We start from the raw sequence: 144,179 nt of genomic DNA, 5'->3' as shown, positions 1-144,179 counted from the left end.
TAAGGAGACTGATGGCGGCGCCACACAGTGGCGTTATGTCTCTATAAAAGTGGTGGTCTTTTATTAGGTTATTTATTAATGGTATTATTTTAATATCATATCAATATTGTACCCCGCACAGGGGGGAGGTACGGGTAGGTAGTGACGAAAAATAACGATACGGGACTCTTACGAGGTCTCGCAATCGGAATGAGTACACTTTAAATATTTTAACGAGGTAAAATTTAAGGGCATTGAGGGTCTGGTGCCAGTGGTGGTTGATTAGATCCACACACTATACTTTTTATAATTATGTGGCGTTATGTCTCTATAAAAGTGGTGGTCTTTTATTATGTTATTTATTAATGGTATTTTTTTAATATCATATCAATATTGTACCCCGCACGGGGGGAGGTAGGGGGGTAGGTAGTGACGAAAAATAACGATACGGGACTCTTACGAGGTCTCGTAATCGGAATGAGTTTCTGCGACTACCATTGTTTGTCGCGGGTAACGGGGAATCAGGGTTCGATTCCGGTGAGGGAGCCTGAGAAACTGCTACCACATCCAAGGAAGGCAGCAGGCGGAGGTACGGGTAGGTAGTGACGAAAAATAACGATACGGGACTCTTACGAGGTCTCGTCATCGAATAATCAATACACGAACTGCCCACACACTTGTAAATATAGACGCGCAAGATCGTTACACGAACCGCTTACCATTATAGTAAACTACTATGCAAACACACATAACATATACGCAATAAGGGAACTTTAAATTGGAGATTTTACCCTACCACACCCGTCTGTCTCATTCTGAAAACTATTCAAAATAATTGCTATTTTTCATTCTCATTCAAATCTAAATAATAGTAAATAATATATAATTTTTGACTGAACTGAACCCAAGTGCCCGGCCTGTGGCCGGGCACCCCTCGTATTCATGTTCTAACCTAACCTAACCTAAATCTAGTTTTGACACCTTTAGACTTTAGATTCAAGATTTAATGTGAATATATGCTTTAATAAAAACTCATTACTATTTTAATACTAGTTATGCTGCTGTTGATGCACTGATGAAAGCCATATTATAGCTAGATCAGTGTTTAGTTAGTCGTAGTTGCCGGTGGGCTGAGGTCTAAAGGAATCCAAACTAGTTTTAAAAGGTTTGGATAGGTTAGGTTAGGGTAGAACATGAATAAGACGGGTGCCCGGCCGCAGGCCGGTCACTTAGGTTCAGTTCCGTTTAAAAAAAAAAAAAACAAAAAACAAAACGTACCAATACAAAGTACTCTTATTCATATTAGAAGATATTGTACAATAACAATTAATTTAATTTTTTTTTTTTTTTTTTTGTTACACATTAGGCCCGTCGCGCCGCGCCACTACTATATGGGGCGAAGGTGCGAAGTCGACGGCGACGACAAAGTACCGAGTCTAAGGAGACTGATGGCGGCGCCACACAGTGGCGTTATGTCTCTATAAAAGTGGTGGTCTTTTATTATGTTATTTATTAATGGTATTATTTTAATATCATATCAATATTGTACCCCGCACAGGGGGGAGGTACGGGTAGGTAGTGACGAAAAATAACGATACGGGACTCTTACGAGGTCTCGCAATCGGAATGAGTACACTTTAAATATTTTAACGAGGTAAAATTTAAGGGCATTGAGGGTCTGGTGCCAGTGGTGGTTGATTAGATCCACACACTATACTTTTTATAATTATGTGGCGTTATGTCTCTATAAAAGTGGTGGTCTTTTATTATGTTATTTATTAATGGTATTTTTTTAATATCATATCAATATTGTACCCCGCACGGGGGGAGGTAGGGGGGTAGGTAGTGACGAAAAATAACGATACGGGACTCTTACGAGGTCTCGTAATCGGAATGAGTTTCTGCGACTACCATTGTTTGTCGCGGGTAACGGGGAATCAGGGTTCGATTCCGGTGAGGGAGCCTGAGAAACTGCTACCACATCCAAGGAAGGCAGCAGGCGGAGGTACGGGTAGGTAGTGACGAAAAATAACGATACGGGACTCTTACGAGGTCTCGTCATCGAATAATCAATACACGAACTGCCCACACACTTGTAAATATAGACGCGCAAGATCGTTACACGAACCGCTTACCATTATAGTAAACTACTATGCAAACACACATAACATATACGCAATAAGGGAACTTTAAATTGGAGATTTTACCCTACCACACCCGTCTGTCTCATTCTGAAAACTATTCAAAATAATTGCTATTTTTCATTCTCATTCAAATATAAATAATAGTAAATAATATATAATTTTTGACTGAACTGAACCCAAGTGCCCGGCCTGTGGCCGGGCACCCCTCGTATTCATGTTCTAACCTAACCTAACCTAATTCTAGTTTTGACACCTTTAGACTTTAGATTCAAGATTTAATGTGAATATATGCTTTAATAAAAACTCATTACTATTTTAATACTAGTTATGCTGCTGTTGATGCACTGATGAAAGCCATATAGCTAGATCAGTGTTTAGTTAGTCGTAGTTGCCGGTGGGCTGAGGTCTAAAGGAATCCAAACTAGTTTTAAAAGGTTTGGATAGGTTAGGTTAGGTTAGAACATGAATAAGACGGGTGCCCGGCCGCAGGCCGGTAACTTAGGTTTAGTTCCGTTTAAAAAAAAAAAAAACAAAAAACAAAACGTACCAATACAAAGTACTCTTATTCATATTAGAAGATATTGTACAATAACAATTAATTTAATTTTTTTTTTTTTTTTTTTTCACTTACACATTAGGCCCGTCGCGCCGCGCCACTACTATATGGGGCGAAGGTGCGAAGTCGACGGCGACGACAAAGTACCGAGTCTAAGGAGACTGATGGCGGCGCCACACAGTGGCGTTATGTCTCTATAAAAGTGGTGGTCTTTTATTATGTTATTTATTAATGGTATTATTTTAATATCATATCAATATTGTACCCCGCACAGGGGGGAGGTACGGGTAGGTAGTGACGAAAAATAACGATACGGGACTCTTACGAGGTCTCGCAATCGGAATGAGTACACTTTAAATATTTTAACGAGGTAAAATTTAAGGGCATTGAGGGTCTGGTGCCAGTGGTGGTTGATTAGATCCACACACTATACTTTTTATAATTATGTGGCGTTATGTCTCTATAAAAGTGGTGGTCTTTTATTATGTTATTTATTAATGGTATTTTTTTAATATCATATCAATATTGTACCCCGCACGGGGGGAGGTAGGGGGGTAGGTAGTGACGAAAAATAACGATACGGGACTCTTACGAGGTCTCGTAATCGGAATGAGTTTCTGCGACTACCATTGTTTGTCGCGGGTAACGGGGAATCAGGGTTCGATTCCGGTGTGGGAGCCTGAGAAACTGCTACCACATCCAAGGAAGGCGGCAGGCGGAGGTACGGGTAGGTAGTGACGAAAAATAACGATACGGTACTCTTACGAGGTCTCGTCATCGAATAATCAATACACGAACTGCCCACACACTTGTAAATATAGACGCGCAAGATCGTTACACGAACCGCTTACCATTATAGTAAACTACTATGCAAACACACATAACATATACGCAATAAGGGAACTTTAAATTGGAGATTTTACCCTACCACACCCGTCTGTCTCATTCTGAAAACTATTCAAAATAATTGCTATTTTTCATTCTCATTCAAATATAAATAATAGTAAATAATATATAATTTTTGACTGAACTGAACCCAAGTGCCCGGCCTGTGGCCGGGCACCCCTCGTATTCATGTTCTAACCTAACCTAACCTAAATCTAGTTTTGACACCTTTAGACTTTAGATTCAAGATTTAATGTGAATATATGCTTTAATAAAAACTCATTACTATTTTAATACTAGTTATGCTGCTGTTGATGCACTGATGAAAGCCATATAGCTAGATCAGTGTTTAGTTAGTCGTAGTTGCCGGTGGGCTGAGGTCTAAAGGAATCCAAACTAGTTTTAAAAGGTTTGGATAGGTTAGGTTAGGTTAGAACATGAATAAGACGGGTGCCCGGCCGCAGGCCGGTCACTTAGGTTCAGTTCCGTTTAAAAAAAAAAAAAACAAAAAACAAAACGTACCAATACAAAGTACTCTTATTCATATTAGAAGATATTGTACAATAACAATTAATTTAATTTTTTTTTTTTTTTTTTTTCACTTACACATTAGGCCCGTCGCGCCGCGCCACTACTATATGGGGCGAAGGTGCGAAGTCGACGGCGACGACAAAGTACCGAGTCTAAGGAGACTGATGGCGGCGCCACACAGTGGCGTTATGTCTCTATAAAAGTGGTGGTCTTTTATTATGTTATTTATTAATGGTATTATTTTAATATCATATCAATATTGTACCCCGCACGGGGGGAGGTAGGGGGGTAGGTAGTGACGAAAAATAACGATACGGGACTCTTACGAGGTCTCGTAATCGGAATGAGTTTCTGCGACTACCATTGTTTGTCGCGGGTAACGGGGAATCAGGGTTCGATTCCGGTGAGGGAGCCTGAGAAACTGCTACCACATCCAAGGAAGGCAGCAGGCGGAGGTACGGGTAGGTAGTGACGAAAAATAACGATACGGGACTCTTACGAGGTCTCGTCATCGAATAATCAATACACGAACTGCCCACACACTTGTAAATATAGACGCGCAAGATCGTTACACGAACCGCTTACCATTATAGTAAACTACTATGCAAACACACATAACATATACGCAATAAGGGAACTTTAAATTGGAGATTTTACCCTACCACACCCGTCTGTCTCATTCTGAAAACTATTCAAAATAATTGCTATTTTTCATTCTCATTCAAATATAAATAATAGTAAATAATATATAATTTTTGACTGAACTGAACCCAAGTGCCCCTCGTATTCATGTTCTAACCTAACCTAACCTAAATCTAGTTTTGACACCTTTAGACTTTAGATTCAAGATTTAATGTGAATATATGCTTTAATAAAAACTCATTACTATTTTAATACTAGTTATGCTGCTGTTGATGCACTGATGAAAGCCATATAGCTAGATCAGTGTTTAGTTAGTCGTAGTTGCCGGTGGGCTGAGGTCTAAAGGAATCCAAACTAGTTTTAAAAGGTTTGGATAGGTTAGGTTAGGTTAGAACATGAATAAGACGGGTGCCCGGCCGCAGGCCGGTCACTTAGGTTCAGTTCCGTTTAAAAAAAAAAAAACAAAAAACAAAACGTACCAATACAAAGTACTCTTATTCATATTAGAAGATATTGTACAATAACAATTAATTTAATTTTTTTTTTTTTTTTTTTCACTTACACATTAGGCCCGTCGCGCCGCGCCACTACTATATGGGGCGAAGGTGCGAAGTCGACGGCGACGACAAAGTACCGAGTCTAAGGAGACTGATGGCGGCGCCACACAGTGGCGTTATGTCTCTATAAAAGTGGTGGTCTTTTATTATGTTATTTATTAATGGTATTATTTTAATATCATATCAATATTGTACCCCGCACAGGGGGGAGGTACGGGTAGGTAGTGACGAAAAATAACGATACGGGACTCTTACGAGGTCTCGCAATCGGAATGAGTACACTTTAAATATTTTAACGAGGTAAAATTTAAGGGCATTGAGGGTCTGGTGCCAGTGGTGGTTGATTAGATCCACACACTATACTTTTTATAATTATGTGGCGTTATGTCTCTATAAAAGTGGTGGTCTTTTATTATGTTATTTATTAATGGTATTTTTTTAATATCATATCAATATTGTACCCCGCACGGGGGGAGGTAGGGGGGTAGGTAGTGACGAAAAATAACGATACGGGACTCTTACGAGGTCTCGTAATCGGAATGAGTTTCTGCGACTACCATTGTTTGTCGCGGGTAACGGGGAATCAGGGTTCGATTCCGGTGAGGGAGCCTGAGAAACTGCTACCACATCCAAGGAAGGCAGCAGGCGGAGGTACGGGTAGGTAGTGACGAAAAATAACGATACGGGACTCTTACGAGGTCTCGTCATCGAATAATCAATACACGAACTGCCCACACACTTGTAAATATAGACGCGCAAGATCGTTACACGAACCGCTTACCATTATAGTAAACTACTATGCAAACACACATAACATATACGCAATAAGGGAACTTTAAATTGGAGATTTTACCCGTCTGTCTCATTCTGAAAACTATTCAAAATAATTGCTATTTTTCATTCTCATTCAAATATAAATAATAGTAAATAATATATAATTTTTGACTGAACTGAACCCAAGTGCCCGGCCTGTGGCCGGGCACCCCTCGTATTCATGTTCTAACCTAACCTAACCTAAATCTAGTTTTGACACCTTTAGACTTTAGATTCAAGATTTAATGTGAATATATGCTTTAATAAAAACTCATTACTATTTTAATACTAGTTATGCTGCTGTTGATGCACTGATGAAAGCCATATAGCTAGATCAGTGTTTAGTTAGTCGTAGTTGCCGGTGGGCTGAGGTCTAAAGGAATCCAAACTAGTTTTAAAAGGTTTGGATAGGTTAGGTTAGGTTAGAACATGAATAAGACGGGTGCCCGGCCGCAGGCCGGTCACTTAGGTTCAGTTCCGTTTAAAAAAAAAAAAAACAAAAAACAAAACGTACCAATACAAAGTACTCTTATTCATATTAGAAGATATTGTACAATAACAATTAATTTAATTTTTTTTTTTTTTTTTTTTCACTTACACATTAGGCCCGTCGCGCCGCGCCACTACTATATGGGGCGAAGGTGCGAAGTCGACGGCGACGACAAAGTACCGAGTCTAAGGAGACTGATGGCGGCGCCACACAGTGGCGTTATGTCTCTATAAAAGTGGTGGTCTTTTATTATGTTATTTATTAATGGTATTTTTTTAATATCATATCAATATTGTACCCCGCACGGGGGGAGGTAGGGGGGTAGGTAGTGACGAAAAATAACGATACGGGACTCTTACGAGGTCTCGCAATCGGAATGAGTACACTTTAAATATTTTAACGAGGTAAAATTTAAGGGCATTGAGGGTCTGGTGCCAGTGGTGGTTGATTAGATCCACACACTATACTTTTTATAATTATGTGGCGTTATGTCTCTATAAAAGTGGTGGTCTTTTATTATGTTATTTATTAATGGTATTTTTTTAATATCATATCAATATTGTACCCCGCACGGGGGGAGGTAGGGGGGTAGGTAGTGACGAAAAATAACGATACGGGACTCTTACGAGGTCTCGTAATCGGAATGAGTTTCTGCGACTACCATTGTTTGTCGCGGGTAACGGGGAATCAGGGTTCGATTCCGGTGTGGGAGCCTGAGAAACTGCTACCACATCCAAGGAAGGCGGCAGGCGGAGGTACGGGTAGGTAGTGACGAAAAATAACGATACGGTACTCTTACGAGGTCTCGTCATCGAATAATCAATACACGAACTGCCCACACACTTGTAAATATAGACGCGCAAGATCGTTACACGAACCGCTTACCATTATAGTAAACTACTATGCAAACACACATAACATATACGCAATAAGGGAACTTTAAATTGGAGATTTTACCCTACCACACCCGTCTGTCTCATTCTGAAAACTATTCAAAATAATTGCTATTTTTCATTCTCATTCAAATATAAATAATAGTAAATAATATATAATTTTTGACTGAACTGAACCCAAGTGCCCGGCCTGTGGCCGGGCACCCCTCGTATTCATGTTCTAACCTAACCTAACCTAAATCTAGTTTTGACACCTTTAGACTTTAGATTCAAGATTTAATGTGAATATATGCTTTAATAAAAACTCATTACTATTTTAATACTAGTTATGCTGCTGTTGATGCACTGATGAAAGCCATATAGCTAGATCAGTGTTTAGTTAGTCGTAGTTGCCGGTGGGCTGAGGTCTAAAGGAATCCAAACTAGTTTTAAAAGGTTTGGATAGGTTAGGTTAGGTTAGAACATGAATAAGACGGGTGCCCGGCCGCAGGCCGGTCACTTAGGTTCAGTTCCGTTTAAAAAAAAAAAAAACAAAAAACAAAACGTACCAATACAAAGTACTCTTATTCATATTAGAAGATATTGTACAATAACAATTAATTTAATTTTTTTTTTTTTTTTTTTCACTTACACATTAGGCCCGTCGCGCCGCGCCACTACTATATGGGGCGAAGGTGCGAAGTCGACGGCGACGACAAAGTACCGAGTCTAAGGAGACTGATGGCGGCGCCACACAGTGGCGTTATGTCTCTATAAAAGTGGTGGTCTTTTATTATGTTATTTATTAATGGTATTTTTTTAATATCATATCAATATTGTACCCCGCACGGGGGGAGGTAGGGGGGTAGGTAGTGACGAAAAATAACGATACGGGACTCTTACGAGGTCTCGCAATCGGAATGAGTACACTTTAAATATTTTAACGAGGTAAAATTTAAGGGCATTGAGGGTCTGGTGCCAGTGGTGGTTGATTAGATCCACACACTATACTTTTTATAATTATGTGGCGTTATGTCTCTATAAAAGTGGTGGTCTTTTATTATGTTATTTATTAATGGTATTTTTTTAATATCATATCAATATTGTACCCCGCACGGGGGGAGGTAGGGGGGTAGGTAGTGACGAAAAATAACGATACGGGACTCTTACGAGGTCTCGTAATCGGAATGAGTTTCTGCGACTACCATTGTTTGTCGCGGGTAACGGGGAATCAGGGTTCGATTCCGGTGAGGGAGCCTGAGAAACTGCTACCACATCCAAGGAAGGCAGCAGGCGGAGGTACGGGTAGGTAGTGACGAAAAATAACGATACGGGACTCTTACGAGGTCTCGTCATCGAATAATCAATACACGAACTGCCCACACACTTGTAAATATAGACGCGCAAGATCGTTACACGAACCGCTTACCATTATAGTAAACTACTATGCAAACACACATAACATATACGCAATAAGGGAACTTTAAATTGGAGATTTTACCCGTCTGTCTCATTCTGAAAACTATTCAAAATAATTGCTATTTTTAATTCTCATTCAAATATAAATAATAGTAAATAATATAAAATTTTTGACTGAACTGAACCCAAGTGCCCGGCCTGTGGCCGGGCACCCCTCGTATTCATGTTCTAACCTAACCTAACCTAAATCTAGTTTTGACACCTTTAGACTTTAGATTCAAGATTTAATGTGAATATATGCTTTAATAAAAACTCATTACTATTTTAATACTAGTTATGCTGCTGTTGATGCACTGATGAAAGCCATATAGCTAGATCAGTGTTTAGTTAGTCGTAGTTGCCGGTGGGCTGAGGTCTAAAGGAATCCAAACTAGTTTTGAAAGGTTTGGATAGGTTAGGTTAGGTTAGAACATGAATAAGACGGGTGCCCGGCCGCAGGCCGGTCACTTAGGTTCAGTTCCGTTTAAAAAAAAAAAAAACAAAAAACAAAACGTACCAATACAAAGTACTCTTATTCATATTAGAAGATATTGTACAATAACAATTAATTTAATTTTTTTTTTTTTTTTTTTCACTTACACATTAGGCCCGTCGCGCCGCGCCACTACTATATGGGGCGAAGGTGCGAAGTCGACGGCGACGACAAAGTACCGAGTCTAAGGAGACTGATGGCGGCGCCACACAGTGGCGTTATGTCTCTATAAAAGTGGTGGTCTTTTATTATGTTATTTATTAATGGTATTATTTTAATATCATATCAATATTGTACCCCGCACAGGGGGGAGGTACGGGTAGGTAGTGACGAAAAATAACGATACGGGACTCTTACGAGGTCTCGCAATCGGAATGAGTACACTTTAAATATTTTAACGAGGTAAAATTTAAGGGCATTGAGGGTCTGGTGCCAGTGGTGGTTGATTAGATCCACACACTATACTTTTTATAATTATGTGGCGTTATGTCTCTATAAAAGTGGTGGTCTTTTATTATGTTATTTATTAATGGTATTTTTTTAATATCATATCAATATTGTACCCCGCACGGGGGGAGGTAGGGGGGTAGGTAGTGACGAAAAATAACGATACGGGACTCTTACGAGGTCTCGTAATCGGAATGAGTTTCTGCGACTACCATTGTTTGTCGCGGGTAACGGGGAATCAGGGTTCGATTCCGGTGAGGGAGCCTGAGAAACTGCTACCACATCCAAGGAAGGCAGCAGGCGGAGGTACGGGTAGGTAGTGACGAAAAATAACGATACGGGACTCTTACGAGGTCTCGTCATCGAATAATCAATACACGAACTGCCCACACACTTGTAAATATAGACGCGCAAGATCGTTACACGAACCGCTTACCATTATAGTAAACTACTATGCAAACACACATAACATATACGCAATAAGGGAACTTTAAATTGGAGATTTTACCCTACCACACCCGTCTGTCTCATTCTGAAAACTATTCAAAATAATTGCTATTTTTCATTCTCATTCAAATATAAATAATAGTAAATAATATATAATTTTTGACTGAACTGAACCCAAGTGCCCGGCCTGTGGCCGGGCACCCCTCGTATTCATGTTCTAACCTAACCTAACCTAAATCTAGTTTTGACACCTTTAGACTTTAGATTCAAGATTTAATGTGAATATATGCTTTAATAAAAACTCATTACTATTTTAATACTAGTTATGATGCTGTTGATGCACTGATGAAAGCCATATAGCTAGATCAGTACAAACAATACAAAGTACTCTTATTCATATTAGAAGATATTGTACAATAACAATTAATTTAATTTTTTTTTTTTTTTTTTACTTACACATTAGGCCCGTCGCGCCGCGCCACTACTATATGGGGCGAAGGTGCGAAGTCGACGGCGACGACAAAGTACCGAGTCTAAGGAGACTGATGGCGGCGCCACACAGTGGCGTTATGTCTCTATAAAAGTGGTGGTCTTTTATTATGTTATTTATTAATGGTATTATTTTAATATCATATCAATATTGTACCCCGCACAGGGGGGAGGTACGGGTAGGTAGTGACGAAAAATAACGATACGGGACTCTTACGAGGTCTCGCAATCGGAATGAGTACACTTTAAATATTTTAACGAGGTAAAATTTAAGGGCATTGAGGGTCTGGTGCCAGTGGTGGTTGATTAGATCCACACACTATACTTTTTATAATTATGTGGCGTTATGTCTCTATAAAAGTGGTGGTCTTTTATTATGTTATTTATTAATGGTATTTTTTTAATATCATATCAATATTGTACCCCGCACGGGGGGAGGTAGGGGGGTAGGTAGTGACGAAAAATAACGATACGGGACTCTTACGAGGTCTCGTAATCGGAATGAGTTTCTGCGACTACCATTGTTTGTCGCGGGTAACGGGGAATCAGGGTTCGATTCCGGTGAGGGAGCCTGAGAAACTGCTACCACATCCAAGGAAGGCATCAGGCGGAGGTACGGGTAGGTAGTGACGAAAAATAACGATACGGGACTCTTACGAGGTCTCGTCATCGAATAATCAATACACGAACTGCCCACACACTTGTAAATATAGACGCGCAAGATCGTTACACGAACCGCTTACCATTATAGTAAACTACTATGCAAACACACATAACATATACGCAATAAGGGAACTTTAAATTGGAGATTTTACCCTACCACACCCGTCTGTCTCATTCTGAAAACTATTCAAAATAATTGCTATTTTTCATTCTCATTCAAATATAAATAATAGTAAATAATATATAATTTTTGACTGAACTGAACCCAAGTGCCCGGCCTGTGGCCGGGCACCCCTCGTATTCATGTTCTAACCTAACCTAACCTAAATCTAGTTTTGACACCTTTAGACTTTAGATTCAAGATTTAATGTGAATATATGCTTTAATAAAAACTCATTACTATTTTAATACTAGTTATGCTGCTGTTGATGCACTGATGAAAGCCATATAGCTAGATCAGTGTTTAGTTAGTCGTAGTTGCCGGTGGGCTGAGGTCTAAAGGAATCCAAACTAGTTTTAAAAGGTTTGGATAGGTTAGGTTAGGTTAGAACATGAATAAGACGGGTGCCCGGCCGCAGGCCGGTCACTTAGGTTCAGTTCCGTTTAAAAAAAAAAAAAACAAAAAACAAAACGTACCAATACAAAGTACTCTTATTCATATTAGAAGATATTGTACAATAACAATTAATTTAATTTTTTTTTTTTTTTTTTTCACTTACACATTAGGCCCGTCGCGCCGCGCCACTACTATATGGGGCGAAGGTGCGAAGTCGACGGCGACGACAAAGTACCGAGTCTAAGGAGACTGATGGCGGCGCCACACAGTGGCGTTATGTCTCTATAAAAGTGGTGGTCTTTTATTATGTTATTTATTAATGGTATTATTTTAATATCATATCAATATTGTACCCCGCACAGGGGGGAGGTACGGGTAGGTAGTGACGAAAAATAACGATACGGGACTCTTACGAGGTCTCGCAATCGGAATGAGTACACTTTAAATATTTTAACGAGGTAAAATTTAAGGGCATTGAGGGTCTGGTGCCAGTGGTGGTTGATTAGATCCACACACTATACTTTTTATAATTATGTGGCGTTATGTCTCTATAAAAGTGGTGGTCTTTTATTATGTTATTTATTAATGGTATTTTTTTAATATCATATCAATATTGTACCCCGCACGGGGGGAGGTAGGGGGGTAGGTAGTGACGAAAAATAACGATACGGGACTCTTACGAGGTCTCGTAATCGGAATGAGTTTCTGCGACTACCATTGTTTGTCGCGGGTAACGGGGAATCAGGGTTCGATTCCGGTGAGGGAGCCTGAGAAACTGCTACCACATCCAAGGAAGGCAGCAGGCGGAGGTACGGGTAGGTAGTGACGAAAAATAACGATACGGGACTCTTACGAGGTCTCGTCATCGAATAATCAATACACGAACTGCCCACACACTTGTAAATATAGACGCGCAAGATCGTTACACGAACCGCTTACCATTATAGTAAACTACTATGCAAACACACATAACATATACGCAATAAGGGAACTTTAAATTGGAGATTTTACCCGTCTGTCTCATTCTGAAAACTATTCAAAATAATTGCTATTTTTCATTCTCATTCAAATATAAATAATAGTAAATAATATATAATTTTTGACTGAACTGAACCCAAGTGCCCGGCCTGTGGCCGGGCACCCCTCGTATTCATGTTCTAACCTAACCTAACCTAAATCTAGTTTTGACACCTTTAGACTTTAGATTCAAGATTTAATGTGAATATATGCTTTAATAAAAACTCATTACTATTTTAATACTAGTTATGCTGCTGTTGATGCACTGATGAAAGCCATATAGCTAGATCAGTGTTTAGTTAGTCGTAGTTGCCGGTGGGCTGAGGTCTAAAGGAATCCAAACTAGTTTTAAAAGGTTTGGATAGGTTAGGTTAGGTTAGAACATGAATAAGACGGGTGCCCGGCCGCAGGCCGGTCACTTAGGTTCAGTTCCGTTTAAAAAAAAAAAAAACAAAAAACAAAACATACCAATACAAAGTACTCTTATTCATATTAGAAGATATTGTACAATAACAATTAATTTAATTTTTTTTTTTTTTTTTTTCACTTACACATTAGGCCCGTCGCGCCGCGCCACTACTATATGGGGCGAAGGTGCGAAGTCGACGGCGACGACAAAGTACCGAGTCTAAGGAGACTGATGGCGGCGCCACACAGTGGCGTTATGTCTCTATAAAAGTGGTGGTCTTTTATTATGTTATTTATTAATGGTATTATTTTAATATCATATCAATATTGTACCCCGCACAGGGGGGAGGTACGGGTAGGTAGTGACGAAAAATAACGATACGGGACTCTTACGAGGTCTCGCAATCGGAATGAGTACACTTTAAATATTTTAACGAGGTAAAATTTAAGGGCATTGAGGGTCTGGTGCCAGTGGTGGTTGATTAGATCCACACACTATACTTTTTATAATTATGTGGCGTTATGTCTCTATAAAAGTGGTGGTCTTTTATTATGTTATTTATTAATGGTATTTTTTTAATATCATATCAATATTGTACCCCGCACGGGGGGAGGTAGGGGGGTAGGTAGTGACGAAAAATAACGATACGGGACTCTTACGAGGTCTCGTAATCGGAATGAGTTTCTGCGACTACCATTGTTTGTCGCGGGTAACGGGGAATCAGGGTTCGATTCCGGTGAGGGAGCCTGAGAAACTGCTACCACATCCAAGGAAGGCAGCAGGCGGAGGTACGGGTAGGTAGTGACGAAAAATAACGATACGGGACTCTTACGAGGTCTCGTCATCGAATAATCAATACACGAACTGCCCACACACTTGTAAATATAGACGCGCAAGATCGTTACACGAACCGCTTACCATTATAGTAAACTACTATGCAAACACACATAACATATACGCAATAAGGGAACTTTAAATTGGAGATTTTACCCTACCACACCCGTCTGTCTCATTCTGAAAACTATTCAAAATAATTGCTATTTTTCATTCTCATTCAAATATAAATAATAGTAAATAATATATAATTTTTGACTGAACTGAACCCAAGTGCCCGGCCTGTGGCCGGGCACCCCTCGTATTCATGTTCTAACCTAACCTAACCTAAATCTAGTTTTGACACCTTTAGACTTTAGATTCAAGATTTAATGTGAATATATGCTTTAATAAAAACTCATTACTATTTTAATACTAGTTATGCTGCTGTTGATGCACTGATGAAAGCCATATTATAGCTAGATCAGTGTTGAGTTAGTCGTAGTTGCCGGTGGGCTGAGGTCTAAAGGAATCCAAACTAGTTTTAAAAGGTTTGGATAGGTTAGGTTAGGTTAGAACATGAATAAGACGGGTGCCCGGCAGCAGGCCGGTCACTTAGGTTCAGTTCCGTTTAAAAAAAAAAAAAACAAAAAACAAAACGTACCAATACAAAGTACTCTTATTCATATTAGAAGATATTGTACAATAACAATTAATTTAATTTTTTTTTTTTTTTTTTTCACTTATACATTAGGCCCGTCGCGCCGCGCCACTACTATATGGGGCGAAGGTGCGAAGTCGACGGCGACGACAAAGTACCGAGTCTAAGGAGACTGATGGCGGCGCCACACAGTGGCGTTATGTCTCTATAAAAGTGGTGGTCTTTTATTATGTTATTTATTAATGTTATTATTTTAATATCATATCAATATTGTACCCCGCACAGGGGGGAGGTACGGGTAGGTAGTGACGAAAATTAACGATACGGGACTCTTACGAGGTCTCGCAATCGGAATGAGTACACTTTAAATATTTTAACGAGGTAAAATTTAAGGGCATTGAGGGTCTGGTGCCAGTGGTGGTTGATTAGATCCACACACTATACTTTTTATAATTATGTGGCGTTATGTCTCTATAAAAGTGGTGGTCTTTTATTATGTTATTTATTAATGGTATTTTTTTAATATCATATCAATATTGTACCCCGCACGGGGGGAGGTAGGGGGGTAGGTAGTGACGAAAAATAACGATACGGGACTCTTACGAGGTCTCGTAATCGGAATGAGTTTCTGCGACTACCATTGTTTGTCGCGGGTAACGGGGAATCAGGGTTCGATTCCGGTGAGGGAGCCTGAGAAACTGCTACCACATCCAAGGAAGGCAGCAGGCGGAGGTACGGGTAGGTAGTGACGAAAAATAACGATACGGGACTCTTACGAGGTCTCGTCATCGAATAATCAATACACGAACTGCCCACACACTTGTAAATATAGACGCGCAAGATCGTTACACGAACCGCTTACCATTATAGTAAACTACTATGCAAACACACATAACATATACGCAATAAGGGAACTTTAAATTGGAGATTTTACCCTACCACACCCGTCTGTCTCATTCTGAAAACTATTCAAAATAATTGCTATTTTTCATTCTCATTCAAATATAAATAATAGTAAATAATATATAATTTTTGACTGAACTGAACCCAAGTGCCCGGCCTGTGGCCGGGCACCCCTCGTATTCATGTTCTAACCTAACCTAACCTAAATCTAGTTTTGACACCTTTAGACTTTAGATTCAAGATTTAATGTGAATATATGCTTTAATAAAAACTCATTACTATTTTAATACTAGTTATGCTGCTGTTGATGCACTGATGAAAGCCATATTATAGCTAGATCAGTGTTGAGTTAGTCGTAGTTGCCGGTGGGCTGAGGTCTAAAGGAATCCAAACTAGTTTTAAAAGGTTTGGATAGGTTAGGTTAGGTTAGAACATGAATAAGACGGGTGCCCGGCAGCAGGCCGGTCACTTAGGTTCAGTTCCGTTTAAAAAAAAAAAAAACAAAAAACAAAACGTACCAATACAAAGTACTCTTATTCATATTAGAAGATATTGTACAATAACAATTAATTTAATTTTTTTTTTTTTTTTTTTCACTTATACATTAGGCCCGTCGCGCCGCGCCACTACTATATGGGGCGAAGGTGCGAAGTCGACGGCGACGACAAAGTACCGAGTCTAAGGAGACTGATGGCGGCGCCACACAGTGGCGTTATGTCTCTATAAAAGTGGTGGTCTTTTATTATGTTATTTATTAATGTTATTATTTTAATATCATATCAATATTGTACCCCGCACAGGGGGGAGGTACGGGTAGGTAGTGACGAAAAATAACGATACGGGACTCTTACGAGGTCTCGCAATCGGAATGAGTACACTTTAAATATTTTAACGAGGTAAAATTTAAGGGCATTGAGGGTCTGGTGCCAGTGGTGGTTGATTAGATCCACACACTATACTTTTTATAATTATGTGGCGTTATGTCTCTATAAAAGTGGTGGTCTTTTATTATGTTATTTATTAATGGTATTTTTTTAATATCATATCAATATTGTACCCCGCACGGGGGGAGGTAGGGGGGTAGGTAGTGACGAAAAATAACGATACGGGACTCTTACGAGGTCTCGTAATCGGAATGAGTTTCTGCGACTACCATTGTTTGTCGCGGGTAACGGGGAATCAGGGTTCGATTCCGGTGAGGGAGCCTGAGAAACTGCTACCACATCCAAGGAAGGCAGCAGGCGGAGGTACGGGTAGGTAGTGACGAAAAATAACGATACGGGACTCTTACGAGGTCTCGTCATCGAATAATCAATACACGAACTGCCCACACACTTGTAAATATAGACGCGCAAGATCGTTACACGAACCGCTTACCATTATAGTAAACTACTATGCAAACACACATAACATATACGCAATAAGGGAACTTTAAATTGGAGATTTTACCCTACCACACCCGTCTGTCTCATTCTGAAAACTATTCAAAATAATTGCTATTTTTCATTCTCATTCAAATATAAATAATAGTAAATAATATATAATTTTTGACTGAACTGAACCCAAGTGCCCGGCCTGTGGCCGGGCACCCCTCGTATTCATGTTCTAACCTAACCTAACCTAAATCTAGTTTTGACACCTTTAGACTTTAGATTCAAGATTTAATGTGAATATATGCTTTAATAAAAACTCATTACTATTTTAATACTAGTTATGCTGCTGTTGATGCACTGATGAAAGCCATATTATAGCTAGATCAGTGTTGAGTTAGTCGTAGTTGCCGGTGGGCTGAGGTCTAAAGGAATCCAAACTAGTTTTAAAAGGTTTGGATAGGTTAGGTTAGGTTAGAACATGAATAAGACGGGTGCCCGGCAGCAGGCCGGTCACTTAGGTTCAGTTCCGTTTAAAAAAAAAAAAAACAAAAAACAAAACGTACCAATACAAAGTACTCTTATTCATATTAAAAAATATTGTACAATAACAATTAATTTAATTTTTTTTTTTTTTTTTTTCACTTACACATTAGGCCCGTCGCGCCGCGCCACTACTATATGGGGCGAAGGTGCGAAGTCGACGGCGACGACAAAGTACCGAGTCTAAGGAGACTGATGGCGGCGCCACACAGTGGCGTTATGTCTCTATAAAAGTGGTGGTCTTTTATTATGTTATTTATTAATGGTATTATTTTAATATCATATCAATATTGTACCCCGCACAGGGGGGAGGTACGGGTAGGTAGTGACGAAAAATAACGATACGGGACTCTTACGAGGTCTCGCAATCGGAATGAGTACACTTTAAATATTTTAACGAGGTAAAATTTAAGGGCATTGAGGGTCTGGTGCCAGTGGTGGTTGATTAGATCCACACACTATACTTTTTATAATTATGTGGCGTTATGTCTCTATAAAAGTGGTGGTCTTTTATTATGTTATTTATTAATGGTATTTTTTTAATATCATATCAATATTGTACCCCGCACGGGGGGAGGTAGGGGGGTAGGTAGTGACGAAAAATAACGATACGGGACTCTTACGAGGTCTCGTAATCGGAATGAGTTTCTGCGACTACCATTGTTTGTCGCGGGTAACGGGGAATCAGGGTTCGATTCCGGTGAGGGAGCCTGAGAAACTGCTACCACATCCAAGGAAGGCAGCAGGCGGAGGTACGGGTAGGTAGTGACGAAAAATAACGATACGGGACTCTTACGAGGTCTCGTCATCGAATAATCAATACACGAACTGCCCACACACTTGTAAATATAGACGCGCAAGATCGTTACACGAACCGCTTACCATTATAGTAAACTACTATGCAAACACACATAACATATACGCAATAAGGGAACTTTAAATTGGAGATTTTACCCTACCACACCCGTCTGTCTCATTCTGAAAACTATTCAAAATAATTGCTATTTTTCATTCTCATTCAAATATAAATAATAGTAAATAATATATAATTTTTGACTGAACTGAACCCAAGTGCCCGGCCTGTGGCCGGGCACCCCTCGTATTCATGTTCTAACCTAACCTAACCTAAATCTAGTTTTGACACCTTTAGACTTTAGATTCAAGATTTAATGTGAATATATGCTTTAATAAAAACTCATTACTATTTTAATACTAGTTATGCTGCTGTTGATGCACTGATGAAAGCCATATTATAGCTAGATCAGTGTTGAGTTAGTCGTAGTTGCCGGTGGGCTGAGGTCTAAAGGATTCCAAACTAGTTTTAAAAGGTTTGGATAGGTTAGGTTAGGTTAGAACATGAATAAGACGGGTGCCCGGCAGCAGGCCGGTCACTTAGGTTCAGTTCCGTTTAAAAAAAAAAAAAACAAAAAACAAAACGTACCAATACAAAGTACTCTTATTCATATTAGAAGATATTGTACAATAACAATTAATTTAATTTTTTTTTTTTTTTTTTTCACTTATACATTAGGCCCGTCGCGCCGCGCCACTACTATATGGGGCGAAGGTGCGAAGTCGACGGCGACGACAAAGTACCGAGTCTAAGGAGACTGATGGCGGCGCCACACAGTGGCGTTATGTCTCTATAAAAGTGGTGGTCTTTTATTATGTTATTTATTAATGTTATTATTTTAATATCATATCAATATTGTACCCCGCACAGGGGGGAGGTACGGGTAGGTAGTGACGAAAATTAACGATACGGGACTCTTACGAGGTCTCGCAATCGGAATGAGTACACTTTAAATATTTTAACGAGGTAAAATTTAAGGGCATTGAGGGTCTGGTGCCAGTGGTGGTTGATTAGATCCACACACTATACTTTTTATAATTATGTGGCGTTATGTCTCTATAAAAGTGGTGGTCTTTTATTATGTTATTTATTAATGGTATTTTTTTAATATCATATCAATATTGTACCCCGCACGGGGGGAGGTAGGGGGGTAGGTAGTGACGAAAAATAACGATACGGGACTCTTACGAGGTCTCGTAATCGGAATGAGTTTCTGCGACTACCATTGTTTGTCGCGGGTAACGGGGAATCAGGGTTCGATTCCGGTGAGGGAGCCTGAGAAACTGCTACCACATCCAAGGAAGGCAGCAGGCGGAGGTACGGGTAGGTAGTGACGAAAAATAACGATACGGGACTCTTACGAGGTCTCGTCATCGAATAATCAATACACGAACTGCCCACACACTTGTAAATATAGACGCGCAAGATCGTTACACGAACCGCTTACCATTATAGTAAACTACTATGCAAACACACATAACATATACGCAATAAGGGAACTTTAAATTGGAGATTTTACCCTACCACACCCGTCTGTCTCATTCTGAAAACTATTCAAAATAATTGCTATTTTTCATTCTCATTCAAATATAAATAATAGTAAATAATATATAATTTTTGACTGAACTGAACCCAAGTGCCCGGCCTGTGGCCGGGCACCCCTCGTATTCATGTTCTAACCTAACCTAACCTAAATCTAGTTTTGACACCTTTAGACTTTAGATTCAAGATTTAATGTGAATATATGCTTTAATAAAAACTCATTACTATTTTAATACTAGTTATGCTGCTGTTGATGCACTGATGAAAGCCATACAGCTAGATCAGTGTTTAGTTAGTCGTAGTTGCCGGTGGGCTGAGGTCTAAAGGAATCCAAACTAGTTTTAAAAGGTTTGGATAGGTTAGGTTAGGTTAGAACATGAATAAGACGGGTGCCCGGCCGCAGGCCGGTCACTTAGGTTCAGTTCCGTTTAAAAAAAAAAAAACAAAAAACAAAACGTACCAATACAAAGTACTCTTATTCATATTAGAAGATATTGTACAATAACAATTAATTTAATTTTTTTTTTTTTTTTTTTCACTTACACATTAGGCCCGTCGCGCCGCGCCACTACTATATGGGGCGAAGGTGCGAAGTCGACGGCGACGACAAAGTACCGAGTCTAAGGAGACTGATGGCGGCGCCACACAGTGGCGTTATGTCTCTATAAAAGTGGTGGTCTTTTATTATGTTATTTATTAATGGTATTATTTTAATATCATATCAATATTGTACCCCGCACAGGGGGGAGGTACGGGTAGGTAGTGACGAAAATTAACGATACGGGACTCTTACGAGGTCTCGCAATCGGAATGAGTACACTTTAAATATTTTAACGAGGTAAAATTTAAGGGCATTGAGGGTCTGGTGCCAGTGGTGGTTGATTAGATCCACACACTATACTTTTTATAATTATGTGGCGTTATGTCTCTATAAAAGTGGTGGTCTTTTATTATGTTATTTATTAATGGTATTTTTTTAATATCATATCAATATTGTACCCCGCACGGGGGGAGGTAGGGGGGTAGGTAGTGACGAAAAATAACGATACGGGACTCTTACGAGGTCTCGTAATCGGAATGAGTTTCTGCGACTACCATTGTTTGTCGCGGGTAACGGGGAATCAGGGTTCGATTCCGGTGAGGGAGCCTGAGAAACTGCTACCACATCCAAGGAAGGCAGCAGGCGGAGGTACGGGTAGGTAGTGACGAAAAATAACGATACGGGACTCTTACGAGGTCTCGTCATCGAATAATCAATACACGAACTGCCCACACACTTGTAAATATAGACGCGCAAGATCGTTACACGAACCGCTTACCATTATAGTAAACTACTATGCAAACACACATAACATATACGCAATAAGGGAACTTTAAATTGGAGATTTTACCCGTCTGTCTCATTCTGAAACTATTCAAAATAATTGCTATTTTTCATTCTCATTCAAATATAAATAATAGTAAATAATATAAAATTTTTGACTGAACTGAACCCAAGTGCCCGGCCTGTGGCCGGGCACCCCTCGTATTCATGTTCTAACCTAACCTAACCTAAATCTAGTTTTGACACCTTTAGACTTTAGATTCAAGATTTAATGTGAATATATGCTTTAATAAAAACTCATTACTATTTTAATACTAGTTATGCTGCTGTTGATGCACTGATGAAAGCCATATAGCTAGATCAGTGTTTAGTTAGTCGTAGTTGCCGGTGGGCTGAGGTCTAAAGGAATCCAAACTAGTTTTAAAAGGTTTGGATAGGTTAGGTTAGGTTAGAACATGAATAAGACGGGTGCCCGGCCGCAGGCCGGTCACTTAGGTTCAGTTCCGTTTAAAAAAAAAAAAACAAAAAACAAAACGTACCAATACAAAGTACTCTTATTCATATTAGAAGATATTGTACAATAACAATTAATTTAATTTTTTTTTTTTTTTTTTTCACTTACACATTAGGCCCGTCGCGCCGCGCCACTACTATATGGGGCGAAGGTGCGAAGTCGACGGCGACGACAAAGTACCGAGTCTAAGGAGACTGATGGCGGCGCCACACAGTGGCGTTATGTCTCTATAAAAGTGGTGGTCTTTTATTATGTTATTTATTAATGGTATTATTTTAATATCATATCAATATTGTACCCCGCACAGGGGGGAGGTACGGGTAGGTAGTGACGAAAAATAACGATACGGGACTCTTACGAGGTCTCGCAATCGGAATGAGTACACTTTAAATATTTTAACGAGGTAAAATTTAAGGGCATTGAGGGTCTGGTGCCAGTGGTGGTTGATTAGATCCACACACTATACTTTTTATAATTATGTGGCGTTATGTCTCTATAAAAGTGGTGGTCTTTTATTATGTTATTTATTAATGGTATTTTTTTAATATCATATCAATATTGTACCCCGCACGGGGGGAGGTAGGGGGGTAGGTAGTGACGAAAAATAACGATACGGGACTCTTACGAGGTCTCGTAATCGGAATGAGTTTCTGCGACTACCATTGTTTGTCGCGGGTAACGGGGAATCAGGGTTCGATTCCGGTGAGGGAGCCTGAGAAACTGCTACCACATCCAAGGAAGGCAGCAGGCGGAGGTACGGGTAGGTAGTGACGAAAAATAACGATACGGGACTCTTACGAGGTCTCGTCATCGAATAATCAATACACGAACTGCCCACACACTTGTAAATATAGACGCGCAAGATCGTTACACGAACCGCTTACCATTATAGTAAACTACTATGCAAACACACATAACATATACGCAATAAGGGAACTTTAAATTGGAGATTTTACCCTACCACACCCGTCTGTCTCATTCTGAAAACTATTCAAAATAATTGCTATTTTTCATTCTCATTCAAATATAAATAATAGTAAATAATATATAATTTTGGACTGAACTGAACCCAAGTGCCCGGCCTGTGGCCGGGCACCCCTCGTATTCATGTTCTAACCTAACCTAACCTAATTCTAGTTTTGACACCTTTAGACTTTAGATTCAAGATTTAATGTGAATATATGCTTTAATAAAAACTCATTACTATTTTAATACTAGTTATGCTGCTGTTGATGCACTGATGAAAGCCATATAGCTAGATCAGTGTTTAGTTAGTCGTAGTTGCCGGTGGGCTGAGGTCTAAAGGAATCCAAACTAGTTTTAAAAGGTTTGGATAGGTTAGGTTAGGTTAGAACATGAATAAGACGGGTGCCCGGCCGCAGGCCGGTCACTTAGGTTCAGTTCCGTTTAAAAAAAAAAAAAACAAAAAACAAAACGTACCAATACAAAGTACTCTTATTCATATTAGAAGATATTGTACAATAACAATTAATTTAATTTTTTTTTTTTTTTTTTTCACTTACACATTAGGCCCGTCGCGCCGCGCCACTACTATATGGGGCGAAGGTGCGAAGTCGACGGCGACGACAAAGTACCGAGTCTAAGGAGACTGATGGCGGCGCCACACAGTGGCGTTATGTCTCTATAAAAGTGGTGGTCTTTTATTATGTTATTTATTAATGGTATTATTTTAATATCATATCAATATTGTACCCCGCACAGGGGGGAGGTACGGGTAGGTAGTGACGAAAAATAACGATACGGGACTCTTACGAGGTCTCGCAATCGGAATGAGTACACTTTAAATATTTTAACGAGGTAAAATTTAAGGGCATTGAGGGTCTGGTGCCAGTGGTGGTTGATTAGATCCACACACTATACTTTTTATAATTATGTGGCGTTATGTCTCTATAAAAGTGGTGGTCTTTTATTATGTTATTTATTAATGGTATTTTTTTAATATCATATCAATATTGTACCCCGCACGGGGGGAGGTAGGGGGGTAGGTAGTGACGAAAAATAACGATACGGGACTCTTACGAGGTCTCGTAATCGGAATGAGTTTCTGCGACTACCATTGTTTGTCGCGGGTAACGGGGAATCAGGGTTCGATTCCGGTGAGGGAGCCTGAGAAACTGCTACCACATCCAAGGAAGGCAGCAGGCGGAGGTACGGGTAGGTAGTGGCGAAAAATAACGATACGGGACTCTTACGAGGTCTCGTCATCGAATAATCAATACACGAACTGCCCACACACTTGTAAATATAGACGCGCAAGGTCGTTACACGAACCGCTTACCATTATAGTAAACTACTATGCAAACACACATAACATATACGCAATAAGGGAACTTTAAATTGGAGATTTTACCCTACCACACCCGTCTGTCTCATTCTGAAAACTATTCAAAATAATTGCTATTTTTCATTCTCATTCAAATATAAATAATAGTAAATAATATATAATTTTTGACTGAACTGAACCCAAGTGCCCGGCCTGTGGCCGGGCACCCCTCGTATTCATGTTCTAACCTAACCTAACCTAAATCTAGTTTTGACACCTTTAGACTTTAGATTCAAGATTTAATGTGAATATATGCTTTAATAAAAACTCATTACTATTTTAATACTAGTTATGCTGCTGTTGATGCACTGATGAAAGCCATATAGCTAGATCAGTGTTTAGTTAGTCGTAGTTGCCGGTGGGCTGAGGTCTAAAGGAATCCAAACTAGTTTTAAAAGGTTTGGATAGGTTAGGTTAGGTTAGAACATGAATAAGACGGGTGCCCGGCCGCAGGCCGGTCACTTAGGTTCAGTTCCGTTTAAAAAAAAAAAAAACAAAAAACAAAACGTACCAATACAAAGTACTCTTATTCATATTAGAAGATATTGTACAATAACAATTAATTTAATTTTTTTTTTTTTTTTTTCACTTACACATTAGGCCCGTCGCGCCGCGCCACTACTATATGGGGCGAAGGTGCGAAGTCGACGGCGACGACAAAGTACCGAGTCTAAGGAGACTGATGGCGGCGCCACACAGTGGCGTTATGTCTCTATAAAAGTGGTGGTCTTTTATTATGTTATTTATTAATGGTATTATTTTAATATCATATCAATATTGTACCCCGCACAGGGGGGAGGTACGGGTAGGTAGTGACGAAAAATAACGATACGGGACTCTTACGAGGTCTCGCAATCGGAATGAGTACACTTTAAATATTTTAACGAGGTAAAATTTAAGGGCATTGAGGGTCTGGTGCCAGTGGTGGTTGATTAGATCCACACACTATACTTTTTATAATTATGTGGCGTTATGTCTCTATAAAAGTGGTGGTCTTTTATTATGTTATTTATTAATGGTATTTTTTTAATATCATATCAATATTGTACCCCGCACGGGGGGAGGTAGGGGGGTAGGTAGTGACGAAAAATAACGATACGGGACTCTTACGAGGTCTCGTAATCGGAATGAGTTTCTGCGACTACCATTGTTTGTCGCGGGTAACGGGGAATCAGGGTTCGATTCCGGTGAGGGAGCCTGAGAAACTGCTACCACATCCAAGGAAGGCAGCAGGCGGAGGTACGGGTAGGTAGTGACGAAAAATAACGATACGGGACTCTTACGAGGTCTCGTCATCGAATAATCAATACACGAACTGCCCACACACTTGTAAATATAGACGCGCAAGATCGTTACACGAACCGCTTACCATTATAGTAAACTACTATGCAAACACACATAACATATACGCAATAAGGGAACTTTAAATTGGAGATTTTACCCTACCACACCCGTCTGTCTCATTCTGAAAACTATTCAAAATAATTGCTATTTTTCATTCTCATTCAAATATAAATAATAGTAAATAATATATAATTTTTGACTGAACTGAACCCAAGTGCCCGGCCTGTGGCCGGGCACCCCTCGTATTCATGTTCTAACCTAACCTAACCTAATTCTAGTTTTGACACCTTTAGACTTTAGATTCAAGATTTAATGTGAATATATGCTTTAATAAAAACTCATTACTATTTTAATACTAGTTATGCTGCTGTTGATGCACTGATGAAAGCCATATAGCTAGATCAGTGTTTAGTTAGTCGTAGTTGCCGGTGGGCTGAGGTCTAAAGGAATCCAAACTAGTTTTAAAAGGTTTGGATAGGTTAGGTTAGGTTAGAACATGAATAAGACGGGTGCCCGGCCGCAGGCCGGTCACTTAGGTTCAGTTCCGTTTAAAAAAAAAAAAAACAAAAAACAAAACGTACCAATACAAAGTACTCTTATTCATATTAGAAGATATTGTAAAATAACAATTAATTTAATTTTTTTTTTTTTTTTTTCACTTACACATTAGGCCCGTCGCGCCGCGCCACTACTATATGGGGCGAAGGTGCGAAGTCGACGGCGACGACAAAGTACCGAGTCTAAGGAGACTGATGGCGGCGCCACACAGTGGCGTTATGTCTCTATAAAAGTGGTGGTCTTTTATTATGTTATTTATTAATGGTATTATTTTAATATCATATCAATATTGTACCCCGCACAGGGGGGAGGTACGGGTAGGTAGTGACGAAAAATAACGATACGGGACTCTTACGAGGTCTCGCAATCGGAATGAGTACACTTTAAATATTTTAACGAGGTAAAATTTAAGGGCATTGAGGGTCTGGTGCCAGTGGTGGTTGATTAGATCCACACACTATACTTTTTATAATTATGTGGCGTTATGTCTCTATAAAAGTGGTGGTCTTTTATTATGTTATTTATTAATGGTATTTTTTTAATATCATATCAATATTGTACCCCGCACGGGGGGAGGTAGGGGGGTAGGTAGTGACGAAAAATAACGATACGGGACTCTTACGAGGTCTCGTAATCGGAATGAGTTTCTGCGACTACCATTGTTTGTCGCGGGTAACGGGGAATCAGGGTTCGATTCCGGTGAGGGAGCCTGAGAAACTGCTACCACATCCAAGGAAGGCAGCAGGCGGAGGTACGGGTAGGTAGTGACGAAAAATAACGATACGGGACTCTTACGAGGTCTCGTCATCGAATAATCAATACACGAACTGCCCACACACTTGTAAATATAGACGCGCAAGATCGTTACACGAACCGCTTACCATTATAGTAAACTACTATGCAAACACACATAACATATACGCAATAAGGGAACTTTAAATTGGAGATTTTACCCGTCTGTCTCATTCTGAAAACTATTCAAAATAATTGCTATTTTTCATTCTCATTCAAATATAAATAATAGTAAATAATATATAATTTTTGACTGAACTGAACCCAAGTGCCCGGCCTGTGGCCGGGCACCCCTCGTATTCATGTTCTAACCTAACCTAACCTAATTCTAGTTTTGACACCTTTAGACTTTAGATTCAAGATTTAATGTGAATATATGCTTTAATAAAAACTCATTACTATTTTAATACTAGTTATGCTGCTGTTGATGCACTGATGAAAGCCAGATAGCTAGATCAGTGTTTAGTTAGTCGTAGTTGCCGGTGGGCTGAGGTCTAAAGGAATCCAAACTAGTTTTAAAAGGTTTGGATAGGTTAGGTTAGGTTAGAACATGAATAAGACGGGTGCCCGGCCGCAGGCCGGTCACTTAGGTTCAGTTCCGTTTAAAAAAAAAAAAAACAAAAAACAAAACGTACCAATACAAAGTACTCTTATTCATATTAGAAGATATTGTACAATAACAATTAATTTAATTTTTTTTTTTTTTTTTTTCACTTACACATTAGGCCCGTCGCGCCGCGCCACTACTATATGGGGCGAAGGTGCGAAGTCGACGGCGACGACAAAGTACCGAGTCTAAGGAGACTGATGGCGGCGCCACACAGTGGCGTTATGTCTCTATAAAAGTGGTGGTCTTTTATTATGTTATTTATTAATGGTATTATTTTAATATCATATCAATATTGTACCCCGCACAGGGGGGAGGTACGGGTAGGTAGTGACGAAAAATAACGATACGGGACTCTTACGAGGTCTCGCAATCGGAATGAGTACACTTTAAATATTTTAACGAGGTAAAATTTAAGGGCATTGAGGGTCTGGTGCCAGTGGTGGTTGATTAGATCCACACACTATACTTTTTATAATTATGTGGCGTTATGTCTCTATAAAAGTGGTGGTCTTTTATTATGTTATTTATTAATGGTATTTTTTTAATATCATATCAATATTGTACCCCGCACGGGGGGAGGTAGGGGGGTAGGTAGTGACGAAAAATAACGATACGGGACTCTTACGAGGTCTCGTAATCGGAATGAGTTTCTGCGACTACCATTGTTTGTCGCGGGTAACGGGGAATCAGGGTTCGATTCCGGTGAGGGAGCCTGAGAAACTGCTACCACATCCAAGGAAGGCAGCAGGCGGAGGTACGGGTAGGTAGTGACGAAAAATAACGATACGGGACTCTTACGAGGTCTCGTCATCGAATAATCAATACACGAACTGCCCACACACTTGTAAATATAGACGCGCAAGATCGTTACACGAACCGCTTACCATTATAGTAAACTACTATGCAAACACACATAACATATACGCAATAAGGGAACTTTAAATTGGAGATTTTACCCGTCTGTCTCATTCTGAAAACTATTCAAAATAATTGCTATTTTTCATTCTCATTCAAATATAAATAATAGTAAATAATATATAATTTTTGACTGAACTGAACCCAAGTGCCCGGCCTGTGGCCGGGCACCCCTCGTATTCATGTTCTAACCTAACCTAACCTAATTCTAGTTTTGACACCTTTAGACTTTAGATTCAAGATTTAATGTGAATATATGCTTTAATAAAAACTCATTACTATTTTAATACTAGTTATGCTGCTGTTGATGCACTGATGAAAGCCATATAGCTAGATCAGTGTTTAGTTAGTCGTAGTTGCCGGTGGGCTGAGGTCTAAAGGAATCCAAACTAGTTTTAAAAGGTTTGGATAGGTTAGGTTAGGTTAGAACATGAATAAGACGGGTGCGCGGCCGCAGGCCGGTCACTTAGGTTCAGTTCCGTTTAAAAAAAAAAAACAAAAAACAAAACGTACCAATACAAAGTACTCTTATTCATATTAGAAGATATTGTACAATAACAATTAATTTAATTTTTTTTTTTTTTTTTTTCACTTACACATTAGGCCCGTCGCGCCGCGCCACTACTATATGGGGCGAAGGTGCGAAGTCGACGGCGACGACAAAGTACCGAGTCTAAGGAGACTGATGGCGGCGCCACACAGTGGCGTTATGTCTCTATAAAAGTGGTGGTCTTTTATTATGTTATTTATTAATGGTATTATTTTAATATCATATCAATATTGTACCCCGCACAGGGGGGAGGTACGGGTAGGTAGTGACGAAAAATAACGATACGGGACTCTTACGAGGTCTCGCAATCGGAATGAGTACACTTTAAATATTTTAACGAGGTAAAATTTAAGGGCATTGAGGGTCTGGTGCCAGTGGTGGTTGATTAGATCCACACACTATACTTTTTATAATTATGTGGCGTTATGTCTCTATAAAAGTGGTGGTCTTTTATTATGTTATTTATTAATGGTATTTTTTTAATATCATATCAATATTGTACCCCGCACGGGGGGAGGTAGGGGGGTAGGTAGTGACGAAAAATAACGATACGGGACTCTTACGAGGTCTCGTAATCGGAATGAGTTTCTGCGACTACCATTGTTTGTCGCGGGTAACGGGGAATCAGGGTTCGATTCCGGTGAGGGAGCCTGAGAAACTGCTACCACATCCAAGGAAGGCAGCAGGCGGAGGTACGGGTAGGTAGTGACGAAAAATAACGATACGGGACTCTTACGAGGTCTCGTCATCGAATAATCAATACACGAACTGCCCACACACTTGTAAATATAGACGCGCAAGATCGTTACACGAACCGCTTACCATTATAGTAAACTACTATGCAAACACACATAACATATACGCAATAAGGGAACTTTAAATTGGAGATTTTACCCTACCACACCCGTCTGTCTCATTCTGAAAACTATTCAAAATAATTGCTATTTTTCATTCTCATTCAAATATAAATAATAGTAAATAATATATAATTTTTGACTGAACTGAACCCAAGTGCCCGGCCTGTGGCCGGGCACCCCTCGTATTCATGTTCTAACCTAACCTAACCTAAATCTAGTTTTGACACCTTTAGACTTTAGATTCAAGATTTAATGTGAATATATGCTTTAATAAAAACTCATTACTATTTTAATACTAGTTATGCTGCTGTTGATGCACTGATGAAAGCCATATTATAGCTAGATCAGTGTTTAGTTAGTCGTAGTTGCCGGTGGGCTGAGGTCTAAAGGAATCCAAACTAGTTTTAAAAGGTTTGGATAGGTTAGGTTAGGTTAGAACATGAATAAGACGGGTGCCCGGCCGCAGGCCGGTCACTTAGGTTCAGTTCCGTTTAAAAAAAAAAAAAACAAAAAACAAAACGTACCAATACAAAGTACTCTTATTCATATTAGAAGATATTGTACAATAACAATTAATTTAATTTTTTTTTTTTTTTTTTTCACTTACACATTAGGCCCGTCGCGCCGCGCCACTACTATATGGGGCGAAGGTGCGAAGTCGACGGCGACGACAAAGTACCGAGTCTAAGGAGACTGATGGCGGCGCCACACGGTGGCGTTATGTCTCTATAAAAGTGGTGGTCTTTTATTATGTTATTTATTAATGGTATTATTTTAATATCATATCAATATTGTACCCCGCACAGGGGGGAGGTACGGGTAGGTAGTGACGAAAAATAACGATACGGGACTCTTACGAGGTCTCGCAATCGGAATGAGTACACTTTAAATATTTTAACGAGGTAAAATTTAAGGGCATTGAGGGTCTGGTGCCAGTGGTGGTTGATTAGATCCACACACTATACTTTTTATAATTATGTGGCGTTATGTCTCTATAAAAGTGGTGGTCTTTTATTATGTTATTTATTAATGGTATTTTTTTAATATCATATCAATATTGTACCCCGCACGGGGGGAGGTAGGGGGGTAGGTAGTGACGAAAAATAACGATACGGGACTCTTACGAGGTCTCGTAATCGGAATGAGTTTCTGCGACTACCATTGTTTGTCGCGGGTAACGGGGAATCAGGGTTCGATTCCGGTGAGGGAGCCTGAGAAACTGCTACCACATCCAAGGAAGGCAGCAGGCGGAGGTACGGGTAGGTAGTGACGAAAAATAACGATACGGGACTCTTACGAGGTCTCGTCATCGAATAATCAATACACGAACTGCCCACACACTTGTAAATATAGACGCGCAAGATCGTTACACGAACCGCTTACCATTATAGTAAACTACTATGCAAACACACATAACATATACGCAATAAGGGAACTTTAAATTGGAGATTTTACCCGTCTGTCTCATTCTGAAAACTATTCAAAATAATTGCTATTTTTCATTCTCATTCAAATATAAATAATAGTAAATAATATATAATTTTTGACTGAACTGAACCCAAGTGCCCGGCCTGTGGCCGGGCACCCCTCGTATTCATGTTCTAACCTAACCTAACCTAAATCTAGTTTTGACACCTTTAGACTTTAGATTCAAGATTTAATGTGAATATATGCTTTAATAAAAACTCATTACTATTTTAATACTAGTTATGCTGCTGTTGATGCACTGATGAAAGCCATATAGCTAGATCAGTGTTTAGTTAGTCGTAGTTGCCGGTGGGCTGAGGTCTAAAGGAATCCAAACTAGTTTTGAAAGGTTTGGATAGGTTAGGTTAGGTTAGAACATGAATAAGACGGGTGCCCGGCCGCAGGCCGGTCACTTAGGTTCAGTTCCGTTTAAAAAAAAAAAAAACAAAAAACAAAACGTACCAATACAAAGTACTCTTATTCATATTAGAAGATATTGTACAATAACAATTAATTTAATTTTTTTTTTTTTTTTTTTCACTTACACATTAGGCCCGTCGCGCCGCGCCACTACTATATGGGGCGAAGGTGCGAAGTCGACGGCGACGACAAAGTACCGAGTCTAAGGAGACTGATGGCGGCGCCACACAGTGGCGTTATGTCTCTATAAAAGTGGTGGTCTTTTATTATGTTATTTATTAATGGTATTATTTTAATATCATATCAATATTGTACCCCGCACAGGGGGGAGGTACGGGTAGGTAGTGACGAAAAATAACGATACGGGACTCTTACGAGGTCTCGCAATCGGAATGAGTACACTTTAAATATTTTAACGAGGTAAAATTTAAGGGCATTGAGGGTCTGGTGCCAGTGGTGGTTGATTAGATCCACACACTATACTTTTTATAATTATGTGGCGTTATGTCTCTATAAAAGTGGTGGTCTTTTATTATGTTATTTATTAATGGTATTTTTTTAATATCATATCAATATTGTACCCCGCACGGGGGGAGGTAGGGGGGTAGGTAGTGACGAAAAATAACGATACGGGACTCTTACGAGGTCTCGTAATCGGAATGAGTTTCTGCGACTACCATTGTTTGTCGCGGGTAACGGGGAATCAGGGTTCGATTCCGGTGAGGGAGCCTGAGAAACTGCTACCACATCCAAGGAAGGCAGCAGGCGGAGGTACGGGTAGGTAGTGACGAAAAATAACGATACGGGACTCTTACGAGGTCTCGTCATCGAATAATCAATACACGAACTGCCCACACACTTGTAAATATAGACGCGCAAGATCGTTACACGAACCGCTTACCATTATAGTAAACTACTATGCAAACACACATAACATATACGCAATAAGGGAACTTTAAATTGGAGATTTTACCCGTCTGTCTCATTCTGAAAACTATTCAAAATAATTGCTATTTTTCATTCTCATTCAAATATAAATAATAGTAAATAATATATAATTTTTGACTGAACTGAACCCAAGTGCCCGGCCTGTGGCCGGGCACCCCTCGTATTCATGTTCTAACCTAACCTAACCTAAATCTAGTTTTGACACCTTTAGACTTTAGATTCAAGATTTAATGTGAATATATGCTTTAATAAAAACTCATTACTATTTTAATACTAGTTATGCTGCTGTTGATGCACTGATGAAAGCCATATAGCTAGATCAGTGTTTAGTTAGTCGTAGTTGCCGGTGGGCTGAGGTCTAAAGGAATCCAAACTAGTTTTAAAAGGTTTGGATAGGTTAGGTTAGGTTAGAACATGAATAAGACGGGTGCCCGGCCGCAGGCCGGTCACTTAGGTTCAGTTCCGTTTAAAAAAAAAAAAAACAAAAAACAAAACGTACCAATACAAAGTACTCTTATTCATATTAGAAGATATTGTACAATAACAATTAATTTAATTTTTTTTTTTTTTTTTTTTCACTTACACATTAGGCCCGTCGCGCCGCGCCACTACTATATGGGGCGAAGGTGCGAAGTCGACGGCGACGACAAAGTACCGAGTCTAAGGAGACTGATGGCGGCGCCACACAGTGGCGTTATGTCTCTATAAAAGTGGTGGTCTTTTATTATGTTATTTATTAATGGTATTATTTTAATATCATATCAATATTGTACCCCGCACAGGGGGGAGGTACGGGTAGGTAGTGACGAAAAATAACGATACGGGACTCTTACGAGGTCTCGCAATCGGAATGAGTACACTTTAAATATTTTAACGAGGTAAAATTTAAGGGCATTGAGGGTCTGGTGCCAGTGGTGGTTGATTAGATCCACACACTATACTTTTTATAATTATGTGGCGTTATGTCTCTATAAAAGTGGTGGTCTTTTATTATGTTATTTATTAATGGTATTTTTTTAATATCATATCAATATTGTACCCCGCACGGGGGGAGGTAGGGGGGTAGGTAGTGACGAAAAATAACGATACGGGACTCTTACGAGGTCTCGTAATCGGAATGAGTTTCTGCGACTACCATTGTTTGTCGCGGGTAACGGGGAATCAGGGTTCGATTCCGGTGAGGGAGCCTGAGAAACTGCTACCACATCCAAGGAAGGCAGCAGGCGGAGGTACGGGTAGGTAGTGACGAAAAATAACGATACGGGACTCTTACGAGGTCTCGTCATCGAATAATCAATACACGAACTGCCCACACACTTGTAAATATAGACGCGCAAGATCGTTACACGAACCGCTTACCATTATAGTAAACTACTATGCAAACACACATAACATATACGCAATAAGGGAACTTTAAATTGGAGATTTTACCCGTCTGTCTCATTCTGAAAACTATTCAAAATAATTGCTATTTTTCATTCTCATTCAAATATAAATAATAGTAAATAATATATAATTTTTGACTGAACTGAACCCAAGTGCCCGGCCTGTGGCCGGGCACCCCTCGTATTCATGTTCTAACCTAACCTAACCTAAATCTAGTTTTGACACCTTTAGACTTTAGATTCAAGATTTAATGTGAATATATGCTTTAATAAAAACTCATTACTATTTTAATACTAGTTATGCTGCTGTTGATGCACTGATGAAAGCCATATAGCTAGATCAGTGTTTAGTTAGTCGTAGTTGCCGGTGGGCTGAGGTCTAAAGGAATCCAAACTAGTTTTAAAAGGTTTGGATAGGTTAGGTTAGGTTAGAACATGAATAAGACGGGTGCCCGGCCGCAGGCCGGTCACTTAGGTTCAGTTCCGTTTAAAAAAAAAAAAAACAAAAAACAAAACGTACCAATACAAAGTACTCTTATTCATATTAGAAGATATTGTACAATAACAATTAATTTAATTTTTTTTTTTTTTTTTTTCACTTACACATTAGGCCCGTCGCGCCGCGCCACTACTATATGGGGCGAAGGTGCGAAGTCGACGGCGACGACAAAGTACCGAGTCTAAGGAGACTGATGGCGGCGCCACACGGTGGCGTTATGTCTCTATAAAAGTGGTGGTCTTTTATTATGTTATTTATTAATGGTATTATTTTAATATCATATCAATATTGTACCCCGCACAGGGGGGAGGTACGGGTAGGTAGTGACGAAAAATAACGATACGGGACTCTTACGAGGTCTCGCAATCGGAATGAGTACACTTTAAATATTTTAACGAGGTAAAATTTAAGGGCATTGAGGGTCTGGTGCCAGTGGTGGTTGATTAGATCCACACACTATACTTTTTATAATTATGTGGCGTTATGTCTCTATAAAAGTGGTGGTCTTTTATTATGTTATTTATTAATGGTATTTTTTTAATATCATATCAATATTGTACCCCGCACGGGGGGAGGTTGGGGGGTAGGTAGTGACGAAAAATAACGATACGGGACTCTTACGAGGTCTCGTAATCGGAATGAGTTTCTGCGACTACCATTGTTTGTCGCGGGTAACGGGGAATCAGGGTTCGATTCCGGTGAGGGAGCCTGAGAAACTGCTACCACATCCAAGGAAGGCAGCAGGCGGAGGTACGGGTAGGTAGTGACGAAAAATAACGATACGGGACTCTTACGAGGTCTCGTCATCGAATAATCAATACACGAACTGCCCACACACTTGTAAATATAGACGCGCAAGATCGTTACACGAACCGCTTACCATTATAGTAAACTACTATGCAAACACACATAACATATACGCAATAAGGGAACTTTAAATTGGAGATTTTACCCGTCTGTCTCATTCTGAAAACTATTCAAAATAATTGCTATTTTTCATTCTCATTCAAATATAAATAATAGTAAATAATATATAATTTTTGACTGAACTGAACCCAAGTGCCCGGCCTGTGGCCGGGCACCCCTCGTATTCATGTTCTAACCTAACCTAACCTAAATCTAGTTTTGACACCTTTAGACTTTAGATTCAAGATTTAATGTGAATATATGCTTTAATAAAAACTCATTACTATTTTAATACTAGTTATGCTGCTGTTGATGCACTGATGAAAGCCATATAGCTAGATCAGTGTTTAGTTAGTCGTAGTTGCCGGTGGGCTGAGGTCTAAAGGAATCCAAACTAGTTTTAAAAGGTTTGGATAGGTTAGGTTAGGTTAGAACATGAATAAGACGGGTGCCCGGCGGCAGGCCGGTCACTTAGGTTCAGTTCCGTTTAAAAAAAAAAAAAACAAAAAACAAAACGTACCAATACAAAGTACTCTTATTCATATTAGAAGATATTGTACAATAACAATTAATTTAATTTTTTTTTTTTTTTTTTTTCACTTACACATTAGGCCCGTCGCGCCGCGCCACTACTATATGGGGCGAAGGTGCGAAGTCGACGGCGACGACAAAGTACCGAGTCTAAGGAGACTGATGGCGGCGCCACACAGTGGCGTTATGTCTCTATAAAAGTGGTGGTCTTTTATTATGTTATTTATTAATGGTATTATTTTAATATCATATCAATATTGTACCCCGCACAGGGGGGAGGTACGGGTAGGTAGTGACGAAAAATAACGATACGGGACTCTTACGAGGTCTCGCAATCGGAATGAGTACACTTTAAATATTTTAACGAGGTAAAATTTAAGGGCATTGAGGGTCTGGTGCCAGTGGTGGTTGATTAGATCCACACACTATACTTTTTATAATTATGTGGCGTTATGTCTCTATAAAAGTGGTGGTCTTTTATTATGTTATTTATTAATGGTATTTTTTTAATATCATATCAATATTGTACCCCGCACGGGGGGAGGTAGGGGGGTAGGTAGTGACGAAAAATAACGATACGGGACTCTTACGAGGTCTCGTAATCGGAATGAGTTTCTGCGACTACCATTGTTTGTCGCGGGTAACGGGGAATCAGGGTTCGATTCCGGTGAGGGAGCCTGAGAAACTGCTACCACATCCAAGGAAGGCAGCAGGCGGAGGTACGGGTAGGTAGTGACGAAAAATAACGATACGGGACTCTTACGAGGTCTCGTCATCGAATAATCAATACACGAACTGCCCACACACTTGTAAATATAGACGCGCAAGATCGTTACACGAACCGCTTACCATTATAGTAAACTACTATGCAAACACACATAACATATACGCAATAAGGGAACTTTAAATTGGAGATTTTACCCGTCTGTCTCATTCTGAAAACTATTCAAAATAATTGCTATTTTTCATTCTCATTCAAATATAAATAATAGTAAATAATATATAATTTTTGACTGAACTGAACCCAAGTGCCCGGCCTGTGGCCGGGCACCCCTCGTATTCATGTTCTAACCTAACCTAACCTAAATCTAGTTTTGACACCTTTAGACTTTAGATTCAAGATTTAATGTGAATATATGCTTTAATAAAAACTCATTACTATTTTAATACTAGTTATGCTGCTGTTGATGCACTGATGAAAGCCATATAGCTAGATCAGTGTTTAGTTAGTCGTAGTTGCCGGTGGGCTGAGGTCTAAAGGAATCCAAACTAGTTTTAAAAGGTTTGGATAGGTTAGGTTAGGTTAGAACATGAATAAGACGGGTGCCCGGCCGCAGGCCGGGCACTTAGGTTCAGTTCCGTTTAAAAAAAAAAAAAACAAAAAACAAAACGTACCAATACAAAGTACTCTTATTCATATTAGAAGATATTGTACAATAACAATTAATTTAATTTTTTTTTTTTTTTTTTTTTCACTTACACATTAGGCCCGTCGCGCCGCGCCACTACTATATGGGGCGAAGGTGCGAAGTCGACGGCGACGACAAAGTACCGAGTCTAAGGAGACTGATGGCGGCGCCACACAGTGGCGTTATGTCTCTATAAAAGTGGTGGTCTTTTATTATGTTATTTATTAATGGTATTATTTTAATATCATATCAATATTGTACCCCGCACAGGGGGGAGGTACGGGTAGGTAGTGACGAAAAATAACGATACGGGACTCTTACGAGGTCTCGCAATCGGAATGAGTACACTTTAAATATTTTAACGAGGTAAAATTTAAGGGCATTGAGGGTCTGGTGCCAGTGGTGGTTGATTAGATCCACACACTATACTTTTTATAATTATGTGGCGTTATGTCTCTATAAAAGTGGTGGTCTTTTATTATGTTATTTATTAATGGTATTTTTTTAATATCATATCAATATTGTACCCCGCACGGGGGGAGGTAGGGGGGTAGGTAGTGACGAAAAATAACGATACGGGACTCTTACGAGGTCTCGTAATCGGAATGAGTTTCTGCGACTACCATTGTTTGTCGCGGGTAACGGGGAATCAGGGTTCGATTCGGGGAGGGAGCCTGAGAAACTGCTACCACATCCAAGGAAGGCAGCAGGCGGAGGTACGGGTAGGTAGTGACGAAAAATAACGATACGGGACTCTTACGAGGTCTCGTCATCGAATAATCAATACACGAACTGCCCACACACTTGTAAATATAGACGCGCAAGATCGTTACACGAACCGCTTACCATTATAGTAAACTACTATGCAAACACACATAACATATACGCAATAAGGGAACTTTAAATTGGAGATTTTACCCGTCTGTCTCATTCTGAAAACTATTCAAAATAATTGCTATTTTTCATTCTCATTCAAATATAAATAATAGTAAATAATATATAATTTTTGACTGAACTGAACCCAAGTGCCCGGCCTGTGGCCGGGCACCCCTCGTATTCATGTTCTAACCTAACCTAACCTAAATCTAGTTTTGACACCTTTAGACTTTAGATTCAAGATTTAATGTGAATATATGCTTTAATAAAAACTCATTACTATTTTAATACTAGTTATGCTGCTGTTGATGCACTGATGAAAGCCATATAGCTAGATCAGTGTTTAGTTAGTCGTAGTTGCCGGTGGGCTGAGGTCTAAAGGAATCCAAACTAGTTTTAAAAGGTTTGGATAGGTTAGGTTAGGTTAGAACATGAATAAGACGGGTGCCCGGCCGCAGGCCGGTCACTTAGGTTCAGTTCCGTTTAAAAAAAAAAAAAAACAAAAAACAAAACGTACCAATACAAAGTACTCTTATTCATATTAGAAGATATTGTACAATAACAATTAATTTAATTTTTTTTTTTTTTTTCACTTACACATTAGGCCCGTCGCGCCGCGCCACTACTATATGGGGCGAAGGTGCGAAGTCGACGGCGACGACAAAGTACCGAGTCTAAGGAGACTGATGGCGGCGCCACACAGTGGCGTTATGTCTCTATAAAAGTGGTGGTCTTTTATTATGTTATTTATTAATGGTATTATTTTAATATCATATCAATATTGTACCCCGCACAGGGGGGAGGTACGGGTAGGTAGTGACGAAAAATAACGATACGGGACTCTTACGAGGTCTCGCAATCGGAATGAGTACACTTTAAATATTTTAACGAGGTAAAATTTAAGGGCATTGAGGGTCTGGTGCCAGTGGTGGTTGATTAGATCCACACACTATACTTTTTATAATTATGTGGCGTTATGTCTCTATAAAAGTGGTGGTCTTTTATTATGTTATTTATTAATGGTATTTTTTTAATATCATATCAATATTGTACCCCGCACGGGGGGAGGTAGGGGGGTAGGTAGTGACGAAAAATAACGATACGGGACTCTTACGAGGTCTCGTAATCGGAATGAGTTTCTGCGACTACCATTGTTTGTCGCGGGTAACGGGGAATCAGGGTTCGATTCCGGTGAGGGAGCCTGAGAAACTGCTACCACATCCAAGGAAGGCAGCAGGCGGAGGTACGGGTAGGTAGTGACGAAAAATAACGATACGGGACTCTTACGAGGTCTCGTCATCGAATAATCAATACACGAACTGCCCACACACTTGTAAATATAGACGCGCAAGATCGTTACACGAACCGCTTACCATTATAGTAAACTACTATGCAAACACACATAACATATACGCAATAAGGGAACTTTAAATTGGAGATTTTACCCTACCACACCCGTCTGTCTCATTCTGAAAACTATTCAAAATAATTGCTATTTTTCATTCTCATTCAAATATAAATAATAGTAAATAATATATAATTTTTGACTGAACTGAACCCAAGTGCCCGGCCTGTGGCCGGGCACCCCTCGTATTCATGTTCTAACCTAACCTAACCTAATCTAGTTTTGACACCTTTAGACTTTAGATTCAAGATTTAATGTGAATATATGCTTTAATAAAAACTCATTACTATTTTAATACTAGTTATGCTGCTGTTGATGCACTGATGAAAGCCATATTATAGCTAGATCAGTGTTTAGTTAGTCGTAGTTGCCGGTGGGCTGAGGTCTAAAGGAATCCAAACTAGTTTTAAAAGGTTTGGATAGGTTAGGTTAGGTTAGAACATGAATAAGACGGGTGCCCGGCCGCAGGCCGGTCACTTAGGTTCAGTTGCGTTTAAAAAAAAAAAAAACAAAAAACAAAACGTACCAATACAAAGTACTCTTATTCATATTAGAAGATATTGTACAATAACAATTAATTTAATTTTTTTTTTTTTTTTCACTTACACATTAGGCCCGTCGCGCCGCGCCACTACTATATGGGGCGAAGGTGCGAAGTCGACGGCGACGACAAAGTACCGAGTCTAAGGAGACTGATGGCGGCGCCACACAGTGGCGTTATGTCTCTATAAAAGTGGTGGTCTTTTATATTATGTTATTTATTAATGGTATTATTTTAATATCATATCAATATTGTACCCCGCACAGGGGGGAGGTACGGGTAGGTAGTGACGAAAAATAACGATACGGGACTCTTACGAGGTCTCACAATCGGAATGAGTACACTTTAAATATTTTAACGAGGTAAAATTTAAGGGCATTGAGGGTCTGGTGCCAGTGGTGGTTGATTAGATCCACACACTATACTTTTTATAATTATGTGGCGTTATGTCTCTATAAAAGTGGTGGTCTTTTATTATGTTATTTATTAATGGTATTTTTTTAATATCATATCAATATTGTACCCCGCACGGGGGGAGGTAGGGGGGTAGGTAGTGACGAAAAATAACGATACGGGACTCTTACGAGGTCTCGTAATCGGAATGAGTTTCTGCGACTACCATTGTTTGTCGCGGGTAACGGGGAATCAGGGTTCGATTCCGGTGAGGGAGCCTGAGAAACTGCTACCACATCCAAGGAAGGCAGCAGGCGGAGGTACGGGTAGGTAGTGACGAAAAATAACGATACGGGACTCTTACGAGGTCTCGTCATCGAATAATCAATACACGAACTGCCCACACACTTGTAAATATAGACGCGCAAGATCGTTACACGAACCGCTTACCATTATAGTAAACTACTATGCAAACACACATAACATATACGCAATAAGGGAACTTTAAATTGGAGATTTTACCCGTCTGTCTCATTCTGAAAACTATTCAAAATAATTGCTATTTTTCATTCTCATTCAAATATAAATAATAGTAAATAATATATAATTTTTGACTGAACTGAACCCAAGTGCCCGGCCTGTGGCCGGGCACCCCTCGTATTCATGTTCTAACCTAACCTAACCTAAATCTAGTTTTGACACCTTTAGACTTTAGATTCAAGATTTAATGTGAATATATGCTTTAATAAAAACTCATTACTATTTTAATACTAGTTATGCTGCTGTTGATGCACTGATGAAAGCCATATAGCTAGATCAGTGTTTAGTTAGTCGTAGTTGCCGGTGGGCTGAGGTCTAAAGGAATCCAAACTAGTTTTGAAAGGTTTGGATAGGTTAGGTTAGGTTAGAACATGAATAAGACGGGTGCCCGGCCGCAGGCCGGTCACTTAGGTTCAGTTCCGTTTAAAAAAAAAAAAAAACAAAAAACAAAACGTACCAATACAAAGTACTCTTATTCATATTAGAAGATATTGTACAATAACAATTAATTTAATTTTTTTTTTTTTTTTTTTCACTTACACATTAGGCCCGTCGCGCCGCGCCACTACTATATGGGGCGAAGGTGCGAAGTCGACGGCGACGACAAAGTACCGAGTCTAAGGAGACTGATGGCGGCGCCACACGGTGGCGTTATGTCTCTATAAAAGTGGTGGTCTTTTATTATGTTATTTATTAATGGTATTATTTTAATATCATATCAATATTGTACCCCGCACAGGGGGGAGGTACGGGTAGGTAGTGACGAAAAATAACGATACGGGACTCTTACGAGGTCTCGCAATCGGAATGAGTACACTTTAAATATTTTAACGAGGTAAAATTTAAGGGCATTGAGGGTCTGGTGCCAGTGGTGGTTGATTAGATCCACACACTATACTTTTTATAATTATGTGGCGTTATGTCTCTATAAAAGTGGTGGTCTTTTATTATGTTATTTATTAATGGTATTTTTTTAATATCATATCAATATTGTACCCCGCACGGGGGGAGGTAGGGGGGTAGGTAGTGACGAAAAATAACGATACGGGACTCTTACGAGGTCTCGTAATCGGAATGAGTTTCTGCGACTACCATTGTTTGTCGCGGGTAACGGGGAATCAGGGTTCGATTCCGGTGAGGGAGCCTGAGAAACTGCTACCACATCCAAGGAAGGCAGCAGGCGGAGGTACGGGTAGGTAGTGACGAAAAATAACGATACGGGACTCTTACGAGGTCTCGTCATCGAATAATCAATACACGAACTGCCCACACACTTGTAAATATAGACGCGCAAGATCGTTACACGAACCGCTTACCATTATAGTAAACTACTATGCAAACACACATAACATATACGCAATAAGGGAACTTTAAATTGGAGATTTTACCCGTCTGTCTCATTCTGAAAACTATTCAAAATAATTGCTATTTTTCATTCTCATTCAAATATAAATAATAGTAAATAATATATAATTTTTGACTGAACTGAACCCAAGTGCCCGGCCTGTGGCCGGGCACCCCTCGTATTCATGTTCTAACCTAACCTAACCTAAATCTAGTTTTGACACCTTTAGACTTTAGATTCAAGATTTAATGTGAATATATGCTTTAATAAAAACTCATTACTATTTTAATACTAGTTATGCTGCTGTTGATGCACTGATGAAAGCCATATAGCTAGATCAGTGTTTAGTTAGTCGTAGTTGCCGGTGGGCTGAGGTCTAAAGGAATCCAAACTAGTTTTAAAAGGTTTGGATAGGTTAGGTTAGGTTAGAACATGAATAAGACGGGTGCCCGGCCGCAGGCCGGTCACTTAGGTTCAGTTCCGTTTAAAAAAAAAAAAAACAAAAAACAAAACGTACCAATACAAAGTACTCTTATTCATATTAGAAGATATTGTACAATAACAATTAATTTAATTTTTTTTTTTTTTTTTTTTCACTTACACATTAGGCCCGTCGCGCCGCGCCACTACTATATGGGGCGAAGGTGCGAAGTCGACGGCGACGACAAAGTACCGAGTCTAAGGAGACTGATGGCGGCGCCACACAGTGGCGTTATGTCTCTATAAAAGTGGTGGTCTTTTATTATGTTATTTATTAATGGTATTATTTTAATATCATATCAATATTGTACCCCGCACAGGGGGGAGGTACGGGTAGGTAGTGACGAAAAATAACGATACGGGACTCTTACGAGGTCTCGCAATCGGAATGAGTACACTTTAAATATTTTAACGAGGTAAAATTTAAGGGCATTGAGGGTCTGGTGCCAGTGGTGGTTGATTAGATCCACACACTATACTTTTTATAATTATGTGGCGTTATGTCTCTATAAAAGTGGTGGTCTTTTATTATGTTATTTATTAATGGTATTTTTTTAATATCATATCAATATTGTACCCCGCACGGGGGGAGGTAGGGGGGTAGGTAGTGACGAAAAATAACGATACGGGACTCTTACGAGGTCTCGTAATCGGAATGAGTTTCTGCGACTACCATTGTTTGTCGCGGGTAACGGGGAATCAGGGTTCGATTCCGGTGAGGGAGCCTGAGAAACTGCTACCACATCCAAGGAAGGCAGCAGGCGGAGGTACGGGTAGGTAGTGACGAAAAATAACGATACGGGACTCTTACGAGGTCTCGTCATCGAATAATCAATACACGAACTGCCCACACACTTGTAAATATAGACGCGCAAGATCGTTACACGAACCGCTTACCATTATAGTAAACTACTATGCAAACACACATAACATATACGCAATAAGGGAACTTTAAATTGGAGATTTTACCCGTCTGTCTCATTCTGAAAACTATTCAAAATAATTGCTATTTTTCATTCTCATTCAAATATAAATAATAGTAAATAATATATAATTTTTGACTGAACTGAACCCAAGTGCCCGGCCTGTGGCCGGGCACCCCTCGTATTCATGTTCTAACCTAACCTAACCTAAATCTAGTTTTGACACCTTTAGACTTTAGATTCAAGATTTAATGTGAATATATGCTTTAATAAAAACTCATTACTATTTTAATACTAGTTATGCTGCTGTTGATGCACTGATGAAAGCCATATAGCTAGATCAGTGTTTAGTTAGTCGTAGTTGCCGGTGGGCTGAGGTCTAAAGGAATCCAAACTAGTTTTAAAAGGTTTGGATAGGTTAGGTTAGGTTAGAACATGAATAAGACGGGTGCCCGGCCGCAGGCCGGTCACTTAGGTTCAGTTCCGTTTAAAAAAAAAAAAAACAAAAAACAAAACGTACCAATACAAAGTACTCTTATTCATATTAGAAGATATTGTACAATAACAATTAATTTAATTTTTTTTTTTTTTTTTTTGTTACACATTAGGCCCGTCGCGCCGCGCCACTACTATATGGGGCGAAGGTGCGAAGTCGACGGCGACGACAAAGTACCGAGTCTAAGGAGACTGATGGCGGCGCCACACAGTGGCGTTATGTCTCTATAAAAGTGGTGGTCTTTTATTATGTTATTTATTAATGGTATTATTTTAATATCATATCAATATTGTACCCCGCACAGGGGGGAGGTACGGGTAGGTAGTGACGAAAAATAACGATACGGGACTCTTACGAGGCCTCGCAATCGGAATGAGTACACTTTAAATATTTTAACGAGGTAAAATTTAAGGGCATTGAGGGTCTGGTGCCAGTGGTGGTTGATTAGATCCACACACTATACTTTTTATAATTATGTGGCGTTATGTCTCTATAAAAGTGGTGGTCTTTTATTATGTTATTTATTAATGGTATTTTTTTAATATCATATCAATATTGTACCCCGCACGGGGGGAGGTAGGGGGGTAGGTAGTGACGAAAAATAACGATACGGGACTCTTACGAGGTCTCGTAATCGGAATGAGTTTCTGCGACTACCATTGTTTGTCGCGGGTAACGGGGAATCAGGGTTCGATTCCAGTGAGGGAGCCTGAGAAACTGCTACCACATCCAAGGAAGGCAGCAGGCGGAGGTACGGGTAGGTAGTGACGAAAAATAACGAAACGGGACTCTTACGAGGTCTCGTCATCGAATAATCAATACACGAACTGCCCACACACTTGTAAATATAGACGCGCAAGATCGTTACACGAACCGCTTACCATTATAGTAAACTACTATGCAAACACACATAACATATAAAGTCAAAGTCAAAGTCAAAAATATCTTTATTCAAGTAGGCCCACAGGTGGCACTTTTGATGCGTACATAAGAATTACACGGTAGTGAGATGATGGCGATAACCACATTCGTAAACTTAAAACTAAAGCTACGAGGGTTCCAAACGCGTCCCGGTCTAAGAAGAAGCCCACAACAAACTTAGCCGGGTGTTTTTTTTTTTTTTTTGTTATCGCCATCTCACAAAGTAATTTTAAATTATTAGAAGAGCAACCTGGTTAGAGCAATAATTTACACCCAAGCTTTTTTATCGTTTACGTAGTCCTTTATACTATAATAGGACTTTTCTATAAGCTTACGTTTAATACAAACTTTGAACTTTTTAAGAGACATCTCCAAGATGTCAATTGGTAGTTTATTGTAGAATTGTATGCAATTTCCTTTAAACGAATTATGAATTTTATGTAACCTAGTATATTGCACTGTAAGTTTATTCTTACTTCTAATGTTTAAATTATTGCCGTCACATTTTTTCTTAAATTTAGAAATGTTTTTATGGACGTACATTAAATTTTCAAATATGTACTGACTATACACTGTCATTATTTTAAAATCTTTAAATTTATCTCTCAATGACTCTCTCGGACCCATTTTGTAGATAGAACGAACAGCCCTCTTCTGCAGCACGAAAATAGTGCTAATATCAGCAGCATTACCCCAAAGTAAAATTCCATATGACATAATGCTGTGAAAGTAACTAAAATATACCAGTCTAGCAGTTTCTACGTCGGTCATATGGCGTATCTTCTTTACCGCATAGGCAGCAGAACTAAGCCTGTTCGATAAATTATTTACATGAGGGCCCCATTGAAGTTTAGAATCTAACGTTATTCCTAGAAAAACTGTCGTATCCTCCAGTTTCAGTTCCTCATTATTAAGTAGTACAGTGGTTTTCACGTGTTTAACATTAGGTAAAGTGAATTTTATACACTTGGTTTTTTTTCCGTTAAGAACCAAATTATTAGCTTCAAACCACTGTACCACTTTAGCGAGAGAGTTGTTTACGTCGTCAAAAGCTAGTTCACGTCGATTTATTTTAAAAGTCAGTGATGTATCATCGGCAAACAGAACTATCCCGTGTTTATCCTTGGCAAGGTAAGGAAGGTCATTAATGTAAATAAGGAACAGAAATGGTCCTAATATAGACCCCTGTGGGACACCTATTTTCATAACTGATCCATTAGACCGTTTTCCATTCACGTCGACTTTCTGAATTCTATCGCGTAGATAGTTACTCATTAAGTCTAGAGCTACACCCTGAATTCCATAGTGGTGTAGTTTCCTAACTAACGTTTCGTGTTGAACACAATCAAACGCCTTAGATAAGTCACAGAACACACCAAGTGCATCACGTGACTCCTCCCAGGCTTCAAATATGTTTTGTATTAGCTCAACACCTGCGTCGATTGTTGAGCGACCCCGTGTGAAACCAAATTGCTTAATATGAAGTAAATTATACTTATGAAAATGGTAAAGTAATTGATTTAAAATGAGTTTTTCAAAGATTTTACTGAAAGTGGGTAGTACGGATACTGGTCTAAAGTTAGTGGGGTCAGAAGTACTACCCGATTTAAACAATGGAACTATTTTACTAAGTTTCATTAAGTCAGGAAACACACCACAATCTATACAATTATTAAATATTAAGGCTAAATCGGGTGCAACAATATCAATTAATGATTTGACAACGTTTACGGAAATGCCCCACAGATCATTTGTTTTTTTATTAATTAATAATTTAAAGGCTTTAATAACGTCAGAGCCACTAACATGCGTGAATTTAAAAGAATGGTTACACTCAGGCACATTTTCCTTTAATAGAGAGAGAGCCATATCTGGTGAAGAGTTTAATGATTCTGTTGTGGAGACGGGAATGTTGGTAAAGAAGGTTTCAAAAGCAGTAGCCACCTCGAAATCTGTTGTTAAGGCTTTATTATCTACATTAAGTTTAAAATTAATATTTCGTGGTGTTACTCTTCCCGTCTCCTCATTAATTATGTTCCAAGTAGTTTTGATTGCATTGCTGCTATTTTTAATTTTATTTTTGATGTATCGCGTCTTTTCTAAGTGGCAAGCGCGTTTAAAATTCTTGGAAAACAATTTAACATAATCCCCAAACTTATCACCAGTGTTAAATTGACGTTCAGCATACAATTCGTACAGCTTTTGCCTATTTTTATGAAGTTCAACTGTCGCCCACTCACTAAAATTTAATGTATCAGTAATCACAACCGACTTACTAGTAAATATAGAATGAAATAGTCTATTAAAGGTATTGAAAAAGGAGCTGTACATTGCATTTGGAGTCGCCCCTGAGGGTAGGAATGGGAGGTCATTTACTAGGCTATATCTCATTTTCTCTATGCGGTTGGATGTTATAGGAACAAATGTTATTTTACGTTTAGAAACATTTTTCTTCACATTTTCAAATTGAATAATTTGACCACAATGATCAGAGTCTAATTTACTAATAATATTTTTGCTTATAGGAATTATATTTGTAAAGATGTTATCCAAACAGGTGGCGCTAGTAGCAGTTATTCTTGTGGGCTCCATGAACATATTTGATAGATTGTAAGTTTTAAATAAATTCAATAACTTGATACTTAAAGAGTTATTTTCTAAAATGTTTACATTAAAATCTCCGCATATTATTAACTTTTTATTACACTTTGATATTTTAAATAACACTTCATCCATTACCTTTTCAAAAAGTTCAAAGTTTGACAAGGGTGGCCTATAAACAGTAACAATTATAAATTGCTCTAGTTCAACCGAGGCTAGCTCTATTGTCCGTTCAACAGAAAGGCTAACAATATCGTTTCTGTTTTTAAATTTTAAATTTTTATTTAATAAAATTAAAGAGCCTCCATGAATCGCTGTAACCCTGGTGAACGAACTACCAACCTGGTGGTTACCAAAATTAAACAAATATTCATGGGTTTTCAACCAGTGCTCAGTTATACATAAAATGCTAATGTTAAAATCATTTAAAAATAATTCAATCTCTAAGTCTTTTCCTCTAATACATTGAATATTTTGGTGAACCAAGTTGATATAATTAGAATTAGATTTTTTATTATATTTTTGGTTTAATAGTACATTGTGCGACCCCTTACTATAATTTTTTTCATATATGCCTGAGGGAGACTCAGTTGTCTGCTTTTCTAAGCAAGAGAAAGCCTCTGTTGTCTCCTTAACTAGTTTAAACTAAAATGACTTGGAATAATTTCCAAGGTTTTCATGTCAAAACTATTACACTGCTCAATAAAAGCAGCTGGTTTAGCCAAGTTCTTGGCTGTTATGGTAAAAAAATACGATAGCGAAACAGCTATCTGTTGTTTAAAATAGTGTGATAGGTAATATCTATCTCGGTACAAATTATAAGTAGGATTAGCACATTTGCTAAAGTCTATAACATGAAATTTCTTATTATATGTACATAAATTGTACAAAGTCATATTTAAATTATACCTAATAGTATTTTCTTGGTGTGGCAAGTTATGAAAATAAGGAAATGTGTATAATACAATACTATTTACATTTAATGTATTTAAAGAATCAATAAGTTTAATCAGCTCAGGTTTGTTAACATTCCCTCTATTTCCCATTATGATAATTAAATTAGTTTTACAGTCAAACATATTCCTATTTCTACAAATTGCAGCTACAATAGCTTTTAAATTTGAGTTGGGTAAACAGTAGTTCAAAACTGTGTGTCCATTCAACTGAGAGTTAAGATATAAGCCCATGTTACATCCAATTTCATCGCTTCATATACGCAATAAGGGAACTTTAAATTGGAGATTTTACCCGTCTGTCTCATTCTGAAAACTATTCAAAATAATTGCTATTTTTCATTCTCATTCAAATATAAATAATAGTAAATAATATATAATTTTTGACTGAACTGAACCCAAGTGCCCGGCCTGTGGCCGGGCACCCCTCGTATTCATGTTCTAACCTAACCTAACCTAAATCTAGTTTTGACACCTTTAGACTTTAGATTCAAGATTTAATGTAAATATATGCTTTAATAAAAACTCATTACTATTTTAATACTAGTTATGCTGCTGTTGATGCACTGATGAAAGCCATATAGCTAGATCAGTGTTTAGTTAGTCGTAGTTGCCGGTGGGCTGAGGTCTAAAGGAATCCAAACTAGTTTTAAAAGGTTTGGATAGGTTAGGTTAGGTTAGAACATGAATAAGACGGGTGCCCGGCCGCAGGCCGGTCACTTAGGTTCAGTTCCGTTTAAAAAAAAAAAAACAAAAAACAAAACGTACCAATACAAAGTACTCTTATTCATATTAGAAGATATTGTACAATAACAATTAATTTAATTTTTTTTTTTTTTTTTTTCACTTACACATTAGGCCCGTCGCGCCGCGCCACTACTATATGGGGCGAAGGTGCGAAGTCGACGGCGACGACAAAGTACCGAGTCTAAGGAGACTGATGGCGGCGCCACACAGTGGCGTTATGTCTCTATAAAAGTGGTGGTCTTTTATTATGTTATTTATTAATGGTATTATTTTAATATCATATCAATATTGTACCCCGCACAGGGGGGAGGTACGGGTAGGTAGTGACGAAAAATAACGATACGGGACTCTTACGAGGTCTCGCAATCGGAATGAGTACACTTTAAATATTTTAACGAGGTAAAATTTTAGGGCATTGAGGGTCTGGTGCCAGTGGTGGTTGATTAGATCCACACACTATACTTTTTATAATTATGTGGCGTTATGTCTCTATAAAAGTGGTGGTCTTTTATTATGTTATTTATTAATGGTATTTTTTTAATATCATATCAATATTGTACCCCGCACGGGGGGAGGTAGGGGGGTAGGTAGTGACGAAAAATAACGATACGGGACTCTTACGAGGTCTCGTAATCGGAATGAGTTTCTGCGACTACCATTGTTTGTCGCGGGTAACGGGGAATCAGGGTTCGATTCCGGTGAGGGAGCCTGAGAAACTGCTACCACATCCAAGGAAGGCAGCAGGCGGAGGTACGGGTAGGTAGTGACGAAAAATAACGATACGGGACTCTTACGAGGTCTCGTCATCGAATAATCAATACACGAACTGCCCACACACTTGTAAATATAGACGCGCAAGATCGTTACACGAACCGCTTACCATTATAGTAAACTACTATGCAAACACACATAACATATACGCAATAAGGGAACTTTAAATTGGAGATTTTACCCGTCTGTCTCATTCTGAAAACTATTCAAAATAATTGCTATTTTTCATTCTCATTCAAATATAAATAATAGTAAATAATATATAATTTTTGACTGAACTGAACCCAAGTGCCCGGCCTGTGGCCGGGCACCCCTCGTATTCATGTTCTAACCTAACCTAACCTAAATCTAGTTTTGACACCTTTAGACTTTAGATTCAAGATTTAATGTGAATATATGCTTTAATAAAAACTCATTACTATTTTAATACTAGTTATGCTGCTGTTGATGCACTGATGAAAGCCATATAGCTAGATCAGTGTTTAGTTAGTCGTAGTTGCCGGTGGGCTGAGGTCTAAAGGAATCCAAACTAGTTTTAAAAGGTTTGGATAGGTTAGGTTAGGTTAGAACATGAATAAGACGGGTGCCCGGCCGCAGGCCGGTCACTTAGGTTCAGTTCCGTTTAAAAAAAAAAAAAACAAAAAACAAAACGTACCAATACAAAGTACTCTTATTCATATTAGAAGATATTGTACAATAACAATTAATTTAATTTTTTTTTTTTTTTTTTTCACTTACACATTAGGCCCGTCGCGCCGCGCCACTACTATATGGGGCGAAGGTGCGAAGTCGACGGCGACGACAAAGTACCGAGTCTAAGGAGACTGATGGCGGCGCCACACAGTGGCGTTATGTCTCTATAAAAGTGGTGGTCTTTTATTATGTTATTTATTAATGGTATTATTTTAATATCATATCAATATTGTACCCCGCACAGGGGGGAGGTACGGGTAGGTAGTGACGAAAAATAACGATACGGGACTCTTACGAGGTCTCGCAATCGGAATGAGTACACTTTAAATATTTTAACGAGGTAAAATTTAAGGGCATTGAGGGTCTGGTGCCAGTGGTGGTTGATTAGATCCACACACTATACTTTTTATAATTATGTGGCGTTATGTCTCTATAAAAGTGGTGGTCTTTTATTATGTTATTTATTAATGGTATTTTTTTAATATCATATCAATATTGTACCCCGCACGGGGGGAGGTAGGGGGGTAGGTAGTGACGAAAAATAACGATACGGGACTCTTACGAGGTCTCGTAATCGGAATGAGTTTCTGCGACTACCATTGTTTGTCGCGGGTAACGGGGAATCAGGGTTCGATTCCGGTGAGGGAGCCTGAGAAACTGCTACCACATCCAAGGAAGGCAGCAGGCGGAGGTACGGGTAGGTAGTGACGAAAAATAACGATACGGGACTCTTACGAGGTCTCGTCATCGAATAATCAATACACGAACTGCCCACACACTTGTAAATATAGACGCGCAAGATCGTTACACGAACCGCTTACCATTATAGTAAACTACTATGCAAACACACATAACATATACGCAATAAGGGAACTTTAAATTGGAGATTTTACCCTACCACACCCGTCTGTCTCATTCTGAAAACTATTCAAAATAATTGCTATTTTTCATTCTCATTCAAATATAAATAATAGTAAATAATATATAATTTTTGACTGAACTGAACCCAAGTGCCCGGCCTGTGGCCGGGCACCCCTCGTATTCATGTTCTAACCTAACCTAACCTAAATCTAGTTTTGACACCTTTAGACTTTAGATTCAAGATTTAATGTGAATATATGCTTTAATAAAAACTCATTACTATTTTAATACTAGTTATGCTGCTGTTGATGCACTGATGAAAGCCATATAGCTAGATCAGTGTTTAGTTAGTCGTAGTTGCCGGTGGGCTGAGGTCTAAAGGAATCCAAACTAGTTTTAAAAGGTTTGGATAGGTTAGGTTAGGTTAGAACATGAATAAGACGGGTGCCCGGCCGCAGGCCGGTCACTTAGGTTCAGTTCCGTTTAAAAAAAAAAAAACAAAAAAAACGTACCAATACAAAGTACTCTTATTCATATTAGAAGATATTGTACAATAACAATTAATTTAATTTTTTTTTTTTTTTTTTTTCACTTACACATTAGGCCCGTCACGCCGCGCCACTACTATATGGGGCGAAGGTGCGAAGTCGACGGCGACGACAAAGTACCGAGTCTAAGGAGACTGATGGCGGCGCCACACAGTGGCGTTATGTCTCTATAAAAGTGGTGGTCTTTTATTATGTTATTTATTAATGGTATTATTTTAATATCATATCAATATTGTACCCCGCACAGGGGGGAGGTACGGGTAGGTAGTGACGAAAATTAACGATACGGGACTCTTACGAGGTCTCGCAATCGGAATGTGAGTACACTTTAAATATTTTAACGAGGTAAAATTTAAGGGCATTGAGGGTCTGGTGCCAGTGGTGGTTGATTAGATCCACACACTATACTTTTTATAATTATGTGGCGTTATGTCTCTATAAAAGTGGTGGTCTTTTATTATGTTATTTATTAATGGTATTTTTTTAATATCATATCAATATTGTACCCCGCACGGGGGGAGGTAGGGGGGTAGGTAGTGACGAAAAATAACGATACGGGACTCTTACGAGGTCTCGTAATCGGAATGAGTTTCTGCGACTACCATTGTTTGTCGCGGGTAACGGGGAATCAGGGTTCGATTCCGGTGAGGGAGCCTGAGAAACTGCTACCACATCCAAGGAAGGCAGCAGGCGGAGGTACGGGTAGGTAGTGACGAAAAATAACGATACGGGACTCTTACGAGGTCTCGTCATCGAATAATCAATACACGAACTGCCCACACACTTGTAAATATAGACGCGCAAGATCGTTACACGAACCGCTTACCATTATAGTAAACTACTATGCAAACACACATAACATATACGCAATAAGGGAACTTTAAATTGGAGATTTTACCCTACCACACCCGTCTGTCTCATTCTGAAAACTATTCAAAATAATTGCTATTTTTCATTCTCATTCAAATATAAATAATAGTAAATAATATATAATTTTTGACTGAACTGAACCCAAGTGCCCGGCCTGTGGCCGGGCACCCCTCGTATTCATGTTCTAACCTAACCTAACCTAATTCTAGTTTTGACACCTTTAGACTTTAGATTCAAGATTTAATGTGAATATATGCTTTAATAAAAACTCATTACTATTTTAATACTAGTTATGCTGCTGTTGATGCACTGATGAAAGCCATATAGCTAGATCAGTGTTTAGTTAGTCGTAGTTGCCGGTGGGCTGAGGTCTAAAGGAATCCAAACTAGTTTTAAAAGGTTTGGATAGGTTAGGTTAGGTTAGAACATGAATAAGACGGGTGCCCGGCCGCAGGCCGGTAACTTAGGTTTAGTTCCGTTTAAAAAAAAAAAAAACAAAAAACAAAACGTACCAATACAAAGTACTCTTATTCATATTAGAAGATATTGTACAATAACAATTAATTTAATTTTTTTTTTTTTTTTTTTTCACTTACACATTAGGCCCGTCGCGCCGCGCCACTACTATATGGGGCGAAGGTGCGAAGTCGACGGCGACGACAAAGTACCGAGTCTAAGGAGACTGATGGCGGCGCCACACAGTGGCGTTATGTCTCTATAAAAGTGGTGGTCTTTTATTATGTTATTTATTAATGGTATTATTTTAATATCATATCAATATTGTACCCCGCACAGGGGGGAGGTACGGGTAGGTAGTGACGAAAAATAACGATACGGGACTCTTACGAGGTCTCGCAATCGGAATGAGTACACTTTAAATATTTTAACGAGGTAAAATTTAAGGGCATTGAGGGTCTGGTGCCAGTGGTGGTTGATTAGATCCACACACTATACTTTTTATAATTATGTGGCGTTATGTCTCTATAAAAGTGGTGGTCTTTTATTATGTTATTTATTAATGGTATTTTTTTAATATCATATCAATATTGTACCCCGCACGGGGGGAGGTAGGGGGGTAGGTAGTGACGAAAAATAACGATACGGGACTCTTACGAGGTCTCGTAATCGGAATGAGTTTCTGCGACTACCATTGTTTGTCGCGGGTAACGGGGAATCAGGGTTCGATTCCGGTGTGGGAGCCTGAGAAACTGCTACCACATCCAAGGAAGGCGGCAGGCGGAGGTACGGGTAGGTAGTGACGAAAAATAACGATACGGTACTCTTACGAGGTCTCGTCATCGAATAATCAATACACGAACTGCCCACACACTTGTAAATATAGACGCGCAAGATCGTTACACGAACCGCTTACCATTATAGTAAACTACTATGCAAACACACATAACATATACGCAATAAGGGAACTTTAAATTGGAGATTTTACCCTACCACACCCGTCTGTCTCATTCTGAAAACTATTCAAAATAATTGCTATTTTTCATTCTCATTCAAATATAAATAATAGTAAATAATATATAATTTTTGACTGAACTGAACCCAAGTGCCCGGCCTGTGGCCGGGCACCCCTCGTATTCATGTTCTAACCTAACCTAACCTAAATCTAGTTTTGACACCTTTAGACTTTAGATTCAAGATTTAATGTGAATATATGCTTTAATAAAAACTCATTACTATTTTAATACTAGTTATGCTGCTGTTGATGCACTGATGAAAGCCATATAGCTAGATCAGTGTTTAGTTAGTCGTAGTTGCCGGTGGGCTGAGGTCTAAAGGAATCCAAACTAGTTTTAAAAGGTTTGGATAGGTTAGGTTAGGTTAGAACATGAATAAGACGGGTGCCCGGCCGCAGGCCGGTCACTTAGGTTCAGTTCCGTTTAAAAAAAAAAAAAACAAAAAACAAAACGTACCAATACAAAGTACTCTTATTCATATTAGAAGATATTGTACAATAACAATTAATTTAATTTTTTTTTTTTTTTTTTTTCACTTACACATTAGGCCCGTCGCGCCGCGCCACTACTATATGGGGCGAAGGTGCGAAGTCGACGGCGACGACAAAGTACCGAGTCTAAGGAGACTGATGGCGGCGCCACACAGTGGCGTTATGTCTCTATAAAAGTGGTGGTCTTTTATTATGTTATTTATTAATGGTATTATTTTAATATCATATCAATATTGTACCCCGCACGGGGGGAGGTAGGGGGGTAGGTAGTGACGAAAAATAACGATACGGGACTCTTACGAGGTCTCGTAATCGGAATGAGTTTCTGCGACTACCATTGTTTGTCGCGGGTAACGGGGAATCAGGGTTCGATTCCGGTGAGGGAGCCTGAGAAACTGCTACCACATCCAAGGAAGGCAGCAGGCGGAGGTACGGGTAGGTAGTGACGAAAAATAACGATACGGGACTCTTACGAGGTCTCGTCATCGAATAATCAATACACGAACTGCCCACACACTTGTAAATATAGACGCGCAAGATCGTTACACGAACCGCTTACCATTATAGTAAACTACTATGCAAACACACATAACATATACGCAATAAGGGAACTTTAAATTGGAGATTTTACCCTACCACACCCGTCTGTCTCATTCTGAAAACTATTCAAAATAATTGCTATTTTTCATTCTCATTCAAATATAAATAATAGTAAATAATATATAATTTTTGACTGAACTGAACCCAAGTGCCCGGCCTGTGGCCGGGCACCCCTCGTATTCATGTTCTAACCTAACCTAACCTAAATCTAGTTTTGACACCTTTAGACTTTAGATTCAAGATTTAATGTGAATATATGCTTTAATAAAAACTCATTACTATTTTAATACTAGTTATGCTGCTGTTGATGCACTGATGAAAGCCATATTATAGCTAGATCAGTGTTTAGTTAGTCGTAGTTGCCGGTGGGCTGAGGTCTAAAGGAATCCAAACTAGTTTTAAAAGGTTTGGATAGGTTAGGTTAGGTTAGAACATGAATAAGACGGGTGCCCGGCCGCAGGCCGGTCACTTAGGTTCAGTTGCGTTTAAAAAAAAAAAAAACAAAAAACAAAACGTACCAATACAAAGTACTCTTATTCATATTAGAAGATATTGTACAATAACAATTAATTTAATTTTTTTTTTTTTTTTTTTCACTTACACATTAGGCCCGTCGCGCCGCGCCACTACTATATGGGGCGAAGGTGCGAAGTCGACGGCGACGACAAAGTACCGAGTCTAAGGAGACTGATGGCGGCGCCACACAGTGGCGTTATGTCTCTATAAAAGTGGTGGTCTTTTATTATGTTATTTATTAATGGTATTATTTTAATATCATATCAATATTGTACCCCGCACAGGGGGGAGGTACGGGTAGGTAGTGACGAAAAATAACGATACGGGACTCTTACGAGGTCTCGCAATCGGAATGAGTACACTTTAAATATTTTAACGAGGTAAAATTTAAGGGCATTGAGGGTCTGGTGCCAGTGGTGGTTGATTAGATCCACACACTATACTTTTTATAATTATGTGGCGTTATGTCTCTATAAAAGTGGTGGTCTTTTATTATGTTATTTATTAATGGTATTTTTTTAATATCATATCAATATTGTACCCCGCACGGGGGGAGGTAGGGGGGTAGGTAGTGACGAAAAATAACGATACGGGACTCTTACGAGGTCTCGTAATCGGAATGAGTTTCTGCGACTACCATTGTTTGTCGCGGGTAACGGGGAATCAGGGTTCGATTCCGGTGAGGGAGCCTGAGAAACTGCTACCACATCCAAGGAAGGCAGCAGGCGGAGGTACGGGTAGGTAGTGACGAAAAATAACGATACGGGACTCTTACGAGGTCTCGTCATCGAATAATCAATACACGAACTGCCCACACACTTGTAAATATAGACGCGCAAGATCGTTACACGAACCGCTTACCATTATAGTAAACTACTATGCAAACACACATAACATATACGCAATAAGGGAACTTTAAATTGGAGATTTTACCCTACCACACCCGTCTGTCTCATTCTGAAAACTATTCAAAATAATTGCTATTTTTCATTCTCATTCAAATATAAATAATAGTAAATAATATATAATTTTTGACTGAACTGAACCCAAGTGCCCGGCCTGTGGCCGGGCACCCCTCGTATTCATGTTCTAACCTAACCTAACCTAAATCTAGTTTTGACACCTTTAGACTTTAGATTCAAGATTTAATGTGAATATATGCTTTAATAAAAACTCATTACTATTTTAATACTAGTTATGCTGCTGTTGATGCACTGATGAAAGCCATATAGCTAGATCAGTGTTTAGTTAGTCGTAGTTGCCGGTGGGCTGAGGTCTAAAGGAATCCAAACTAGTTTTAAAAGGTTTGGATAGGTTAGGTTAGGTTAGAACATGAATAAGACGGGTGCCCGGCCGCAGGCCGGTCACTTAGGTTCAGTTCCGTTTAAAAAAAAAAAAACAAAAAACAAAACGTACCAATAAAAAGTACTCTTATTCATATTAGAAGATATTGTACAATAACAATTAATTTAATTTTTTTTTTTTTTTTTTTCACTTACACATTAGGCCCGTCGCGCCGCGCCACTACTATATGGGGCGAAGGTGCGAAGTCGACGGCGACGACAAAGTACCGAGTCTAAGGAGACTGATGGCGGCGCCACACAGTGGCGTTATGTCTCTATAAAAGTGGTGGTCTTTTATTATGTTATTTATTAATGGTATTATTTTAATATCATATCAATATTGTACCCCGCACAGGGGGGAGGTACGGGTAGGTAGTGACGAAAAATAACGATACGGGACTCTTACGAGGTCTCGCAATCGGAATGAGTACACTTTAAATATTTTAACGAGGTAAAATTTAAGGGCATTGAGGGTCTGGTGCCAGTGGTGGTTGATTAGATCCACACACTATACTTTTTATAATTATGTGGCGTTATGTCTCTATAAAAGTGGTGGTCTTTTATTATGTTATTTATTAATGGTATTTTTTTAATATCATATCAATATTGTACCCCGCACGGGGGGAGGTAGGGGGGTAGGTAGTGACGAAAAATAACGATACGGGACTCTTACGAGGTCTCGTAATCGGAATGAGTTTCTGCGACTACCATTGTTTGTCGCGGGTAACGGGGAATCAGGGTTCGATTCCGGTGAGGGAGCCTGAGAAACTGCTACCACATCCAAGAAGGCGGAGGTACGGGTAGGTAGTGACGAAAAATAACGATACGGGACTCTTACGAGGTCTCGTCATCGAATAATCAATACACGAACTGCCCACACACTTGTAAATATAGACGCGCAAGATCGTTACACGAACCGCTTACCATTATAGTAAACTACTATGCAAACACACATAACATATACGCAATAAGGGAACTTTAAATTGGAGATTTTACCCGTCTGTCTCATTCTGAAAACTATTCAAAATAATTGCTATTTTTCATTCTCATTCAAATATAAATAATAGTAAATAATATATAATTTTTGACTGAACTGAACCCAAGTGCCCGGCCTGTGGCCGGGCACCCCTCGTATTCATGTTCTAACCTAACCTAACCTAAATCTAGTTTTGACACCTTTAGACTTTAGATTCAAGATTTAATGTGAATATATGCTTTAATAAAAACTCATTACTATTTTAATACTAGTTATGCTGCTGTTGATGCACTGATGAAAGCCATATAGCTAGATCAGTGTTTAGTTAGTCGTAGTTGCCGGTGGGCTGAGGTCTAAAGGAATCCAAACTAGTTTTAAAAGGTTTGGATAGGTTAGGTTAGGTTAGAACATGAATAAGACGGGTGCCCGGCCGCAGGCCGGTCACTTAGGTTCAGTTCCGTTTAAAAAAAAAAAAAACAAAAAACAAAACGTACCAATACAAAGTACTCTTATTCATATTAGAAGATATTGTACAATAACAATTAATTTAATTTTTTTTTTTTTTTTTTTCACTTACACATTAGGCCCGTCGCGCCGCGCCACTACTATATGGGGCGAAGGTGCGAAGTCGACGGCGACGACAAAGTACCGAGTCTAAGGAGACTGATGGCGGCGCCACACAGTGGCGTTATGTCTCTATAAAAGTGGTGGTCTTTTATTATGTTATTTATTAATGGTATTTTTTTAATATCATATCAATATTGTACCCCGCACGGGGGGAGGTAGGGGGGTAGGTAGTGACGAAAAATAACGATACGGGACTCTTACGAGGTCTCGTAATCGGAATGAGTTTCTGCGACTACCATTGTTTGTCGCGGGTAACGGGGAATCAGGGTTCGATTCCGGTGAGGGAGCCTGAGAAACTGCTACCACATCCAAGGAAGGCAGCAGGCGGAGGTACGGGTAGGTAGTGACGAAAAATAACGATACGGGACTCTTACGAGGTCTCGTCATCGAATAATCAATACACGAACTGCCCACACACTTGTAAATATAGACGCGCAAGATCGTTACACGAACCGCTTACCATTATAGTAAACTACTATGCAAACACACATAACATATACGCAATAAGGGAACTTTAAATTGGAGATTTTACCCGTCTGTCTCATTCTGAAAACTATTCAAAATAATTGCTATTTTTCATTCTCATTCAAATATAAATAATAGTAAATAATATATAATTTTTGACTGAACTGAACCCAAGTGCCCGGCCTGTGGCCGGGCACCCCTCGTATTCATGTTCTAACCTAACCTAACCTAAATCTAGTTTTGACACCTTTAGACTTTAGATTCAAGATTTAATGTGAATATATGCTTTAATAAAAACTCATTACTATTTTAATACTAGTTATGCTGCTGTTGATGCACTGATGAAAGCCATATAGCTAGATCAGTGTTTAGTTAGTCGTAGTTGCCGGTGGGCTGAGGTCTAAAGGAATCCAAACTAGTTTTAAAAGGTTTGGATAGGTTAGGTTAGGTTAGAACATGAATAAGACGGGTGCCCGGCCGCAGGCCGGTCACTTAGGTTCAGTTCCGTTTAAAAAAAAAAAAAACAAAAAACAAAACGTACCAATACAAAGTACTCTTATTCATATTAGAAGATATTGTACAATAACAATTAATTTAATTTTTTTTTTTTTTTTTTTCACTTACACATTAGGCCCGTCGCGCCGCGCCACTACTATATGGGGCGAAGGTGCGAAGTCGACGGCGACGACAAAGTACCGAGTCTAAGGAGACTGATGGCGGCGCCACACAGTGGCGTTATGTCTCTATAAAAGTGGTGGTCTTTTATTATGTTATTTATTAATGGTATTTTTTTAATATCATATCAATATTGTACCCCGCACGGGGGGAGGTAGGGGGGTAGGTAGTGACGAAAAATAACGATACGGGACTCTTACGAGGTCTCGTAATCGGAATGAGTTTCTGCGACTACCATTGTTTGTCGCGGGTAACGGGGAATCAGGGTTCGATTCCGGTGAGGGAGCCTGAGAAACTGCTACCACATCCAAGGAAGGCAGCAGGCGGAGGTACGGGTAGGTAGTGACGAAAAATAACGATACGGGACTCTTACGAGGTCTCGTCATCGAATAATCAATACACGAACTGCCCACACACTTGTAAATATAGACGCGCAAGATCGTTACACGAACCGCTTACCATTATAGTAAACTACTATGCAAACACACATAACATATACGCAATAAGGGAACTTTAAATTGGAGATTTTACCCTACCACACCCGTCTGTCTCATTCTGAAAACTATTCAAAATAATTGCTATTTTTCATTCTCATTCAAATATAAATAATAGTAAATAATATATAATTTTTGACTGAACTGAACCCAAGTGCCCGGCCTGTGGCCGGGCACCCCTCGTATTCATGTTCTAACCTAACCTAACCTAAATCTAGTTTTGACACCTTTAGACTTTAGATTCAAGATTTAATGTGAATATATGCTTTAATAAAAACTCATTACTATTTTAATACTAGTTATGCTGCTGTTGATGCACTGATGAAAGCCATATTATAGCTAGATCAGTGTTTAGTTAGTCGTAGTTGCCGGTGGGCTGAGGTCTAAAGGAATCCAAACTAGTTTTAAAAGGTTTGGATAGGTTAGGTTAGGTTAGAACATGAATAAGACGGGTGCCCGGCCGCAGGCCGGTCACTTAGGTTCAGTTGCGTTTAAAAAAAAAAAAAACAAAAAACAAAACGTACCAATACAAAGTACTCTTATTCATATTAGAAGATATTGTACAATAACAATTAATTTAATTTTTTTTTTTTTTTTTTCACTTACACATTAGGCCCGTCGCGCCGCGCCACTACTATATGGGGCGAAGGTGCGAAGTCGACGGCGACGACAAAGTACCGAGTCTAAGGAGACTGATGGCGGCGCCACACAGTGGCGTTATGTCTCTATAAAAGTGGTGGTCTTTTATTATGTTATTTATTAATGGTATTATTTTAATATCATATCAATATTGTACCCCGCACAGGGGGGAGGTACGGGTAGGTAGTGACGAAAAATAACGATACGGGACTCTTACGAGGTCTCGCAATCGGAATGAGTACACTTTAAATATTTTAACGAGGTAAAATTTAAGGGCATTGAGGGTCTGGTGCCAGTGGTGGTTGATTAGATCCACACACTATACTTTTTATAATTATGTGGCGTTATGTCTCTATAAAAGTGGTGGTCTTTTATTATGTTATTTATTAATGGTATTTTTTTAATAACATATCAATATTGTACCCCGCACGGGGGGAGGTAGGGGGGTAGGTAGTGACGAAAAATAACGATACGGGACTCTTACGAGGTCTCGTAATCGGAATGAGTTTCTGCGACTACCATTGTTTGTCGCGGGTAACGGGGAATCAGGGTTCGATTCCGGTGAGGGAGCCTGAGAAACTGCTACCACATCCAAGGAAGGCAGCAGGCGGAGGTACGGGTAGGTAGTGACGAAAAATAACGATACGGGACTCTTACGAGGTCTCGTCATCGAATAATCAATACACGAACTGCCCACACACTTGTAAATATAGACGCGCAAGATCGTTACACGAACCGCTTACCATTATAGTAAACTACTATGCAAACACACATAACATATACGCAATAAGGGAACTTTAAATTGGAGATTTTACCCGTCTGTCTCATTCTGAAAACTATTCAAAATAATTGCTATTTTTCATTCTCATTCAAATATAAATAATAGTAAATAATATAAAATTTTTGACTGAACTGAACCCAAGTGCCCGGCCTGTGGCCGGGCACCCCTCGTATTCATGTTCTAACCTAACCTAACCTAAATCTAGTTTTGACACCTTTAGACTTTAGATTCAAGATTTAATGTGAATATATGCTTTAATAAAAACTCATTACTATTTTAATACTAGTTATGCTGCTGTTGATGCACTGATGAAAGCCATATTATAGCTAGATCAGTGTTTAGTTAGTCGTAGTTGCCGGTGGGCTGAGGTCTAAAGGAATCCAAACTAGTTTTAAAAGGTTTGGATAGGTTAGGTTAGGTTAGAACATGAATAAGACGGGTGCCCGGCCGCAGGCCGGTCACTTAGGTTCAGTTGCGTTTAAAAAAAAAAAAACAAAAAACAAAACGTACCAATACAAAGTACTCTTATTCATATTAGAAGATATTGTACAATAACAATTAATTTAATTTTTTTTTTTTTTTTTTTCACTTACACATTAGGCCCGTCGCGCCGCGCCACTACTATATGGGGCGAAGGTGCGAAGTCGACGGCGACGACAAAGTACCGAGTCTAAGGAGACTGATGGCGGCGCCACACAGTGGCGTTATGTCTCTATAAAAGTGGTGGTCTTTTATTATGTTATTTATTAATGGTATTATTTTAATATCATATCAATATTGTACCCCGCACAGGGGGGAGGTACGGGTAGGTAGTGACGAAAAATAACGATACGGGACTCTTACGAGGTCTCGCAATCGGAATGAGTACACTTTAAATATTTTAACGAGGTAAAATTTAAGGGCATTGAGGGTCTGGTGCCAGTGGTGGTTGATTAGATCCACACACTATACTTTTTATAATTATGTGGCGTTATGTCTCTATAAAAGTGGTGGTCTTTTATTATGTTATTTATTAATGGTATTTTTTTAATATCATATCAATATTGTACCCCGCACGGGGGGAGGTAGGGGGGTAGGTAGTGACGAAAAATAACGATACGGGACTCTTACGAGGTCTCGTAATCGGAATGAGTTTCTGCGACTACCATTGTTTGTCGCGGGTAACGGGGAATCAGGGTTCGATTCCGGTGAGGGAGCCTGAGAAACTGCTACCACATCCAAGGAAGGCAGCAGGCGGAGGTACGGGTAGGTAGTGACGAAAAATAACGATACGGGACTCTTACGAGGTCTCGTCATCGAATAATCAATACACGAACTGCCCACACACTTGTAAATATAGACGCGCAAGATCGTTACACGAACCGCTTACCATTATAGTAAACTACTATGCAAACACACATAACATATACGCAATAAGGGAACTTTAAATTGGAGATTTTACCCGTCTGTCTCATTCTGAAAACTATTCAAAATAATTGCTATTTTTAATTCTCATTCAAATATAAATAATAGTAAATAATATAAAATTTTTGACTGAACTGAACCCAAGTGCCCGGCCTGTGGCCGGGCACCCCTCGTATTCATGTTCTAACCTAACCTAACCTAAATCTAGTTTTGACACCTTTAGACTTTAGATTCAAGATTTAATGTGAATATATGCTTTAATAAAAACTCATTACTATTTTAATACTAGTTATGCTGCTGTTGATGCACTGATGAAAGCCATATAGCTAGATCAGTGTTTAGTTAGTCGTAGTTGCCGGTGGGCTGAGGTCTAAAGGAATCCAAACTAGTTTTGAAAGGTTTGGATAGGTTAGGTTAGGTTAGAACATGAATAAGACGGGTGCCCGGCCGCAGGCCGGTCACTTAGGTTCAGTTCCGTTTAAAAAAAAAAAAAACAAAAAACAAAACGTACCAATACAAAGTACTCTTATTCATATTAGAAGATATTGTACAATAACAATTAATTTAATTTTTTTTTTTTTTTTTTTCACTTACACATTAGGCCCGTCGCGCCGCGCCACTACTATATGGGGCGAAGGTGCGAAGTCGACGGCGACGACAAAGTACCGAGTCTAAGGAGACTGATGGCGGCGCCACACAGTGGCGTTATGTCTCTATAAAAGTGGTGGTCTTTTATTATGTTATTTATTAATGGTATTATTTTAATATCATATCAATATTGTACCCCGCACAGGGGGGAGGTACGGGTAGGTAGTGACGAAAAATAACGATACGGGACTCTTACGAGGTCTCGCAATCGGAATGAGTACACTTTAAATATTTTAACGAGGTAAAATTTAAGGGCATTGAGGGTCTGGTGCCAGTGGTGGTTGATTAGATCCACACACTATACTTTTTATAATTATGTGGCGTTATGTCTCTATAAAAGTGGTGGTCTTTTATTATGTTATTTATTAATGGTATTTTTTTAATATCATATCAATATTGTACCCCGCACGGGGGGAGGTAGGGGGGTAGGTAGTGACGAAAAATAACGATACGGGACTCTTACGAGGTCTCGTAATCGGAATGAGTTTCTGCGACTACCATTGTTTGTCGCGGGTAACGGGGAATCAGGGTTCGATTCCGGTGAGGGAGCCTGAGAAACTGCTACCACATCCAAGGAAGGCAGCAGGCGGAGGTACGGGTAGGTAGTGACGAAAAATAACGATACGGGACTCTTACGAGGTCTCGTCATCGAATAATCAATACACGAACTGCCCACACACTTGTAAATATAGACGCGCAAGATCGTTACACGAACCGCTTACCATTATAGTAAACTACTATGCAAACACACATAACATATACGCAATAAGGGAACTTTAAATTGGAGATTTTACCCTACCACACCCGTCTGTCTCATTCTGAAAACTATTCAAAATAATTGCTATTTTTCATTCTCATTCAAATATAAATAATAGTAAATAATATATAATTTTTGACTGAACTGAACCCAAGTGCCCGGCCTGTGGCCGGGCACCCCTCGTATTCATGTTCTAACCTAACCTAACCTAAATCTAGTTTTGACACCTTTAGACTTTAGATTCAAGATTTAATGTGAATATATGCTTTAATAAAAACTCATTACTATTTTAATACTAGTTATGCTGCTGTTGATGCACTGATGAAAGCCATATAGCTAGATCAGTGTTTAGTTAGTCGTAGTTGCCGGTGGGCTGAGGTCTAAAGGAATCCAAACTAGTTTTAAAAGGTTTGGATAGGTTAGGTTAGGTTAGAACATGAATAAGACGGGTGCCCGGCCGCAGGCCGGTCACTTAGGTTCAGTTCCGTTTAAAAAAAAAAAAAACAAAAAACAAAACGTACCAATACAAAGTACTCTTATTCATATTAGAAGATATTGTACAATAACAATTAATTTAATTTTTTTTTTTTTTTTTTTCACTTACACATTAGGCCCGTCGCGCCGCGCCACTACTATATGGGGCGAAGGTGCGAAGTCGACGGCGACGACAAAGTACCGAGTCTAAGGAGACTGATGGCGGCGCCACACAGTGGCGTTATGTCTCTATAAAAGTGGTGGTCTTTTATTATGTTATTTATTAATGGTATTATTTTAATATCATATCAATATTGTACCCCGCACAGGGGGGAGGTACGGGTAGGTAGTGACGAAAAATAACGATACGGGACTCTTTCGAGGTCTCGCAATCGGAATGAGTACACTTTAAATATTTTAACGAGGTAAAATTTAAGGGCATTGAGGGTCTGGTGCCAGTGGTGGTTGATTAGATCCACACACTATACTTTTTATAATTATGTGGCGTTATGTCTCTATAAAAGTGGTGGTCTTTTATTATGTTATTTATTAATGGTATTTTTTTAATATCATATCAATATTGTACCCCGCACGGGGGGAGGTAGGGGGGTAGGTAGTGACGAAAAATAACGATACGGGACTCTTACGAGGTCTCGTAATCGGAATGAGTTTCTGCGACTACCATTGTTTGTCGCGGGTAACGGGGAATCAGGGTTCAAATTCAAATTCAAATTCAAAATTTCTTTATTCATGTAGGCCTATCACAGGCACTTATGAAGCGTTCATACATAATTGTTTACATAATTGTAACGGGATGGTGATAACTTCGTTCGCCAACTTAAATCTAAAGCTACGAGGGTTCCAAACGCGCCCTGGTCTAAGAAGAGCCCACAACAAACTTAGCCGGGTAAATTTATTTTTTTGTTATCACCATCTTCCAGTAAATTTAAATTAAGCTATGAAGCTAGAGCAATTCACACCCAAGCTTTTTTATCGTTTAAATAATCCTTAATGTTATAATAGGATTTTTCTGTAAGCTTACGTTTTATATAAACTTTGAACTTATTGAGAGACAACTCAAAGATTTCATTTGGTAATTTGTTATAAAATAATATACAATTGCCCTTGAATGAATTTGCAATTTTGTGTAGCCTAGTAAACTGCACAACGAGTTTATTTTTGCTTCTAATATTTATATTGTTACAGTGCATTTTCTTTTTAAATTTTGATATATTTTTATGGACATAAATTAAATTTTCATATATGTACTGACTATGCACCGTCATTATTTTAACTTCTTTAAATTTATCCCTTAATGACTCTCTTGGGCCCATTTTATATATCGCACGAACAGCCCTTTTCTGCAGGACGAAAATAGAATCTATATCAGCAGCATTACCCCATAATAAAATGCCATAGGACATAATGCTGTGAAAATAACTAAAATAAACAAGCCTAGCAGTTTCTATGTTTGTCATATGACGAATCTTTTTTACCGCGTATGCTGCAGAACTAAGTCTGTTCGCTAAATTATTTATATGTGGGCCCCATTGAAGCTTAGCATCTAAAGTTATTCCTAAAAAGATTGTCGTATCCACCAAATCCAACTCCTCATTATTAAGTTGTACAACGGTTTTTACTTGTTTAACATTCGGTAGTGTGAATTTAATACTCTTCGTTTTTTTTCCGTTAAGAGCTAAGTTATTAGCCTCAAACCATTGTACTACTTTAGCGAGACATATGTTTACATCGTCAAGATTTTTTTCACGACGTTTAATTTTAAACATCAATGATGTATCATCAGCAAACAATACTATCCCGTGATTGTCCTCAGCTAGGTAAGGAAGGTCATTCATGTAAATGAGGAATAGGAAGGGTCCTAATATAGATCCCTGCGGTACACCAATTTGCACAAATGACCCGTTAGACCGCTTTCCGTTCACGTCAACTTTTTGGATTCTATCATTAAGATAGGAAATCATTAAATCTAGAGCTATGCCCCGAATTCCATAGTGGTGTAGTTTCCTGATTAATGTTTCATGTTGTACACAATCGAAAGCCTTGGACAAGTCACAGAAGACGCCAAGTGCGTCCCGTGACTTCTCCCAGGCTTCAAATATATTTTTTACTAACTCAACACCAGCATCGGTTGTTGAGCGACCCCGTGTAAAACCAAATTGCTGCCCGTGCAATAAATCGTTCTTATTAAAAAAGTGAAGTAATTGATTTAATATAAGTTTTTCAAAGATTTTACTGAGAGTAGGTAGTACAGATATTGGTCTAAAGTTAGAGGGGTCGGTAGTACTACCCGATTTGAACAACGGAACTAGTTTGCTATGTTTCATTAAATCAGGAAACACACCACAGTCTATACAATTATTAAATATGAATGATAGGTCAGGTGCAATTAAATCAATCAAAGACTTTACAACGTTAACGGAAATGCCCCACAAGTCATTTGTTTTCTTATTATTTAATAATTTAAATGCCTTTATAACGTCTGAGCTGCTAACGTGTCTGAACTTAAAAGTATCGTTACATTCAGGCACATTAAACTTCAACAAAGAGAGAGCGGTGTCCGGTGATGATTTCAATGATTTTGTTGTGGAGACAGGAATGTTGGTGAAGAACGTTTCAAAAGCAGTTGCAACCTCGAAAGCTGACGTTATTGACTTGTTATCTACATCAAGTTTGATGTCATTAGTTCGAGGTGTTACTCTTCCTGTCTCCTGATTAATTATGTTCCAAGTTGTTTTTATAACATTACTGCTATTTTTTATTTTATTCTGTATGAATATAGATTTAGCCAAAATGCATTCACGTTTAAATTGTTTGGAAAACAATTGCACATTTTTTTTGAACTCATCACTGGTGTTATATTCTCGTATCGCGTACAGATCATATAACCTTTGTCTACTTTTATGCAATTCAGTCGTAGCCCACTCACTGAAAACTAGTGTATCAGTAATCATGACAGACTTACTAGTGAAAATGGAATTAAATATTGTAATAAATTTACTGAAGAAAGTAGTGTACATTGCGTTAGGGCCAATTGTAGATGATAAAAAAGGAAGGTCCTTAACAAGGCCTATTCTCATTTTCTCCAGTCGGTCTGATGTCACAGGCACAAAAGTTATTTTATGTTTAGACAATGTTTTTTCCCAATTTTTGAACTGGATTAATTGACCACAGTGATCAGAATCTAATTTACTTATGATATTTTTAGTGATTGGGTTGATATTTGTGAAGATATTGTCTAAACATGTGGCGCTAGTGGCAGTAATTCTTGTAGGCTCCATAAACATATTTGATAAGTTGTAGGTCTTAAATAGATTTAATAACCTACTACTTTGAGAGCTACTTTCTAAAATATTGACATTAAAATCACCGCACACAATAATGTTTTTATTCGATTTAGATATTTTATGTAATACTTCATCCATAACCTGATCAAAAAGTTCAAAGTTTGATAAGGGTGGTCTATATACAGTAACAACAATGAATTCATCATACATTCAACATTCAAATATTGTACCCCGCACGGGGTACAATATTTGACTGAACTGAACCCAAGTGCCCGGCCTGTGGCCGGGCACCCCTCGTATTCATGTTCTAACCTAACCTAACCTAAATCTAGTTTTGACACCTTTAGACTTTAGATTCAATGTTCGATTCCGGTGAGGGAGCCTGAGAAACTGCTACCACATCCAAGGAAGGCAGCAGGCGGAGGTACGGGTAGGTAGTGACGAAAAATAACGATACGGGACTCTTACGAGGTCTCGTCATCGAATAATCAATACACGAACTGCCCACACACTTGTAAATATAGACGCGCAAGATCGTTACACGAACCGCTTACCATTATAGTAAACTACTATGCAAACACACATAACATATACGCAATAAGGGAACTTTAAATTGGAGATTTTACCCTACCACACCCGTCTGTCTCATTCTGAAAACTATTCAAAATAATTGCTATTTTTCATTCTCATTCAAATATAAATAATAGTAAATAATATATAATTTTTGACTGAACTGAACCCAAGTGCCCGGCCTGTGGCCGGGCACCCCTCGTATTCATGTTCTAACCTAACCTAACCTAAATCTAGTTTTGACACCTTTAGACTTTAGATTCAAGATTTAATGTGAATATATGCTTTAATAAAAACTCATTACTATTTTAATACTAGTTATGCTGCTGTTGATGCACTGATGAAAGCCATATAGCTAGATCAGTGTTTAGTTAGTCGTAGTTGCCGGTGGGCTGAGGTCTAAAGGAATCCAAACTAGTTTTAAAAGGTTTGGATAGGTTAGGTTAGGTTAGAACATGAATAAGACGGGTGCCCGGCCGCAGGCACTTAGGTTCAGTTCCGTTTAAAAAAAAAAAAAACAAAAAACAAAACGTACCAATACAAAGTACTCTTATTCATATTAGAAGATATTGTACAATAACAATTAATTTAATTTTTTTTTTTTTTTTTTTTCCCTTACACATTAGGCCCGTCGCGCCGCGCCACTACTATATGGGGCGAAGGTGCGAAGTCGACGGCGACGACAAAGTACCGAGTCTAAGGAGACTGATGGCGGCGCCACACAGTGGCGTTATGTCTCTATAAAAGTGGTGGTCTTTTATTATGTTATTTATTAATGGTATTATTTTAATATCATATCAATATTGTACCCCGCACAGGGGGGAGGTACGGGTAGGTAGTGACGAAAAATAACGATACGGGACTCTTACGAGGTCTCGCAATCGGAATGAGTACACTTTAAATATTTTAACGAGGTAAAATTTAAGGGCATTGAGGGTCTGGTGCCAGTGGTGGTTGATTAGATCCACACACTATACTTTTTATAATTATGTGGCGTTATGTCTCTATAAAAGTGGTGGTCTTTTATTATGTTATTTATTAATGGTATTTTTTTAATATCATATCAATATTGTACCCCGCACGGGGGGAGGTAGGGGGGTAGGTAGTGACGAAAAATAACGATACGGGACTCTTACGAGGTCTCGTAATCGGAATGAGTTTCTGCGACTACCATTGTTTGTCGCGGGTAACGGGGAATCAGGGTTCGATTCCGGTGAGGGAGCCTGAGAAACTGCTACCACATCCAAGGAAGGCAGCAGGCGGAGGTACGGGTAGGTAGTGACGAAAAATAACGATACGGGACTCTTACGAGGTCTCGTCATTGAATAATCAATACACGAACTGCCCACACACTTGTAAATATAGACGCGCAAGATCGTTACACGAACCGCTTACCATTATAGTAAACTACTATGCAAACACACATAACATATACGCAATAAGGGAACTTTAAATTGGAGATTTTACCCTACCACACCCGTCTGTCTCATTCTGAAAACTATTCAAAATAATTGCTATTTTTCATTCTCATTCAAATATATATAATAGTAAATAATATATAATTTTTGACTGAACTGAACCCAAGTGCCCGGCCTGTGGCCGGGCACCCCTCGTATTCATGTTCTAACCTAACCTAACCTAAATCTAGTTTTGACACCTTTAGACTTTAGATTCAAGATTTAATGTGAATATATGCTTTAATAAAAACTCATTACTATTTTAATACTAGTTATGCTGCTGTTGATGCACTGATGAAAGCCATATAGCTAGATCAGTGTTTAGTTAGTCGTAGTTGCCGGTGGGCTGAGGTCTAAAGGAATCCAAACTAGTTTTAAAAGGTTTGGATAGGTTAGGTTAGGTTAGAACATGAATAAGACGGGTGCCCGGCCGCAGGCACTTAGGTTCAGTTCCGTTTAAAAAAAAAAAAAACAAAAAACAAAACGTACCAATACAAAGTACTCTTATTCATATTAGAAGATATTGTACAATAACAATTAATTTAATTTTTTTTTTTTTTTTTTTTCACTTACACATTAGGCCCGTCGCGCCGCGCCACTACTATATGGGGCGAAGGTGCGAAGTCGACGGCGACGACAAAGTACCGAGTCTAAGGAGACTGATGGCGGCGCCACACAGTGGCGTTATGTCTCTATAAAAGTGGTGGTCTTTTATTATGTTATTTATTAATGGTATTATTTTAATATCATATCAATATTGTACCCCGCACAGGGGGGAGGTACGGGTAGGTAGTGACGAAAAATAACGATACGGGACTCTTACGAGGTCTCGCAATCGGAATGAGTACACTTTAAATATTTTAACGAGGTAAAATTTAAGGGCATTGAGGGTCTGGTGCCAGTGGTGGTTGATTAGATCCACACACTATACTTTTTATAATTATGTGGCGTTATGTCTCTATAAAAGTGGTGGTCTTTTATTATGTTATTTATTAATGGTATTTTTTTAATATCATATCAATATTGTACCCCGCACGGGGGGAGGTAGGGGGGTAGGTAGTGACGAAAAATAACGATACGGGACTCTTACGAGGTCTCGTAATCGGAATGAGTTTCTGCGACTACCATTGTTTGTCGCGGGTAACGGGGAATCAGGGTTCGATTCCGGTGAGGGAGCCTGAGAAACTGCTACCACATCCAAGGAAGGCAGCAGGCGGAGGTACGGGTAGGTAGTGACGAAAAATAACGATACGGGACTCTTACGAGGTCTCGTCATCGAATAATCAATACACGAACTGCCCACACACTTGTAAATATAGACGCGCAAGATCGTTACACGAACCGCTTACCATTATAGTAAACTACTATGCAAACACACATAACATATACGCAATAAGGGAACTTTAAATTGGAGATTTTACCCGTCTGTCTCATTCTGAAAACTATTCAAAATAATTGCTATTTTTCATTCTCATTCAAATATAAATAATAGTAAATAATATATAATTTTTGACTGAACTGAACCCAAGTGCCCGGCCTGTGGCCGGGCACCCCTCTTATTCATGTTCTAACCTAACCTAACCTAAATCTAGTTTTGACACCTTTAGACTTTAGATTCAAGATTTAATGTGAATATATGCTTTAATAAAAACTCATTACTATTTTAATACTAGTTATGCTGCTGTTGATGCACTGATGAAAGCCATATAGCTAGATCAGTGTTTAGTTAGTCGTAGTTGCCGGTGGGCTGAGGTCTAAAGGAATCCAAACTAGTTTTAAAAGGTTTGGATAGGTTAGGTTAGGTTAGAACATGAATAAGACGGGTGCCCGGCCGCAGGCCGGTCACTTAGGTTCAGTTCCGTTTAAAAAAAAAAAAACAAAAAACAAAACGTACCAATACAAAGTACTCTTATTCATATTAGAAGATATTGTACAATAACAATTAATTTAATTTTTTTTTTTTTTTTTTTTCACTTACACATTAGGCCCGTCGCGCCGCGCCACTACTATATGGGGCGAAGGTGCGAAGTCGACGGCGACGACAAAGTACCGAGTCTAAGGAGACTGATGGCGGCGCCACACAGTGGCGTTATGTCTCTATAAAAGTGGTGGTCTTTTATTATGTTATTTATTAATGGTATTATTTTAATATCATATCAATATTGTACCCCGCACAGGGGGGAGGTACGGGTAGGTAGTGACGAAAATTAACGATACGGGACTCTTACGAGGTCTCGCAATCGGAATGTGAGTACACTTTAAATATTTTAACGAGGTAAAATTTAAGGGCATTGAGGGTCTGGTGCCAGTGGTGGTTGATTAGATCCACACACTATACTTTTTATAATTATGTGGCGTTATGTCTCTATAAAAGTGGTGGTCTTTTATTATGTTATTTATTAATGGTATTTTTTTAATATCATATCAATATTGTACCCCGCACGGGGGGAGGTAGGGGGGTAGGTAGTGACGAAAAATAACGATACGGGACTCTTACGAGGTCTCGTAATCGGAATGAGTTTCTGCGACTACCATTGTTTGTCGCGGGTAACGGGGAATCAGGGTTCGATTCCGGTGAGGGAGCCTGAGAAACTGCTACCACATCCAAGGAAGGCAGCAGGCGGAGGTACGGGTAGGTAGTGACGAAAAATAACGATACGGGACTCTTACGAGGTCTCGTCATCGAATAATCAATACACGAACTGCCCACACACTTGTAAATATAGACGCGCAAGATCGTTACACGAACCGCTTACCATTATAGTAAACTACTATGCAAACACACATAACATATACGCAATAAGGGAACTTTAAATTGGAGATTTTACCCTACCACACCCGTCTGTCTCATTCTGAAAACTATTCAAAATAATTGCTATTTTTCATTCTCATTCAAATATAAATAATAGTAAATAATATATAATTTTTGACTGAACTGAACCCAAGTGCCCGGCCTGTGGCCGGGCACCCCTCGTATTCATGTTCTAACCTAACCTAACCTAAATCTAGTTTTGACACCTTTAGACTTTAGATTCAAGATTTAATGTGAATATATGCTTTAATAAAAACTCATTACTATTTTAATACTAGTTATGCTGCTGTTGATGCACTGATGAAAGCCATATTATAGCTAGATCAGTGTTTAGTTAGTCGTAGTTGCCGGTGGGCTGAGGTCTAAAGGAATCCAAACTAGTTTTAAAAGGTTTGGATAGGTTAGGTTAGGTTAGAACATGAATAAGACGGGTGCCCGGCCGCAGGCCGGTCACTTAGGTTCAGTTCCGTTTAAAAAAAAAAAAACAAAAAAAACGTACCAATACAAAGTACTCTTATTCATATTAGAAGATATTGTACAATAACAATTAATTTAATTTTTTTTTTTTTTTTTTTTCACTTACACATTAGGCCCGTCGCGCCGCGCCACTACTATATGGGGCGAAGGTGCGAAGTCGACGGCGACGACAAAGTACCGAGTCTAAGGAGACTGATGGCGGCGCCACACAGTGGCGTTATGTCTCTATAAAAGTGGTGGTCTTTTATTATGTTATTTATTAATGGTATTATTTTAATATCATATCAATATTGTACCCCGCACAGGGGGGAGGTACGGGTAGGTAGTGACGAAAATTAACGATACGGGACTCTTACGAGGTCTCGCAATCGGAATGTGAGTACACTTTAAATATTTTAACGAGGTAAAATTTAAGGGCATTGAGGGTCTGGTGCCAGTGGTGGTTGATTAGATCCACACACTATACTTTTTATAATTATGTGGCGTTATGTCTCTATAAAAGTGGTGGTCTTTTATTATGTTATTTATTAATGGTATTTTTTTAATATCATATCAATATTGTACCCCGCACGGGGGGAGGTAGGGGGGTAGGTAGTGACGAAAAATAACGATACGGGACTCTTACGAGGTCTCGTAATCGGAATGAGTTTCTGCGACTACCATTGTTTGTCGCGGGTAACGGGGAATCAGGGTTCGATTCCGGTGAGGGAGCCTGAGAAACTGCTACCACATCCAAGGAAGGCAGCAGGCGGAGGTACGGGTAGGTAGTGACGAAAAATAACGATACGGGACTCTTACGAGGTCTCGTCATCGAATAATCAATACACGAACTGCCCACACACTTGTAAATATAGACGCGCAAGATCGTTACACGAACCGCTTACCATTATAGTAAACTACTATGCAAACACACATAACATATACGCAATAAGGGAACTTTAAATTGGAGATTTTACCCTACCACACCCGTCTGTCTCATTCTGAAAACTATTCAAAATAATTGCTATTTTTCATTCTCATTCAAATATAAATAATAGTAAATAATATATAATTTTTGACTGAACTGAACCCAAGTGCCCGGCCTGTGGCCGGGCACCCCTCGTATTCATGTTCTAACCTAACCTAACCTAAATCTAGTTTTGACACCTTTAGACTTTAGATTCAAGATTTAATGTGAATATATGCTTTAATAAAAACTCATTACTATTTTAATACTAGTTATGCTGCTGTTGATGCACTGATGAAAGCCATATTATAGCTAGATCAGTGTTTAGTTAGTCGTAGTTGCCGGTGGGCTGAGGTCTAAAGGAATCCAAACTAGTTTTAAAAGGTTTGGATAGGTTAGGTTAGGTTAGAACATGAATAAGACGGGTGCCCGGCCGCAGGCCGGTCACTTAGGTTCAGTTGCGTTTAAAAAAAAAAAAAACAAAAAACAAAACGTACCAATACAAAGTACTCTTATTCATATTAGAAGATATTGTACAATAACAATTAATTTAATTTTTTTTTTTTTTTTTCACTTACACATTAGGCCCGTCGCGCCGCGCCACTACTATATGGGGCGAAGGTGCGAAGTCGACGGCGACGACAAAGTACCGAGTCTAAGGAGACTGATGGCGGCGCCACACAGTGGCGTTATGTCTCTATAAAAGTGGTGGTCTTTTATTATGTTATTTATTAATGGTATTATTTTAATATCATATCAATATTGTACCCCGCACAGGGGGGAGGTACGGGTAGGTAGTGACGAAAAATAACGATACGGGACTCTTACGAGGTCTCGCAATCGGAATGAGTACACTTTAAATATTTTAACGAGGTAAAATTTAAGGGCATTGAGGGTCTGGTGCCAGTGGTGGTTGATTAGATCCACACACTATACTTTTTATAATTATGTGGCGTTATGTCTCTATAAAAGTGGTGGTCTTTTATTATGTTATTTATTAATGGTATTTTTTTAATATCATATCAATATTGTACCCCGCACGGGGGGAGGTAGGGGGGTAGGTAGTGACGAAAAATAACGATACGGGACTCTTACGAGGTCTCGTAATCGGAATGAGTTTCTGCGACTACCATTGTTTGTCGCGGGTAACGGGGAATCAGGGTTCGATTCCGGTGAGGGAGCCTGAGAAACTGCTACCACATCCAAGGAAGGCAGCAGGCGGAGGTACGGGTAGGTAGTGACGAAAAATAACGATACGGGACTCTTACGAGGTCTCGTCATCGAATAATCAATACACGAACTGCCCACACACTTGTAAATATAGACGCGCAAGATCGTTACACGAACCGCTTACCATTATAGTAAACTACTATGTAAACACACATAACATATACGCAATAAGGGAACTTTAAATTGGAGATTTTACCCTACCACACCCGTCTGTCTCATTCTGAAAACTATTCAAAATAATTGCTATTTTTCATTCTCATTCAAATATAAATAATAGTAAATAATATATAATTTTTGACTGAACTGAACCCAAGTGCCCGGCCTGTGGCCGGGCACCCCTCGTATTCATGTTCTAACCTAACCTAACCTAATTCTAGTTTTGACACCTTTAGACTTTAGATTCAAGATTTAATGTGAATATATGCTTTAATAAAAACTCATTACTATTTTAATACTAGTTATGCTGCTGTTGATGCACTGATGAAAGCCATATTATAGCTAGATCAGTGTTTAGTTAGTCGTAGTTGCCGGTGGGCTGAGGTCTAAAGGAATCCAAACTAGTTTTAAAAGGTTTGGATAGGTTAGGTTAGGTTAGAACATGAATAAGACGGGTGCCCGGCCGCAGGCCGGTCACTTAGGTTCAGTTCCGTTTAAAAAAAAAAAAACAAAAAAAACGTACCAATACAAAGTACTCTTATTCATATTAGAAGATATTGTACAATAACAATTAATTTAATTTTTTTTTTTTTTTTTTTTCACTTACACTTTAGGCCCGTCGCGCCGCGCCACTACTATATGGGGCGAAGGTGCGAAGTCGACGGCGACGACAAAGTACCGAGTCTAAGGAGACTGATGGCGGCGCCACACAGTGGCGTTATGTCTCTATAAAAGTGGTGGTCTTTTATTATGTTATTTATTAATGGTATTATTTTAATATCATATCAATATTGTACCCCGCACAGGGGGGAGGTACGGGTAGGTAGTGACGAAAATTAACGATACGGGACTCTTACGAGGTCTCGCAATCGGAATGTGAGTACACTTTAAATATTTTAACGAGGTAAAATTTAAGGGCATTGAGGGTCTGGTGCCAGTGGTGGTTGATTAGATCCACACACTATACTTTTTATAATTATGTGGCGTTATGTCTCTATAAAAGTGGTGGTCTTTTATTATGTTATTTATTAATGGTATTTTTTTAATATCATATCAATATTGTACCCCGCACGGGGGGAGGTAGGGGGGTAGGTAGTGACGAAAAATAACGATACGGGACTCTTACGAGGTCTCGTAATCGGAATGAGTTTCTGCGACTACCATTGTTTGTCGCGGGTAACGGGGAATCAGGGTTCGATTCCGGTGAGGGAGCCTGAGAAACTGCTACCACATCCAAGGAAGGCAGCAGGCGGAGGTACGGGTAGGTAGTGACGAAAAATAACGATACGGGACTCTTACGAGGTCTCGTCATCGAATAATCAATACACGAACTGCCCACACACTTGTAAATATAGACGCGCAAGATCGTTACACGAACCGCTTACCATTATAGTAAACTACTATGCAAACACACATAACATATACGCAATAAGGGAACTTTAAATTGGAGATTTTACCCTACCACACCCGTCTGTCTCATTCTGAAAACTATTCAAAATAATTGCTATTTTTCATTCTCATTCAAATATAAATAATAGTAAATAATATATAATTTTTGACTGAACTGAACCCAAGTGCCCGGCCTGTGGCCGGGCACCCCTCGTATTCATGTTCTAACCTAACCTAACCTAAATCTAGTTTTGACACCTTTAGACTTTAGATTCAAGATTTAATGTGAATATATGCTTTAATAAAAACTCATTACTATTTTAATACTAGTTATGCTGCTGTTGATGCACTGATGAAAGCCATATTATAGCTAGATCAGTGTTTAGTTAGTCGTAGTTGCCGGTGGGCTGAGGTCTAAAGGAATCCAAACTAGTTTTAAAAGGTTTGGATAGGTTAGGTTAGGTTAGAACATGAATAAGACGGGTGCCCGGCCGCAGGCCGGTCACTTAGGTTCAGTTGCGTTTAAAAAAAAAAAAAACAAAAAACAAAACGTACCAATACAAAGTACTCTTATTCATATTAGAAGATATTGTACAATAACAATTAATTTAATTTTTTTTTTTTTTTTTCACTTACACATTAGGCCCGTCGCGCCGCGCCACTACTATATGGGGCGAAGGTGCGAAGTCGACGGCGACGACAAAGTACCGAGTCTAAGGAGACTGATGGCGGCGCCACACAGTGGCGTTATGTCTCTATAAAAGTGGTGGTCTTTTATTATGTTATTTATTAATGGTATTATTTTAATATCATATCAATATTGTACCCCGCACAGGGGGGAGGTACGGGTAGGTAGTGACGAAAAATAACGATACGGGACTCTTACGAGGTCTCGCAATCGGAATGAGTACACTTTAAATATTTTAACGAGGTAAAATTTAAGGGCATTGAGGGTCTGGTGCCAGTGGTGGTTGATTAGATCCACACACTATACTTTTTATAATTATGTGGCGTTATGTCTCTATAAAAGTGGTGGTCTTTTATTATGTTATTTATTAATGGTATTTTTTTAATATCATATCAATATTGTACCCCGCACGGGGGGAGGTAGGGGGGTAGGTAGTGACGAAAAATAACGATACGGGACTCTTACGAGGTCTCGTAATCGGAATGAGTTTCTGCGACTACCATTGTTTGTCGCGGGTAACGGGGAATCAGGGTTCGATTCCGGTGAGGGAGCCTGAGAAACTGCTACCACATCCAAGGAAGGCAGCAGGCGGAGGTACGGGTAGGTAGTGACGAAAAATAACGATACGGGACTCTTACGAGGTCTCGTCATCGAATAATCAATACACGAACTGCCCACACACTTGTAAATATAGACGCGCAAGATCGTTACACGAACCGCTTACCATTATAGTAAACTACTATGCAAACACACATAACATATACGCAATAAGGGAACTTTAAATTGGAGATTTTACCCTACCACACCCGTCTGTCTCATTCTGAAAACTATTCAAAATAATTGCTATTTTTCATTCTCATTCAAATATAAATAATAGTAAATAATATATAATTTTTGACTGAACTGAACCCAAGTGCCCGGCCTGTGGCCGGGCACCCCTCGTATTCATGTTCTAACCTAACCTAACCTAATTCTAGTTTTGACACCTTTAGACTTTAGATTCAAGATTTAATGTGAATATATGCTTTAATAAAAACTCATTACTATTTTAATACTAGTTATGCTGCTGTTGATGCACTGATGAAAGCCATATTATAGCTAGATCAGTGTTTAGTTAGTCGTAGTTGCCGGTGGGCTGAGGTCTAAAGGAATCCAAACTAGTTTTAAAAGGTTTGGATAGGTTAGGTTAGGTTAGAACATGAATAAGACGGGTGCCCGGCCGCAGGCCGGTCACTTAGGTTCAGTTGCGTTTAAAAAAAAAAAAAACAAAAAACAAAACGTACCAATACAAAGTACTCTTATTCATATTAGAAGATATTGTACAATAACAATTAATTTAATTTTTTTTTTTTTTTTTCACTTACACATTAGGCCCGTCGCGCCGCGCCACTACTATATGGGGCGAAGGTGCGAAGTCGACGGCGACGACAAAGTACCGAGTCTAAGGAGACTGATGGCGGCGCCACACAGTGGCGTTATGTCTCTATAAAAGTGGTGGTCTTTTATTATGTTATTTATTAATGGTATTATTTTAATATCATATCAATATTGTACCCCGCACAGGGGGGAGGTACGGGTAGGTAGTGACGAAAAATAACGATACGGGACTCTTACGAGGTCTCGCAATCGGAATGAGTACACTTTAAATATTTTAACGAGGTAAAATTTAAGGGCATTGAGGGTCTGGTGCCAGTGGTGGTTGATTAGATCCACACACTATACTTTTTATAATTATGTGGCGTTATGTCTCTATAAAAGTGGTGGTCTTTTATTATGTTATTTATTAATGGTATTTTTTTAATATCATATCAATATTGTACCCCGCACGGGGGGAGGTAGGGGGGTAGGTAGTGACGAAAAATAACGATACGGGACTCTTACGAGGTCTCGTAATCGGAATGAGTTTCTGCGACTACCATTGTTTGTCGCGGGTAACGGGGAATCAGGGTTCGATTCCGGTGAGGGAGCCTGAGAAACTGCTACCACATCCAAGGAAGGCAGCAGGCGGAGGTACGGGTAGGTAGTGACGAAAAATAACGATACGGGACTCTTACGAGGTCTCGTCATCGAATAATCAATACACGAACTGCCCACACACTTGTAAATATAGACGCGCAAGATCGTTACACGAACCGCTTACCATTATAGTAAACTACTATGCAAACACACATAACATATACGCAATAAGGGAACTTTAAATTGGAGATTTTACCCTACCACACCCGTCTGTCTCATTCTGAAAACTATTCAAAATAATTGCTATTTTTCATTCTCATTCAAATATAAATAATAGTAAATAATATATAATTTTTGACTGAACTGAACCCAAGTGCCCGGCCTGTGGCCGGGCACCCCTCGTATTCATGTTCTAACCTAACCTAACCTAATTCTAGTTTTGACACCTTTAGACTTTAGATTCAAGATTTAATGTGAATATATGCTTTAATAAAAACTCATTACTATTTTAATACTAGTTATGCTGCTGTTGATGCACTGATGAAAGCCATATAGCTAGATCAGTGTTTAGTTAGTCGTAGTTGCCGGTGGGCTGAGGTCTAAAGGAATCCAAACTAGTTTTAAAAGGTTTGGATAGGTTAGGTTAGGTTAGAACATGAATAAGACGGGTGCCCGGCCGCAGGCCGGTCACTTAGGTTCAGTTCCGTTTAAAAAAAAAAAAAACAAAAAACAAAACGTACCAATACAAAGTACTCTTATTCATATTAGAAGATATTGTACAATAACAATTAATTTAATTTTTTTTTTTTTTTTTTTCACTTACACATTAGGCCCGTCGCGCCGCGCCACTACTATATGGGGCGAAGGTGCGAAGTCGACGGCGACGACAAAGTACCGAGTCTAAGGAGACTGATGGCGGCGCCACACAGTGGCGTTATGTCTCTATAAAAGTGGTGGTCTTTTATTATGTTATTTATTAATGGTATTATTTTAATATCATATCAATATTGTACCCCGCACAGGGGGGAGGTACGGGTAGGTAGTGACGAAAAATAACGATACGGGACTCTTACGAGGTCTCGCAATCGGAATGAGTACACTTTAAATATTTTAACGAGGTAAAATTTAAGGGCATTGAGGGTCTGGTGCCAGTGGTGGTTGATTAGATCCACACACTATACTTTTTATAATTATGTGGCGTTATGTCTCTATAAAAGTGGTGGTCTTTTATTATGTTATTTATTAATGGTATTTTTTTAATATCATATAAATATTGTACCCCGCACGGGGGGAGGTAGGGGGGTAGGTAGTGACGAAAAATAACGATACGGGACTCTTACGAGGTCTCGTAATCGGAATGAGTTTCTGCGACTACCATTGTTTGTCGCGGGTAACGGGGAATCAGGGTTCGATTCCGGTGAGGGAGCCTGAGAAACTGCTACCACATCCAAGGAAGGCAGCAGGCGGAGGTACGGGTAGGTAGTGACGAAAAATAACGATACGGGACTCTTACGAGGTCTCGTCATCGAATAATCAATACACGAACTGCCCACACACTTGTAAATATAGACGCGCAAGATCGTTACACGAACCGCTTACCATTATAGTAAACTACTATGCAAACACACATAACATATACGCAATAAGGGAACTTTAAATTGGAGATTTTACCCTACCACACCCGTCTGTCTCATTCTGAAAACTATTCAAAATAATTGCTATTTTTCATTCTCATTCAAATATAAATAATAGTAAATAATATATAATTTTTGACTGAACTGAACCCAAGTGCCCGGCCTGTGGCCGGGCACCCCTCGTATTCATGTTCTAACCTAACCTAACCTAAATCTAGTTTTGACACCTTTAGACTTTAGATTCAAGATTTAATGTGAATATATGCTTTAATAAAAACTCATTACTATTTTAATACTAGTTATGCTGCTGTTGATGCACTGATGAAAGCCATATTATAGCTAGATCAGTGTTTAGTTAGTCGTAGTTGCCGGTGGGCTGAGGTCTAAAGGAATCCAAACTAGTTTTAAAAGGTTTGGATAGGTTAGGTTAGGTTAGAACATGAATAAGACGGGTGCCCGGCCGCAGGCCGGTCACTTAGGTTCAGTTGCGTTTAAAAAAAAAAAAAAAACAAAAAACAAAACGTACCAATACAAAGTACTCTTATTCATATTAGAAGATATTGTACAATAACAATTAATTTAATTTTTTTTTTTTTTTTTTTCACTTACACATTAGGCCCGTCGCGCCGCGCCACTACTATATGGGGCGAAGGTGCGAAGTCGACGGCGACGACAAAGTACCGAGTCTAAGGAGACTGATGGCGGCGCCACACAGTGGCGTTATGTCTCTATAAAAGTGGTGGTCTTTTATTATGTTATTTATTAATGGTATTATTTTAATATCATATCAATATTGTACCCCGCACAGAAGGGAGGTACGGGTAGGTAGTGACGAAAATTAACGATACGGGACTCTTACGAGGTCTCGCAATCGGAATGAGTACACTTTAAATATTTTAACGAGGTAAAATTTAAGGGCATTGAGGGTCTGGTGCCAGTGGTGGTTGATTAGATCCACACACTATACTTTTTATAATTATGTGGCGTTATGTCTCTATAAAAGTGGTGGTCTTTTATTATGTTATTTATTAATGGTATTTTTTTAATATCATATCAATATTGTACCCCGCACGGGGGGAGGTAGGGGGGTAGGTAGTGACGAAAAATAACGATACGGGACTCTTACGAGGTCTCGTAATCGGAATGAGTTTCTGCGACTACCATTGTTTGTCGCGGGTAACGGGGAATCAGGGTTCGATTCCGGTGAGGGAGCCTGAGAAACTGCTACCACATCCAAGGAAGGTAGCAGGCGGAGGTACGGGTAGGTAGTGACGAAAAATAACGATACGGGACTCTTACGAGGTCTCGTCATCGAATAATCAATACACGAACTGCCCACACACTTGTAAATATAGACGCGCAAGATCGTTACACGAACCGCTTACCATTATAGTAAACTACTATGCAAACACACATAACATATACGCAATAAGGGAACTTTAAATTGGAGATTTTACCCTACCACACCCGTCTGTCTCATTCTGAAAACTATTCAAAATAATTGCTATTTTTCATTCTCATTCAAATATAAATAATAGTAAATAATATATAATTTTTGACTGAACTGAACCCAAGTGCCCGGCCTGTGGCCGGGCACCCCTCGTATTCATGTTCTAACCTAACCTAACCTAATTCTAGTTTTGACACCTTTAGACTTTAGATTCAAGATTTAATGTGAATATATGCTTTAATAAAAACTCATTACTATTTTAATACTAGTTATGCTGCTGTTGATGCACTGATGAAAGCCATATAGCTAGATCAGTGTTTAGTTAGTCGTAGTTGCCGGTGGGCTGAGGTCTAAAGGAATCCAAACTAGTTTTAAAAGGTTTGGATAGGTTAGGTTAGGTTAGAACATGAATAAGACGGGTGCCCGGCCGCAGGCCGGTCACTTAGGTTCAGTTCCGTTTAAAAAAAAAAAAAACAAAAAACAAAACGTACCAATACAAAGTACTCTTATTCATATTAGAAGATATTGTACAATAACAATTAATTTAATTTTTTTTTTTTTTTTTTTCACTTACACATTAGGCCCGTCGCGCCGCGCCTCTACTATATGGGGCGAAGGTGCGAAGTCGACGGCGACGACAAAGTACCGAGTCTAAGGAGACTGATGGCGGCGCCACACAGTGGCGTTATGTCTCTATAAAAGTGGTGGTCTTTTATTATGTTATTTATTAATGGTATTTTTTTAATATCATATCAATATTATACCCCGCACGGGGGGAGGTAGGGGGGTAGGTAGTGACGAAAAATAACGATACGGGACTCTTACGAGGTCTCGTAATCGGAATGAGTTTCTGCGACTACCATTGTTTGTCGCGGGTAACGGGGAATCAGGGTTCGATTCCGGTGAGGGAGCCTGAGAAACTGCTACCACATCCAAGGAAGGCAGCAGGCGGAGGTACGGGTAGGTAGTGACGAAAAATAACGATACGGGACTCTTACGAGGTCTCGTCATCGAATAATCAATACACGAACTGCCCACACACTTGTAAATATAGACGCGCAAGATCGTTACACGAACCGCTTACCATTATAGTAAACTACTATGCAAACACACATAACATATACGCAATAAGGGAACTTTAAATTGGAGATTTTACCCGTCTGTCTCATTCTGAAAACTATTCAAAATAATTGCTATTTTTCATTCTCATTCAAATCTAAATAATAGTAAATAATATATAATTTTTGACTGAACTGAACCCAAGTGCCCGGCCTGTGGCCGGGCACCCCTCGTATTCATGTTCTAACCTAACCTAACCTAAATCTAGTTTTGACACCTTTAGACTTTAGATTCAAGATTTAATGTGAATATATGCTTTAATAAAAACTCATTACTATTTTAATACTAGTTATGCTGCTGTTGATGCACTGATGAAAGCCATATTATAGCTAGATCAGTGTTTAGTTAGTCGTAGTTGCCGGTGGGCTGAGGTCTAAAGGAATCCAAACTAGTTTTAAAAGGTTTGGATAGGTTAGGTTAGGTTAGAACATGAATAAGACGGGTGCCCGGCCGCAGGCCGGTCACTTAGGTTCAGTTGCGTTTAAAAAAAAAAAAAACAAAAAACAAAACGTACCAATACAAAGTACTCTTATTCATATTAGAAGATATTGTACAATAACAATTAATTTAATTTTTTTTTTTTTTTTTTTCACTTACACATTAGGCCCGTCGCGCCGCGCCACTACTATATGGGGCGAAGGTGCGAAGTCGACGGCGACGACAAAGTACCGAGTCTAAGGAGACTGATGGCGGCGCCACACAGTGGCGTTATGTCTCTATAAAAGTGGTGGTCTTTTATTATGTTATTTATTAATGGTATTATTTTAATATCATATCAATATTGTACCCCGCACAGGGGGGAGGTACGGGTAGGTAGTGACGAAAAATAACGATACGGGACTCTTACGAGGTCTCGCAATCGGAATGAGTACACTTTAAATATTTTAACGAGGTAAAATTTAAGGGCATTGAGGGTCTGGTGCCAGTGGTGGTTGATTAGATCCACACACTGTACTTTTTATAATTATGTGGCGTTATGTCTCTATAAAAGTGGTGGTCTTTTATTATGTTATTTATTAATGGTATTTTTTTAATATCATATCAATATTGTACCCCGCACGGGGGGAGGTAGGGGGGTAGGTAGTGACGAAAAATAACGATACGGGACTCTTACGAGGTCTCGTAATCGGAATGAGTTTCTGCGACTACCATTGTTTGTCGCGGGTAACGGGGAATCAGGGTTCGATTCCGGTGAGGGAGCCTGAGAAACTGCTACCACATCCAAGGAAGGCAGCAGGCGGAGGTACGGGTAGGTAGTGACGAAAAATAACGATACGGGACTCTTACGAGGTCTCGTCATCGAATAATCAATACACGAACTGCCCACACACTTGTAAATATAGACGCGCAAGATCGTTACACGAACCGCTTACCATTATAGTAAACTACTATGCAAACACACATAACATATACGCAATAAGGGAACTTTAAATTGGAGATTTTACCCGTCTGTCTCATTCTGAAAACTATTCAAAATAATTGCTATTTTTCATTCTCATTCAAATATAAATAATAGTAAATAATATATAATTTTTGACTGAACTGAACCCAAGTGCCCCTCGTATTCATGTTCTAACCTAACCTAACCTAATTCTAGTTTTGACACCTTTAGACTTTAGATTCAAGATTTAATGTGAATATATGCTTTAATAAAAACTCATTACTATTTTAATACTAGTTATGCTGCTGTTGATGCACTGATGAAAGCCATATAGCTAGATCAGTGTTTAGTTAGTCGTAGTTGCCGGTGGGCTGAGGTCTAAAGGAATCCAAACTAGTTTTAAAAGGTTTGGATAGGTTAGGTTAGGTTAGAACATGAATAAGACGGGTGCCCGGCCGCAGGCCGGTCACTTAGGTTCAGTTCCGTTTAAAAAAAAAAAAAACAAAAAACAAAACGTACCAATACAAAGTACTCTTATTCATATTAGAAGATATTGTACAATAACAATTAATTTAATTTTTTTTTTTTTTTTTTTTACTTACACATTAGGCCCGTCGCGCCGCGCCACTACTATATGGGGCGAAGGTGCGAAGTCGACGGCGACGACAAAGTACCGAGTCTAAGGAGACTGATGGCGGCGCCACACAGTGGCGTTATGTCTCTATAAAAGTGGTGGTCTTTTATTATGTTATTTATTAATGGTATTATTTTAATATCATATCAATATTGTACCCCGCACAGGGGGGAGGTACGGGTAGGTAGTGACGAAAAATAACGATACGGGACTCTTACGAGGTCTCGCAATCGGAATGAGTACACTTTAAATATTTTAACGAGGTAAAATTTAAGGGCATTGAGGGTCTGGTGCCAGTGGTGGTTGATTAGATCCACACACTATACTTTTTATAATTATGTGGCGTTATGTCTCTATAAAAGTGGTGGTCTTTTATTATGTTATTTATTAATGGTATTTTTTTAATATCATATCAATATTGTACCCCGCACGGGGGGAGGTAGGGGGGTAGGTAGTGACGAAAAATAACGATACGGGACTCTTACGAGGTCTCGTAATCGGAATGAGTTTCTGCGACTACCATTGTTTGTCGCGGGTAACGGGGAATCAGGGTTCGATACCGGTGAGGGAGCCTGAGAAACTGCTACCACATCCAAGGAAGGCAGCAGGCGGAGGTACGGGTAGGTAGTGACGAAAAATAACGATACGGGACTCTTACGAGGTCTCGTCATCGAATAATCAATACACGAACTGCCCACACACTTGTAAATATAGACGCGCAAGATCGTTACACGAACCGCTTACCATTATAGTAAACTACTATGCAAACACACATAACATATACGCAATAAGGGAACTTTAAATTGGAGATTTTACCCGTCTGTCTCATTCTGAAAACTATTCAAAATAATTGCTATTTTTCATTCTCATTCAAATATAAATAATAGTAAATAATATATAATTTTTGACTGAACTGAACCCAAGTGCCCGGCCTGTGGCCGGGCACCCCTCGTATTCATGTTCTAACCTAACCTAACCTAATTCTAGTTTTGACACCTTTAGACTTTAGATTCAAGATTTAATGTGAATATATGCTTTAATAAAAACTCATTACTATTTTAATACTAGTTATGCTGCTGTTGATGCACTGATGAAAGCCATATAGCTAGATCAGTGTTTAGTTAGTCGTAGTTGCCGGTGGGCTGAGGTCTAAAGGAATCCAAACTAGTTTTAAAAGGTTTGGATAGGTTAGGTTAGGTTAGAACATGAATAAGACGGGTGCCCGGCCGCAGGCCGGTCACTTAGGTTCAGTTCCGTTTAAAAAAAAAAAAAACAAAAAACAAAACGTACCAATACAAAGTACTCTTATTCATATTAGAAGATATTGTACAATAACAATTAATTTAATTTTTTTTTTTTTTTTTTTCACTTACACATTAGGCCCGTCGCGCCGCGCCACTACTATATGGGGCGAAGGTGCGAAGTCGACGGCGACGACAAAGTACCGAGTCTAAGGAGACTGATGGCGGCGCCACACAGTGGCGTTATGTCTCTATAAAAGTGGTGGTCTTTTATTATGTTATTTATTAATGGTATTATTTTAATATCATATAAATATTGTACCCCGCACAGGGGGGAGGTACGGGTAGGTAGTGACGAAAAATAACGATACGGGACTCTTACGAGGTCTCGCAATCGGAATGAGTACACTTTAAATATTTTAACGAGGTAAAATTTAAGGGCATTGTGGGTCTGGTGCCAGTGGTGGTTGATTAGATCCACACACTATACTTTTTATAATTATGTGGCGTTATGTCTCTATAAAAGTGGTGGTCTTTTATTATGTTATTTATTAATGGTATTTTTTTAATATCATATCAATATTGTACCCCGCACGGGGGGAGGTAGGGGGGTAGGTAGTGACGAAAAATAACGATACGGGACTCTTACGAGGTCTCGTAATCGGAATGAGTTTCTGCGACTACCATTGTTTGTCGCGGGTAACGGGGAATCAGGGTTCGATTCCGGTGAGGGAGCCTGAGAAACTGCTACCACATCCAAGGAAGGCAGCAGGCGGAGGTACGGGTAGGTAGTGACGAAAAATAACGATACGGGACTCTTACGAGGTCTCGTCATCGAATAATCAATACACGAACTGCCCACACACTTGTAAATATAGACGCGCAAGATCGTTACACGAACCGCTTACCATTATAGTAAACTACTATGCAAACACACATAACATATACGCAATAAGGGAACTTTAACTTGGAGATTTTACCCTACCACACCCGTCTGTCTCATTCTGAAAACTATTCAAAATAATTGCTATTTTTCATTCTCATTCAAATATAAATAATAGTAAATAATATATAATTTTTGACTGAACTGAACCCAAGTGCCCGGCCTGTGGCCGGGCACCCCTCGTATTCATGTTCTAACCTAACCTAACCTAATTCTAGTTTTGACACCTTTAGACTTTAGATTCAAGATTTAATGTGAATATATGCTTTAATAAAAACTCATTACTATTTTAATACTAGTTATGCTGCTGTTGATGCACTGATGAAAGCCATATAGCTAGATCAGTGTTTAGTTAGTCGTAGTTGCCGGTGGGCTGAGGTCTAAAGGAATCCAAACTAGTTTTAAAAGGTTTGGATAGGTTAGGTTAGGTTAGAACATGAATAAGACGGGTGCCCGGCCGCAGGCCGGTAACTTAGGTTTAGTTCCGTTTAAAAAAAAAAAAAACAAAAAACAAAACGTACCAATACAAAGTACTCTTATTCATATTAGAAGATATTGTACAATAACAATTAATTTAATTTTTTTTTTTTTTTTTTTTCACTTACACATTAGGCCCGTCGCGCCGCGCCACTACTATATGGGGCGAAGGTGCGAAGTCGACGGCGACGACAAAGTACCGAGTCTAAGGAGACTGATGGCGGCGCCACACAGTGGCGTTATGTCTCTATAAAAGTGGTGGTCTTTTATTATGTTATTTATTAATGGTATTATTTTAATATCATATCAATATTGTACCCCGCACAGGGGGGAGGTACGGGTAGGTAGTGACGAAAAATAACGATACGGGACTCTTACGAGGTCTCGCAATCGGAATGAGTACACTTTAAATATTTTAACGAGGTAAAATTTAAGGGCATTGAGGGTCTAGTGCCAGTGGTGGTTGATTAGATCCACACACTATACTTTTTATAATTATGTGGCGTTATGTCTCTATAAAAGTGGTGGTCTTTTATTATGTTATTTATTAATGGTATTTTTTTAATATCATATCAATATTGTACCCCGCACGGGGGGAGGTAGGGGGGTAGGTAGTGACGAAAAATAACGATACGGGACTCTTACGAGGTCTCGTAATCGGATTTCTGCGACTACCATTGTTTGTCGCGGGTAACGGGGAATCAGGGTTCGATTCCGGTGAGGGAGCCTGAGAAACTGCTACCACATCCAAGGAAGGCGGCAGGCGGAGGTACGGGTAGGTAGTGACGAAAAATAACGATACGGGACTCTTACGAGGTCTCGTCATCGAATAATCAATACACGAACTGCCCACACACTTGTAAATATAGACGCGCAAGATCGTTACACGAACCGCTTACCATTATAGTAAACTACTATGCAAACACACATAACATATACGCAATAAGGGAACTTTAAATTGGAGATTTTACCCGTCTGTCTCATTCTGAAAACTATTCAAAATAATTGCTATTTTTCATTCTCATTCAAATATAAATAATAGTAAATAATATAAAATTTTTGACTGAACTGAACCCAAGTGCCCGGCCTGCGGCCGGGCACCCCTCGTATTCATGTTCTAACCTAACCTAACCTAAATCTAGTTTTGACACCTTTAGACTTTAGATTCAAGATTTAATGTGAATATATGCTTTAATAAAAACTCATTACTATTTTAATACTAGTTATGCTGCTGTTGATGCACTGATGAAAGCCATATTATAGCTAGATCAGTGTTTAGTTAGTCGTAGTTGCCGGTGGGCTGAGGTCTAAAGGAATCCAAACTAGTTTTAAAAGGTTTGGATAGGTTAGGTTAGGTTAGAACATGAATAAGACGGGTGCCCGGCCGCAGGCCGGTCACTTAGGTTCAGTTGCGTTTAAAAAAAAAAAAAAACAAAAAACAAAACGTACCAATACAAAGTACTCTTATTCATATTAGAAGATATTGTACAATAACAATTAATTTAATTTTTTTTTTTTTTTTTTTCACTTACACATTAGGCCCGTCGCGCCGCGCCACTACTATATGGGGCGAAGGTGCGAAGTCGACGGCGACGACAAAGTACCGAGTCTAAGGAGACTGATGGCGGCGCCACACAGTGGCGTTATGTCTCTATAAAAGTGGTGGTCTTTTATTATGTTATTTATTAATGGTATTATTTTAATATCATATCAATATTGTACCCCGCACAGGGGGGAGGTACGGGTAGGTAGTGACGAAAATTAACGATACGGGACTCTTACGAGGTCTCGCAATCGGAATGAGTACACTTTAAATATTTTAACGAGGTAAAATTTAAGGGCATTGAGGGTCTGGTGCCAGTGGTGGTTGATTAGATCCACACACTATACTTTTTATAATTATGTGGCGTTATGTCTCTATAAAAGTGGTGGTCTTTTATTATGTTATTTATTAATGGTATTTTTTTAATATCATATCAATATTGTACCCCGCACGGGGGGAGGTAGGGGGGTAGGTAGTGACGAAAAATAACGATACGGGACTCTTACGAGGTCTCGTAATCGGAATGAGTTTCTGCGACTACCATTGTTTGTCGCGGGTAACGGGGAATCAGGGTTCGATTCCGGTGAGGGAGCCTGAGAAACTGCTACCACATCCAAGGAAGGCAGCAGGCGGAGGTACGGGTAGGTAGTGACGAAAAATAACGATACGGGACTCTTACGAGGTCTCGTCATCGAATAATCAATACACGAACTGCCCACACACTTGTAAATATAGACGCGCAAGATCGTTACACGAACCGCTTACCATTATAGTAAACTACTATGCAAACACACATAACATATACGCAATAAGGGAACTTTAAATTGGAGATTTTACCCTACCACACCCGTCTGTCTCATTCTGAAAACTATTCAAAATAATTGCTATTTTTCATTCTCATTCAAATATAAATAATAGTAAATAATATATAATTTTTGACTGAACTGAACCCAAGTGCCCGGCCTGTGGCCGGGCACCCCTCGTATTCATGTTCTAACCTAACCTAACCTAAATCTAGTTTTGACACCTTTAGACTTTAGATTCAAGATTTAATGTGAATATATGCTTTAATAAAAACTCATTACTATTTTAATACTAGTTATGCTGCTGTTGATGCACTGATGAAAGCCATATAGCTAGATCAGTGTTTAGTTAGTCGTAGTTGCCGGTGGGCTGAGGTCTAAAGGAATCCAAACTAGTTTTAAAAGGTTTGGATAGGTTAGGTTAGGTTAGAACATGAATAAGACGGGTGCCCGGCCGCAGGCCGGTCACTTAGGTTCAGTTCCGTTTAAAAAAAAAAAAAACAAAAAACAAAACGTACCAATACAAAGTACTCTTATTCATATTAGAAGATATTGTACAATAACAATAAATTTAATTTTTTTTTTTTTTTTTTCACTTACACATTAGGCCCGTCGCGCCGCGCCACTACTATATGGGGCGAAGGTGCGAAGTCGACGGCGACGACAAAGTACCGAGTCTAAGGAGACTGATGGCGGCGCCACACAGTGGCGTTATGTCTCTATAAAAGTGGTGGTCTTTTATTATGTTATTTATTAATGGTATTATTTTAATATCATATCAATATTGTACCCCGCACAGGGGGGAGGTACGGGTAGGTAGTGACGAAAAATAACGATACGGGACTCTTACGAGGTCTCGCAATCGGAATGAGTACACTTTAAATATTTTAACGAGGTAAAATTTAAGGGCATTGAGGGTCTGGTGCCAGTGGTGGTTGATTAGATCCACACACTGTACTTTTTATAATTATGTGGCGTTATGTCTCTATAAAAGTGGTGGTCTTTTATTATGTTATTTATTAATGGTATTTTTTTAATATCATATCAATATTGTACCCCGCACGGGGGGAGGTAGGGGGGTAGGTAGTGACGAAAAATAACGATACGGGACTCTTACGAGGTCTCGTAATCGGAATGAGTTTCTGCGACTACCATTGTTTGTCGCGGGTAACGGGGAATCAGGGTTCGATTCCGGTGAGGGAGCCTGAGAAACTGCTACCACATCCAAGGAAGGCAGCAGGCGGAGGTACGGGTAGGTAGTGACGAAAAATAACGATACGGGACTCTTACGAGGTCTCGTCATCGAATAATCAATACACGAACTGCCCACACACTTGTAAATATAGACGCGCAAGATCGTTACACGAACCGCTTACCATTATAGTAAACTACTATGCAAACACACATAACATATACGCAATAAGGGAACTTTAAATTGGAGATTTTACCCTACCACACCCGTCTGTCTCATTCTGAAAACTATTCAAAATAATTGCTATTTTTCATTCTCATTCAAATATAAATAATAGTAAATAATATAAAATTTTTGACTGAACTGAACCCAAGTGCCCGGCCTGCGGCCGGGCACCCCTCGTATTCATGTTCTAACCTAACCTAACCTAAATCTAGTTTTGACACCTTTAGACTTTAGATTCAAGATTTAATGTGAATATATGCTTTAATAAAAACTCATTACTATTTTAATACTAGTTATGCTGCTGTTGATGCACTGATGAAAGCCATATTATAGCTAGATCAGTGTTTAGTTAGTCGTAGTTGCCGGTGGGCTGAGGTCTAAAGGAATCCAAACTAGTTTTAAAAGGTTTGGATAGGTTAGGTTAGGTTAGAACATGAATAAGACGGGTGCCCGGCCGCAGGCCGGTCACTTAGGTTCAGTTCCGTTTAAAAAAAAAAAAAAACAAAAAACAAAACGTACCAATACAAAGTACTCTTATTCATATTAGAAGATATTGTACAATAACAATTAATTTAATTTTTTTTTTTTTTTTTTTCACTTACACATTAGGCCCGTCGCGCCGCGCCACTACTATATGGGGCGAAGGTGCGAAGTCGACGGCGACGACAAAGTACCGAGTCTAAGGAGACTGATGGCGGCGCCACACAGTGGCGTTATGTCTCTATAAAAGTGGTGGTCTTTTATTATGTTATTTATTAATGGTATTATTTTAATATCATATCAATATTGTACCCCGCACAGGGGGGAGGTACGGGTAGGTAGTGACGAAAATTAACGATACGGGACTCTTACGAGGTCTCGCAATCGGAATGAGTACACTTTAAATATTTTAACGAGGTAAAATTTAAGGGCATTGAGGGTCTGGTGCCAGTGGTGGTTGATTAGATCCACACACTATACTTTTTATAATTATGTGGCGTTATGTCTCTATAAAAGTGGTGGTCTTTTATTATGTTATTTATTAATGGTATTTTTTTAATATCATATCAATATTGTACCCCGCACGGGGGGAGGTAGGGGGGTAGGTAGTGACGAAAAATAACGATACGGGACTCTTACGAGGTCTCGTAATCGGAATGAGTTTCTGCGACTACCATTGTTTGTCGCGGGTAACGGGGAATCAGGGTTCGATTCCGGTGAGGGAGCCTGAGAAACTGCTACCACATCCAAGGAAGGCAGCAGGCGGAGGTACGGGTAGGTAGTGACGAAAAATAACGATACGGGACTCTTACGAGGTCTCGTCATCGAATAATCAATACACGAACTGCCCACACACTTGTAAATATAGACGCGCAAGATCGTTACACGAACCGCTTACCATTATAGTAAACTACTATGCAAACACACATAACATATACGCAATAAGGGAACTTTAAATTGGAGATTTTACCCGTCTGTCTCATTCTGAAAACTATTCAAATTAATTGCTATTTTTCATTCTCATTCAAATATAAATAATAGTAAATAATATAAAATTTTTGACTGAACTGAACCCAAGTGCCCGGCCTGCGGCCGGGCACCCCTCGTATTCATGTTCTAACCTAACCTAACCTAAATCTAGTTTTGACACCTTTAGACTTTAGATTCAAGATTTAATGTGAATATATGCTTTAATAAAAACTCATTACTATTTTAATACTAGTTATGCTGCTGTTGATGCACTGATGAAAGCCATATAGCTAGATCAGTGTTTAGTTAGTCGTAGTTGCCGGTGGGCTGAGGTCTAAAGGAATCCAAACTAGTTTTAAAAGGTTTGGATAGGTTAGGTTAGGTTAGAACATGAATAAGACGGGTGCCCGGCCGCAGGCCGGTCACTTAGGTTCAGTTCCGTTTAAAAAAAAAAAAAAACAAAAAACAAAACGTACCAATACAAAGTACTCTTATTCATATTAGAAGATATTGTACAATAACAATTAATTTAATTTTTTTTTTTTTTTTTTTTCACTTACACATTAGGCCCGTCGCGCCGCGCCACTACTATATGGGGCGAAGGTGCGAAGTCGACGGCGACGACAAAGTACCGAGTCTAAGGAGACTGATGGCGGCGCCACACAGTGGCGTTATGTCTCTATAAAAGTGGTGGTCTTTTATTATGTTATTTATTAATGGTATTATTTTAATATCATATCAATATTGTACCCCGCACAGGGGGGAGGTACGGGTAGGTAGTGACGAAAAATAACGATACGGGACTCTTACGAGGTCTCGCAATCGGAATGAGTACACTTTAAATATTTTAACGAGGTAAAATTTAAGGGCATTGAGGGTCTGGTGCCAGTGGTGGTTGATTAGATCCACACACTATACTTTTTATAATTATGTGGCGTTATGTCTCTATAAAAGTGGTGGTCTTTTATTATGTTATTTATTAATGGTATTTTTTTAATATCATATCAATATTGTACCCCGTGCGGGGTACAATATTGGACTGAACTGAACCCAAGTGCCCGGCCTGTGGCCGGGCACCCCTCGTATTCATGTTCTAACCTAACCTAACCTAAATCTAGTTTTGACACCTTTAGACTTTAGATTCAAGATTTAATGTGAATATATGCTTTAATAAAAACTCATTACTATTTTAATAGTAGTTATGCTGCTGTTGATGCACTGATGAAAGCCATATAGCTAGATCAGTGTTTAGTTAGTCGTAGTTGCCGGTGGGCTGAGGTCTAAAGGAATCCAAACTAGTTTTGAAAGGTTTGGATAGGTTAGGTTAGGTTAGAACATGAATAAGACGGGTGCCCGGCCGCAGGCCGGTCACTTAGGTTCAGTTCCGTTTAAAAAAAAAATAACAAAAAACAAAACGTACCAATACAAAGTACTCTTATTCATATTAGAAGATATTGTACAATAACAATTAATTTAATTTTTTTTTTTTTTTTTTTCACTTACACATTAGGCCCGTCGCGCCGCGCCACTACTATATGGGGCGAAGGTGCGAAGTCGACGGCGACGACAAAGTACCGAGTCTAAGGAGACTGATGGCGGCGCCACACAGTGGCGTTATGTCTCTATAAAAGTGGTGGTCTTTTATTATGTTATTTATTAATGGTATTATTTTAATATCATATCAATATTGTACCCCGCACAGGGGGGAGGTACGGGTAGGTAGTGACGAAAAATAACGATACGGGACTCTTACGAGGTCTCGCAATCGGAATGAGTACACTTTAAATATTTTAACGAGGTAAAATTTAAGGGCATTGAGGGTCTGGTGCCAGTGGTGGTTGATTAGATCCACACACTATACTTTTTATAATTATGTGGCGTTATGTCTCTATAAAAGTGGTGGTCTTTTATTATGTTATTTATTAATGGTATTTTTTTAATATCATATCAATATTGTACCCCGCACGGGGGGAGGTAGGGGGGTAGGTAGTGACGAAAAATAACGATACGGGACTCTTACGAGGTCTCGTAATCGGAATGAGTTTCTGCGACTACCATTGTTTGTCGCGGGTAACGGGGAATCAGGGTTCGATTCCGGTGAGGGAGCCTGAGAAACTGCTACCACATCCAAGGAAGGCAGCAGGCGGAGGTACGGGTAGGTAGTGACGAAAAATAACGATACGGGACTCTTACGAGGTCTCGTCATCGAATAATCAATACACGAACTGCCCACACACTTGTAAATATAGACGCGCAAGATCGTTACACGAACCGCTTACCATTATAGTAAACTACTATGCAAACACACATAACATATACGCAATAAGGGAACTTTAAATTGGAGATTTTACCCTACCACACCCGTCTGTCTCATTCTGAAAACTATTCAAATTAATTGCTATTTTTCATTCTCATTCAAATATAAATAATAGTAAATAATATAAAATTTTTGACTGAACTGAACCCAAGTGCCCGGCCTGCGGCCGGGCACCCCTCGTATTCATGTTCTAACCTAACCTAACCTAAATCTAGTTTTGACACCTTTAGACTTTAGATTCAAGATTTAATGTGAATATATGCTTTAATAAAAACTCATTACTATTTTAATACTAGTTATGCTGCTGTTGATGCACTGATGAAAGCCATATAGCTAGATCAGTGTTTAGTTAGTCGTAGTTGCCGGTGGGCTGAGGTCTAAAGGAATCCAAACTAGTTTTAAAAGGTTTGGATAGGTTAGGTTAGGTTAGAACATGAATAAGACGGGTGCCCGGCCGCAGGCCGGTCACTTAGGTTCAGTTCCGTTTAAAAAAAAAAAAAACAAAAAACAAAACGTACCAATACAAAGTACTCTTATTCATATTAGAAGATATTGTACAATAACAATTAATTTAATTTTTTTTTTTTTTTTTTTCACTTACACATTAGGCCCGTCGCGCCGCGCCACTACTATATGGGGCGAAGGTGCGAAGTCGACGGCGACGACAAAGTACCGAGTCTAAGGAGACTGATGGCGGCGCCACACAGTGGCGTTATGTCTCTATAAAAGTGGTGGTCTTTTATTATGTTATTTATTAATGGTATTATTTTAATATCATATCAATATTGTACCCCGCACAGGGGGGAGGTACGGGTAGGTAGTGACGAAAAATAACGATACGGGACTCTTACGAGGTCTCGCAATCGGAATGAGTACACTTTAAATATTTTAACGAGGTAAAATTTAAGGGCATTGAGGGTCTGGTGCCAGTGGTGGTTGATTAGATCCACACACTATACTTTTTATAATTATGTGGCGTTATGTCTCTATAAAAGTGGTGGTCTTTTATTATGTTATTTATTAATGGTATTTTTTTAATATCATATCAATATTGTACCCCGCACGGGGGGAGGTAGGGGGGTAGGTAGTGACGAAAAATAACGATACGGGACTCTTACGAGGTCTCTTAATCGGAATGAGTTTCTGCGACTACCATTGTTTGTCGCGGGTAACGGGGAATCAGGGTTCGATTCCGGTGAGGGAGCCTGAGAAACTGCTACCACATCCAAGGAAGGCAGCAGGCGGAGGTACGGGTAGGTAGTGACGAAAAATAACGATACGGGACTCTTACGAGGTCTCGTCATCGAATAATCAATACACGAACTGCCCACACACTTGTAAATATAGACGCGCAAGATCGTTACACGAACCGCTTACCATTATAGTAAACTACTATGCAAACACACATAACATATACGCAATAAGGGAACTTTAAATTGGAGATTTTACCCTACCACACCCGTCTGTCTCATTCTGAAAACTATTCAAAATAATTGCTATTTTTCATTCTCATTCAAATATAAATAATAGTAAATAATATATAATTTTTGACTGAACTGAACCCAAGTGCCCGGCCTGTGGCCGGGCACCCCTCGTATTCATGTTCTAACCTAACCTAACCTAAATCTAGTTTTGACACCTTTAGACTTTAGATTCAAGATTTAATGTGAATATATGCTTTAATAAAAACTCATTACTATTTTAATACTAGTTATGCTGCTGTTGATGCACTGATGAAAGCCATATAGCTAGATCAGTGTTTAGTTAGTCGTAGTTGCCGGTGGGCTGAGGTCTAAAGGAATCCAAACTAGTTTTAAAAGGTTTGGATAGGTTAGGTTAGGTTAGAACATGAATAAGACGGGTGCCCGGCCGCAGGCCGGTCACTTAGGTTCAGTTCCGTTTAAAAAAAAAAAAAACAAAAAACAAAACGTACCAATACAAAGTACTCTTATTCATATTAGAAGATATTGTACAATAACAATTAATTTTTTTTTTTTTTTTTTTTTCACTTACACATTAGGCCCGTCGCGCCGCGCCACTACTATATGGGGCGAAGGTGCGAAGTCGACGGCGACGACAAAGTACCGAGTCTAAGGAGACTGATGGCGGCGCCACACAGTGGCGTTATGTCTCTATAAAAGTGGTGGTCTTTTATTATGTTATTTATTAATGGTATTATTTTAATATCATATCAATATTGTACCCCGCACAGGGGGGAGGTACGGGTAGGTAGTGACGAAAAATAACGATACGGGACTCTTACGAGGTCTCGCAATCGGAATGAGTACACTTTAAATATTTTAACGAGGTAAAATTTAAGGGCATTGAGGGTCTGGTGCCAGTGGTGGTTGATTAGATCCACACACTGTACTTTTTATAATTATGTGGCGTTATGTCTCTATAAAAGTGGTGGTCTTTTATTATGTTATTTATTAATGGTATTTTTTTAATATCATATCAATATTGTACCCCGCACGGGGGGAGGTAGGGGGGTAGGTAGTGACGAAAAATAACGATACGGGACTCTTACGAGGTCTCGTAATCGGAATGAGTTTCTGCGACTACCATTGTTTGTCGCGGGTAACGGGGAATCAGGGTTCGATTCCGGTGAGGGAGCCTGAGAAACTGCTACCACATCCAAGGAAGGCAGCAGGCGGAGGTACGGGTAGGTAGTGACGAAAAATAACGATACGGGACTCTTACGAGGTCTCGTCATCGAATAATCAATACACGAACTGCCCACACACTTGTAAATATAGACGCGCAAGATCGTTACACGAACCGCTTACCATTATAGTAAACTACTATGCAAACACACATAACATATACGCAATAAGGGAACTTTAAATTGGAGATTTTACCCTACCACACCCGTCTGTCTCATTCTGAAAACTATTCAAAATAATTGCTATTTTTCATTCTCATTCAAATATAAATAATAGTAAATAATATATAATTTTTGACTGAACTGAACCCAAGTGCCCGGCCTGTGGCCGGGCACCCCTCGTATTCATGTTCTAACCTAACCTAACCTAAATCTAGTTTTGACACCTTTAGACTTTAGATTCAAGATTTAATGTGAATATATGCTTTAATAAAAACTCATTACTATTTTAATACTAGTTATGCTGCTGTTGATGCACTGATAAAAGCCATACAGCTAGATCAGTGTTTAGTTAGTCGTAGTTGCCGGTGGGCTGAGGTCTAAAGGAATCCAAACTAGTTTTAAAAGGTTTGGATAGGTTAGGTTAGGTTAGAACATGAATAAGACGGGTGCCCGGCCGCAGGCCGGTCACTTAGGTTCAGTTCCGTTTAAAAAAAAAAAACAAAAAACAAAACGTACCAATACAAAGTACTCTTATTCATATTAGAAGATATTGTACAATAACAATTAATTTAATTTTTTTTTTTTTTTTTTTCACTTACACATTAGGCCCGTCGCGCCGCGCCACTACTATATGGGGCGAAGATGCGAAGTCGACGGCGACGACAAAGTACCGAGTCTAAGGAGACTGATGGCGGCGCCACACAGTGGCGTTATGTCTCTATAAAAGTGGTGGTCTTTTATTATGTTATTTATTAATGGTATTATTTTAATATCATATCAATATTGTACCCCGCACAGGGGGGAGGTACGGGTAGGTAGTGACGAAAAATAACGATACGGGACTCTTACGAGGTCTCGTAATCGGAATGAGTTTCTGCGACTACCATTGTTTGTCGCGGGTAACGGGGAATCAGGGTTCGATTCCGGTGAGGGAGCCTGAGAAACTGCTACCACATCCAAGGAAGGCAGCAGGCGGAGGTACGGGTAGGTAGTGACGAAAAATAACGATACGGGACTCTTACGAGGTCTCGTCATCGAATAATCAATACACGAACTGCCCACACACTTGTAAATATAGACGCGCAAGATCGTTACACGAACCGCTTACCATTATAGTAAACTACTATGCAAACACACATAACATATACGCAATAAGGGAACTTTAAATTGGAGATTTTACCCTACCACACCCGTCTGTCTCATTCTGAAAACTATTCAAAATAATTGCTATTTTTCATTCTCATTCAAATATAAATAATAGTAAATAATATATAATTTTTGACTGAACTGAACCCAAGTGCCCGGCCTGTGGCCGGGCACCCCTCGTATTCATGTTCTAACCTAACCTAACCTAAATCTAGTTTTGACACCTTTAGACTTTAGATTCAAGATTTAATGTGAATATATGCTTTAATAAAAACTCATTACTATTTTAATACTAGTTATGCTGCTGTTGATGCACTGATGAAAGCCATATAGCTAGATCAGTGTTTAGTTAGTCGTAGTTGCCGGTGGGCTGAGGTCTAAAGGAATCCAAACTAGTTTTGAAAGGTTTGGATAGGTTAGGTTAGGTTAGAACATGAATAAGACGGGTGCCCGGCCGCAGGCCGGTCACTTAGGTTCAGTTCCGTTTAAAAAAAAAAAAAACAAAAAACAAAACGTACCAATACAAAGTACTCTTATTCATATTAGAAGATATTGTACAATAACAATTAATTTAATTTTTTTTTTTTTTTTTTTCACTTACACATTAGGCCCGTCGCGCCGCGCCACTACTATATGGGGCGAAGGTGCGAAGTCGACGGCGACGACAAAGTACCGAGTCTAAGGAGACTGATGGCGGCGCCACACAGTGGCGTTATGTCTCTATAAAAGTGGTGGTCTTTTATTATGTTATTTATTAATGGTATTATTTTAATATCATATCAATATTGTACCCCGCACAGGGGGGAGGTACGGGTAGGTAGTGACGAAAAATAACGATACGGGACTCTTACGAGGTCTCGCAATCGGAATGAGTACACTTTAAATATTTTAACGAGGTAAAATTTAAGGGCATTGAGGGTCTGGTGCCAGTGGTGGTTGATTAGATCCACACACTATACTTTTTATAATTATGTGGCGTTATGTCTCTATAAAAGTGGTGGTCTTTTATTATGTTATTTATTAATGGTATTTTTTTAATATCATATCAATATTGTACCCCGCACGGGGGGAGGTAGGGGGGTAGGTAGTGACGAAAAATAACGATACGGGACTCTTACGAGGTCTCGTAATCGGAATGAGTTTCTGCGACTACCATTGTTTGTCGCGGGTAACGGGGAATCAGGGTTCGATTCCGGTGAGGGAGCCTGAGAAACTGCTACCACATCCAAGGAAGGCAGCAGGCGGAGGTACGGGTAGGTAGTGACGAAAAATAACGATACGGGACTCTTACGAGGTCTCGTCATCGAATAATCAATACACGAACTGCCCACACACTTGTAAATATAGACGCGCAAGATCGTTACACGAACCGCTTACCATTATAGTAAACTACTATGCAAACACACATAACATATACGCAATAAGGGAACTTTAAATTGGAGATTTTACCCGTCTGTCTCATTCTGAAAACTATTCAAAATAATTGCTATTTTTCATTCTCATTCAAATATAAATAATAGTAAATAATATATAATTTTTGACTGAACTGAACCCAAGTGCCCGGCCTGTGGCCGGGCACCCCTCGTATTCATGTTCTAACCTAACCTAACCTAAATCTAGTTTTGACACCTTTAGACTTTAGATTCAAGATTTAATGTGAATATATGCTTTAATAAAAACTCATTACTATTTTAATACTAGTTATGCTGCTGTTGATGCACTGATGAAAGCCATATAGCTAGATCAGTGTTTAGTTAGTCGTAGTTGCCGGTGGGCTGAGGTCTAAAGGAATCCAAACTAGTTTTAAAAGGTTTGGATAGGTTAGGTTAGGTTAGAACATGAATAAGACGGGTGCCCGGCCGCAGGCCGGTCACTTAGGTTCAGTTCCGTTTAAAAAAAAAAAAAACAAAAAACAAAACGTACCAATACAAAGTACTCTTATTCATATTAGAAGATATTGTACAATAACAATTAATTTTTTTTTTTTTTTTTTTTTTACTTACACATTAGGCCCGTCGCGCCGCGCCACTACTATATGGGGCGAAGGTGCGAAGTCGACGGCGACGACAAAGTACCGAGTCTAAGGAGACTGATGGCGGCGCCACACAGTGGCGTTATGTCTCTATAAAAGTGGTGGTCTTTTATTATGTTATTTATTAATGGTATTATTTTAATATCATATCAATATTGTACCCCGCACAGGGGGGAGGTACGGGTAGGTAGTGACGAAAAATAACGATACGGGACTCTTACGAGGTCTCGCAATCGGAATGAGTACACTTTAAATATTTTAACGAGGTAAAATTTAAGGGCATTGAGGGTCTAGTGCCAGTGGTGGTTGATTAGATCCACACACTATACTTTTTATAATTATGTGGCGTTATGTCTCTATAAAAGTGGTGGTCTTTTATTATGTTATTTATTAATGGTATTTTTTTAATATCATATCAATATTGTACCCCGCACGGGGGGAGGTAGGGGGGTAGGTAGTGACGAAAAATAACGATACGGGACTCTTACGAGGTCTCGTAATCGGAATGAGTTTCTGCGACTACCATTGTTTGTCGCGGGTAACGGGGAATCAGGGTTCGATTCCGGTGAGGGAGCCTGAGAAACTGCTACCACATCCAAGGAAGGCAGCAGGCGGAGGTACGGGTAGGTAGTGACGAAAAATAACGATACGGGACTCTTACGAGGTCTCGTCATCGAATAATCAATACACGAACTGCCCACACACTTGTAAATATAGACGCGCAAGATCGTTACACGAACCGCTTACCATTATAGTAAACTACTATGCAAACACACATAACATATACGCAATAAGGGAACTTTAAATTGGAGATTTTACCCGTCTGTCTCATTCTGAAAACTATTCAAAATAATTGCTATTTTTCATTCTCATTCAAATATAAATAATAGTAAATAATATATAATTTTTGACTGAACTGAACCCAAGTGCCCGGCCTGTGGCCGGGCACCCCTCGTATTCATGTTCTAACCTAACCTAACCTAAATCTAGTTTTGACACCTTTAGACTTTAGATTCAAGATTTAATGTGAATATATGCTTTAATAAAAACTCATTACTATTTTAATACTAGTTATGCTGCTGTTGATGCACTGATGAAAGCCATATAGCTAGATCAGTGTTTAGTTAGTCGTAGTTGCCGGTGGGCTGAGGTCTAAAGGAATCCAAACTAGTTTTAAAAGGTTTGGATAGGTTAGGTTAGGTTAGAACATGAATAAGACGGGTGCCCGGCCGCAGGCCGGTCACTTAGGTTCAGTTCCGTTTAAAAAAAAAAAAAACAAAAAACAAAACGTACCAATACAAAGTACTCTTATTCATATTAGAAGATATTGTACAATAACAATTAATTTAATTTTTTTTTTTTTTTTTTTTTCACTTACACATTAGGCCCGTCGCGCCGCGCCACTACTATATGGGGCGAAGGTGCGAAGTCGACGGCGACGACAAAGTACCGAGTCTAAGGAGACTGATGGCGGCGCCACACAGTGGCGTTATGTCTCTATAAAAGTGGTGGTCTTTTATTATGTTATTTATTAATGGTATTATTTTAATATCATATCAATATTGTACCCCGCACAGGGGGGAGGTACGGGTAGGTAGTGACGAAAATTAACGATACGGGACTCTTACGAGGTCTCGCAATCGGAATGAGTACACTTTAAATATTTTAACGAGGTAAAATTTAAGGGCATTGAGGGTCTGGTGCCAGTGGTGGTTGATTAGATCCACACACTATACTTTTTATAATTATGTGGCGTTATGTCTCTATAAAAGTGGTGGTCTTTTATTATGTTATTTATTAATGGTATTTTTTTAATATCATATCAATATTGTACCCCGCACGGGGGGAGGTAGGGGGGTAGGTAGTGACGAAAAATAACGATACGGGACTCTTACGAGGTCTCGTAATCGGAATGAGTTTCTGCGACTACCATTGTTTGTCGCGGGTAACGGGGAATCAGGGTTCGATTCCGGTGAGGGAGCCTGAGAAACTGCTACCACATCCAAGGAAGGCAGCAGGCGGAGGTACGGGTAGGTAGTGACGAAAAATAACGATACGGGACTCTTACGAGGTCTCGTCATCGAATAATCAATACACGAACTGCCCACACACTTGTAAATATAGACGCGCAAGATCGTTACACGAACCGCTTACCATTATAGTAAACTACTATGCAAACACACATAACATATACGCAATAAGGGAACTTTAAATTGGAGATTTTACCCGTCTGTCTCATTCTGAAAACTATTCAAAATAATTGCTATTTTTCATTCTCATTCAAATATAAATAATAGTAAATAATATATAATTTTTGACTGAACTGAACCCAAGTGCCCGGCCTGTGGCCGGGCACCCCTCGTATTCATGTTCTAACCTAACCTAACCTAAATCTAGTTTTGACACCTTTAGACTTTAGATTCAAGATTTAATGTGAATATATGCTTTAATAAAAACTCATTACTATTTTAATACTAGTTATGCTGCTGTTGATGCACTGATGAAAGCCATATAGCTAGATCAGTGTTTAGTTAGTCGTAGTTGCCGGTGGGCTGAGGTCTAAAGGAATCCAAACTAGTTTTAAAAGGTTTGGATAGGTTAGGTTAGGTTAGAACATGAATAAGACGGGTGCCCGGCCGCAGGCCGGTCACTTAGGTTCAGTTCCGTTTAAAAAAAAAAATAACAAAAAACAAAACGTACCAATACAAAGTACTCTTATTCATATTAGAAGATATTGTACAATAACAATTAATTTAATTTTTTTTTTTTTTTTTTTTCACTTACACATTAGGCCCGTCGCGCCGCGCCACTACTATATGGGGCGAAGGTGCGAAGTCGACGGCGACGACAAAGTACCGAGTCTAAGGAGACTGATGGCGGCGCCACACAGTGGCGTTATGTCTCTATAAAAGTGGTGGTCTTTTATTATGTTATTTATTAATGGTATTATTTTAATATCATATCAATATTGTACCCCGCACAGGGGGGAGGTACGGGTAGGTAGTGACGAAAAATAACGATACGGGACTCTTACGAGGTCTCGCAATCGGAATGAGTACACTTTAAATATTTTAACGAGGTAAAATTTAAGGGCATTGAGGGTCTGGTGCCAGTGGTGGTTGATTAGATCCACACACTATACTTTTTATAATTATGTGGCGTTATGTCTCTATAAAAGTGGTGGTCTTTTATTATGTTATTTATTAATGGTATTTTTTTAATATCATATCAATATTGTACCCCGCACGGGGGGAGGTAGGGGGGTAGGTAGTGACGAAAAATAACGATACGGGACTCTTACGAGGTCTCGTAATCGGAATGAGTTTCTGCGACTACCATTGTTTGTCGCGGGTAACGGGGAATCAGGGTTCGATTCCGGTGAGGGAGCCTGAGAAACTGCTACCACATCCAAGGAAGGCAGCAGGCGGAGGTACGGGTAGGTAGTGACGAAAAATAACGAAACGGGACTCTTACGAGGTCTCGTCATCGAATAATCAATACACGAACTGCCCACACACTTGTAAATATAGACGCGCAAGATCGTTACACGAACCGCTTACCATTATAGTAAACTACTATGCAAACACACATAACATATACGCAATAAGGGAACTTTAAATTGGAGATTTTACCCTACCACACCCGTCTGTCTCATTCTGAAAACTATTCAAAATAATTGCTATTTTTCATTCTCATTCAAATATAAATAATAGTAAATAATATATAATTTTTGACTGAACTGAACCCAAGTGCCCGGCCTGCGGCCGGGCACCCCTCGTATTCATGTTCTAACCTAACCTAACCTAAATCTAGTTTTGACACCTTTAGACTTTAGATTCAAGATTTAATGTGAATATATGCTTTAATAAAAACTCATTACTATTTTAATACTAGTTATGCTGCTGTTGATGCACTGATGAAAGCCATATAGCTAGATCAGTGTTTAGTTAGTCGTAGTTGCCGGTGGGCTGAGTTCTAAAGGAATCCAAACTAGTTTTAAAAGGTTTGGATAGGTTAGGTTAGGTTAGAACATGAATAAGACGGGTGCCCGGCCGCAGGCCGGTCACTTAGGTTCAGTTCCGTTTAAAAAAAAAAAAAACAAAAAACAAAACGTACCAATACAAAGTACTCTTATTCATATTAGAAGATATTGTACAATAACAATTAATTTAATTTTTTTTTTTTTTTTTTTCACTTACACATTAGGCCCGTCGCGCCGCGCCACTACTATATGGGGCGAAGGTGCGAAGTCGACGGCGACGACAAAGTACCGAGTCTAAGGAGACTGATGGCGGCGCCACACAGTGGCGTTATGTCTCTATAAAAGTGGTGGTCTTTTATTATGTTATTTATTAATGGTATTATTTTAATATCATATCAATATTGTACCCCGCACAGGGGGGAGGTACGGGTAGGTAGTGACGAAAAATAACGATACGGGACTCTTACGAGGTCTCGCAATCGGAATGAGTACACTTTAAATATTTTAACGAGGTAAAATTTAAGGGCATTGAGGGTCTGGTGCCAGTGGTGGTTGATTAGATCCACACACTATACTTTTTATAATTATGTGGCGTTATGTCTCTATAAAAGTGGTGGTCTTTTATTATGTTATTTATTAATAGTATTTTTTTAATATCATATCAATATTGTACCCCGCACGGGGGGAGGTAGGGGGGTAGGTAGTGACGAAAAATAACGATACGGGACTCTTACGAGGTCTCTTAATCGGAATGAGTTTCTGCGACTACCATTGTTTGTCGCGGGTAACGGGGAATCAGGGTTCGATTCCGGTGAGGGAGCCTGAGAAACTGCTACCACATCCAAGGAAGGCAGCAGGCGGAGGTACGGGTAGGTAGTGACGAAAAATAACGATACGGGACTCTTACGAGGTCTCGTCATCGAATAATCAATACACGAACTGCCCACACACTTGTAAATATAGACGCGCAAGATCGTTACACGAACCGCTTACCATTATAGTAAACTACTATGCAAACACACATAACATATACGCAATAAGGGAACTTTAAATTGGAGATTTTACCCGTCTGTCTCATTCTGAAAACTATTCAAAATAATTGCTATTTTTCATTCTCATTCAAATATAAATAATAGTAAATAATATATAATTTTTGACTGAACTGAACCCAAGTGCCCGGCCTGTGGCCGGGCACCCCTCGTATTCATGTTCTAACCTAACCTAACCTAAATCTAGTTTTGACACCTTTAGACTTTAGATTCAAGATTTAATGTGAATATATGCTTTAATAAAAACTCATTACTATTTTAATACTAGTTATGCTGCTGTTGATGCACTGATGAAAGCCATATAGCTAGATCAGTGTTTAGTTAGTCGTAGTTGCCGGTGGGCTGAGGTCTAAAGGAATCCAAACTAGTTTTAAAAGGTTTGGATAGGTTAGGTTAGGTTAGAACATGAATAAGACGGGTGCCCGGCCGCAGGCCGGTCACTTAGGTTCAGTTCCGTTTAAAAAAAAAAAAAACAAAAAACAAAACATACCAATACAAAGTACTCTTATTCATATTAGAAGATATTGTACAATAACAATTAATTTAATTTTTTTTTTTTTTTTTTTCACTTACACATTAGGCCCGTCGCGCCGCGCCACTACTATATGGGGCGAAGGTGCGAAGTCGACGGCGACGACAAAGTACCGAGTCTAAGGAGACTGATGGCGGCGCCACACAGTGGCGTTATGTCTCTATAAAAGTGGTGGTCTTTTATTATGTTATTTATTAATGGTATTATTTTAATATCATATCAATATTGTACCCCGCACAGGGGGGAGGTACGGGTAGGTAGTGACGAAAAATAACGATACGGGACTCTTACGAGGTCTCGCAATCGGAATGAGTACACTTTAAATATTTTAACGAGGTAAAATTTAAGGGCATTGAGGGTCTGGTGCCAGTGGTGGTTGATTAGATCCACACACTATACTTTTTATAATTATGTGGCGTTATGTCTCTATAAAAGTGGTGGTCTTTTATTATGTTATTTATTAATGGTATTTTTTTAATATCATATCAATATTGTACCCCGCACAGGGGGGAGGTACGGGTAGGTAGTGACGAAAAATAACGATACGGGACTCTTACGAGGTCTCGCAATCGGAATGAGTTTCTGCGACTACCATTGTTTGTCGCGGGTAACGGGGAATCAGGGTTCGATTCCGGTGAGGGAGCCTGAGAAACTGCTACCACATCCAAGGAAGGCAGCAGGCGGAGGTACGGGTAGGTAGTGACGAAAAATAACGATACGGGACTCTTACGAGGTCTCGTCATCGAATAATCAATACACGAACTGCCCACACACTTGTAAATATAGACGCGCAAGATCGTTACACGAACCGCTTACCATTATAGTAAACTACTATGCAAACACACATAACATATACGCAATAAGGGAACTTTAAATTGGAGATTTTACCCTACCACACCCGTCTGTCTCATTCTGAAAACTATTCAAAATAATTGCTATTTTTCATTCTCATTCAAATATAAATAATAGTAAATAATATATAATTTTTGACTGAACTGAACCCAAGTGCCCGGCCTGTGGCCGGGCACCCCTCGTATTCATGTTCTAACCTAACCTAACCTAATTCTAGTTTTGACACCTTTAGACTTTAGATTCAAGATTTAATGTGAATATATGCTTTAATAAAAACTCATTACTCTTTTAATACTAGTTATGCTGCTGTTGATGCACTGATGAAAGCCATATAGCTAGATCAGTGTTTAGTTAGTCGTAGTTGCCGGTGGGCTGAGGTCTAAAGGAATCCAAACTAGTTTTGAAAGGTTTGGATAGGTTAGGTTAGGTTAGAACATGAATAAGACGGGTGCCCGGCCGCAGGCCGGTCACTTAGGTTCAGTTCCGTTTAAAAAAAAAAAAAACAAAAAACAAAACGTACCAATACAAAGTACTCTTATTCATATTAGAAGATATTGTACAATAACAATTAATTTAATTTTTTTTTTTTTTTTTTTCACTTACACATTAGGCCCGTCGCGCCGCGCCACTACTATATGGGGCGAAGGTGCGAAGTCGACGGCGACGACAAAGTACCGAGTCTAAGGAGACTGATGGCGGCGCCACACAGTGGCGTTATGTCTCTATAAAAGTGGTGGTCTTTTATTATGTTATTTATTAATGGTATTATTTTAATATCATATCAATATTGTACCCCGCACAGGGGGGAGGTACGGGTAGGTAGTGACGAAAAATAACGATACGGGACTCTTACGAGGTCTCGCAATCGGAATGAGTACACTTTAAATATTTTAACGAGGTAAAATTTAAGGGCATTGAGGGTCTGGTGCCAGTGGTGGTTGATTAGATCCACACACTATACTTTTTATAATTATGTGGCGTTATGTCTCTATAAAAGTGGTGGTCTTTTATTATGTTATTTATTAATGGTATTTTTTTAATATCATATCAATATTGTACCCCGCACGGGGGGAGGTAGGGGGGTAGGTAGTGACGAAAAATAACGATACGGGACTCTTACGAGGTCTCGTAATCGGAATGAGTTTCTGCGACTACCATTGTTTGTCGCGGGTAACGGGGAATCAGGGTTCGATTCCGGTGAGGGAGCCTGAGAAACTGCTTCCACATCCAAGGAAGGCAGCAGGCGGAGGTACGGGTAGGTAGTGACGAAAAATAACGATACGGGACTCTTACGAGGTCTCGTCATCGAATAATCAATACACGAACTGCCCACACACTTGTAAATATAGACGCGCAAGATCGTTACACGAACCGCTTACCATTATAGTAAACTACTATGCAAACACACATAACATATACGCAATAAGGGAACTTTAAATTGGAGATTTTACCCTACCACACCCGTCTGTCTCATTCTGAAAACTATTCAAAATAATTGCTATTTTTCATTCTCATTCAAATATAAATAATAGTAAATAATATATAATTTTTGACTGAACTGAACCCAAGTGCCCGGCCTGTGGCCGGGCACCCCTCGTATTCATGTTCTAACCTAACCTAACCTAAATCTAGTTTTGACACCTTTAGACTTTAGATTCAAGATTTAATGTGAATATATGCTTTAATAAAAACTCATTACTATTTTAATACTAGTTATGCTGCTGTTGATGCACTGATGAAAGCCATATAGCTAGATCAGTGTTTAGTTAGTCGTAGTTGCCGGTGGGCTGAGGTCTAAAGGAATCCAAACTAGTTTTAAAAGGTTTGGATAGGTTAGGTTAGGTTAGAACATGAATAAGACGGGTGCCCGGCCGCAGGCCGGTCACTTAGGTTCAGTTCCGTTTAAAAAAAAAAAAAACAAAAAACAAAACGTACCAATAAAAAGTACTCTTATTCATATTAGAAGATATTGTAAAATAAAAATTAATTTAATTTTTTTTTTTTTTTTTTTCACTTACACATTAGGCCCGTCGCGCCGCGCCACTACTATATGGGGCGAAGGTGCGAAGTCGACGGCGACGACAAAGTACCGAGTCTAAGGAGACTGATGGCGGCGCCACACAGTGGCGTTATGTCTCTATAAAAGTGGTGGTCTTTTATTATGTTATTTATTAATGGTATTATTTTAATATCATATCAATATTGTACCCCGCACAGGGGGGAGGTACGGGTAGGTAGTGACGAAAAATAACGATACGGGACTCTTACGAGGTCTCGCAATCGGAATGAGTACACTTTAAATATTTTAACGAGGTAAAATTTAAGGGCATTGAGGGTCTGGTGCCAGTGGTGGTTGATTAGATCCACACACTATACTTTTTATAATTATGTGGCGTTATGTCTCTATAAAAGTGGTGGTCTTTTATTATGTTATTTATTAATGGTATTATTTTAATATCATATCAATATTGTACCCCGCACAGGGGGGGGGTACGGGTAGGTAGTGACGAAAAATAACGATACGGGACTCTTACGAGGTCTCGCAATCGGAATGAGTTTCTGCGACTACCATTGTTTGTCGCGGGTAACGGGGAATCAGGGTTCGATTCCGGTGAGGGAGCCTGAGAAACTGCTACCACATCCAAGGAAGGCAGCAGGCGGAGGTACGGGTAGGTAGTGACGAAAAATAACGATACGGGACTCTTACGAGGTCTCGTCATCGAATAATCAATACACGAACTGCCCACACACTTGTAAATATAGACGCGCAAGATCGTTACACGAACCGCTTACCATTATAGTAAACTACTATGCAAACACACATAACATATACGCAATAAGGGAACTTTAAATTGGAGATTTTACCCTACCACACCCGTCTGTCTCATTCTGAAAACTATTCAAAATAATTGCTATTTTTCATTCTCATTCAAATATAAATAATAGTAAATAATATATAATTTTTGACTGAACTGAACCCAAGTGCCCGGCCTGTGGCCGGGCACCCCTCGTATTCATGTTCTAACCTAACCTAACCTAATTCTAGTTTTGACACCTTTAGACTTTAGATTCAAGATTTAATGTGAATATATGCTTTAATAAAAACTCATTACTCTTTTAATACTAGTTATGCTGCTGTTGATGCACTGATGAAAGCCATATAGCTAGATCAGTGTTTAGTTAGTCGTAGTTGCCGGTGGGCTGAGGTCTAAAGGAATCCAAACTAGTTTTGAAAGGTTTGGATAGGTTAGGTTAGGTTAGAACATGAATAAGACGGGTGCCCGGCCGCAGGCCGGTCACTTAGGTTCAGTTCCGTTTAAAAAAAAAAAAAACAAAAAACAAAACGTACCAATACAAAGTACTCTTATTCATATTAGAAGATATTGTACAATAACAATTAATTTAATTTTTTTATTTTTTTTTTCACTTACACATTAGGCCCGTCGCGCCGCGCCACTACTATATGGGGCGAAGGTGCGAAGTCGACGGCGACGACAAAGTACCGAGTCTAAGGAGACTGATGGCGGCGCCACACAGTGGCGTTATGTCTCTATAAAAGTGGTGGTCTTTTATTATGTTATTTATTAATGGTATTATTTTAATATCATATCAATATTGTACCCCGCACAGGGGGGAGGTACGGGTAGGTAGTGACGAAAAATAACGATACGGGACTCTTACGAGGTCTCGCAATCGGAATGAGTACACTCTAAATATTTTAACGAGGTAAAATTTAAGGGCATTGAGGGTCTGGTGCCAGTGGTGGTTGATTAGATCCACACACTATACTTTTTATAATTATGTGGCGTTATGTCTCTATAAAAGTGGTGGTCTTTTATTATGTTATTTATTAATGGTATTTTTTTAATATCATATCAATATTGTACCCCGCACGGGGGGAGGTAGGGGGGTAGGTAGTGACGAAAAATAACGATACGGGACTCTTACGAGGTCTCGTAATCGGAATGAGTTTCTGCGACTACCATTGTTTGTCGCGGGTAACGGGGAATCAGGGTTCGATTCCGGTGAGGGAGCCTGAGAAACTGCTACCACATCCAAGGAAGGCAGCAGGCGGAGGTACGGGTAGGTAGTGACGAAAAATAACGATACGGGACTCTTACGAGGTCTCGTCATCGAATAATCAATACACGAACTGCCCACACACTTGTAAATATAGACGCGCAAGATCGTTACACGAACCGCTTACCATTATAGTAAACTACTATGCAAACACACATAACATATACGCAATAAGGGAACTTTAAATTGGAGATTTTACCCGTCTGTCTCATTCTGAAAACTATTCAAAATAATTGCTATTTTTCATTCTCATTCAAATATAAATAATAGTAAATAATATATAATTTTTGACTGAACTGAACCCAAGTGCCCGGCCTGTGGCCGGGTACCCCTCGTATTCATGTTCTAACCTAACCTAACCTAAATCTAGTTTTGACACCTTTAGACTTTAGATTCAAGATTTAATGTGAATATATGCTTTAATAAAAACTCATTACTATTTTAATACTAGTTATGCTGCTGTTGATGCACTGATGAAAGCCATACAGCTAGATCAGTGTTTAGTTAGTCGTAGTTGCCGGTGGGCTGAGGTCTAAAGGAATCCAAACTAGTTTTAAAAGGTTTGGATAGGTTAGGTTAGGTTAGAACATGAATAAGACGGGTGCCCGGCCGCAGGCCGGTCACTTAGGTTCAGTTCCGTTTAAAAAAAAAAAAAACAAAAAACAAAACGTACCAATACAAAGTACTCTTATTCATATTAGAAGATATTGTACAATAACAATTAATTTAATTTTTTTTTTTTTTTTTTTCACTTATACATTAGGCCCGTCGCGCCGCGCCACTACTATATGGGGCGAAGGTGCGAAGTCGACGGCGACGACAAAGTACCGAGTCTAAGGAGACTGATGGCGGCGCCACACAGTGGCGTTATGTCTCTATAAAAGTGGTGGTCTTTTATTATGTTATTTATTAATGGTATTATTTTAATATCATATCAATATTGTACCCCGCACAGGGGGGAGGTACGGGTAGGTAGTGACGAAAATTAACGATACGGGACTCTTACGAGGTCTCGCAATCGGAATGAGTACACTTTAAATATTTTAACGAGGTAAAATTTAAGGGCATTGAGGGTCTGGTGCCAGTGGTGGTTGATTAGATCCACACACTATACTTTTTATAATTATGTGGCGTTATGTCTCTATAAAAGTGGTGGTCTTTTATTATGTTATTTATTAATGGTATTTTTTTAATATCATATCAATATTGTACCCCGCACGGGGGGAGGTAGGGGGGTAGGTAGTGACGAAAAATAACGATACGGGACTCTTACGAGGTCTCGTAATCGGAATGAGTTTCTGCGACTACCATTGTTTGTCGCGGGTAACGGGGAATCAGGGTTCGATTCCGGTGAGGGAGCCTGAGAAACTGCTACCACATCCAAGGAAGGCAGCAGGCGGAGGTACGGGTAGGTAGTGACGAAAAATAACGATACGGGACTCTTACGAGGTCTCGTCATCGAATAATCAATACACGAACTGCCCACACACTTGTAAATATAGACGCGCAAGATCGTTACACGAACCGCTTACCATTATAGTAAACTACTATGCAAACACACATAACATATACGCAATAAGGGAACTTTAAATTGGAGATTTTACCCGTCTGTCTCATTCTGAAACTATTCAAAATAATTGCTATTTTTCATTCTCATTCAAATATAAATAATAGTAAATAATATAAAATTTTTGACTGAACTGAACCCAAGTGCCCGGCCTGTGGCCGGGCACCCCTCGTATTCATGTTCTAACCTAACCTAACCTAAATCTAGTTTTGACACCTTTAGACTTTAGATTCAAGATTTAATGTGAATATATGCTTTAATAAAAACTCATTACTATTTTAATACTAGTTATGCTGCTGTTGATGCACTGATGAAAGCCATATTATAGCTAGATCAGTGTTGAGTTAGTCGTAGTTGCCGGTGGGCTGAGGTCTAAAGGAATCCAAACTAGTTTTAAAAGGTTTGGATAGGTTAGGTTAGGTTAGAACATGAATAAGACGGGTGCCCGGCCGCAGGCCGGTCACTTAGGTTCAGTTCCGTTTAAAAAAAAAAAAAACAAAAAACAAAACGTACCAATACAAAGTACTCTTATTCATATTAGAAGATATTGTACAATAACAATTAATTTAATTTTTTTTTTTTTTTTTTCACTTACACATTAGGCCCGTCGCGCCGCGCCACTACTATATGGGGCGAAGGTGCGAAGTCGACGGCGACGACAAAGTACCGAATCTAAGGAGACTGATGGCGGCGCCACACAGTGTCTCTATAAAAGTGGTGGTCTTTTATTATGTTATTTATTAATGGTATTATTTTAATATCATATCAATATTGTACCCCGCACAGGGGGGAGGTACGGGTAGGTAGTGACGAAAAATAACGATACGGGGACTCTTACGAGGTCTCGCAATCGGAATGAGTACACTTTAAATATTTTAACGAGGTAAAATTTAAGGGCATTGAGGGTCTGGTGCCAGTAGTGGTTGATTAGATCCACACACTATACTTTTTATAATTATGTGGCGTTATGTCTCTATAAAAGTGGTGGTCTTTTATTATGTTATTTATTAATGGTATTTTTTTAATATCATATCAATATTGTACCCCGCACGGGGGGAGGTAGGGGGGTAGGTAGTGACGAAAAATAACGATACGGGACTCTTACGAGGTCTCGTAATCGGAATGAGTTTCTGCGACTACCATTGTTTGTCGCGGGTAACGGGGAATCAGGGTTCGATTCCGGTGAGGGAGCCTGAGAAACTGCTACCACATCCAAGGAAGGCAGCAGGCGGAGGTACGGGTAGGTAGTTACGAAAAATAACGATACGGGACTCTTACGAGGTCTCGTCATCGAATAATCAATACACGAACTGCCCACACACTTGTAAATATAGACGCGCAAGATCGTTACACGAACCGCTTACCATTATAGTAAACTACTATGCAAACACACATAACATATACGCAATAAGGGAACTTTAAATTGGAGATTTTACCCGTCTGTCTCATTCTGAAAACTATTCAAAATAATTGCTATTTTTCATTCTCATTCAAATATAAATAATAGTAAATAATATATAATTTTTGACTGAACTGAACCCAAGTGCCCGGCCTGTGGCCGGGCACCCCTCGTATTCATGTTCTAACCTAACCTAACCTAAATCTAGTTTTGACACCTTTAGACTTTAGATTCAAGATTTAATGTGAATATATGCTTTAATAAAAACTCATTACTATTTTAATACTAGTTATGCTGCTGTTGATGCACTGATGAAAGCCATACAGCTAGATCAGTGTTTAGTTAGTCGTAGTTGCCGGTGGGCTGAGGTCTAAAGGAATCCAAACTAGTTTTAAAAGGTTTGGATAGGTTAGGTTAGGTTAGAACATGAATAAGACGGGTGCCCGGCCGCAGGCCGGTCACTTAGGTTCAGTTCCGTTTAAAAAAAAAAAAAACAAAAAACAAAACGTACCAATACAAAGTACTCTTATTCATATTAGAAGATATTGTACAATAACAATTAATTTAATTTTTTTTTTTTTTTTTTTCACTTATACATTAGGCCCGTCGCGCCGCGCCACTACTATATGGGGCGAAGGTGCGAAGTCGACGGCGACGACAAAGTACCGAGTCTAAGGAGACTGATGGCGGCGCCACACAGTGGCGTTATGTCTCTATAAAAGTGGTGGTCTTTTATTATGTTATTTATTAATGGTATTATTTTAATATCATATCAATATTGTACCCCGCACAGGGGGGAGGTACGGGTAGGTAGTGACGAAAATTAACGATACGGGACTCTTACGAGGTCTCGCAATCGGAATGAGTACACTTTAAATATTTTAACGAGGTAAAATTTAAGGGCATTGAGGGTCTGGTGCCAGTGGTGGTTGATTAGATCCACACACTATACTTTTTATAATTATGTGGCGTTATGTCTCTATAAAAGTGGTGGTCTTTTATTATGTTATTTATTAATGGTATTTTTTTAATATCATATCAATATTGTACCCCGCACGGGGGGAGGTAGGGGGGTAGGTAGTGACGAAAAATAACGATACGGGACTCTTACGAGGTCTCGTAATCGAAATGAGTTTCTGCGACTACCATTGTTTGTCGCGGGTAACGGGGAATCAGGGTTCGATTCCGGTGAGGGAGCCTGAGAAACTGCTACCACATCCAAGGAAGGCAGCAGGCGGAGGTACGGGTAGGTAGTGACGAAAAATAACGATACGGGACTCTTACGAGGTCTCGTCATCGAATAATCAATACACGAACTGCCCACACACTTGTAAATATAGACGCGCAAGATCGTTACACGAACCGCTTACCATTATAGTAAACTACTATGCAAACACACATAACATATACGCAATAAGGGAACTTTAAATTGGAGATTTTACCCGTCTGTCTCATTCTGAAACTATTCAAAATAATTGCTATTTTTCATTCTCATTCAAATATAAATAATAGTAAATAATATAAAATTTTTGACTGAACTGAACCCAAGTGCCCGGCCTGTGGCCGGGCACCCCTCGTATTCATGTTCTAACCTAACCTAACCTAAATCTAGTTTTGACACCTTTAGACTTTAGATTCAAGATTTAATGTGAATATATGCTTTAATAAAAACTCATTACTATTTTAATACTAGTTATGCTGCTGTTGATGCACTGATGAAAGCCATATAGCTAGATCAGTGTTTAGTTAGTCGTAGTTGCCGGTGGGCTGAGGTCTAAAGGAATCCAAACTAGTTTTAAAAGGTTTGGATAGGTTAGGTTAGGTTAGAACATGAATAAGACGGGTGCCCGGCCGCAGGCCGGTCACTTAGGTTCAGTTCCGTTTAAAAAAAAAAAAACAAAAAACAAAACGTACCAATACAAAGTACTCTTATTCATATTAGAAGATATTGTACAATAACAATTAATTTAATTTTTTTTTTTTTTTTTTTCACTTACACATTAGGCCCGTCGCGCCGCGCCACTACTATATGGGGCGAAGGTGCGAAGTCGACGGCGACGACAAAGTACCGAGTCTAAGGAGACTGATGGCGGCGCCACACAGTGGCGTTATGTCTCTATAAAAGTGGTGGTCTTTTATTATGTTATTTATTAATGGTATTATTTTAATATCATATCAATATTGTACCCCGCACAGGGGGGAGGTACGGGTAGGTAGTGACGAAAAATAACGATACGGGACTCTTACGAGGTCTCGCAATCGGAATGAGTACACTTTAAATATTTTAACGAGGTAAAATTTAAGGGCATTGAGGGTCTGGTGCCAGTGGTGGTTGATTAGATCCACACACTATACTTTTTATAATTATGTGGCGTTATGTCTCTATAAAAGTGGTGGTCTTTTATTATGTTATTTATTAATGGTATTTTTTTAATATCATATCAATATTGTACCCCGCACGGGGGGAGGTAGGGGGGTAGGTAGTGACGAAAAATAACGATACGGGACTCTTACGAGGTCTCGTAATCGGAATGAGTTTCTGCGACTACCATTGTTTGTCGCGGGTAACGGGGAATCAGGGTTCGATTCCGGTGAGGGAGCCTGAGAAACTGCTACCACATCCAAGGAAGGCAGCAGGCGGAGGTACGGGTAGGTAGTGACGAAAAATAACGATACGGGACTCTTACGAGGTCTCGTCATCGAATAATCAATACACGAACTGCCCACACACTTGTAAATATAGACGCGCAAGATCGTTACACGAACCGCTTACCATTATAGTAAACTACTATGCAAACACACATAACATATACGCAATAAGGGAACTTTAAATTGGAGATTTTACCCGTCTGTCTCATTCTGAAAACTATTCAAAATAATTGCTATTTTTCATTCTCATTCAAATATAAATAATAGTAAATAATATATAATTTTTGACTGAACTGAACCCAAGTGCCCGGCCTGTGGCCGGGCACCCCTCGTATTCATGTTCTAACCTAACCTAACCTAAATCTAGTTTTGACACCTTTAGACTTTAGATTCAAGATTTAATGTGAATATATGCTTTAATAAAAACTCATTACTATTTTAATACTAGTTATGCTGCTGTTGATGCACTGATGAAAGCCATATAGCTAGATCAGTGTTTAGTTAGTCGTAGTTGCCGGTGGGCTGAGGTCTAAAGGAATCCAAACTAGTTTTAAAAGGTTTGGATAGGTTAGGTTAGGTTAGAACATGAATAAGACGGGTGCCCGGCCGCAGGCCGGTCACTTAGGTTCAGTTCCGTTTAAAAAAAAAAAAAACAAAAAACAAAACGTACCAATACAAAGTACTCTTATTCATATTAGAAGATATTGTACAATAACAATTAATTTAATTTTTTTTTTTTTTTTTTTCACTTACACATTAGGCCCGTCGCGCCGCGCCACTACTATATGGGGCGAAGGTGCGAAGTCGACGGCGACGACAAAGTACCGAGTCTAAGGAGACTGATGGCGGCGCCACACAGTGGCGTTATGTCTCTATAAAAGTGGTGGTCTTTTATTATGTTATTTATTAATGGTATTATTTTAATATCATATCAATATTGTACCCCGCACAGGGGGGAGGTACGGGTAGGTAGTGACGAAAAATAACGATACGGGACTCTTACGAGGTCTCGCAATCGGAATGAGTACACTTTAAATATTTTAACGAGGTAAAATTTAAGGGCATTGAGGGTCTGGTGCCAGTGGTGGTTGATTAGATCCACACACTATACTTTTTATAATTATGTGGCGTTATGTCTCTATAAAAGTGGTGGTCTTTTATTATGTTATTTATTAATGGTATTTTTTTAATATCATATCAATATTGTACCCCGCACGGGGGGAGGTAGGGGGGTAGGTAGTGACGAAAAATAACGATACGGGACTCTTACGAGGTCTCGTAATCGGAATGAGTTTCTGCGACTACCATTGTTTGTCGCGGGTAACGGGGAATCAGGGTTCGATTCCGGTGAGGGAGCCTGAGAAACTGCTACCACATCCAAGGAAGGCAGCAGGCGGAGGTACGGGTAGGTAGTGACGAAAAATAACGATACGGGACTCTTACGAGGTCTCGTCATCGAATAATCAATACACGAACTGCCCACACACTTGTAAATATAGACGCGCAAGATCGTTACACGAACCGCTTACCATTATAGTAAACTACTATGCAAACACACATAACATATACGCAATAAGGGAACTTTAAATTGGAGATTTTACCCGTCTGTCTCATTCTGAAAACTATTCAAAATAATTGCTATTTTTCATTCTCATTCAAATATAAATAATAGTAAATAATATATAATTTTTGACTGAACTGAACCCAAGTGCCCGGCCTGTGGCCGGGCACCCCTCGTATTCATGTTCTAACCTAACCTAACCTAATTCTAGTTTTGACACCTTTAGACTTTAGATTCAAGATTTAATGTGAATATATGCTTTAATAAAAACTCATTACTATTTTAATACTAGTTATGCTGCTGTTGATGCACTGATGAAAGCCATATAGCTAGATCAGTGTTTAGTTAGTCGTAGTTGCCGGTGGGCTGAGGTCTAAAGGAATCCAAACTAGTTTTAAAAGGTTTGGATAGGTTAGGTTAGGTTAGAACATGAATAAGACGGGTGCCCGGCCGCAGGCCGGTCACTTAGGTTCAGTTCCGTTTAAAAAAAAAAAAAACAAAAAACAAAACGTACCAATACAAAGTACTCTTATTCATATTAGAAGATATTGTACAATAACAATTAATTTAATTTTTTTTTTTTTTTTTTTCACTTACACATTAGGCCCGTCGCGCCGCGCCACTACTATATGGGGCGAAGGTGCGAAGTCGACGGCGACGACAAAGTACCGAGTCTAAGGAGACTGATGGCGGCGCCACACAGTGGCGTTATGTCTCTATAAAAGTGGTGGTCTTTTATTATGTTATTTATTAATGGTATTATTTTAATATCATATCAATATTGTACCCCGCACAGGGGGGAGGTACGGGTAGGTAGTGACGAAAAATAACGATACGGGACTCTTACGAGGTCTCGCAATCGGAATGAGTACACTTTAAATATTTTAACGAGGTAAAATTTAAGGGCATTGAGGGTCTGGTGCCAGTGGTGGTTGATTAGATCCACACACTATACTTTTTATAATTATGTGGCGTTATGTCTCTATAAAAGTGGTGGTCTTTTATTATGTTATTTATTAATGGTATTTTTTTAATATCATATCAATATTGTACCCCGCACGGGGGGAGGTAGGGGGGTAGGTAGTGACGAAAAATAACGATACGGGACTCTTACGAGGTCTCGTAATCGGAATGAGTTTCTGCGACTACCATTGTTTGTCGCGGGTAACGGGGAATCAGGGTTCGATTCCGGTGAGGGAGCCTGAGAAACTGCTACCACATCCAAGGAAGGCAGCAGGCGGAGGTACGGGTAGGTAGTGACGAAAAATAACGATACGGGACTCTTACGAGGTCTCGTCATCGAATAATCAATACACGAACTGCCCACACACTTGTAAATATAGACGCGCAAGATCGTTACACGAACCGCTTACCATTATAGTAAACTACTATGCAAACACACATAACATATACGCAATAAGGGAACTTTAAATTGGAGATTTTACCCGTCTGTCTCATTCTGAAAACTATTCAAAATAATTGCTATTTTTCATTCTCATTCAAATATAAATAATAGTAAATAATATATAATTTTTGACTGAACTGAACCCAAGTGCCCGGCCTGTGGCCGGGCACCCCTCGTATTCATGTTCTAACCTAACCTAACCTAAATCTAGTTTTGACACCTTTAGACTTTAGATTCAAGATTTAATGTGAATATATGCTTTAATAAAAACTCATTACTATTTTAATACTAGTTATGCTGCTGTTGATGCACTGATGAAAGCCATATAGCTAGATCAGTGTTTAGTTAGTCGTAGTTGCCGGTGGGCTGAGGTCTAAAGGAATCCAAACTAGTTTTAAAAGGTTTGGATAGGTTAGGTTAGGTTAGAACATGAATAAGACGGGTGCCCGGCCGCAGGCCGGTCACTTAGGTTCAGTTCCGTTTAAAAAAAAAAAAAACAAAAAACAAAACGTACCAATACAAAGTACTCTTATTCATATTAGAAGATATTGTACAATAACAATTAATTTAATTTTTTTTTTTTTTTTTTTTCACTTACACATTAGGCCCGTCGCGCCGCGCCACTACTATATGGGGCGAAGGTGCGAAGTCGACGGCGACGACAAAGTACCGAGTCTAAGGAGACTGATGGCGGCGCCACACAGTGGCGTTATGTCTCTATAAAAGTGGTGGTCTTTTATTATGTTATTTATTAATGGTATTATTTTAATATCATATCAATATTGTACCCCGCACAGGGGGGAGGTACGGGTAGGTAGTGACGAAAAATAACGATACGGGACTCTTACGAGGTCTCGCAATCGGAATGAGTACACTTTAAATATTTTAACGAGGTAAAATTTAAGGGCATTGAGGGTCTGGTGCCAGTGGTGGTTGATTAGATCCACACACTATACTTTTTATAATTATGTGGCGTTATGTCTCTATAAAAGTGGTGGTCTTTTATTATGTTATTTATTAATGGTATTTTTTTAATATCATATCAATATTGTACCCCGCACGGGGGGAGGTAGGGGGGTAGGTAGTGACGAAAAATAACGATACGGGACTCTTACGAGGTCTCGTAATCGGAATGAGTTTCTGCGACTACCATTGTTTGTCGCGGGTAACGGGGAATCAGGGTTCGATTCCGGTGAGGGAGCCTGAGAAACTGCTACCACATCCAAGGAAGGCAGCAGGCGGAGGTACGGGTAGGTAGTGACGAAAAATAACGATACGGGACTCTTACGAGGTCTCGTCATCGAATAATCAATACACGAACTGCCCACACACTTGTAAATATAGACGCGCAAGATCGTTACACGAACCGCTTACCATTATAGTAAACTACTATGCAAACACACATAACATATACGCAATAAGGGAACTTTAAATTGGAGATTTTACCCTACCACACCCGTCTGTCTCATTCTGAAAACTATTCAAAATAATTGCTATTTTTCATTCTCATTCAAATATAAATAATAGTAAATAATATATAATTTTTGACTGAACTGAACCCAAGTGCCCGGCCTGTGGCCGGGCACCCCTCGTATTCATGTTCTAACCTAACCTAACCTAAATCTAGTTTTGACACCTTTAGACTTTAGATTCAAGATTTAATGTGAATATATGCTTTAATAAAAACTCATTACTATTTTAATACTAGTTATGCTGCTGTTGATGCACTGATGAAAGCCATATAGCTAGATCAGTGTTTAGTTAGTCGTAGTTGCCGGTGGGCTGAGGTCTAAAGGAATCCAAACTAGTTTTAAAAGGTTTGGATAGGTTAGGTTAGGTTAGAACATGAATAAGACGGGTGCCCGGCCGCAGGCCGGTCACTTAGGTTCAGTTCCGTTTAAAAAAAAAAAAAACAAAAAACAAAACGTACCAATACAAAGTACTCTTATTCATATTAGAAGATATTGTACAATAACAATTAATTTAATTTTTTTTTTTTTTTTTTTCACTTACACATTAGGCCCGTCGCGCCGCGCCACTACTATATGGGGCGAAGGTGCGAAGTCGACGGCGACGACAAAGTACCGAGTCTAAGGAGACTGATGGCGGCGCCACACAGTGGCGTTATGTCTCTATAAAAGTGGTGGTCTTTTATTATGTTATTTATTAATGGTATTATTTTAATATCATATCAATATTGTACCCCGCACAGGGGGGAGGTACGGGTAGGTAGTGACGAAAAATAACGATACGGGACTCTTACGAGGTCTCGCAATCGGAATGAGTACACTTTAAATATTTTAACGAGGTAAAATTTAAGGGCATTGAGGGTCTGGTGCCAGTGGTGGTTGATTAGATCCACACACTATACTTTTTATAATTATGTGGCGTTATGTCTCTATAAAAGTGGTGGTCTTTTATTATGTTATTTATTAATGGTATTTTTTTAATATCATATCAATATTGTACCCCGCACGGGGGGAGGTAGGGGGGTAGGTAGTGACGAAAAATAACGATACGGGACTCTTACGAGGTCTCGTAATCGGAATGAGTTTCTGCGACTACCATTGTTTGTCGCGGGTAACGGGGAATCAGGGTTCGATTCCGGTGAGGGAGCCTGAGAAACTGCTACCACATCCAAGGAAGGCAGCAGGCGGAGGTACGGGTAGGTAGTGACGAAAAATAACGATACGGGACTCTTACGAGGTCTCGTCATCGAATAATCAATACACGAACTGCCCACACACTTGTAAATATAGACGCGCAAGATCGTTACACGAACCGCTTACCATTATAGTAAACTACTATGCAAACACACATAACATATACGCAATAAGGGAACTTTAAATTGGAGATTTTACCCTACCACACCCGTCTGTCTCATTCTGAAAACTATTCAAAATAATTGCTATTTTTCATTCTCATTCAAATATAAATAATAGTAAATAATATATAATTTTTGACTGAACTGAACCCAAGTGCCCGGCCTGTGGCCGGGCACCCCTCGTATTCATGTTCTAACCTAACCTAACCTAAATCTAGTTTTGACACCTTTAGACTTTAGATTCAAGATTTAATGTGAATATATGCTTTAATAAAAACTCATTACTATTTTAATACTAGTTATGCTGCTGTTGATGCACTGATGAAAGCCATATAGCTAGATCAGTGTTTAGTTAGTCGTAGTTGCCGGTGGGCTGAGGTCTAAAGGAATCCAAACTAGTTTTAAAAGGTTTGGATAGGTTAGGTTAGGTTAGAACATGAATAAGACGGGTGCCCGGCCGCAGGCCGGTCACTTAGGTTCAGTTCCGTTTAAAAAAAAAAAAAACAAAAAACAAAACGTACCAATACAAAGTACTCTTATTCATATTAGAAGATATTGTACAATAACAATTAATTTAATTTTTTTTTTTTTTTTTTTCACTTACACATTAGGCCCGTCGCGCCGCGCCACTACTATATGGGGCGAAGGTGCGAAGTCGACGGCGACGACAAAGTACCGAGTCTAAGGAGACTGATGGCGGCGCCACACGGTGGCGTTATGTCTCTATAAAAGTGGTGGTCTTTTATTATGTTATTTATTAATGGTATTATTTTAATATCATATCAATATTGTACCCCGCACAGGGGGGAGGTACGGGTAGGTAGTGACGAAAAATAACGATACGGGACTCTTACGAGGTCTCGCAATCGGAATGAGTACACTTTAAATATTTTAACGAGGTAAAATTTAAGGGCATTGAGGGTCTGGTGCCAGTGGTGGTTGATTAGATCCACACACTATACTTTTTATAATTATGTGGCGTTATGTCTCTATAAAAGTGGTGGTCTTTTATTATGTTATTTATTAATGGTATTTTTTTAATATCATATCAATATTGTACCCCGCACGGGGGGAGGTAGGGGGGTAGGTAGTGACGAAAAATAACGATACGGGACTCTTACGAGGTCTCGTAATCGGAATGAGATTCTGCGACTACCATTGTTTGTCGCGGGTAACGGGGAATCAGGGTTCGATTCCGGTGAGGGAGCCTGAGAAACTGCTACCACATCCAAGGAAGGCAGCAGGCGGAGGTACGGGTAGGTAGTGACGAAAAATAACGATACGGGACTCTTACGAGGTCTCGTCATCGAATAATCAATACACGAACTGCCCACACACTTGTAAATATAGACGCGCAAGATCGTTACACGAACCGCTTACCATTATAGTAAACTACTATGCAAACACACATAACATATACGCAATAAGGGAACTTTAAATTGGAGATTTTACCCGTCTGTCTCATTCTGAAAACTATTCAAAATAATTGCTATTTTTCATTCTCATTCAAATATAAATAATAGTAAATAATATATAATTTTTGACTGAACTGAACCCAAGTGCCCGGCCTGTGGCCGGGCACCCCTCGTATTCATGTTCTAACCTAACCTAACCTAAATCTAGTTTTGACACCTTTAGACTTTAGATTCAAGATTTAATGTGAATATATGCTTTAATAAAAACTCATTACTATTTTAATACTAGTTATGCTGCTGTTGATGCACTGATGAAAGCCATATAGCTAGATCAGTGTTTAGTTAGTCGTAGTTGCCGGTGGGCTGAGGTCTAAAGGAATCCAAACTAGTTTTAAAAGGTTTGGATAGGTTAGGTTAGGTTTAGAACATGAATAAGACGGGTGCCCGGCCGCAGGCCGGTCACTTAGGTTCAGTTCCGTTTAAAAAAAAAAAAAACAAAAAACAAAACGTACCAATACAAAGTACTCTTATTCATATTAGAAGATATTGTACAATAACAATTAATTTAATTTTTTTTTTTTTTTTTTCACTTACACATTAGGGCCCGTCGCGCCGCGCCACTACTATATGGGGCGAAGGTGCGAAGTCGACGGCGACGACAAAGTACCGAGTCTAAGGAGACTGATGGCGGCGCCACACAGTGGCGTTATGTCTCTATAAAAGTGGTGGTCTTTTATTATGTTATTTATTAATGGTATTATTTTAATATCATATCAATATTGTACCCCGCACAGGGGGAGGTACGGGTAGGTAGTGACGAAAATAACGATACGGGACTCTTACGAGGTCTCGCAATCGGAATGAGTACACTTTAAATATTTTAACGAGGTAAAATTTAAGGGCATTGAGGGTCTGGTGCCAGTGGTGGTTGATTAGATCCACACACTATACTTTTTATAATTATGTGGCGTTATGTCTCTATAAAAGTGGTGGTCTTTTATTATGTTATTTATTAATGGTATTTTTTTAATATCATATCAATATTGTACCCCGCACGGGGGGAGGTAGGGGGGTAGGTAGTGACGAAAAATAACGATACGGGACTCTTACGAGGTCTCGTAATCGGAATGAGTTTCTGCGACTACCATTGTTTGTCGCGGGTAACGGGGAATCAGGGTTCGATTCCGGTGAGGGAGCCTGAGAAACTGCTACCACATCCAAGGAAGGCAGCAGGCGGAGGTACGGGTAGGTAGTGACGAAAAATAACGATACGGGACTCTTACGAGGTCTCGTCATCGAATAATCAATACACGAACTGCCCACACACTTGTAAATATAGACGCGCAAGATCGTTACACGAACCGCTTACCATTATAGTAAACTACTATGCAAACACACATAACATATACGCAATAAGGGAACTTTAAATTGGAGATTTTACCCGTCTGTCTCATTCTGAAAACTATTCAAAATAATTGCTATTTTTCATTCTCATTCAAATATAAATAATAGTAAATAATATATAATTTTTGACTGAACTGAACCCAAGTGCCCGGCCTGTGGCCGGGCACCCCTCGTATTCATGTTCTAACCTAACCTAACCTAAATCTAGTTTTGACACCTTTAGACTTTAGATTCAAGATTTAATGTGAATATATGCTTTAATAAAAACTCATTACTATTTTAATACTAGTTATGCTGCTGTTGATGCACTGATGAAAGCCATATAGCTAGATCAGTGTTTAGTTAGTCGTAGTTGCCGGTGGGCTGAGGTCTAAAGGAATCCAAACTAGTTTTAAAAGGTTTGGATAGGTTAGGTTAGGTTAGAACATGAATAAGACGGGTGCCCGGCCGCAGGCCGGTCACTTAGGTTCAGTTCCGTTTAAAAAAAAAAAAAACAAAAAACAAAACGTACCAATACAAAGTACTCTTATTCATATTAGAAGATATTGTACAATAACAATTAATTTAATTTTTTTTTTTTTTTTTTTTCACTTACACATTAGGCCCGTCGCGCCGCGCCACTACTATATGGGGCGAAGGTGCGAAGTCGACGGCGACGACAAAGTACCGAGTCTAAGGAGACTGATGGCGGCGCCACACAGTGGCGTTATGTCTCTATAAAAGTGGTGGTCTTTTATTATGTTATTTATTAATGGTATTATTTTAATATCATATCAATATTGTACCCCGCACAGGGGGGAGGTACGGGTAGGTAGTGACGTAAAATAACGATACGGGACTCTTACGAGGTCTCGCAATCGGAATGAGTACACTTTAAATATTTTAACGAGGTAAAATTTAAGGGCATTGAGGGTCTGGTGCCAGTGGTGGTTGATTAGATCCACACACTATACTTTTTATAATTATGTGGCGTTATGTCTCTATAAAAGTGGTGGTCTTTTATTATGTTATTTATTAATGGTATTTTTTTAATATCATATCAATATTGTACCCCGCACGGGGGGAGGTAGGGGGGTAGGTAGTGACGAAAAATAACGATACGGGACTCTTACGAGGTCTCGTAATCGGAATGAGTTTCTGCGACTACCATTGTTTGTCGCGGGTAACGGGGAATCAGGGTTCGATTCCGGTGAGGGAGCCTGAGAAACTGCTACCACATCCAAGGAAGGCAGCAGGCGGAGGTACGGGTAGGTAGTGACGAAAAATAACGATACGGGACTCTTACGAGGTCTCGTCATCGAATAATCAATACACGAACTGCCCACACACTTGTAAATATAGACGCGCAAGATCGTTACACGAACCGCTTACCATTATAGTAAACTACTATGCAAACACACATAACATATACGCAATAAGGGAACTTTAAATTGGAGATTTTACCCGTCTGTCTCATTCTGAAAACTATTCAAAATAATTGCTATTTTTCATTCTCATTCAAATATAAATAATAGTAAATAATATATAATTTTTGACTGAACTGAACCCAAGTGCCCGGCCTGTGGCCGGGCACCCCTCGTATTCATGTTCTAACCTAACCTAACCTAAATCTAGTTTTGACACCTTTAGACTTTAGATTCAAGATTTAATGTGAATATATGCTTTAATAAAAACTCATTACTATTTTAATACTAGTTATGCTGCTGTTGATGCACTGATGAAAGCCATATTATAGCTAGATCAGTGTTTAGTTAGTCGTAGTTGCCGGTGGGCTGAGGTCTAAAGGAATCCAAACTAGTTTTAAAGGTTTGGATAGGTTAGGTTAGGTTAGAACATGAATAAGACGGGTGCCCGGCCGCAGGCCGGTCACTTAGGTTCAGTTCCGTTTAAAAAAAAAAAAACAAAAAACAAAACGTACCAATACAAAGTACTTCTTATTCATATTAGAAGATATTGTACAATAACAATTAATTTAATTTTTTTTTTTTTTTTTTCACTTACACATTAGGCCCGTCGCGCCGCGCCACTACTATATGGGGCGAAGGTGCGAAGTCCACGGCGACGACAAAGTACCGAGTCTAAGGAGACTGATGGCGGCGCCACACAGTGGCGTTATGTCTCTATAAAAGTGGTGGTCTTTTATTATGTTATTTATTAATGGTATTATTTAATATCATATCAATATTGTACCCCGCACAGGGGGGAGGTACGGGTAGGTAGTGACGAAAAATAACGATACGGGACTCTTACGAGGTCTCGCAATCGGAATGAGTACACTTTAAATATTTTAACGAGGTAAAATTTAAGGGCATTGAGGGTCTGGTGCCAGTGGTGGTTGATTAGATCCACACACTATACTTTTTATAATTATGTGGCGTTATGTCTCTATAAAAGTGGTGGTCTTTTATTATGTTATTTATTAATGGTATTTTTTTAATATCATATCAATATTGTACCCCGCACGGGGGGAGGTAGGGGGGTAGGTAGTGACGAAAAATAACGATACGGGACTCTTACGAGGTCTCGTAATCGGAATGAGTTTCTGCGACTACCATTGTTTGTCGCGGGTAACGGGGAATCAGGGTTCGATTCCGGTGAGGGAGCTGAGAAACTGCTACCACATCCAAGGAAGGCAGCAGGCGGAGGTACGGGTAGGTAGTGACGAAAATAAACGATACGGGACTCTTACGAGGTCTCGTCATCGAATAATCAATACACGAACTGCCCACACACTTGTAAATATAGACGCGCAAGATCGTTACACGAACCGCTTACCATTATAGTAAACTACTATGCAAACACACATAACATATACGCAATAAGGGAACTTTAAATTGGAGATTTTACCCTACCACACCCGTCTGTCTCATTCTGAAAACTATTCAAAATAATTGCTATTTTTCATTCTCATTCAAATATAAATAATAGTAAATAATATATAATTTTGACTGAACTGAACCCAAGTGCCCGGCCTGTGGCCGGGCACCCCTCGTATTCATGTTCTAACCTAACCTAACCTAAATCTAGTTTTGACACCTTTAGACTTTAGATTCAAGATTTAATGTGAATATATGCTTTAATAAAACTCATTACTATTTTAATACTAGTTATGCTGCTGTTGATGCACTGATGAAAGCCATATTATAGCTAGATCAGTGTTTAGTTAGTCGTAGTTGCCGGTGGGCTGAGGTCTAAATGAATCCAAACTAGTTTTGTTTTAAAAGGTTTGGATAGGTTAGGTTAGGTTAGAACATGAATAAGACGGGTGCCCGGCCGCAGGCCGGTCACTTAGGTTCAGTTCCGTTTAAAAAAAAAAAAAACAAAAAACAAAACGTACCAATACAAAGTACTCTTATTCATATTAGAAGATATTGTACAATAACAATTAATTTAATTTTTTTTTTTTTTTTTTCACTTACACATTAGGCCCGTCGCGCCGCGCCACTACTATATGGGGCGAAGGTGCGAAGTCGACGGCGACGACAAAGTACCGAGTCTAAGGAGACTGATGGCGGCGCCACACAGTGGCGTTATGTCTCTATAAAAGTGGTGGTCTTTTATTATGTTATTTATTAATGGTATTATTTTAATATCATATCAATATTGTACCCCGCACAGGGGGGAGGTACGGGTAGGTAGTGACGAAAAATAACGATACGGGACTCTTACGAGGTCTCACAATCGGAATGAGTACACTTTAAATATTTTAACGAGGTAAAATTTAAGGGCATTGAGGGTCTGGTGCCAGTGGTGGTTGATTAGATCCACACACTATACTTTTTATAATTATGTGGCGTTATGTCTCTATAAAAGTGGTGGTCTTTTATTATGTTATTTATTAATGGTATTTTTTTAATATCATATCAATATTGTACCCCTTACGGGGGGAGGTAGGGGGGTAGGTAGTGACGAAAAATAACGATACGGGACTCTTACGAGGTCTCGTAATCGGAATGAGTTTCTGCGACTACCATTGTTTGTCGCGGGTAACGGGGATCAGGGTTCGATTCCGGTGAGGGAGCCTGAGAAACTGCTACCACATCCAAGGAAGGCAGCAGGCGGAGGTACGGGTAGGTAGTGACGAAAAATAACGATACGGGACTCTTACGAGGTCTCGTCATCGAATAATCAATACACGAACTGCCCACACACTTGTAAATATAGACGCGCAAGATCGTTACACGAACCGCTTACCATTATAGTAAACTACTATGCAAACACACATAACATATACGCAATAAGGGAACTTTAAATTGGAGATTTTACCCTACCACACCCGTCTGTCTCATTCTGAAAACTATTCAAAATAATTGCTATTTTTCATTCTCATTCAAATATAAATAATAGTAAATAATATATAATTTTTGACTGAACTGAACCCAAGTGCCCGGCCTGTGGCCGGGCACCCCTCGTATTCATGTTCTAACCTAACCTAACCTAAATCTAGTTTTGACACCTTTAGACTTTAGATTCAAGATTTAATGTGAATATATGCTTTAATAAAAACTCATTACTTTTTTAATACTAGTTATGCTGCTGTTGATGCACTGATGAAAGCCATATAGCTAGATCAGTGTTTAGTTAGTCGTAGTTGCCGGTGGGCTGAGGTCTAAAGGAATCCAAACTAGTTTTAAAAGGTTTGGATAGGTTAGGTTAGGTTAGAACATGAATAAGACGGGTGCCCGGCCGCAGGCCGGTCACTTAGGTTCAGTTCCGTTTAAAAAAAAAAAAAACAAAAAACAAAACGTACCAATACAAAGTACTCTTATTCATATTAGAAGATATTGTACAATAACAATTAATTTAATTTTTTTTTTTTTTTTTTTCACTTACACATTAGGCCCGTCGCGCCGCGCCACTACTATATGGGGCGAAGGTGCGAAGTCGACGGCGACGACAAAGTACCGAGTCTAAGGAGACTGATGGCGGCGCCACACAGTGGCGTTATGTCTCTATAAAAGTGGTGGTCTTTTATTATGTTATTTATTAATGGTATTATTTTAATATCATATCAATATTGTACCCCGCACAGGGGGGAGGTACGGGTAGGTAGTGACGAAAAATAACGATACGGGACTCTTACGAGGTCTCGCAATCGGAATGAGTACACTTTAAATATTTTAACGAGGTAAAATTTAAGGGCATTGAGGGTCTGGTGCCAGTGGTGGTTGATTAGATCCACACACTATACTTTTTATAATTATGTGGCGTTATGTCTCTATAAAAGTGGTGGTCTTTTATTATGTTATTTATTAATGGTATTTTTTTAATATCATATCAATATTGTACCCCGCACGGGGGGAGGTAGGGGGGTAGGTAGTGACGAAAAATAACGATACGGGACTCTTACGAGGTCTCGTAATCGGAATGAGTTTCTGCGACTACCATCGTTTGTCGCGGGTAACGGGGAATCAGGGTTCGATTCCGGTGAGGGAGCCTGAGAAACTGCTACCACATCCAAGGAAGGCAGCAGGCGGAGGTACGGGTAGGTAGTGACGAAAAATAACGATACGGGACTCTTACGAGGTCTCGTCATCGAATAATCAATACACGAACTGCCCACACACTTGTAAATATAGACGCGCAAGATCGTTACACGAACCGCTTACCATTATAGTAAACTACTATGCAAACACACATAACATATACGCAATAAGGGAACTTTAAATTGGAGATTTTACCCGTCTGTCTCATTCTGAAAACTATTCAAAATAATTGCTATTTTTCATTCTCATTCAAATATAAATAATAGTAAATAATATATAATTTTTGACTGAACTGAACCCAAGTGCCCGGCCTGTGGCCGGGCACCCCTCGTATTCATGTTCTAACCTAACCTAACCTAATTCTAGTTTTGACACCTTTAGACTTTAGATTCAAGATTTAATGTGAATATATGCTTTAATAAAAACTCATTACTATTTTAATACTAGTTATGCTGCTGTTGATGCACTGATGAAAGCCATATAGCTAGATCAGTGTTTAGTTAGTCGTAGTTGCCGGTGGGCTGAGGTCTAAAGGAATCCAAACTAGTTTTAAAAGGTTTGGATAGGTTAGGTTAGGTTAGAACATGAATAAGACGGGTGCCCGGCCGCAGGCCGGTCACTTAGGTTCAGTTCCGTTTAAAAAAAAAAAAAACAAAAAACAAAACGTACCAATACAAAGTACTCTTATTCATATTAGAAGATATTGTACAATAACAATTAATTTAATTTTTTTTTTTTTTTTTTCACTTACACATTAGGCCCGTCGCGCCGCGCCACTACTATATGGGGCGAAGGTGCGAAGTCGACGGCGACGACAAAGTACCGAGTCTAAGGAGACTGATGGCGGCGCCACACAGTGGCGTTATGTCTCTATAAAAGTGGTGGTCTTTTATTATGTTATTTATTAATGGTATTATTTTAATATCATATCAATATTGTACCCCGCACAGGGGGGAGGTACGGGTAGGTAGTGACGAAAAATAACGATACGGGACTCTTACGAGGTCTCGCAATCGGAATGAGTACACTTTAAATATTTTAACGAGGTAAAATTTAAGGGCATTGAGGGTCTGGTGCCAGTGGTGGTTGATTAGATCCACACACTATACTTTTTATAATTATGTGGCGTTATGTCTCTATAAAAGTGGTGGTCTTTTATTATGTTATTTATTAATGGTATTTTTTTAATATCATATCAATATTGTACCCCGCACGGGGGGAGGTAGGGGGGTAGGTAGTGACGAAAAATAACGATACGGGACTCTTACGAGGTCTCGTAATCGGAATGAGTTTCTGCGACTACCATTGTTTGTCGCGGGTAACGGGGAATCAGGGTTCGATTCCGGTGAGGGAGCCTGAGAAACTGCTACCACATCCAAGGAAGGCAGCAGGCGGAGGTACGGGTAGGTAGTGACGAAAAATAACGATACGGGACTCTTACGAGGTCTCGTCATCGAATAATCAATACACGAACTGCCCACACACTTGTAAATATAGACGCGCAAGATCGTTACACGAACCGCTTACCATTATAGTAAACTACTATGCAAACACACATAACATATACGCAATAAGGGAACTTTAAATTGGAGATTTTACCCTACCACACCCGTCTGTCTCATTCTGAAAACTATTCAAAATAATTGCTATTTTTCATTCTCATTCAAATATAAATAATAGTAAATAATATATAATTTTTGACTGAACTGAACCCAAGTGCCCGGCCTGTGGCCGGGCACCCCTCGTATTCATGTTCTAACCTAACCTAACCTAAATCTAGTTTTGACACCTTTAGACTTTAGATTCAAGATTTAATGTGAATATATGCTTTAATAAAAACTCATTACTATTTTAATACTAGTTATGCTGCTGTTGATGCACTGATGAAAGCCATATTATAGCTAGATCAGTGTTTAGTTAGTCGTAGTTGCCGGTGGGCTGAGGTCTAAAGGAATCCAAACTAGTTTTAAAAGGTTTGGATAGGTTAGGTTAGGTTAGAACATGAATAAGACGGGTGCCCGGCCGCAGGCCGGTCACTTAGGTTCAGTTGCGTTTAAAAAAAAAAAAAACAAAAAACAAAACGTACCAATACAAAGTACTCTTATTCATATTAGAAGATATTGTACAATAACAATTAATTTAATTTTTTTTTTTTTTTTTTCACTTACACATTAGGCCCGTCGCGCCGCGCCACTACTATATGGGGCGAAGGTGCGAAGTCGACGGCGACGACAAAGTACCGAGTCTAAGGAGACTGATGGCGGCGCCACACAGTGGCGTTATGTCTCTATAAAAGTGGTGGTCTTTTATTATGTTATTTATTAATGGTATTATTTTAATATCATATCAATATTGTACCCCGCACAGGGGGGAGGTACGGGTAGGTAGTGACGAAAAATAACGATACGGGACTCTTACGAGGTCTCACAATCGGAATGAGTACACTTTAAATATTTTAACGAGGTAAAATTTAAGGGCATTGAGGGTCTGGTGCCAGTGGTGGTTGATTAGATCCACACACTATACTTTTTATAATTATGTGGCGTTATGTCTCTATAAAAGTGGTGGTCTTTTATTATGTTATTTATTAATGGTATTTTTTTAATATCATATCAATATTGTACCCCGCACGGGGGGAGGTAGGGGGGTAGGTAGTGACGAAAAATAACGATACGGGACTCTTACGAGGTCTCGTAATCGGAATGAGTTTCTGCGACTACCATTGTTTGTCGCGGGTAACGGGGAATCAGGGTTCGATTCCGGTGAGGGAGCCTGAGAAACTGCTACCACATCCAAGGAAGGCAGCAGGCGGAGGTACGGGTAGGTAGTGACGAAAAATAACGATACGGGACTCTTACGAGGTCTCGTCATCGAATAATCAATACACGAACTGCCCACACACTTGTAAATATAGACGCGCAAGATCGTTACACGAACCGCTTACCATTATAGTAAACTACTATGCAAACACACATAACATATACGCAATAAGGGAACTTTAAATTGGAGATTTTACCCTACCACACCCGTCTGTCTCATTCTGAAAACTATTCAAAATAATTGCTATTTTTCATTCTCATTCAAATATAAATAATAGTAAATAATATATAATTTTTGACTGAACTGAACCCAAGTGCCCGGCCTGTGGCCGGGCACCCCTCGTATTCATGTTCTAACCTAACCTAACCTAAATCTAGTTTTGACACCTTTAGACTTTAGATTCAAGATTTAATGTGAATATATGCTTTAATAAAAACTCATTACTATTTTAATACTAGTTATGCTGCTGTTGATGCACTGATGAAAGCCATATAGCTAGATCAGTGTTTAGTTAGTCGTAGTTGCCGGTGGGCTGAGGTCTAAAGGAATCCAAACTAGTTTTAAAAGGTTTGGATAGGTTAGGTTAGGTTAGAACATGAATAAGACGGGTGCCCGGCCGCAGGCCGGTCACTTAGGTTCAGTTGCGTTTAAAAAAAAAAAAAACAAAAAACAAAACGTACCAATACAAAGTACTCTTATTCATATTAGAAGATATTGTACAATAACAATTAATTTAATTTTTTTTTTTTTTTTTTCACTTACACATTAGGCCCGTCGCGCCGCGCCACTACTATATGGGGCGAAGGTGCGAAGTCGACGGCGACGACAAAGTACCGAGTCTAAGGAGACTGATGGCGGCGCCACACAGTGGCGTTATGTCTCTATAAAAGTGGTGGTCTTTTATTATGTTATTTATTAATGGTATTATTTTAATATCATATCAATATTGTACCCCGCACAGGGGGGAGGTACGGGTAGGTAGTGACGAAAAATAACGATACGGGACTCTTACGAGGTCTCGCAATCGGAATGAGTACACTTTAAATATTTTAACGAGGTAAAATTTAAGGGCATTGAGGGTCTGGTGCCAGTGGTGGTTGATTAGATCCACACACTATACTTTTTATAATTATGTGGCGTTATGTCTCTATAAAAGTGGTGGTCTTTTATTATGTTATTTATTAATGGTATTTTTTTAATATCATATCAATATTGTACCCCGCACGGGGGGAGGTAGGGGGGTAGGTAGTGACGAAAAATAACGATACGGGACTCTTACGAGGTCTCGTAATCGGAATGAGTTTCTGCGACTACCATTGTTTGTCGCGGGTAACGGGGAATCAGGGTTCGATTCCGGTGAGGGAGCCTGAGAAACTGCTACCACATCCAAGGAAGGCAGCAGGCGGAGGTACGGGTAGGTAGTGACGAAAAATAACGATACGGGACTCTTACGAGGTCTCGTCATCGAATAATCAATACACGAACTGCCCACACACTTGTAAATATAGACGCGCAAGATCGTTACACGAACCGCTTACCATTATAGTAAACTACTATGCAAACACACATAACATATACGCAATAAGGAACTTTAAATTGGAGATTTTACCCGTCTGTCTCATTCTGAAAACTATTCAAAATAATTGCTATTTTTCATTCTCATTCAAATATAAATAATATATAATTTTTGACTGAACTGAACCCAAGTGCCCGGCCTGTGGCCGGGCACCCCTCGTATTCATGTTCTAACCTAACCTAACCTAAATCTAGTTTTGACACCTTTAGACTTTAGATTCAAGATTTAATGTGAATATATGCTTTAATAAAAACTCATTACTATTTTAATACTAGTTATGCTGCTGTTGATGCACTGATGAAAGCCATATAGCTAGATCAGTGTTTAGTTAGTCGTAGTTGCCGGTGGGCTGAGGTCTAAAGGAATCCAAACTAGTTTTAAAAGGTTTGGATAGGTTAGGTTAGGTTAGAACATGAATAAGACGGGTGCCCGGCCGCAGGCCGGTCACTTAGGTTCAGTTCCGTTTAAAAAAAAAAAAAACAAAAAACAAAACGTACCAATACAAAGTACTCTTATTCATATTAGAAGATATTGTACAATAACAATTAATTTAATTTTTTTTTTTTTTTTTTTCACTTACACATTAGGCCCGTCGCGCCGCGCCACTACTATATGGGGCGAAGGTGCGAAGTCGACGGCGACGACAAAGTACCGAGTCTAAGGAGACTGATGGCGGCGCCACACAGTGGCGTTATGTCTCTATAAAAGTGGTGGTCTTTTATTATGTTATTTATTAATGGTATTATTTTAATATCATATCAATATTGTACCCCGCACAGGGGGGAGGTACGGGTAGGTAGTGACGAAAAATAACGATACGGGACTCTTACGAGGTCTCGCAATCGGAATGAGTACACTTTAAATATTTTAACGAGGTAAAATTTAAGGGCATTGAGGGTCTGGTGCCAGTGGTGGTTGATTAGATCCACACACTATACTTTTTATAATTATGTGGCGTTATGTCTCTATAAAAGTGGTGGTCTTTTATTATGTTATTTATTAATGGTATTTTTTTAATATCATATCAATATTGTACCCCGCACGGGGGGAGGTAGGGGGGTAGGTAGTGACGAAAAATAACGATACGGGACTCTTACGAGGTCTCGTAATCGGAATGAGTTTCTGCGACTACCATTGTTTGTCGCGGGTAACGGGGAATCAGGGTTCGATTCCGGTGAGGGAGCCTGAGAAACTGCTACCACATCCAAGGAAGGCAGCAGGCGGAGGTACGGGTAGGTAGTGACGAAAAATAACGATACGGGACTCTTACGAGGTCTCGTCATCGAATAATCAATACACGAACTGCCCACACACTTGTAAATATAGACGCGCAAGATCGTTACACGAACCGCTTACCATTATAGTAAACTACTATGCAAACACACATAACATATACGCAATAAGGGAACTTTAAATTGGAGATTTTACCCGTCTGTCTCATTCTGAAAACTATTCAAAATAATTGCTATTTTTCATTCTCATTCAAATATAAATAATAGTAAATAATATATAATTTTTGACTGAACTGAACCCAAGTGCCCGGCCTGTGGCCGGGCACCCCTCGTATTCATGTTCTAACCTAACCTAACCTAAATCTAGTTTTGACACCTTTAGACTTTAGATTCAAGATTTAATGTGAATATATGCTTTAATAAAAACTCATTACTATTTTAATACTAGTTATGCTGCTGTTGATGCACTGATGAAAGCCATATTATAGCTAGATCAGTGTTTAGTTAGTCGTAGTTGCCGGTGGGCTGAGGTCTAAAGGAATCCAAACTAGTTTTAAAAGGTTTGGATAGGTTAGGTTAGGTTAGAACATGAATAAGACGGGTGCCCGGCCGCAGGCCGGTCACTTAGGTTCAGTTGCGTTTAAAAAAAAAAAAAACAAAAAACAAAACGTACCAATACAAAGTACTCTTATTCATATTAGAAGATATTGTACAATAACAATTAATTTAATTTTTTTTTTTTTTTTTTCACTTACACATTAGGCCCGTCGCGCCGCGCCACTACTATATGGGGCGAAGGTGCGAAGTCGACGGCGACGACAAAGTACCGAGTCTAAGGAGACTGATGGCGGCGCCACACAGTGGCGTTATGTCTCTATAAAAGTGGTGGTCTTTTATTATGTTATTTATTAATGGTATTATTTTAATATCATATCAATATTGTACCCCGCACAGGGGGGAGGTACGGGTAGGTAGTGACGAAAAATAACGATACGGGACTCTTACGAGGTTTCGCAATCGGAATGAGTACACTTTAAATATTTTAACGAGGTAAAATTTAAGGGCATTGAGGGTCTGGTGCCAGTGGTGGTTGATTAGATCCACACACTATACTTTTTATAATTATGTGGCGTTATGTCTCTATAAAAGTGGTGGTCTTTTATTATGTTATTTATTAATTGTATTTTTTTAATATCATATCAATATTGTACCCCGCACGGGGGGAGGTAGGGGGGTAGGTAGTGACGAAAAATAACGATACGGGACTCTTACGAGGTCTCGTAATCGGAATGAGTTTCTGCGACTACCATTGTTTGTCGCGGGTAACGGGGAATCAGGGTTCGATTCCGGTGAGGGAGCCTGAGAAACTGCTACCACATCCAAGGAAGGCAGCAGGCGGAGGTACGGGTAGGTAGTGACGAAAAATAACGATACGGGACTCTTACGAGGTCTCGTCATCGAATAATCAATACACGAACTGCCCACACACTTGTAAATATAGACGCGCAAGATCGTTACACGAACCGCTTACCATTATAGTAAACTACTATGCAAACACACATAACATATACGCAATAAGGGAACTTTAAATTGGAGATTTTACCCGTCTGTCTCATTCTGAAAACTATTCAAAATAATTGCTATTTTTCATTCTCATTCAAATATAAATAATAGTAAATAATATATAATTTTTGACTGAACTGAACCCAAGTGCCCGGCCTGTGGCCGGGCACCCCTCGTATTCATGTTCTAACCTAACCTAACCTAAATCTAGTTTTGACACCTTTAGACTTTAGATTCAAGATTTAATGTGAATATATGCTTTAATAAAAACTCATTACTATTTTAATACTAGTTATGCTGCTGTTGATGCACTGATGAAAGCCATATAGCTAGATCAGTGTTTAGTTAGTCGTAGTTGCCGGTGGGCTGAGGTCTAAAGGAATCCAAACTAGTTTTAAAAGGTTTGGATAGGTTAGTGGTGACGCCATTTTTACTTTCGGGGAATCATCACCATAAAATGGTATTTATTTTCTTTGTAAATTTAGTGGACTGTATATTTTAGGTTTTGCTGGATTCTTTTCCCCTTTTTAATGTTTAAACTATGGCTTTAAAGGATATAGAACAAGGGATAACTAGGGTTGGACAGAAAAGTATTTGCACGTGGACTTACAGTTCGTCGTAATGCAGTTCTCTTGATTTCTCGTCACTTCACAAGGTTTCACAGGTTATCACTAAACACTAAAGCACTGATGTAGGTTTAAATACTATTAATCGTCCAGTATAAGGTTCTTTGGCCGGCCGACCATGTGGTTTTATTGAGCGGAAGATTGACGTGCGTTTGCCGCGGATATAGGTGTGCAACTAATTGGCGGCGTGATGCGGGCAGATAAGGATGCGGAAATATAAAAAATGGAGGATGGAAATCCATAGTGTAGCCATTATCTATTACTTCGACCACAGATTAATGAGAATTTATCAAGCATCCCCCCGGACATGAAGGAACCCTTCATAAAACGGATATAAACATAATTGCAACTTATAATACGACCTAATATTGTAAGTATACTATACAAGAGTAATGCGTAAAGAAAAATAAAATAAATTAACTAAAGCATAATAAGATTAAATGAGAACTAGTGATAAAATTATTGAGTTGGCAGCGGACATAACTTAACGATAGGCCGGATATAAGTCCCGTTCTTAGTTTTTATTTGAACTACGCGGACAACTCCATCTTTGCCAGGTAGCACCTTAGTAATGACCCCAAGTGGCCACTGTAAGGGCGGCGCGTTTTGTACAATAACTATCACAACAGTCCCTATTGTAAGCGGATTCGTGGGAGTGTTCCACTTTTGACGCACTTGCAAATTGTGCAGATATTCCGTTCTGAATCTCTTCCAGAATGACTGAACCAGAGAATCCAATAAAGAAAATCTAGACAAAAGACCAGCGCGTTCTCCAGTTACGTCTGGAGCTGGAATGAATTCCAAAGGTACGGTTGAAAGAAAATGCGAAGGCGTTAGCGCGGAGGGTTCAGAGGGATCTGAACTTAAAACATACAGAGGTCGACTGTTAAGTACAGCCTCAATTTCATTAAGTACAGTAAGCATTTCCTCGTATGTCAGAATTTGTTTGCCGATTACGCGAAAAAGTAGAGTTTTAACACTTTTAATATTACTCTCCCAGACTCCTCCAAAATGGCTTGCAGTTGGTGCATTAAGTTTCCAATCTATACGATATTTAGCTAATTCGGAACTAAAGTCCTTATAATAATCTTCTGACTTTAAAAAGGTATGTAACTCATTCAAATAAGCCTTGGATGAAACGAAATTGGTCCCTTGGTCTGAGTACAGGACTTCGCAATTTCCTCTCCTGGCCTGGAATCTTTTAAAACAATTTAAGAAGGCGGAGGAACTCAGATCAGAGGCTAGCTCTATATGAACCGCCTTTGTAACCAAACAAACAAATAGGCATATATATGCCTTCTGACTACGTATGCCGCGTTTCCTAGTCAATGTGATATAGAGAGGTCCAGCGTAATCTACACCTGTGTGTAGGAATGCCTTACTTTTCTCTATCCTACACTTAGGAAGGTCAGACATAAGTGGAAATGTAGGCTTAGGATTATGCCTAAAACATGCATTGCACTTATGTATGCGTTGACGTACCACACAACGAGCGGATAATATCCAATATTTTTGTCTCAATATAGACAGAAGCAATTGAGGGCCAGCGTGTGAATGATTACGATGATAGTGATCAATTAACAGATCTATTATGTGTCCCTTCTTGGGTAATAAAATTGGGTGTTTATGCGAGTAATCTAACGACGAGTAAGCAAGACGTCCGACGACCCGAAGAATGTCCTCAGAAACAAAAGGAAATAATTTTCGTAATTTTGACGAACATGGTTTATTATTTTTAATGTTGTCAATATCAGTCTGAAAGACTGAGCGTTGTACTGTGCGAATTATCAGTAATTCAGCTGCATTGATATCTTCAGCTGTAATAATATCTCTGCGCGGAAGTTTTTTCATGAATCTGAGTACATAAATCGTGGCGTGAAGAAATTTAGTCCAAGAAGAACATTTAGATCCAAGCTTTATAATTGTATATTCATCGTGCGATATTATTAAGTGCGTTGTAGTTTTCTCCTCAGGTAATGAAGAAACCTGATGAGAGGAAAACTTTATTATGGGCCACTCTTCTGAAGATAAAGACAACCATGGGGGACCCTTAAACCAAAGGTCGTGTTTTGAAAACTGTGTGGGCATAAGGCCACGAGACACACAGTCCGCGGGGTTTTGAACACCAGGTATGTGATAAAAGTTCACCTTAATTGATGTCAATAGCGTATGAATTTGAGAGATGCGGTTAGCCACATATGTATTAAACCTGTGTGGCGAAGAGAGTGCCCAACAAAGGGCGACTTCTGAATCAGAAAACGCGAGTACTTCCTTTATTTTTATGCGGGTTGACAATATATTATATACTGAATTTACAAGTCGAGCAAGCAATACTATTCCATTTAACTCTAACCTAGCTAGCGTGACCGTTGGTTTTACCGGTGCTACGCGGGATTTAGAGCAAATAAGTGTAATTATAGGCCTTTGATTTCTGTTTTTAACGTATAAGTATAAAACAGAGCCAAATGCTTGCTCACTAGCGTCAGAGAATGCGAGAAGATAAATTTCAGAAGTGTCTTCTATTCCAACATGACGAGGATACTTAAGATTCTGAATAATAGGCAGTTCAATTATATAATTTTGCCATCTTTCACATATGTGTTGAGGGGGACATTCGTCCCATCCTATTTTTAGAAGCCATAACTCCTTTATGAGTAATTTAGCGAATAAAATGACTGGACCAACAAGACCTAGAACGTCATAAAGACGCGCGGTAGCTGAAAGTATAGCTCTTTTGGTACAATCACCTTGCGGTTGCGAAACTCTAAAAATAAATTCATCAGATGCGGGAAGCCAATGAAGACCAAGAATCTTAAAGGAGTCATCAGTGTCAAGAGAGATCGACTCAGATTGGCGGTGAAATGAAGGAATGTGTCCGAGCAATTCAGTCGAATTGCTGGTCCATTTCACTAAGTCAAATCCACCA

This window comes from Pararge aegeria, chromosome 17 (assembly GCF_905163445.1).
Source record: "Pararge aegeria chromosome 17, ilParAegt1.1, whole genome shotgun sequence".
In the NCBI taxonomy this organism is placed as follows: Eukaryota; Metazoa; Arthropoda; class Insecta; order Lepidoptera; family Nymphalidae; genus Pararge; species Pararge aegeria.
This window is presented reverse-complemented; position numbering follows the sequence as displayed.